Genomic DNA, 130,544 nt, shown 5'->3' with positions numbered 1-130,544 from the left:
AAGTCTTGGAGAACTTTCTACTTTCTGTCTTTCACAGTTTTAAGAGACTTGCTGGATTATGCAGTATATAGAAACAAGCATCTGAGTTGGGAAAAGACAATTACTGTAATGTAGCCATCCACCCATAACTGCAGATTCTGCATCTGCAGATCCAACCAAACACGGGCAGAAAAGGGACTTGAGAATCCAAACATTAGTACACTTAAAATGTGTGGAGTTTCCTTTTGTTGTTATTTTTTCAACCAATATTTACTGACCATGCATAATTATCCTTGAAAATTCAGTGATGGACAAGATGAGGTCCTTTTTCTTTAATTCATACAACACAGAACAGAAAGGTCTTTGAATAGACATTTTGCTACCTAAGATTTTGGCATCCTATATGTTCTTCTTTTTGCATTTCTGTTACTCTATTTTATGATTGTTTACTTGTTGTTTGTATGTTTGTTTGTTTTCTTGTTTGTTATAGAGTCTTGGTCTATATCTCAGGCTGACCTAGAATTCATTATGTAGTCCAGGCTGGCCTCCACTCTCAGTTATCCCCCATCTCAGCCCTGGGAATGCTTGAATTATAGCTATGAGTCATCCTGACCAGCTTACTCCTCCATTTTCTAGCTGAGGCCCATTGATTCCTTGTCTTCAAGGTCACTTTGCAGTCCTTAAGTTAGAAGCTACAGATGTATAATTCCTACTGAATTTCCTCCAATTCCTTTTCCTGTGGGGCAGTTTTTCACCAATTACTAACCCTTATATTGCATGATTTTCTGCTAGAATTCAGCTGGCCCGCCAAATTTAGTATTGCCTGACAATTTGACAGGCACATACTCAGTTCCTTTGTCCAGATCACAAAGCCCATGACTAGAATAGATCCACCCTCAACCCAGAGCAGGTGGCTTACTCCTAGTATGGCCCAGGCTCTTCTCCAAGGATTCTTGCCAAGGACAGGATGGGTGTGAAAAGACTTCAGGCTTTTCCGAATGAAGGAAAGATAGTTAACTAGATTTTTTATTACAGTGAGAAAAGGCAGCCTTGGAAATAAATAATTGGGTTGATCTCAGTGAGATAATTGTATATGTCTCTAGTTCAAATTAAAAATGGAAGGGGAAATATAAAAAAAAAGTCCATATAGTTGCTTTTTTAAATCTCCAGAGTGTAACTTGAATTTTTTCAAATTTAATTTTAGTGATGGTTCTTAAACACTCTAACCTCCCTTGTAGCCCACCACCCACCAGAGGTAGAAGAAAAGACAGGATATGGGGGAAGTGGACCTGTTTAAAAAGGTTCTTTGGAGCACCTCCCATCTGTGTTATCTGAAAATTGGCAGTTTAGTTCACAGATTAGCAGGCAGTCACAGCTCAGTCTACTCACAAACCCTTCACAGATACACCAGCAGTCTAGTTCAGTAGAGTCAGGTTTGCAACAGCGGTGACACGACCTAGTAGAAACTGCCAGGCCTTGGCCTGTGCACGAGTCAGCAAGGAGAAATGAAGAAGAACTCCAGGAGAAGTTCTCAGCTGTGCCTCTCTCAGGGAAGTGAAGATGTGAGACCCAAAAGTGTTGAACAGCTAACTGTACTAGTAAGCCAAGCTCTGTCTCTGTCACTCCATGGAGTCCTATTTATACCCTCCGAACATCACACGTCCTCAGTAAGGGTCTTGTCTCAGCACACGCATCCAATCAGCCCAAGTCCTCAGAGTCCCAACAAATGCAGCTCAACTACACAATGTAAGGCAGACCAATACACGTGTGTTGTTAGCAAAGAATCTTTCATCATGTGTCCTTTCACGTGTTTGCCTTTGCAGAACATTCTCCTGTGCCTGCTTCAGTGAAACGTTCCTTCACAGGTCTGCCTTAGTCTTTCACCTGTGTCTATTTCAGGAAAAACACTCCTTCACGTGTTTGCCCCCAGCAAAATACCATCCAATTGACTCTCCAAAGAACCCTTAAGTTTCCACTTTACCAGAGGATCTGCATTCTGATGACTAAGAGGCAGGAGGGTTATCCATCCAACTGTTCCATTGACCAGAGCTTCGCACCCAGAATCTGAAAGGTTTCCTCACACAGATTCCACCATCTATACTTAATAGTCCTTCCTAAAGACGAGGTGGGCTGCTACACCATGCCTCTTCCATGCTGTTTCATTAATTCAAGATCCATTAGAAACCCTGCGATCAACTGAGCAGCCACTAAGAGTCAGAACCCCCTAGACGCTGGAGAGTTCTCTCCAAGCTCTAGAGCACAGCCCTTATCTAATCTTCTACTATCTTTGCTATTAATAAGTATAAAATTATCTTATATGATATTCTTTGTGATGGGTAATTTTATGTATCAACTTGGCTAGGTCAAGGTAACAAAATACATGAGGAAAACACCAGACTCAACATCCCTGCTTTTTTATGTTTTTTGAATGAGATTAAGTGGAGTGCTCTTGATAATGTGGGTGGGACTTTTCCAATCAGTTAAGGCTCAAAATTGAGGAAAGAGTGAGGTTCCCAGAAATAAGAGGGAGTTCTGTCTCAGACCCATGACTAAGGCTACCCTATGGATGCCTTGCCTGTTTCCACCATTGGATGAATAGAGAGTCTTTCAAATTTTCTCATTCATATTCTCTCTCTCTGTCTCTCTCTCTCTCCTCTCTCTCTCCTCTCTCTCTCTCCTCTCTCTCTGTCTCCTATCTCTCTCTCTCTCTCTCTCTCTCTCTCTCTCTCTCTCTCACACACACACACACACACACACACATGGATATAAATATAGATATAGATAAATATGGATGTAGATATAGATAAATGTAGGTGTAGATATGGATAGATCAATAGAGATAGATACAGATATACTCTATTGATTTTGTCTCTCTAGAGAGTACTACTGACTAATATACTCTTTCCCTTGAGGAACAATGCTTCAAGTATATTGTGTCAGTTTTTCCTTTGACCTTACGTACAATTTGACCAAGAAAAACTTAGGCTCCAGAGATAGATTCCTTACACTTTCCACTCCTACAATCAAGCAATCAGCTGGGTTTTCATGTGCTTTGCTGCCTACTTGCCAAGCAAAGCAAAGTTGACCCCTCATGCTAGTCTGGGTCAGTCTCTTTACTTAGCCCTTCATCTGAAGCCCTCTCTCCTTCCTCCAAACCTTCACTGTGCTCCTTCTCTTTCTGGTCCTCACAGCTATGCCCTCCTTCTTCCTAATCTAAAAGCACATTCAGATGTGCCTCATGTTTTACAAAAGGAAGCAGACACCCTCCTGCATTCTGTTATCTCTGTTCTTTCCTTCCCAGCCAGGCTCCTCAATGCTTTTATTCTAGTATCACCTCCATTTATTATCCACCCTTCTATAGTCTACCCGTATCCTCTCACCATACCATTAAATCTATGTCACCAAAGGTACAAATCCAGGGAGTATTTTTTGGTTCTGACTTGGCCTGGCAACTCTTTAGCCTCTGATACTGACCATTCTTTCTGAAGACATCTTTATTTTAGATACTAAAATAAAGTCTCCATCTTATTTCATGTTCCCTTGTGAGGGACTCACAGTCCTGATGGCAGAGGGGATCATTTTAGATGGTGTAAGATTTCAATCAATACCCTCTGGCCCCAGTGCATAATCAGTGCCTGTACTGAGTACTGTATAAAGTATGGCTGTATGGTAAGGAAGCCCCATTCCCTTCCAATGGTCTTCTCATTCTCACGGAAACAGAGAAACTCAGGTTTGCATTAGAGTAACTTTAGTCTAATGTGCTTGCTAATCCACCTTTGCTAAGTCAGAGAACGGGAAGAAAGGTGTCTTTTCTGTAGCAGACAGAATGCTGAAGCAGTAGTTATCTGTTTTCATTGGTGGTTGGTTTCTGGATTGCTTGGTATTTGTGGCAAATGACTCCACTCTCTCATCTATTATCATAATAGCAAATTTCTTTTCAAGTAAACTACAAAAAGACAAGTAAAGTGAAGTAGACTGAGAAGAATTACAGGGATATGCCTATAGTTTGGGAACCATAACTGTCTAGGTTGATGCTCTCAGAATGGTGTCCATGGCCCCGAGTCCTCTCACACTACACATAATTTATGCATTTTCTCATCTGGTACTATAGATTCAATCACCTCTAATTTTAGGTCTCTAGCTTACTCCTTAACTATGATACAAACTTAGCTCTTATGGGAAATCTGTAGACTATCCCACAGACATATTAAGTTTAAGAGTCTGTCTACTATTAACTGGGCATAGTGGCACATGCCTTTAATCTCAGCATTCGGGAAGCTAAGGCAGGTGGCTCTCTGAAGTTGAAGCAAACAGGATATAAAGAGTGAGTTAAAGACAGCCAGGACAAAAAAGAAAAACCCTTTCCAAAAAAACAACAAAAAAAAAAAAAAAAAAAACAGAAAAAGAAAACGAAAACGAAAGAAAGAAAGAAAGCCTGTCCACTTATCTCAGTGTAGCAGCCTATAATCTAAATGTGGAAACTAGGAACAAACCTTGCCACTAACTGTCACCAGCAACCAACTTTATAAAGCTGAATGAAGTCTTTCTTTTTCTCCTATCAGTTACTGTCTTTAGTGGGGCTTGTTGTTTCTGGAAGGACCTATCTTGCCTCCTCGATGCCAATAATACACTCATTAAATGCACTCTGCTAAAGGCTTTCAATTCAGTTAGATGGGACCATTTCTCGCCACTGCCTCAGGCCACTGAAAGTTAATACAAAACCAAATGAAATGTAAGAGCATTTTAATCTGCAGTCTCACAGATGGACCACAAGGGGGCCTTGAGCCTACTGAAATTAACTGCCAGCCGGACATGCTTGTTTCTAGGGTAAAAGTCACAACTATCATCTAATCCTCAGATTGAGGTGAAGTGGGGACTCCCTTCTCTGCAAACACCAAGAAGACTAACAAGAAGATTGAGGTATGGTTGGCTGGGGAATTTTTCCCACTAGCCTCAGTTAGGCTTTTCCTCCCTCACATTGATAACCATTACCCTATCTTCTGAAGCCTTCTGGTTCTTTAGAGGTAGGCTGATTGACTAATAACCTTTACTGTTTGTCATAACTGTTGTATACGTGCAAAACAAATATGGCAAAATGCACTTCCATGAAGGTCCAGAAAATATAGTTAGAATGTCTCAGGTGATCATTTAAAAAAAATTTCAAGATCCACTTAAAATACCTCCAACTTTGGAGAAAAGGGTACATATATATCTCCTTCAGTGTCCTAGAGAAGAAAATTGGGTGTTTATACACATGTAGATGTGTAACAAAATTAACTACCTTTATTGTTACCAGTGACCATGAAAAAATTGTCATCCAAGTATGAGGTTATTGATCTCATTGACTAAAACACAGGTACTGTTCGGGTTGACCTTCACTGCCAACTGACATGGTGATTTGGGAATTACCTAGGAGAAATATCTGGGTGTGTTTTTGTCAACTTTCCAGACAGCCTGACTGAGGAAGAAAGACTCAACCTGAATGTTTGTGATCTCTTGGGTTAGCATCTCAAACTGAATAAAATGGAGGGAGAAGGCCAGATTAGTACCAGCATTGAAATTTCTTTGCATCCTAATCCACTCAAATCTGCAGCATCTCGGACACATGTTTCTGTCACCATGAACCATGATTTCCCTACCATCATGGACACTATCCTTTCAGTCCATGAGCCAAAATAAACCCTGGTGTGTTGTTTTTGTCAGATATTCATTGATGTCAATAGCAAAAGCAACCAGTGCAAATACCAAAGCTTAGTGTGCATGTAACTTATCCATAGTCACCACACTAGTAAGGCTTGGAGCTGGGCTTCAAGTACACATAGATCTCTTTGACCTTACTGTGGTAACAGAAGTATGACCCAGTTTTTCCTATTTTTTTTTATTTCTGCTACATAAACTGAAAACCAACAATTATCATTCAACTTGTTCTTTAATCTATATATTGAAAATATTTTATCAATATAGGAAATAAAAATCTACACTTCCATATTCAAAATCTCTGTACCCGTTCTCCTCTCAGCCATTTTAATCAGACTATATGTTTATGGGTTTGGTGACTAGAAAAGTAGAGCCGTCACTTGTAGGCATCGATTAGATGATTGCTCAGAGACAAACTTTTATAGTCATAGACTTTCCTACAGAAGTTTCTGTGAAGGACCCTTTAGCCTCCATGAAGTTATATGCAGAACATGCTGGGTGTGGTAGTTTGAATGTGCTTGACCCATGGGAACTGGCACTATTAGGAGGTGTGGCCTTGTTAGAGGAAGTTATATCACTCTGTAGCCAGACTTTGAAGTCCTATAGTGCTCAAGCTCTGCCCAGTGTGGAAGAAAGATCCTTTCTGGCTGCCTAAGGAAGAGAGTTTCCTTCTGCTGTTGCTGATCAAGATGTGGAACTGTCAGCTCCTTCTGCAGCACCATATCTGCCTGGATACTGCCATACTTCCTGCTGTGATAATAATGAACTGAACCTCTGAAACTGTAAGCCAGCCCCAATTAAATGTTTGTCTTTATGAGAATTGCCTTAGCCATGGTATCTCATTATAGCAGTGAAAGGCTAACTTAAAAATAGAGGTAGAAGTTCTCTGTGCAGAGGCTACTGGAACTCCAGGAGCAGCCCAGATACATTTAGCCTCTTCTTGTCTTGTTCTATCTCACATCCAGGTAGAGTTATGATCATCCCTAAAGTTCAGAGTTTGGTACCACAGAAAAGAGCTATATCTTTGCGCCTTGAGATCCCTAATAGTGACAGAGTGAACTCCTAACATTAGAAATCCAAAGACAGATGGTATGAGGGGTCCTAGATGAAGACATCTGAGACATACCCATATCTGTGAAGATACAAAGCAATAGCCAGCACCAGTGCTACACAGGCCATGTCACTGTCATTTCTGATCACTGATTACAAGCCAGATACTGCATCAAAGAATCAGTGTCTTATGTTGTCTCATCCTGCAGGACAATCAACGAGGGTGCAGAGGGTACCTGGAAGAGAATAGGGGACAAGAGACGCAAAGGATGCCAAGACAAGAGTCTGATCAAGGTGACAATTTTATTTTTTCCCAAGGCTGAATTTATACCATAGCAGGAGTAACAGAGGGAGGGGGTAAGTGGGAAACATTTACACAGGCCAAGGACACAGCTCTCCTGTGGTCAGGCAATCAGCTGACATTAACAGGATGTTAGAAAGGTCACAAGTTTGTCATATCTATTAGTCAACAGATTGTTGGGTTTTCAGAAAGTTTACAGGTCATCACATTGGGCATCTTGGCATCAGATGTATTTCTCAGCAAGGTCAGAACTTTATCATATCATTATTCATCCTGACCACCAGGTTTGTATTAGTCTTCTGCAGCTGGCTGGGGATTTTCCATGAACCCAGTCATACTTAACTCTAACTATATTATTAACATCAATAATGGAAAGTTTTAAGGGCATCGCTCCCAACATTATGTCACAACATCTATGGAAGCCAGCAAATCGATTTCTTCCTGGACTCCATTTTTCAACCCCACTTTCACTGGGAAAAATCATGAGACTGAGTTCTGGATATTTTTTTAAATTATTCATTTAATATTTATTTATTTGTTATGAATATATATGTGTGTGCATGTGTGAAATAGATGTGAATATATATATATGTGTGTATATATATATACCATATTTTTATACTCCTAATTCTTTCACTAGAAACTTTTCTTTTTTTTTTTTTTTTTTTTTTTTTTTTTTTTTTTTAAAGCCTTCTGAACTTTTTTTTTTTTTTTTAAGATTTATTTATTTAATATATATGAGTACACTGTAGCTGTCTTAGACACACCAGAAGAGGGTATCAGATCCCATTACAGATGGTTGTGAGCCACCATGTGGGTGCTGGGATTTGAACTCAGGACCTCTGGAAGAGCAGTCAGTGCTCTTAACCACTGAGCCATTTCACCAGCCCCTAGAAGACTTTTCTTATCAACTAGCATAATCATAAAATGGAATGAAACAAGACTCTAAAATTTCACATGGCAGGTAGCTCATCCAACACCCACATGACCTGTTGTGTGTATGAGAGAAATGTACAGTGTATTGAACCACTAAAAAATGAGACTTATCTCTTATAGTAGCTATACTTCCCTACATTTTTTTGCCCAAGCCCTCAAGTGATACTGTTACCATCATTTTCAAATGGGAATTGTCTATGGGTATATATATATATATATGTAGATAGATATATATGTAGGTGGAGATATATATATATATATATATATATATATATATATATATATATCTTCCCCAAGGCCATGCCTATTAAATCTTAGAGTGTAGATTCAAATCTAAGCCAACTGGCTTCAATGCTCATGCCAGTAGCCACAAGTTCTCTCCTAGAAGGAGCTGTACATGTTAATGAGGTAGTGCATACTCAATGACGGCTCAGTGATTGGTGTGTGGTCACTGTTAAGTAAGGGCAACTTAACATCATTGTTCATGATTTCTGTGTCTTGTGGCCCATCACAGGCTCTTCTTCCAGTCTCATCTTGCTGCCTTCCTGTTGTTTCTCCATCTACAATGCTGACCCTAACCCATATCTACTCCATGTCTCCATCTACAGGGGATGTACCTGTAGCCCTTTCAGTCCTTCATTCTGTGCCATTACAGCATATTCTGGTGCTCCACATACAAGTGGGGACAGTGTCTGTGTCATTTGTAGAACGGGTTTTATTTTCCATCATACCGTTATGGACCTGTCTCGGTCCTGGTTTTTATCGTCAGCTTGATTCTCCCCATGTGTCTGTGACTAAAATTGCAGATGAATCAAAGTTGGGAGGCGGGTTATGGCTAATAAGATAGAAGAGAATAATCAAAGCTCCAAATGTTCACAACAGGCTGAATGATGGGCTAAAGCCAAGAAGAAATGTAACCGAAAAACAAATGACAGAATCTTGAAAGCACAGGACCTTAAAGGTCTTTGCCTGGAGCTTGTGATTAAACTGAAGGGGGTCCTCCCTTCTGATTTTAACTATTCTAGTCGCATCTGTTTCTGATTATCTCTGAGTGCATGAAGAAATTACCTTATGTGCTTAAAAATCTTCCTAAATTCCAATTAAATGGTCTGGGGTGGCTTAGATTTTTAAACCCCAAGCTTTTACAGTTGCTGCGTGGGAAGCTGACTCGTATCTAATCCCCTGTGTGATCTTTGCTTTGGAAAGCATTTAGTGACTAAACCTCAATGTTGTATTGATTGATGTTATGCTTCTGGTGGGGAAGCAGCGTGAATCTTCAGGTTAGCTGGTCCCTTTGCTCTGGTCACCTGAGGAAAAGGAGACATCAAGTAGACAAGTATGTGTTCTTCTAATAAGCTAGAGGCAGATAATTAAGAGCAATACACTTGCTTCCTGAATGAAAGAAATGCTAGAAGGTTAACAGCTGGTAAAGTTCCTTTCCAGTATGGGGAAATGGAGTTAGAGTGAACAGTGATTAAGCTGGTAGGGCCAGGAATCTGCATTTGAACAATGGTATAAGACAGAGCTTACATGTGAGGAGGAGGTAAGGGGGTCGGAGGACAGACAGCTTGCCAGAATCAGTTCTCTCCTTCCACCATGTGGAAGAAGGACTGAGCTCAGTCTTAACAGTGCTTTACCCACTGAGCCATCTCACCAACTTTCTAGGTCAGGTCTTAAGCTCAAATGAACATTTAGAGTGGAAAGAAGAACCTGAGTAGAGTAATTGTTTATAGAAATAGAGGACTCACAATTTAAAATAACAACGTACATTTGGCTAATTCGTACCTATATTTATGTACCAGTTCACATTTGTATTTGTGTGCTTGTTCATGCCTGCATTTGTCAGGGTTCTCTAGAGGAATAGGACTGATAGCATTATCTATCAAAAGGGTCTCATTGGATTCATGAATGTTCTGATCTTTGTGGTCCAACAATGGGTGTTTCACACTGGAGAAGCTGAGAACCTCATAGCTGTCCAGCTGGTGAGGCTGGATGCTCTCTACTAAGTACCCTCCATTACACACATGCACGCACACGCACGCACGCGCACACACATGCACACTCACACACACTAACTGTCTTAAGGAGTGTTAGGAAACTCACTGGTCTTCAATCTACATCAGAAGGCCAAAGTAGCTGAGCTCTGATTTTAGCAAGGATGGCAAGAGCCACAGCAGCAGAGGCAGTGGTGGTGGCGCCTGCAGGGTAGGTGAACTCATCAGCAGAGGTGATGAGCAAGCAGGCAAATAGCAAAACCGTTTTTCTCTGGAACTTTCTTCCATCTGGGCTGCAGCCACGAGGTGCTGCCCTCCTTTAGGGCTGTTCTTCCCCTTTCAATTAACCTCTTCCAGAAAAATCCCTCCCAAGTGTGTTCAGAGACTTGTGGGTAACTGAGTCTTGTCATGCTGACGATATTGACCATTTACAGTGCCTATTTGGCTTTATTGGAAATCTCTCTTTTGTATAAAAAATATAACTGAGAGAAAAGCATGCTATTTTGTGCTCTATAGAAAGTATAGTGGCTTGGATTAAAGCCCATGGCCAAATCACACCCTTCCTCATAAAAAGCAGTGTTTCTAATGACAAGCAAAAGTCTGACTAGAGAAAAGTACCATCCATTTCTGGATACGTAAGCCCACGCTGATAATAAGAATCCACAGAGCAATCACCTGAGTTAAAACATGAGGGCTACATCCTTTCCAATTATTTTAACTGGAGGTCAGTTAATGTTTCACCGTGTCCCTATCTGCTCAACTGCCCATCACTGTCTATATTCCTATTGTGTGTTCATTATCGTGCAGGAGAGCAACTCAGTTCCTCTGTGTCCTTTTGAATTTGCTCTGGTGGCTAGTTTTTGCCCTAGGGTTAGCAAATCCCTGGCATGCCTTATGGTACTTCCAGTTCTTTTAATCACATGGACAGATGTCTTTTCATAGTTTGTGTGTCTTTCCCTACGTAATAATCTATGCTGCCCAAAGCTTTGTGTCCTGATCCCCAGCTCTGTGCTGCCTTCAAGAGGGGATTACTGTTAGACTTTCTCCCACCAGCCAGTCTGTCGCTGCTAGCTGTGACTTCTACCTCTGATGAGGGTCAGAGAAGGGATTGGGAAAAAGGTATAGCTTCTACTAACAATGGTGTTGGTCATGCTTACCTTTGACAGGATTTCTGAGTAGACTTCTTCCAAGGACTTACTTCAATGAGAATCTCCATTCTAATATTCTAAATTATTGTAAATACTCTCCTTCTGATATTCTAAAGAGTCAAATGATGACTTCTCCCAGTGGCTGCATCTAACACTCATGCTCTTGAATTCAGGACCTAACCCTCTGATGGGTTTAGTCACCCCATCCTCAAGCAGTGCTGTGAGTCAGGTCCTATAAGGTGACTCTAGACTCCCTCTTTCATATCTTTGGTTCCTCAGGAAACACATTGCTCTTCAGTTCCTCATGAAGTCTCATCTCTGCTACTTTAAGTTTTTGGCTTCTATATCTTTCAGACATATTAGACATAAATTTCCAGCATCCCTCAAGAGGCTTTCCGAGGGGACTCCATCATCCCTGACAATTGAAAGTGAGTAAAGCACCAAGATTCTTGGGTAAATAGCTCCCCTTCAGCTCACTAAAGCCTCCTGTTTCACAGGACGGAGGTGAAATAACAAGCCATTGCCCATAAACTCCATGTGGTCCAACAGCTGTCAGGAGATCCAGACATGGTGTCTTACATGACTCTCACCTTTGAGTATTCTGTGGTAACAAATGGAAACACAAGAAAATTGGTACTAATCATATCATCATGAGCATACACAGAAAGCTCTTCTGTGTGTCACTTAGCCCATGGCAGGGGAAGAATTTATCTGGATCTTATTTCTTTGGGGGAATAGCACAAATGAGAACAAATATGCAGGCATGTGGTAAATATGTAATAATCAAAATGTTTGTGCATGCTGTTCTGTAGTATTTGTGTGAGACTCAGATTGTTGGACTAAAGGTACTGTTAGGGAATTAAGTGATGAAAATCTTCACACAAGGATGAAGAATGGGAAGGAATTAACATTGTAGAGAATCCCAATAACTCAGGGAAGGCTGTCCAGCAGAAGTGTGCTAGCTTGCACCTGCTAATCCTAGTAGTATAGGCTGCAAGCCATGTTCTTACTCCTGCCTGGAATGCTGCAGATACTTGAGAATACTGTTGGTCCCTTCTGTTGACTTGTTTCAGCTTTCTTAATTCTCTCCATCTCCTTCGGGAACCACTGGATTATACAATCTCTGTGATCAATTCCAGTTCCAAGAGTCTAAAGGGAACTTTATTATTTAAAGACAGAGGACATAAATGCCATTTCCACAGATTCTCTTCAGAATAGAGTGACCTAAGTGGGATATAAGATTAAAGATGGGAAGTGAGAGTCTCATCTCTGTGTGTGCACATGCACATGCACATGCATGTGTGAGTGTGCAGGCAAGACTAGAGGTTGATGTTGAGTGTCTTCCTCTCCCTGATTTTTTCAATCACAGTCTGTCACTGAATATGGACTTTATTGATTTGGCCAGTATGCCTGGCCAGCAAGTTCCAGGGATCCCCCTGTCTCTGCCTCCCCAGAACTGAGGACAGGCATAGACATCCACACACAAATCTTCGATGTGAGTTTCTGGGGATCAAACTCAGATCCTTAGGCTTGTACAGGAAGCACTTTACCAACTGAAGCATCTCCCCAGCCCCTTGCCTCCTTATAAATGGTTATTAATAATAACCCCCACCCCCTGTGTGTGCCAACAGAAATACTATTCTTCTGGAGCCTGCTTATTACTATTAGTCAGGATATAATTGAACCCCATATGGTCCATGTTAGCACAACATTGCCAAGGCCACTATGAAAACTAGGAACACTTTCCAGACTAGTTCTTCCAGACAGCAGGTTTGAGCATAACTAAAATAACCTGGGTGGATGAAGAGACTAGGAAATCCCACAAGACCAGAGGAAACAGAGCAAGAGCTATGAGAAAGAACTGACAAGCAAGAAAAGTCTGGGAAGTTCTTGGTGGACCTGGGCTCTCAGTCCTGGGAAGCCATGGTTTCTGAAGCTTTGAAAGTTAGCTAGGAATGGAATGATTCATTTCCCCTCACATTTAGATTCAAAAGGACCAAGGTATGACAGTGGGTGTGCCCAGGAAGAGTTTCTTAGGTTCTACTGCTAAGAAGAGACACCATGAACACAGCTACTCTTATAATGTCAGGAAGCATGGCAGCACGCAGACAGACATGGTGCTGGGGAAGGTGCTGAGAATTCTCCATCTTGATCAGCAAGGCTGCAGAAGTTAAGACTACATGCTGTGCAGAGCTTGAGCATGTGAGCCCTCAAAGCCCACCCCACTCACCCAGTGACATACTTCTTCCACCAAGGCCACACCTATTCCAAGGCCACACCCCTGAATAGTGCCACTCCCTATGGTACAGTCATTCAAACACCTGAGTATGGGGATCAGGCCAGACCTATTCAAACCACCACAAAGAGCATCCAGCCCATGTGAATATATTTAAGAGATTCAGGATTCGGCCATTAAAGCCACTGTTCAAGGAAGTGATGAAGTAGTTTCCCTGTACAGCTTGCAGTATTTGCCTCAGTATTTTAAAACTGAGCTATGCCCATCAATTGCTCTGCACTGGTGCATTCAACAACTCTGAATTATATGAGTGTTAAGAAACAGCTTTATATGGAGTTGAGGAGTCTTAGTGATAACTGGTTTTCCAAGGTAGCCCAAGAAAGAAACTTTGATTCCCCGTAGCCATGAGGTATACCCTTTGTACTAAGCGTCCTGTACATTTGGCAATGTCTATAGTCCCCAGACAAAAACAAAATAGGGTGGATGAGAGAAAGAGAGTGAAGGAAAGGAAAGCAATAGAGGTTTAACTGTATAGGATGGATAGTGAACTGTTCTGTGAGTTTTGAACCTATAGGTGGTCCCCTTTGGAGTAGTGGCCCTGAGAAGAGTTTGCCAGTACCTGGGAACAGTTTCTAAGTCACCATATATGTTCACTCAATGCCTCAACTTCTGTATATGCTCCATCTGCTAGTAGTCTCATGCTGAGGAATATTGCCAAGAAATGACAGAGGAGAAAACAAATAGGGGCCAGTTGGACTCTTATGGGCATTGTGTGGCTACTGATGCTCCAAGGACAGCAGCTTGTTCCTGTGTGCCTCACACCAGCACACCTTCCACCTGGCCTTGTGTTCCGGGATGTCCTCATTGTCCCAGCCAGTGGATGCTCTCAAGAGCACTAGGGAAACCAGGAGATGGCTGGAGATCAGGATGGGCAGCAGCCAGGCATGGTCATGAGCTAGCTAGAAGGGGTGTATGGGAAAGTCAAAGGTGGGAGGTGCCAGCCTGGCTCTTGGTAGGCAAATGTGTTCATTTCAAAGCCAGGCAGAGGCAGGAAACCCATAAGGCTCCTTCTTACTCTTCTGCAACTTTCCCTTTCCTCTGTGTTCCTTCCTTTCGATGGCTGACCACACCCCATCCTCTCAGCTTCCCATTTCTAGGTAGGAGATGGCATAAGCAACTTTATGTCTCCCAGTAGAAGTGATCAGGTTCTGCAATGCTATCCAAAGTAGTGGTGTGGTATCCACCAGCAGCCTGGTGTGTCTCTTAAACGAACCTCTCTTTATCCTCCAATAATTGACCCACTCCTAATCTCATCCATCCCTCTCAAATTCTTGTCAGCCTTTGTTCTTTTGCTGGTTTGACTTTGACCTTAAACCCTCTTCCTTTCACTCATTCATGTTTTGTAAAGATAGGGTCTCATTTAACACAGGCTGGCCTCGAACTCTGTATAGCCCAAAAATGATTTTGTAATGCTCATTCTTCTACCTCCATCTCCCCATTGCTGAGATTACAAGTGGCCAGTTTATGCAGTGCTATGGCTCGAACCCAGGGCTTCATATCCAGTAATCATTCTACCAGGTAAGCTACACCCCAGCTCCCTCATTTACCTGATTTTAGTGACCGCTATTCAGCCCAATCCATCTCTTATCCTATGTTTCCTCTTTTTCATTTCATCATTCCTTTTAGATCCTTCTCCACTCTCTCCCAGCTATGGATAGCAGGTAACAGCAGTAGAACCTAGCTTATTGTCCTGCTATGGGACAGTATAGAGATCCTAGAGATAAATGACCATAATGACATACTAGTCAGAGGACAGGTAATGTGGTGAATCATTTGATAGCTCATGAGATACAATGGGTGTAACTTCATTTTGGGATTAGTGTTGTTTGCTCTTTAATTTGGAAGATTCAGACACTTTATCTTTTGAGGTCACTGGGAGCAATCACAGATTGTCAATAAAGTCCCAGTATAATATACAATAGAGAAGAAAGACAGAGCCAGATGGCAGAAGGAATACAGTGGAGCAGAGGTGAGCTGGGAAGCTTTCTAATAAGGTGTTAATCTTTTGAGTTAAGAATCAGGAAGAGAGGTGACCAGGTAGACAAGTATCTGTGAGCTCTGGGTTCTATTGAGTGACCCTGTCTAAATGCATAAAATAATTATTTATGAAGACTCATAGTTATGAATTGCAAGCATCTGTACTCATTTACAAATGAGCAGGTGCAGTCAAACCTACATGTGCCCTTGTACATGTGAACATCCATAGACACATGTAAAATTTAAAAAGAATGGAATGAGTCTCATGAAGGAGGCTAGGCCAATAACAGCATTTGCCACCAAGCATAACCACCTGAATTCCAGCGAGCATTTTATGGATAAAAGAGCCAACTCCCACGAGTTTTCTTCTGATTGCAGGTCAGATGCTATTGCATGAGTGCATTCTTAGCCACATGTAAATAAATAAAAATATGTTTGCAAAAAAAATCAGGAAGAGAAAGAGTGTGAGAACTCAAAAAACTTGGAGCTACTCAGAAGTCAAAGATGAGCATAAGAGGACCCAGGCTTTGTGGTACCTCAAAAGGCTGTAGGCCTGACAGTGGGAGAAAAAAAATGAGACAAAGCCACAAGTGAGGAAGGCCTCATCAATGTTTCCAGATCGACAGTGAATAGATGCTGTAGGGTTTTGACTAATTAAACTTAGCAGTTTCTTTGAACAATGCAAAGTTCACGAATTGAGGAGCATTCAGAACAAAGGAGGTGGAGAGACTACCACCCTACCTGATAGGAAGCAAGTATAACATATAGGGCAAATGAGAGTGAAATAGAGAAATGGTGGCATTCCTTACAGCTGGGTCAGCTTCACTTGTATGTGCTCTGGTTAGTTGGCCATCTGTGATTGCAAAATGTTTAGCTGTTATGACTGACTAGGGCTTGACTGTCTATTGCAACACACATGCACACGCACACATACACATGCATGCACATGCACATGCACACACACAGTAGGTATCTGGTTTGCTTGTGCATTACCTTTCTGTGACAAAGGCAACCTAAGAAAATATTGGCTCAAAGTTTGAGGGCAATCATGAAATGAATGACAGGGAGAGAGTCTCTGTGACAGCAAGACCATGAGGCAGCTGGTTACACTGCAATCCCAGTCAGGAAGACAAGAAAGACGAGGTCCTGTGCTCAAGTCAACATTGTCCTTCTTAGTCCATCCTGGACCCTAGCCCATGGAGCAATGCCTTCCACCTACAAAGCTGGTTCCCATCTTAGTTAAATCTCTATGGAAACACTCCCATAAATATTCATAGATTTGTCTCCTATAGGATTCTGAGTCAAGTTGACATCAAGATTAGCCTCAATGGTACGTATGTTCGGCTCGGTTGCAGTTTGTTACATGGTATGGAGACAATCTTGGACTAGTGGCCTCCTGCTCCACCCCCACAAGTACATGTTCTCTCAATTTATCCTGGCCAGAAACCATAGAGTCTGTCCTTTCTTTTTCTCATGCCCCACATGCCAACCTCTAGAGGGTACTGGATGCTCTTCTTCCACACACATCTACAAAACTGCTGCCTCTTACTAAGAGGCTACATTTTCTTCCCTACATTATTCCATAGACTTCTACCTGGTCTTGCTGCTTCTGTCTTTGCTCACCTACAGCCTTCTCTGTCTGCAGTTATAACATTTTTTTACTTAAAAAATGGAAATCAGATCACATTTCCTAAGCTTGCCATCTTTCTGAAAATAGAATTCAAAGTTGTTCATGTGGTCTCCATGCTCTGGTCTTTACCTCCTGATGGAGATCACCTCCAACCACTCTTTCCTCCAACGGACTCTACCAATGCCCCAATCACATCCCCTGGTGTGTTTAAAAGGTTACCTGCAGTCCATGCCCTATGCTTTTAGGACCTGTCTTGCATCTTACTGAAAATATTTTATGCCTTTATTGTCTCTGATGTTATTTATATCAATGAGACAGAACATAGATGAATCCAACTGACCCTGGGATGTTAGTGAACGGGTTGTGTTTTAGTTAGGGTATTTATTGCTGACTCTAATAGGGAAGTCTGCATCATATTCCATACATTGCCCAGATGTCACTAGCAAGACTGACCTTGGCTTCCCACAGTAGCAACCTATACTGGTTTGAAGAGGCATGGCCCCATAGAATCATATTTTTGAATGTTTAGGGCATGGCATTAGGAGGTTTATTTAGCCTTGTTGGTATAGGTGTGACCTCGTCAGAGGAAGTATGTCACTGGGGGTAGACTTTGAGGTTTCAGGTGCTCAAGCAAGGCCCATTGTCAATTTCTCTTCCTGTTTTCTGAGGATCGTATGTAGAACACCATGTAAGCTATTTATAGGATGTAAGCTACTTCCCCAGCACCATGTGTGCCTGCATGCTGTCATTCTTCCTGCCATGATGATAATGGGCTAAACCTCTGAACTGTAAGTCAGCCTCAATTAAATGTGTTCCTTTATGAGAGTTGCCGTGACTATGGTGTTTCTTCATAGCAATAAACACCCTAACTAAAACACAACCCATTCCTTCACAGCCTATCTATTAATTTCCTTCCTTCACACTCTAACTTTCCTTCTCTATCATAACACTCCCTACGATCATCTCCAGAATAAATCACTTACACCAAAAGTTTCATTTCATGGGATGTATGAACTAAGCTATCCTACTGACTTCAGCCACACAACTTCCAGTTCCTAGAAGATACATCAGCTCTACCTTAAAGGCTTGGTATCTTCCATTTCCTGTGTCTGTAACTTGACTCCACTGCAGGCCTTTCAGTCTCCATCTAAACACTGCCTTCTCTGATGTGTGTATGAAGTGCCAACCTCTTCCCTGATGGGGCCTTTGCATGTTGATCTATTTATTTTTTGACTCTCCGTCTCTCTCCCCAGGAACAGTAAGCTTTATGGAAAAGGCTCGGTGTGTTCTGTTCTATCTTACACACTGTTGCTTTCTCACAGGAATGGTTCCTGGCACACATTAGGTGTTAGTCAATATTTCCTGAGTGAGTGGCCAGGGAGACAGAGACTGGGGAAGAATAAAAGGAATACATATTTGTTACCAAAGTCCAAAAACATATAGTATGACTTTAATGACCTTTGGTAGTGATTGCCCAAACTCTACAAAAAGGAAATATCACCACTATACAAAGAAGGTCCCAGAACACACTCATTCTCTTACTTTTTGTAACATAATTGGGCCTTTTCCAAATGAAAACGAGGAAGACAATTTCAATTGTATCTGTGTACCTCAGCTTTTGTGTTATAAGAAGTATTTTGAAATTTTCAAGTGACAATTTACTTATGTATATATAAACACATGTATGTGTATGTATGCATATAGGCATGGGTATCCCATTGCATATATGTGTTTATATGACACAGAACAACTTGCAGAAGTTGGTTTTCTCTTTCAAATACATGAGTCCTGGGGGCACATCATACAGCTCGGTGGCAAGCACTTTTAACTGCTGAACTCTCTTGCCAGTCCATAAGAGGTATTTCAAATCTTAATCATAATACATTGTCCACAAATTCTTTTACCTTGCATGATTCTATCTGTAAAGATACTCATGTTATCAAGTAACTTAATTCTTTACATGTATGGATATGTGCACATGTGTACATTCATGGCCTGAGAATGAGGTGCATTCAGATAGTATTTGCTAAGAGTAAGCTTGCAGGTTTGTGTCCATGAACACAACAACAGCAACAACAACAACAACAACAACAACAACAACAACAACGTGAACAGCAGTGTGCGCCCTGTCCTATGAAGTTTAAGGGGCCGACCTGAATACTTTTCTTTATGTCTCTTGTTTTTCTTGGCACTTCGTCTCTGTGGATGATGATCTCACCTCCATTTCTGTCATCCTTCGAGATCTACCTTAATGTCTCTCTGCCTGATCACCGTCTAAGGTGGGTAGTCCCTCACCTAGTCCCTTTCACCTTATTACACTTGACCCCTGTCTGCAGTCACCTGTTTGCTTTCCCCTACCATTTATTCACTTCATGGAGTGAAACCCCTTGAGTGTAGGCTGCATCTGTTGGTCACGACTGTTGCCTAGTACTGTTGTACCAATTGCATAATATACATTCCATACTACACGATGGATGCAAGATTAAAAGCAAACACACAGGCAGGGAGGATGCCTAGAGCTGGGGTGGCCACATGTTCAAGGATGACCATCAGCCACACTCCAGATGCAGCCTCCCAGTGCCTATGCTGAGTCCCCTCTGCAGCTCTGCTCTTCTTCACCATCCTCATCATGCTCACTGCCTTTCTGACAGGCAGGGTCATCCAAGACAATGAGAAGAGGAAAAGAAAAATGAAGCATGGGAGGGCAGAATGGAGTAGCTAGGCTCTTTTAGCAACCACTATTCCTTATTTCCTGCCAGAGTATTGGCACCTTTAAAAGCCTTGGCTGTCTTCTCCAACTTCCCCACTCAATCACAAACCACAGTGCCCAGAAAAAAATAAAAGGGAAAAAAATCAATGTGCTAAATCTCTGCCGGGTCGGGTGGCAACTCCCCATAGCTTCCCTCTGCTGACTACAGAACGGCTCTCCAGCTCAGCCTCCAAGATGAACTCCACATGTTAGAGCACATACCCTTCCCTCTACCTGATCCATCCATAGTGTAGAGAAGACCGGCTGAAGGACCCTGAAGTTTTTGGCCACCGCTCTTCTTTCCTCCCCTAAAGTCTGCTGTCTACACCCTTCCCACTCTGCCTTCTCTGTCTCCCTCACCCAGCCAGTGACCTAGAAAGCCTCCCCTTTGCAATTCCCCTCTACCCACCCTCTCTTTTAGGTGTGCAGGAGCACAAGAGAAGAGGAGTGATTCTGTGTGTTGGAGTGGGACGAGGACTTCATTAAAATGACTTGGTTTTCATTTCTCCATTCAGTCCTGTTCAATTTAGCTCTCTGAGATTGACCCATGGAGGTTACTGTTTCGGTGAAGAAGGCAGGAATCATGTTAGGTCAAAGAGGCAACTGGTAACCTTTGGGGTCACCTCTCATCTGCCTGGTGGCTTAATCATATGTTTTGTCTTGAGAGCTAAGCTCTGTAGCAGGAAATCTTCACGTGCTTGCATTTCTGTTGGTGGGATCTTTGGTCCTCTGAGGATGACTATGTCCTATTCTTTGGCACCCGTGAATGTGTTGCATCTTATGGTACAGGTGAATCCCGATGGCAATAAATTTCGTGACTGAAGTAGGGAAACTGTTTTGAATTTCCTAGGCAGGCTCAGGATAGTTAGAAGGAGTCTTAATCAGTAAAGAGCAGGAGACAAGAGAGGGTCGGATTGATAAAATCTCCTTCACCTCCTTTCCTGTCAGCCAAGGATTATTAACAGCCTCTACAAGGGAAATAGTTAAAGAAAAGGGTCCTTTCTTACTTTCCAGAAAGAACACAGACTTGCTGACACCTTTGAGTTTACTCACAGGGAACTAACTAGTTGCCATTTCTGAACTGCAGAACTCTGAGGAAATTCATTTTTATGGTAGAATGTCACTCTGTGGGAATTCTCTGGTGGCAATAATAGAAAGTTAATTCAGCTAAATTCTTATAAGTTGAATCACTATGTAGATACCTGGTCATCTTGTCTAGATTGTGTTAACTTTCTACCACTGTGACAAAATGCCTGAGATAGTCAGCTGAACAGAAAGACAGGTCGATTTGGGCTTCTAGTTTCAAAGTTTGTTTGGCCCTGTTGTTTGGGCCTCTGATGGCACACACATCCTGGCAGATGCAAATAGCAAGGAAGGACTATGCGCCACATCGAAAGTAGAAAGCAAACACGAGAAAGAGGAAGATAAGCAGCCATGGTTTTACGTACCTACACTTCTAGCACTTGCAGAATTTGGGAAGGAAGTTGCAAGTTCAAACCCAACTTAAACTATACGTTCTACCATTTATAAGGGCAAGCTCCCAGTGATATGCTTTTTTCCAGTAGTCCCCACCTATAAAATGTTTCATTACTTGTCAGTAGTGCCATGAATTGGCCATGAATTCCTTTAACACATGGGCCAACAATTCCTTTAACACTTACCCAAGCTACAGCAACAATCCCGTGAAGTATATTCCTATTGTATACCAGCTCTACTCACTAGGAATGTCTGAATAGTCTCCTGACTCCATAGCCTCTTTCAGTGGTCTTTTTAATTATAGCCACAATTCATGACACTCATTCCTTTGCAGTATGGATTCTCTGGTTACCAGGGAAGTTGAGTGCTTTCTCCTATGATTTTTGGCCCTCTAGAGCTATTCTTTTGTAAAGTGCCTCTTCAAATATTTTGTGAAATCAAGTTTGAGAAAAGAGGATTCACTGATGTATATACTCATAGGTGTGTGTGTGTGTGTGTGTGTGTGTGTGTTGTCCATCTCTCCTTTCTACCATAGAGCTTCTAGAACCCTTTTAATTACTTATATAGTGACATAATAGGATCTAATATTCAGTCACTGGCTATAGAGCCTCTACTTTCTGGGATTTTGGAGTTACTGAGGCAAATTTTGTTCAAATGAGGAGACTCCTGTTGAGCTCTTGAGTGGATATCAGTCACCACTGAGGTGACTACAATGAAACCACAGTTAGCAATTTGAACTTGCAGCCCTAACCCCTATCTTTCAGAAGGGAGAGAACTAGGTGTTGGGTTAACGACTAATCCTCTCCATATTATGATAGCTCACAAAAGACCCTGGAAAACAGAATCCTGGCAACATCTGGTTAGTGAGCACATCTGCATGTCAGGCTTGGGAGTGGGCAATGCACTCGACTCCACAGAGACACAAGCTCCCAGGCTTGAAGCCACTCCTGGCCTTACACCCCTGTGCCTCTTCTTCTGGCTGTCCATCTATAACAGTGGTTCTCAACTTTCATGGAGCTGCAACCCTTTAATACAGTTCCTCATGTTGTGGTGACTTCAAACCATAAAATTATTTTGTTGCTACCTCAAAACTCTAATTTTGCTCCTGTTACGAATCATAATATAAATATCTGTGTTTTCCAACTTTGGTCTTAGGCAACCTGTCTGAAAGAGCCATTCAGCCCCCAAAGAGGTCACAACCCACAGGTTGAGAAGCACTGCTCTACACCCTTCACAACCTTTGTTATGATAAACCAGTTAGACCACACATGTTCCCCCTGAGTTCTGTGAGCCATTGCAACAAATTATTAAGCTTGAGGAAGGAGGACATGAGTACCTCTGAACTGTAGATAACTCAGAAACAGGTAACCTGGGCCCCACTGCCGTGACTCAGATCTGAGTTAGACAGATCACTTAACCTGTTGAATCTGTCCAGGGGCACAGTGTCAGTATTGCTTCATGGAGAAAACCCACACATTTGGCAGCAGAGATGTTGTAGTAGCCAAGCCAACATTTTCCTAATACTGTTTGATTTCTTTGTGCTACTGTGGTAAAGGAGGTATAGGATTTAGAATTGTAACTCTCTCATTAATTATTTATAAAACCCTCGGCCTTTCTCAAGTCACAAAATTAGGATTTTCTTTAATATTGTATGAAGACTTTTCTTTTCTTATTCCCTTTTAAAATTATATAGCAAACAGAAGCAGATTCTCGCTTGGATATCATAGTATAGTTACCTTAACAGTCTTCCTACACACACACACACACACACACACACACACACACACACACACACACACACACACACACACCATATACAGGACATAAAATACAACCACTTGGAAATAAATCTTAGCACAGTTGTCATCAACACCAACAGACCATTAGGACATTATTTATAGATTAATAACCTCTGCAGGAGACTATTTCATTCAGAGGCTCTGTGATGAGCCCTGCGTATTCGATGTTAAGATGGAAACACAATGTTCTTCAGCTGATATAAGTCCTGAAATAAATCATGCATATGGTCGGTGACTCGTACAATCCATCCCAGCACACTCCGTTACATATTAGAAGAGGCTTTCATTTAATTTAAGCATTTTCATTATTGGGTACTTTCACTGTGCACTATTCAGTTCTGAGTCTTGGGCAATTGTTGTAATAAGGTTACTAGTCAGAGGCTGCAGAGAAAAAACAGCAATTCAATAATTAAAAGGCAACCAAGAATGCAATCTGTCAAGTAGTAAAAAAATCAGATCTGAAACTGCATGAAGATAGGCTTAGAGCCAAAACTATGAAAGTATGGCTATCTCCAGTGGTGAGTCCGTGCAGGACTCGTGTGTGACATGGGGCTCATGAGGTCATCAGACTAACTTCATTAGGAGGTTAGCCTGGTTCTCATCTGCCCACAGTTCCTAAATAATTTCTCCTGGAAGTCCAATTTTAAGGCAAGAAGCATTTATAAGAGCCCCAGTCTCAGAAGAATCTCTGTGCATGGTGGAAAAGTTGCCATACTGTGCTGGATCAACTCCTCCTGTAGAGGTGGCGGCGTGCAGCAGTGACTTGTATACTTGCTCCAGATCAGACAGCAGAGACATTGCCAAAACTCAAGGTAGGCTCAACCATCAAACCCAGCTCCCATGGACCCATTTCTTCCAGCCAGGTTGTACATCTCCCACCTCTGAACAAAAGGTGGTGCACCTTCCTCAAAGGGGGCCAACATCTGGGCTCATTTCACACTTAAACCGTACCGTTCTCTTCCCATGTATATTTACTATGACATGAACACTCCCCCGTACCTTATCTCTCTGGAAGTAAAAGTAGAACATCAAATCAAGCAAAAGGACCTCAGCATTTGACACCAAAGCCAAGGGAGTGTCTGCTTAAATCAGTTAGGGATGGCCAGTGTGGAGGCTTCCCACCATTGGCCTAATCTGGTCACCAGGAGAACAGGTCCTGCCCTGTCCACTTGCCATCTCCTCTCTTCATGTCTATTCTCCCCCCTTTCTTCTAAATGGCCTCCCATGTTCAGGAAAAGTGCATCTGGGGACAAGGCCCCTTCTTTTCCAAATATCTTTAGGCACCACCCATTTGTCTCTGCTCCCATCGATCTACTAATTTCTCAGGAAAGAGTCTAACATGCATGGAAGGAACAAAAGCCAAGAGGACTGGATTGCAATAAACCAGAGGGAGGGAAACACACCACCCAGTAGGAGAGCAGGCCAGGAGATGGAACTGGAGCTTGCAAGCCCAGTAAGTGTTCCAGAGATAATTCTAAGGCCTCTGAGGAGATACTTTTAATATAGCATGCAGCATATCAAGAACACACCTGCTGTTATGTAATGAGTAGATACTATGGAGGCAAATCTGAGTAGAGATCACTATGGGGCTATTTCCGGAGAACTCCCCTGAGGGGAATCACAATGTCTGTGCTGTTATTGTAGCACTAAACATAGGGAGAAACTTAATAGAGAGGAAATACCTCTTTTTCCAAGTTTTTATTCTATGTGCATGGGTGTTTTGCCTGCACATGTGTATTTGGGTCATGTGTGTGCCAGGTGCCCACAGAAACCAGGGAGGGAGTCAGACACCGGAACTGGAGTTACAGATGGCTGTGATCTGGCACGTGGGTGCTGGGACTTGAACCCTGGTCTTCTGAAAGAACTGCCACTGCTCTTACCCACTGAGCTATCCCTCTAGTCCCTAGAGATAGGCGACATGTGAGGAAAAGGCGCTGTATATAAGACATTCACATCCAAGCCCAAGTAAAAATACACACAACATAGCTAACAGGGGCCTGGATATATTTGAGAGACTCATCTGATCTCAGGGTTAATCTATAAGTCAGCACATAAGGCCAAAGCATAAACATTTAGAAAAGGTCTGTGGAAACCCTTGGAAATCTGCACTGCAGTGTCCAGAGGCTCAAACATGAGAAGTTAACTTGCTTTTCTCCTTGTCGTGTGGCCACTGGAACCACACATTCCCTTCTCCAACACTGTCATCTCCAGGATAAGAGAAAACAGATTCTGACTTATGGACATGGAAATGTGAATGTGAAAAAAAGTAAGATCTGTTTTCTTTGCAAAGTGGGTTGCATTGAACCATGGTTTGCCTAACATGGCTTTACTGTACAGACCATTGGTAAACGGTTCTTAAATATGGGCATTGGTATGGTCTGTCAAGTGGGAGTGTGGTAAGATGAAGACTGTATTTGTCCACTCTGTTGCCCTAAGAAGCCACGGATGTGTGGCTAAGACAATAGGAGCTTCTGTTGGAGTTCTCTGGGTTAGAAGGCAAAGCCAAGGTTTCCAGCAGAGCCACGCCCCTTCGAGCTTTCTTGGCCTTTCTTTGTCTGTAGAAGCATCACTTCAATGTCTGCTTCCTCATGACAAGGCATCCTCTCCTCACACGTGTGTGTGTCTGGATGTGCTGTTCTCACTTGGTGTGTTGTGGTAGTTTATGAGAAATGGGAAATGTCCCCACATGGGCTCAACCTAGACCCCTGTTGGTAGTGTTGTTTGGATAGGTAATCTATTTTTTATCAATTTTATATTTGTAATAATATAAGGCGAAAAATACTGAGGATACCCATCTACCAGCTCACCAGTTCCCCCACTGGTAACTTCTTCATCAGTTCGTTGTAATTGTCTGCCAGGGTTGCGCACTTTTGCTACCCAAAGCCCATAGTTTACAATGGGGCTCATTCTTTGTGTTGTATATGCCGTGGGTTTTGATAAATCTGTAACATAGGGAATAGTTTCACTGCCCTAGAGACCCTCTGTCTTTCACGTATCTCCTCTTCCTTCACTTGAGGCTCAGTAACCACTGGTCATCTTGCCATCTCCCTAGCCTTCTTTTTTTCAGAATGCCAAATAGAGTCATGCAAAATGTAGCCTTTTCGGATTGACTCCTTCACTTAGACATACCCATTTAATATTCCCCTTGCCTCTTTATTGCTAGCTTAATCGCCCCTCTCAACGTGAGCATACATGCATACATGCCTTGTGCATGTGTGCGTGGGTGTGTTTGCATGTGTGTGTGCATTTGTGTGTACACACATGTGTGGATGTGCATGTCTATGAGTACATGTGTGCTCTTTCACAGCCACAGCAACCCTAACCGAAACACATGACAAGCACTTTACTGACTGAGCCATCTCCTCAACTCATTCATTTCATTTTGTTACTAGATAATATTCCAATTCAGAAATGCATTCACAAAAGGGCTTGCTTGGAAAGGTAACTAAAGACGCTCTTGCCTCAGAATTAAATAGGAAATGGCCAGGCACTGTGTCAAAGGTAAAGGGGAAACTTGGTGTGAAGGAATAGATGGAGAGAGCACAAGACTTCTTGAAGGTAGTGTGATTGGTAGAAGATGGGTCACGGATGCAGGTAGAGAGCGTTGGTGGAAGGTGGATAGTAGATGCGGATAGTGTGTATTGGTAAAGGGTTGATTATGGATACACATAAAGTATCTTGACAGATGATGGATCGTGAATGCAGATGGAGAGTATTGGTAGAAGATTGATTGTGGATACAGATAGAATGTATTGGTCGAGAGTTGACTGCGGTTACAAATTGTGTGTACTTGTAGAAGATGGATTATGGACATGGATAGTGTGCATTTGTAGAGGATGGATTGTGGACTGGCCATGAATACAAGAATCATAATATTCTCCTAACGCCCTCTTACTGAAGCACAGTTCAGCTGCCAGAAGCCTGTTTACCAAGCATAGGGCCTGAGCACACCCTCTACTGCATGGTATCTAAGCCTTCTTCTAACAAGAGGTTAATAAAATAATAATAAAGTCCTGAATCTCTCCTACCAAACTCTTGGCTGTATGGATGCCACATAATTCCATCCTACAGATACCCACACAAGTGAGTGAAGAAGAAAAACCAGGTCCCAGACTTGGGGACTGAGGAAAAGGGGTGAGTGGGCAGAAGAATGGGTCACAGATCTTGTAAAGAAGAAAGATCTTGGAAATGCTGCTGCAAAGCCCAAGATCTTTTTTACTAGGTGTTGAGCACAGTAGAAGGACTGTCTGCATCAGACTCCATCAGACTCAATCCGAACCTTTCCCCCAAATGCCCTGCAACAAAAACTAGACTAGTGCTGGTTAATACAGAAAAATACTTGGGCAGTCTGTCATCTAGTCACTACTACTGCTGGATCTTTAGCGCCACCTCGTGGTATGCTTCTCAATCTGATCGCTTCACAAAGGGAACCCAAATGTCTTGGTTTAAAGCTACAAGGATTAAAGCTTTCCTCTTAAGGTCCAAGATAAGAGACTCTGTGGTAATGAACAAATCGAGAGCTTTAGGATTAATGTCAGAGAATTTTAAGTCACACAACTTAATCTCAGCAATTACACGCACAATTAGCAGCAGGATTTTATATGTGTACAAACCGTTGCAGGATTTTGGACATGAGCAATTTTGGACAGTGAGGCCGAGATCAAACGTTCAATCTATGCAAAGGCAATGAAGAACGGAGACGTAGGGAAGAGCATCTGACCCAGAAAGGCTTCATGAAATGGCCAAGGCCAAATGTCAAGTAAATCAGACAAGAACCCCGACTGCGTGAAGTGCGTGTCTTTGGCTTTTTTCAGTACTACTTCAGAGAAGCCCTTTCCTTTCCAAAAATTGTTGTGCTTTACCAAAATTGCTTTGATAGTCTAAGGATGGGTCAGTCAGCTTTATTCTAGTCTGAACCCCTAAACTGTCCTTCCAAAGGCTTGGTTCACTGTCTCTCGGGCGGGAACTAGAGTTCTTATAATGTGAAGGGAAGTTTATTACATTGCTAAACATACATAAAACATCTATAATAACTCTTGTCGTCTTTATTTCTTGTAGTAGTTTATTTCCCCTTCTATATTTATTATTGAAATATTTTTTTAAATTTTTACCTGATGCGAATGTTTGTGTGCTGAAGGCATGTATGCATTCACTCAGGATCCCTCAGAGGTCAGAGTGGCCAATGGTTGTGAGCCCTCATATGAGAGCCGGGATCTAGAACTGTGATCTCTGCAAGATCAGTGATTGTTCTTAACTGCTGAGCCATCTCTCCAGTCCCCTTTAGATTTTTAATTTAGGTGAATGATTGCTCATGAATTATAATTATATTAATTTTACTATTAATAAAACATACTTAAAATCTACTTTAACAAACATCTGGTTTGGAATTAAAAGGGAAACTTGTATTTATTTGGCTACAGATGTCAGAGCAGGTGATTTGACATCTAGTGATTTGTTTAATTGGAATATTATCTTTTATGCTGATGAGGAAATGAAGACTCTGGAATTTTTAAATGGCTGCCCTCAGGGTTGTACATTAAAGGAAAAAGCTGAAGATCAAATCTACGTTTCCTGTCTTGAAGTCTAGTAGCATTTTTATCATCCTGCATCAGTCCATTGGACTGAACGGCAATGAGTCTGTATTACTCTCAATTTTAACAGAACATAGAGCACTTTATACTGTACCAGACATCCTTGTGCAAATTCGCCATGCTCATCTGAATACCAGACTTCCGCTGAGTCCCAATAGAAGGCGCGTATTTAGTCTCATGGCCCTTAAGCACATGAAATTAGTGCTGTTGTTGTTGCTGCTGCTGCTGGGTATGCTGCTACTATTACTGGTGTGAGGTGGTGTGTGTGTGTGTGTGTGTGTGTGTGTGTGTGTGTGTGTGTAACTTTCCTCTGCCACAGTTCTCTATAAAAAAAAAAAAAAAAAAAAAAAAGAATACTGCAAAGAGTGCTGGCCTGCAAGGAAGGGTGCTAGAGCCTTACTGGAGAGGTCCAGACTCTGAGAGGTGAAGTGTTAATCGCACAAGCACACAGTCGTCTCAAGTAGGACTTGCATACCCTGGCCAAAAGAGTTCAAAGCATGATTTCATGTTAAACATATAATTGGAGCCGTCCTCCCTAAGGAAAGAATTAGTATATGAGAGCAGGAGTTTAGTGGCTTAGTGCTTAACTCCAGCATCCTAGATGCTGATGTCAAATGCATCTCTAGTACCCTCAAACCTCTTTTGTCCTTCTGCCCGACCACACTCGCAGCCACTGTTACCTGTCCATCTCACGCCTGTTCTCATTTGTCAGTTCGGTGATAGCGAAACAACCTGATCATTCCATTATCAGTCCTCTGTGTGCCCTGGGGCTTTGTTGCTGGACGAAGCGGCCTCTCACTGGACAACTCAAGATGGTTGTAATGAGATTTGGAAGAAGTACCTAAGAGTACATGAGAGTGCAGCAGACTTATCAGTTGTTCCCCTGTGTCACTCAGCCTATGCCAGTGGAGTCAGTGCTCTGTGCTGAGTGCTTTCATTGGAATATGGCTTGAACCTTGATACCACAGCTTAGTGGTGGTGTGGTGGGGAGACCTTTAAGAGACAGGGCTGCAATCAGGGTAATTAAGTATATGTTTCTACCCTCAGAAATGCATCAATGCGTGTCTCTCAGGAGTGAGTTAAGTTTCTACAAGATGTGAATTAATTCCCATGGATTCAGGTTGTTTAAAGGGGATTCTTGTGCCTCCTCACTGTCTTGCTTCCTTGCTCCCACAAACTTGCTTTTTGCCAGCAGTCCTGTTCTTTTCCACTTCTCTGCCATGCCATGTTGTGATGCAGCCACAGGGGCCCATCACAAGACACTGTGGCTATTAGTAAGAAGTTGTTTGCTTGGATCTTCATGCCACCAGAATCATCATGAGCTCAGTAAATAGTGTGTGTGTGTGTGTGTGTGTGTGTGTGTGGGTGTGTATCTGTATGTCTGTGTGTATCTGTGTATGTCTGTGTGTCTCTGTGTAGTTAGCTGTGTGTCTGTGTGTGTGTAGGTGTGTATCTGTATGTCTATGTCTGTGTGTCTCTGTGTGTCTGTGTGTCTCTGTGAGTGTATGTGTGTAGTTATGCGTGTGTCTCTCTCTGTGTGTAGGGGTGTGTGTGTATGTGTGTGTGTGTATGTAGGTGTGTTTATAGGTATGTGTGTGTAGGTGTGTATCTGTATGTCTGTGTCTGTATATGTGTGTGTAGGTGTGTATCTGTATGTCTATGTGTCTGTGTAGTTGTTTGTTTGTGTGTGTGTGTATGTGTGTGTGTAGGCATGTATCTGTATATCTATGTCTGTGTGTCTCTGTATAGTTAACTGTGTGTGTAAGTGTGTATGTGTGTGTGAGTGTAGGTGTGTGTATAGGTATGTGTGTGTGTATATATGTGTGTACATATGCATGTGTCTCTCTCTGTGTGTAGGGGTGTGTGTATAAGTGTATGTGTGCATATAGGGGTGTTTGTAGGTGTCTATGTGTATATGTAGGTCTGTGTATAAGTGTGTGTGTAGATGTATATCTGTATGTCTATGTGTCTCTGTGTAGTCGTGTGTGTGTGTGTGTGTGTGTGTGTGTGTGTGTGTGTGAGCACATGTACTGGCTAGTGGTCATGCTGGGTACTGAACTCAAGGTGTTGTGTCATGTGCTTTTCATCAGGAATGTATGACAGTCTATCACACTTTGACTAACGTTCTAGTCCTTACCCTGGCATAGGGAACTCAGGCAGATGAAAGCATGAACAACAATTCATAACCACTTCAAAATTAGAAAATACAGATGACTTACTGAACATGAAGAGCATCTCTGAAAGGGGTATTGTTAGGCTCACTCAGTGGTAAAGTTCTGGGTGCTTTTATTCTTCTATTAAGAACTAGACAACAATAGCTGCTCTTACAGATTCTACTTAATAGTGCCATGGCGAGCTAGAGAAGTGAAAATAGATACATGTATTAAGATTACAAGTAGTAGACCTGCCTCAGTAGGGAGGGGACCTGTAAGGGCGAGGACACAGTAAGGAGAGGGATCCTGTAAAGTGAGGCACAGCGTGAGGGTGAGGGGAGGGGTTGGGGGTGGGGGGGGGAGTCATTATCCCAGTTGACTCCATTTTTGTCTGTCTTGCATGATCTCTGTCTGAGTCACTTCTCCTCAGCTTATCTCAGGTTCCTGGAACTGTGAAGCTTGGAGACAGATCCTCTTATAATGAGAATGGAATTGGTCCCTCTGGCAGCTGCAGACAAAAGACACCAAAAGGGCTTCATAGGACCAGACGAAACAATGATCAGTGAGTCTTGACTAAGCATCATTTTGTTTCCCTTGTTGTTTTTTCTCTATGGAATTCTCTAAGTCTTCTCAGTGACTCCAGGGCAGGGTGTAGGAAACCAGTCCCTACAGGATGGGGCTTAGGAAGCGGGTTCCTCCTTTGCTCCCACAACGGCCACACTGAGGAATTTTCTTTCTCACTGCAGTACCACTGGGCTCTAAGACTGCATGTGGCTGGATCCCGTCTGGGACTCTAACGTCAGCCTTCTTTCCTGTCCACAGTAAGACTTTCATGCAGATGGCTTGATTGTATACACAGAGAAGCTACCCAAGAATAAAAGTGCTATAAATTCTAGTTCAGCTTACTAACATTATAGGGCCCAAAGTGAATATAAAAATGTATTTTTATATTCTAGCAACAAGAAACTAGAAATTGAAAGCAAAATAACACCATTTATAATATTTCTAAAAGTAAAAAAACAGATATATTTAATATAAGACCTAAATACTTTAACATTGCTGATACTAATTAAATGACATATAAATAAAGAGAATTTATATCATCATGTTTGGTGATATAAATTCAATATTTTTGAATGTTTAGATGTCTTTCCCCCCATGACATAGCAGTTCCGGGTCTTTCTATGTAGACCAGACTGGCCTCAAACTCAAAGAGGTTTGTTTGTCTCTGCTCCTGAGGGCTGGGATTAAAAGGTTAAATATCCTTAAAATAACTTATAGATTCAACATGATTCGAGCCCAAATCAAGGGAGTGTGGGAGAGGGGTAGAAATATAAAAACTGATTCTAAATTTCACATTGAAATTTGGAGAACCTAGGACAGGTGGTAACATTTTGAAAAGGAATAAAATTTGACTACTTATACTACTATACTTACTAGTTTTAAGACTTTCCAAAAAATATTATTAATCAATGTAGGAATACATTAGTCACTTTTCTCATTGCTACGATGAAATACTGGAGCAACATAAGAAAAGGGTTTTATTTCTAAATTCGAAGGTACTTCCTCATGGAAGGTATGGCAGTGAGTGCCAAGAACTGTGCTGGCAAAAGAAAGGTCAACTAGTCACACTGTCAAGAAAGGAGGCAGAGAAGGGGGTGCAGCTTGCTTTCTCCTCATGTTTAGAGTGGGTCTTGCCTCCTCAGTTAAACCTCCAAGGAGATATCCTCATAGCCGTACATACCCATGTGTGTATCTCGCAGGTATCTCTAAATGTTTAAAGCTGACATCTAAGATCAACCATGACAAATGTGGTATCAGTCAGGATAGTCACAGAGACCAGTGAAACCGTTCATCAGTTCTCTCTCCCCTGTTCTCCCTACACCTGATACCCCTTCCCCTACCTGTCCCTTTTCCCAGCCAGTTCCCTCCCTCTCTCCACCTCTGAGAGCAGGGGAGAGAAAACAGAAATCAGAGGTTGTGGGGAATCTCTAGGACATGCCAGAGATGGGGGAGGAGGGCACATTGTCTATGGGGTGACTGAGACTCCTAGCAATAGGGGATGTGGATCCCACTTACTGCAGTCCAAATGTGTCCTGCCTATAAGATGTGCAGAGACAAAGATAGAACAGAGAGAGGGGGAATGGCCAACTAATGGCTGGCACAACTTGAGACCCATCCTATAGGCAAGAACCAATCCCTGACACTTAATGACTCTGTTATACTTGCAGACAGGAACCTAGCATACTTGTCTTATGAGAAGCTCTGCACAGCAGCCAATGGAAACAGATGCAGATGCCCCACCCCCACCCCCACCCCCTGACCCAGCCAAACATTAGATGGAGCTCAGGAAGTCTTGGGAAAGAGTTGGTGGAAGGATTGAGGAACCTGAAGAGGACAGGGCTTTACATGAAGACCAACAGAGCCAACTAACCTGGATCCTTGGGAGCTCCCAGAGACTGAACCATAAACCAAAGAGCATACATGGGCTTAACCTAGACACACACCCCCATTATATAGCAGATATGCTGCGTGGTCTTGATGCAGCGGCTGTCTGTGAATCTGTTGCCTGCCTGTGGATCCTGGTCCCCTAACTGGGCTACCTTGCCTAGCCTCAGTGGGAGAGGATGCGCCTAGTTCTGCAGTGACCTGATGTGAAGAGGGGGTATACCCAGAGGGGCTCCCCCTTCTCAGAGGAGAAAGGAAAGGGGAATGGGGGAGGATTTGTGTGAGGGGGTACTGGGAGGAGAGGGGGACTAATATTTGGATGTAAAGTGAATAAATAAATAAATCATATTTTAGAAAGAAGTAGATCAGTATATATGCTCTCTGACAATGTTGCAAGGTAAGTCAGAGACAAAAAGGATGGCATTTTGTCAGATAGCATAGGAGTTGGATAGCTGTAGGTTGGTGTCATTATGCAGGTGAAGGCAGACAAGTTAGGTCAAGGCCATGATTGGACAGTAAAATAATAAGGTGGGGACAAAGCTTTTGTAAGGCAGGAGAGGAGAGGAAAAGGAGAATCAATATGGAGATGGGGAAGGATGACCCAGATCTGGGTGGTCTTGAATTGCCAAGGTAGCTGGGATGGATTTCTGTAGGCAAATTTATCTTATCTAGGTGGGTGGTTTATATCCTTATCAATTGGTTGTAAGTTTATTGTGTGGATGTATCGTGGATTGAGAATTTAACATATAAATCTGATTGTTGGGTTGCAGTTTGTTGATTCTTGATTTTACCAGGTAGTTGGGAGTTTATACTTTAACTACCAGGGGCAGTTGTTGGGAGTGTGGACAGAGTCCATGACAGAGAGCGATAGGCCAGCCGCTGCTGGACCTCTAGAATCTTGATTTTATCAGGTAGCTGGAACCAGGCCAGGAGACATACTAACCTGAGATAAATTTGTGCTAGTTCCAATGGCCTGCTGGAGTTGGAACTAGGAAGGGAGCAAGACCGCCAGGGTATACGCAGGAACTGTTCTGACTAATTTTTATTTTTACTGCAACAGATAGCCATATGGGAAAAACAGACCTAATAGAAATTACTTCAACACAATGTGAGGCCTAAACATAAAAATGAAAATTATAAAACTTTTAAAGGAAATGTGAAAAAAGCTTAATATCTTAAGCAGAATATTCTTAAGTAGGCCCTATAGACATGTACACTATGAATGAAAAAAAATCACTAAGTTATCTTCATTAAAGGTTAAAGAGTTTGTTCTTCTAAAGGTACTATCACAAAAACAAAAAGGCAAAACTTAGACTGGTAGCACATGTTTGCAAAACATGTGAAGGAGATCTTGGAACAAAAATATGAAAAGACTTCTTACAATTCAACGAGGAAAAAGATTACCTTTTTAAAATGTGCAAAACACTTGAATAGCTGTTTTATCAAGGAAGACCTACTACTGTAGACAATGATACAGCTCACGATGTCCTCAGATTAAAACTGACAGAAGTGCTGTAATGAAGTGTGTTTGCTGGGCATCTTAGTCTTAGTTAGGGTTTTACTGCTGTGAACACACGCCATGATCAAGGCAACTCTTATAAAGGATGACATTTAATTGTGGTTGGTTTACAGGTTCAGAGGTTCAGTCCATTATCATCAAGGTGGGAGCATGGCAGCATCCAGGCAGTCATGGTGCAGGAGAAGCTGAGAGTTCTACATCTTCATCTGAAGGCTGCTATCAATACTGGCTTCCAGGCAGTTAGGATGAGGATCTTAAAGCCCACACCCACAGTGCACACCTACTCCAGAAAGGCCACACTGACTTGAACAGGACCACAACTTCTAATAGTGCCACTCCCTGGGCTGAGCACATACAAACCGGGACTAACATATAAACATAACACCAGGACTGTGATACACAGTTTCTGGGAATATAAAACTTCAATCAATTTGGAAAATAGCTTGGCCACACCTTTAAAAACTAAGCATGCCCTTAACTGTGTAACCTAGAAATCACTTTTTTAAAATTTACTCCAAATGAAAACACAAACATATGTCCACACAGTTGTGTATAAAAATGTTGAATCTGCCTTTATTCATGGCAGAAAAGAAATAAATGGAAATAGCCAGCAACAAGGAAATCAATCTGGAGGTTCCTCAGAAAACCGGAAATAGACCTACCTAAAGACCCAGCATACCACTCTTGGGCATATACTCCAAAGGTGCCCCACCATGCCACAGGAGGACTTGTTCCACTATGTTCATAGCAGCCTTATTTGTGATAGCCAGAAGCTGGAAACAACCCAGATGTCCCTCAACAGAAGAATGGACACAGAAAATGTGTTTCATTTACACAATGGAATACTACCCAGCTATTAAGAAGGAGGACATCCTGAGTTTTGCAGGCAAATGGATGGAACTAGAAAATGTCATCCTGAGTGAGGTAACTCAAACCCAAAAGAACATGCGTGGTATGTTCTCAATAATAAGTGGATATTAGCAAAAAAAAAAAAAAGTAGAGAATACCCAAGATATAGTTCACAGAACTCAAAAAAGGTCAACAAGCCTAAGGGCCCAAGTGAGGACACCTCAGTTCCACTTAGGAGGGAGAAGAAAGCAACCACAAGGGGGGAGGGAAGGAGGGACAGGAAAGGGAAAGGAGATGGGGTGGGGGCAGAGGGGAATATGATCTGGTATTGGGTGGGGGGGAAAAGAACTGAAGACCTGAGGGCCAGCAGAAAGAATGGAAAATAATTAAATCTAGTTTACTTTTTTTAAAAAGTTAATAGATGAGCAGATATAACTCCACTGGACAGGAGGCAACTCAACAAGAGACAGATGCAGCAGGTGGTGACAGGAAGTAGATTAGAGGTTGTGTGGTGCAGGGTGGACTGCCATAACATGCCAGGGTTAACTGGGAAGGGTTAGCACCCGGATGATGATACAAGAGTTCTATAACTTCACTATAACTTTCACTTGACCAAAAATCATCCATCTGCAGAAAGAAAGACACTAAAGGTTAGGCACTGGTCTGTCTGTTAGATCTTAGGTAGGTTATCTGTTAGGAAGGAAAGATAGTGTAAGGGAAAAGGAGATGAGCCATGAGCCAGATTTCCTGAAATGCAAAGGAAGCAGGTGCAGGTGTGTAGAAGAATCACGGAAGGGAAGAGGCCGATGCTCTCCTGAGCTTGCAGTGGAGGAGAGCGGTGTCAGGCCCTAAGTTTCAGTAAACATGCGTGGTCTTTTTCATGTGAGATGGTGGGGGTTGGGGCCAAGAAATTAAGGATGCTCCTGGCTAATTTGCTCATTTAACTGTGGGTACATAATGTATATACATAAGTGTATGTAATATGTTTAACCTTGTAAGTATTTATTATATACATAAGGAGCTAGGTGTTTTGCAGGAAACATTATCTCTTGTATAATTAGGAATGTCATCAAGGAGGGGGATGCTAGGTATAAAACAAATAATCAAACAATTAAATATATAATTGCAGGTACCTATGAGACCAAAGATGAGCAAGCTAAGGAAGATTTAGGAATAACTCTGTTATTTATTTTATTTTTAATTAATTTTAAGGTTTGGGGATTGAAGAAAGGCCTCGTCTATTGTGTGGGGACATTTTCATTCCCAAAGTCCTTTTGTGTTTGCTTTAGCACTGAGCTATTCTCCAGCCATGAGGAACCACACGAATACTTCAGAGAGTTTTCTTGGGTATAAATGCTGAGCGGAGCCCAGGAAGGTGAATGGAAGTTAGTCACTAACTAAATGAAATGGTTAAACAGGAAAGTGAAAGTGAAGCCCTCGAGGCTAGAAAAGGTTGGAAATGTGCTAGTATTTTAAAAAGTAATACAGGGCTGGGGAGATGGCTTAGTTAGTAAAGTGCTTGCCATTGAAGCATGAGGACCCAAGTTCAGATCCCAATACCCACGTGAAAAATTGGTGGTCTATGCCTGATACCAGGCCTGGGCAGGAGAACATGGGAGGGGCCCTAGAGCTTGCTGGCCAGTCCATCTAGCCAAATTTCTGAGTTCCAGACTCAGTGAGAGACCCTGCAACAAAAATAAGGTGGAGAGCAATTGAGGAAGGAACCCTTCATATGCACATATGTAGACATAAACTACATACACAGATACACATGTACACATATTATTATGGGTGAATTTTAAAGGATTAATATAAAAGTGAAACCATAGGAAACTTACAGACAACATTGGCAAATATCTGATCATTTAGATAACTCTATCAGAGTGTATCTAAGATTGAGTTTTATGAAGTTCAAGGTTTTCTTTTAATGTTAAAAATTTCAGTGGCCAAGTACAAAGCAAATGAAACCAGAAAATATTTCTAATAAGTCAAAGGGTTGTTACCTTACTTCAGAGATAGTGTGCATCAAACTATTAGGAAAAACATTAAGGTATTGATCAACTTCAGTCACCATTAAATGATTGTTCTGAAGCAATTTGATCTTTTGGTCAGGTAGTTACATCCGTAAAATTTAATAGCAGGTATACACATAAAGGAAAAATATGTAAAATAAGTAGAAGATGTTGGAAAATAATTTAAGGGTGAGAAAATATTCAGAATCCTTTGTTTTCTGGTATATGGGGACATCTCCCTCTCCCCCTTGGGTCTTTTGACTTTCTTATGCTAGACACAAGAAGTATTTCAAGCCTGGAACTAGACTTTTATAATAGTTATTCCTCTTTCGACTTTTTTTATAAGTTTATTTTTATTTACGTGTACATACCTGTGTGAGTCTATGCCACATGTGGGTGGGCACTCTCAGAAGCTAGAAGAAGGCACGCCAACTTCTGGGACTGGGATTGTAGCTTCCACGGGTGCTGGGAAGCAAACTCGGGTCATTTGCAAAAGTAGCAAGCATTTTTAACCACTATTCGCCTGAGACTGTCCCGTTTTGCTGGTTTAAGAGGATGCAGGCTTTCTGATGGGTCTCTGTTCTCACTCCTATCTTCACAGGACTCCTGCACTTGTCTCTTAGGCCTCACAGATGCTGAGATACACATCTGAGCAGGAATCCTCGGCCCAGGTACTGTGTCGTCACACACATGTGCATTCTGGGATCACGTCCCGTTGGGATCAGCCCTGTTGGATTTCTTTCCTTTTTGGACAGCTTAGTTATGCACTTTGGATAATTTTGTTTTATTTTACCTATAATTTCTAGGTATTGGAGTATGGAAACTTTCAGGTGTATTTCATCAATGTTCAAACCAAAATTCTAAATGAATCTTACAAAGAGCATAGATTGCCGTTGCCCTCTGGGGCTCTCCACTGTTCTTATTTTACACAGGTGAAAAGACGCGGCTATTTTAATCTCACTGCTTATTAGAATGATGTTGCAGGATTTATCTTTTGACTGAAATTTCAGTTTTCCTAAACAATACCAATGCTAAACCAAGCCACTAAAAATACCTAATGGGTGTTACACTTCTAAAAGGGAAAACCAACCACCAAGTTAAAAACAAAAAATACATTCATCACAGGTAAAAATTTCCCCTTCTTGTTTAAGAATACTCAGGAATTGGATTGTCTGGGAGATGACTTTGCAGAACAATACTGTAGACCTTGCTGTTTCCTAGGTCCTTTGTCCTTATAAACTGTCATAGAGAATAGGCAGCTGCCATTGCAAGCTGGGCCCCGAGTGAGGTGAAGAGGAAATGGCACCGGGATGACAGGGAGACACATCAAGACGAGGAGCAATCAGAAGAAAAAGAAAGAGTCCTGATAGACACAGGTGACAAGAAGCTTCACAGAGAGAGGGTTCTCTGCAAACCCCATGCAATGATTTGGAAAATATTCTGTCTCCTAGGAAGCCATTGGTTTCTTGAAAGGCCTCATTTACATATTTCCAATCTGGTAGTTATAGATTCAGTGGATATTAAAGGTCATAATAAGGAAGGGATTTTAAGCATAAATACCACAAGAACACCTCTTCATATATATTTTTTTTTCTTTGCAGGAAACACAGAGTCTCAAGAAGTATCTGTGTGCATAAACTGAATAAATACAACGAAGTGAATGTTAGAAGATTTGCTCCCATTTTCCACGCCAGAAGCGCTGACACTGGGGTCCATCTGCTCCTGCCTCAGAATTCATCTGAGGAGATACAGAGAAGGCTACTGATAGGCAGAGATGCATCCCAACATCTGAAACTCTTCCCCTTGTTACTATTAATGCTTCTAAATGAGCGTAGCCCAGGTCCAAGAACCATCTAAATGACTAGAGAGTGAATTAGGAAGACTAAAATGTTAGGCGTAGCTGTAATGCCTGCCAGCTATTTCTATCATTGATTTTCACTTATTTCCTATCTGAAAGCCTCCACGCTGTCATATTAAAAACAATGTCCTCTCTCTGGCAACCAACAAGCCCGTGGTTTGGACTGCCACCTTGGTTTGCATAGCTCCTGCCTTTGATCTAAACAGAATTCCTTATCTCACGTAATAGGGTGTGTAGAAGTTTGGCAAGGTCCAGATAGAGACTGACCACTTGGTTCCATGACATCATTAAGGATCCTGGTTCTTTCTGCCTATTCCTCCTGCCTTCGTCCTCTGTGCGGTGGCTCAGCCTCAGGTTGGCTCCCTTCATGGTGAGTAATGATGGCAGCAGTTATGAGGGAGGTATTTATGATTATATTATATAGATATTATGGAGCAAAAGATGGGACCATCTCTTTGTAAATGTATTCTTTAATTTTATGTATTTAAGTGCTTGCCTGATTGTACATATGTCCGCCATACATGTGCCTAGTGACCATGGAGGCCAGAAGAGAGCGTCAGATCCCCTGGAACAGGAGTTACAGATGTTTGTCAGCCACTGAGCCTTCTTCTGAGCCTCTTCTTCTAAGCAGGTATTTATTTATTTAATGTATGAGTGTTTTGCCTGTAACCATAGCAATTTATCTTTATGGCCATCGATTAGATGAGGAATTGGTCATGTACCCCAACTGAGTCCCAAGAGTCTTGATGGGAAGTCTGCTGAGATGGTGAAAATGTTTGCCTCCCAAGTGTGAGGACTAGAATTTGAAGACACAGAACCCTACACCATATGCTAGTTTGGTATGACAGTCCATTATAATTCAGATTGGGATTTAAATTCTCTTTATTAAATGATTGTGCCATGCTTTTTTCATTTACTTAATTCTTATTTATTTATTCACTTTGCATCCTGATTGCAGCTCCTCTTTTCCCAGTCTCACCCTCACCTACCTCTTCCCTAATACCAATTCCCTTTCTCCTCAGAGAAGAATAGCACCCCACTCCCATCCCAGGGTACCAACCTATCCTGGCATATCAAGTCCAGCAGGATTAAGTGTATCCTCTCCCACTGAGGCCAGAGAAAGCAGCCCAGCTAGGGGAAAGGGTTCCAAAGGCAGACAGTAGAGTCAGAGACAGACCCCTACTCCAATTGTGAACCCAGATGAAGACCAAGTTTCACATCTGCTATCTGTGTGTAGGGAACCTAGGTCTATCCCGTGCATGCTCTTTGGTTGGTGGTCTAGCCTGTGTGAGCCTCCATGGGCCCAGGTTAGTTTACTTTGCAGGTCACCTTATGGTATCCTTGACCCCTCTGGCTTGCTTAATTCTATCCCCTCCTCTTCCACAAGACTCCTGAACTCTGCCTGATGTTTGGCTGTGGGTCTCTTCATCTGATTCCATCAGTTGCTGGTTGAAGTCTCTCAGAAGACAGTTATGTTAGACTCCTGTCTACAAGCACAATAAAGTTTCATTAATATTGTTAGGGATTGGTTCTTGCCCATAGGCTGGTTCTCAAGTTGGGCCAGGCATTGGTCAGCCATTCTCTCAATCTCTCCTCCATCTTTATCCCTGCACATTTTGTAGGCAGGACAAATTTTGGATAGAAGGTTTTGTGGGTGTGTTGGTGTCTCCCACTCCCTCCACTGAAAGTTCCACCTGGCTATGGGAGGCCACTTTAAACTCCATATCCCTTGCCGCTAGGAGTCTCAGCTAGGATTACCCAGGAGGGTCAGATTCCCAGGAGCCTCTGCCTTGCCAGGTCTATGTCCTGTCCTGTCCAAGAGACCTGCCCCCCAACACACACACACACACACACACACACACACACACACACACACACACACACACAGATTACCATTCTATTTTCCAGACCTTCCCTGATTCCCCCTCAGTTCCGTTCTCCACCCCTCTCCTTCCTAGTTCCCTCTCTCCATCCACTTCTGATATTTATTTTATTTCCCCTTCGGAGTGAGATTCAAGCATTTTCCATTGAGTCCTCTTCGTCCCTTAGTATCTTTGGGTCTGTGGATTGCAACATGATTATCCTGTACTTTATGGCTAATATCCACTTGTAAGTGAGTACATAGCGTGTGTGTCTCTCTGTGTCTGGTTTACTTCACTCAAGATGGTATCTTCTAGTTCATTCATTTGCCTTCAAATTTCATGATGTTTTTGTTCTTTTTTTCTTTTCTTTTCTTTTTTTTTGGAGCTGGGGACCGAACCCAGGGCCTTGCGCTTGCTAGGTAAGCGCTCTACCACTGAGCTAAATCCCCAACCACCCAACCTCATATTTTAAATATTGAAATTTGTGTGTGTGTGTGTGTGTGTGTGTGTGTGTGTGTGTGTGTGTGTGTGTGTGTGTGTGTGTGTGTGTGTGTGTGTGTGTGTGTGTGTGTGTGTGTGTGTCTGTGTGTGATGTGTGTGTGTGTGTGTGTGTGTGTGTGTGTGTGTGTGTGTGTGTGTGTGTGTGTGTGTCTGGGTGTGTGTGTGTGATGTGTGTGTGTGTCTGGGTGTGTGGGTGTGGTGTGTGCGTGTGTGTGTGTGTGTGTGTGTGTATGTGTGATGTTTTTGTTCTTAATAGCTGAGTAATATTCCATAATGTAAATATACCACATCTTCTTTATTCATTCTTTGTTTGAGGGACATCTGGGTCATTTCCAATTTCTGGATAATACAAATAACGCTGCTATGAACATAGTTGAACAAGCGTCCTTGTGGTATGGTAAAGAACGTTTTAGATATATGCCAAGGAGTGTTGTAGCTAGGTCTTGAGGTAGAACTATTCCCAGTTTTCTAAGAAACTGTCAGATTGGTTTCCAAAGTCATACAAGTTTTCATTCCCACTAGAAGTGTAACCCTTGCTCCTCATTCTGGCCAGCATACGATGTCTTTAGAGGTTTTGATCTTAGCTATTCTAACAGATGTAAGGTGGAATCAGAGTTGTTTTAATTTGCATTTCATTGATGAATAAGGACTTTGAACATTTCTTAAATGCTTCTTGGCTATTAGAGTTTCCTCTGCTACGAATTCTCTGTTTAGATCAATACTCTGTTTTTAATTGGGTGGTTTAGTTTATTGGTGTCTAACTTGAGTTCTTTATATATTTTGGATATTAGACCTATGCTGAATGTAAAATTTATGTAGACTTTTTTCCATTTTCTAGGTTGCCATTTTATCCCTTTCATGGTGTCCCTTTGCCTTACAGAAGATTTTCAGTTTCATGAGGTCCTATTTATTGATTGTTGATCTTAGTGCTTGAACATTTAGTGTTCTGTTGAGGAAATTGTCTCACGTACTGATGTGCTCAAAACTGTTCTCCATTTTCTCTTTTTTTTAGATTTAGTATATTTGGTTTTATGTTGAGATCTTTGATCCACTTACACTTGAGTTTTATGCAGGGTGGTAAATTTGAATCTATTTGCATTCTTCTACATGCAGACATCTGGTTAGACCAGCACCATTTGTTGAAGATGCTTTCTTTTTTCCATTGTATGGGTTTGGATTCTCCATCAAAACTTAAGTGTACATATGTGTTTAGATTTATTTCTAGGTCTTAAACTTCATTTCATTGATCAACCTGTTTTTATGCCAATACCATTCTATTTTTATTACTATTGCTCTGTTGTACAGCTTGAAATCAGGGATGGTGATATCTCCAGAAAGTCTTTCATTGTACAGGATTGTTTTAGCTATTCTGGCTTTTTTGTTTTTCCATATGAAGTGGACACTTACTCTTTCAAGTTCTGAAAATAATTGCTTTGGAATTTTGTTGGGAATTGCATTGAATCTGTAGATTGCTTTTGGTAAGATAGCCATTTTCACTATGTTAATCCTACCTATTCAGGAGCATAGGACATCTATTTATCTTTGGATACCTTTTTCATTTTTTTCTTCAGAAACTTGAAGTTCTCATCATATAAGTATTCCAGTTGCTAGGTTAGAGTTACACCAAGATGTCTCATATTATTTGTGGCTATTGTGAAGGATGTTCCTTAATTTCTTTCTCAGTCTGTTTATCATTTGTATAAAGAAGGACTACTGATTTTTTTTCAGTTAATTTTTTTATCCAGCCACTTTGCCGAAGGTGTTTATTAGATATAAGAGTTCTCTGGTAGAATTTTGGGGGTCACTTATATTTATTATCATAAATCTTTGAATATTGATACTTTGACTTCTTCCTTTACAATTTGTATTCCCTTGATCTCCTGTAGTTGTCTTATTGCTCTAGGTAGAAATTCAAGTACTATATTGAGTAGATATGGAGAGAGTGAACCGCCTTGTCTTGTCCCCAATTTTAGTAGAATTGCTTTAAGTTTTTCTTCCTTAATTTGATGTTGGCTATTGGCTTGCTGTATTTTGACTTTATCGTGTTTAGGTATGGGCCTTGTATCCCTGTTCTTTCCAAGAATTTTCTAATGAATGGGTGTTGAATTTGTCTAAGGCTTTTGATAGTTTTTAGATTCCTTTTATAAGTATTTTGTTGAGTATTTTGGCTTTAATGTTCAGAAGAGAAATTGGTCTGAAATTCTCTTTCTTTGTTAAGTCTTTGTGTGGATAAGGTATCAGGAAGATACCTGTGGCTTCATAGAATGAGTTTAACAATGTTCCTTCTGTTTCTATTTTGTGGAATGGTTTGAGGAATAGTGGTATTAGCTCTTTTAAGGATGTCTGGTAGAATTTTGTGCTAAAACTATCTGGTCCTGGACTTTTGTTGCTTTGGAGACATTTGATAACTGACTCTACATCCTTAGGGGCTATAGGACTATGTAATTTGTCTACCTGACCTTGACTTATCTTTGGTAAGTAGAATCTATCAAGAATTCTATCATCCATTTTGTTTAGATTTTCAAGTTTTGTGGAGTACAGGCCTTTAAATTAAGACTATTCTTTGGATTTCCTCGGTGTCTGTCTTCCTTTTCATTTCTGATTTTGTTAATTTGAATACTGTCTCTTTGCCTTTTAGATTGTTTGGGTAAGGATTTGTCTATTTTGTTGATTTTTTTCAAAGAACCAGCTCTTGGTTTCCTTGATTCTTTGTATTGTTCTCTTTGTTTCCAATTGATTTATTTGAGTCCTGAATTTGGTTATTTCCTGCTGCCTACTCCTCTAGAGTGTGTTTGCTTTTTGTTTGCTCTAGAACTTTTAGGTGTGCTTTTATAAGGCTCCAAGTGAGTATTAACTACCAGGAGACCCCTCAAGTGACATGCATTTGAACTCTATCTGGGACCAGAGGGTCAGGTGACTATCAGTCAACACATTCTGTGGTTTTTTAAGAATGTTCCTATTGCTCCTCCTAAGAGCTGTGGGTGGAGAATGGAACTGGGCCTAGCCTTGATCCAAGGTAGGAAGCTGGTAGTTGGCCTAGTCTTAATCTGAGGCAATAGGTATAAGGCTGGTGAAAGCCCCTAGGGTCCTTCACTTTTAAATTGTTGGTATGAGATCTCTCCAATTTCTTTATAAAGACACTTAGTGCTATGAACTTTCCCCTTAGCACACCTTTCATTGTGTCCCAAATGTTTGGGTATTGTCTTAGTTAGGGTTTCATTGCTGTGAAGAGACACCACGATCAAGGCAACTATTATAAAGGCAAGTATTTAATTGGGGCTGGCTAACAGTTTCAGAGGTTCAGTCCATCATCATCATGGTTAGAAGCATGGTGGTGTACAGGCATGCATGATGCTGGAGGAGCCAAGAGTTCTACATCTTGGTCTGAAGGCAACAGAAGGAGACTTCTTCCACAAACAGCTAGGAGGGGGATCTCTTTCTCACTGGGTCAAGCTTGAGTACTAGGAGATATCAAACCTGTCTACACAGTGACACACTTCCTCTAACAAGGCCACACTTCCTAATAGTGCCACTTCCCAAGGGCCAAGTGTATTTAAACCACCACAAATATGTTGTGCCTTCATTTTCATCGAATTCTAGAAACTCTTTAATTTCTTCATTTCTTTCCTGACCCAGTGATCACTGAGTAGAGTTGTTCAGTTTCCATGAGTTTGTAGGCTTTCTGTTGTTTCTGTTGTTATTGAAGTTGAGCTTTAATCCATGCTGGTCTAGTAAAATACAAAGGGTTATTTCAGATTCTTGAATATGTTGAGACTTGTTTTGTGACTAACTATAGGTTAATTTTGGAGAAGGTTCTATGAGGTGCTGAAAAGAAGGTATATTCTTTTGTGTTTGTGTGAAATGTTCTGTAAATATCTGTTAGGTTCCTTTGAGTCATAATCTCTGCTAGCTCATTATTTCTCTGTTTAGTTTCTGTCTTGATGGCCTGTTCATTGGTGAGAGTGAGGTGTTGAAGTTACCTACTATTAATGTACAGTGTTCAATGTGGTATTTAAGCTTTAGTAATGTATCTTTTATGAATGTGGATGCTCTTGCATTTGGAGTATAGATGTTCAAAACTGGGACATCATATTGATGGATTTTTCCTTTCATGAGTATGAAGTTCCCTTACCCATCTCTTTTGATTAATTCTTGTTGAAAGTCTATTTCATTAGTTATTGAATGGCTGCTTCATCTTGCTTCTTGAGTCTGTTTGCCTTGAAATCCTTTTTCCAGCCCTTTACTCTGAGGCAATGTCTATCATTTTCACTGAGGTGGGTTTCTTGTATGCAGCAGAATGATGGATCCTGTTTTTGCATCTATTATGTTAGCCTGTGTCTTTTTATTGGGGGATTGAGCCCATTGATGTTGAGAGATATTAATGACCAATGATTGTTAATTCCTGTTGTTTTTTGTTGGTAATGGTAAAGTATAGGTGTGTGTGTGTGTGTGTGTGTGTGTGTGTGTGTGTGTATCTCTTCTTTTGGTTTTATTGGTGTGGGCTTATTTATTTTCTGTGTTTTCTTATGTGTAGTTAGCCTCCTTGGGTTGGAATTTTTCTTCTATTATCCTCTATAGGGCTGGATATGTGGATATTGTTTAAATTTGATTTTGTTGTAAAATGTCTTGTTTTCTCCATCTATGGTGATTAAAAGTTTTGCAGGGGATAGTAGTCTGGGCTGACATCTGTGGCATCTGAAGGTCTATAGGATATCTGCCCAGGCTCTTCTTGCTTTTAGAGTCTCTGTTGAGAATCAGATGTAATCTGACAGCTCTCCCTTTATATGTTATTTGGTCTTTTCCCCTCTCAGCTTTTAATGTTTACAAGCATCTCTTTCTTTAGTTTGGGAAAGTTTTCTTCTATGATTTTGTTGAAAATATTTTCTGGGTCTTGGATCTGGGAGTCTTCTCCTTCTTCTATCCCTATTATCCTTAGTTTTCTTTTCGTATTGTCCCAGATTTCCTGGATGATTTTTGATCAGGAGCTTTTAAAAGTTAACATTTTTTGACTGGTATATCAATATTTCTATCATGTCTTCTATTATTGAGGTTCTCTCTTCCATCTCTTATATTCTGTTGATGATGCTTGCATCTCTAGTTCCTGTTCTCTTCCCTAGGTCTTCCATCTCCAGGATTCACTCAGTTTGAATTTTCTTTATTGCTTCTATTTCTATTTTCAGGTCTTGAACAGTTTTTTTCTTCTTTCATTTTTTTCTTCATCTGTTCGATTGTATTTACACGTATTTCTTTAAGGGATTTATTCGTTTTCTCTTTAAGTGCCTCTATCATCTTTATAAAATTGTATTTAAAGTCATCTTCTTGTGCTTTGGCTGTGTTAGGATGTTCAGTGCTTGCTGGTCATGGGATAGCTAGGCTCTAGTGGTGTCATATTACCCTGCCTCTTGTTGATTGTGTTCTTGCACTGACCTTTAAGATTTGTTTATCCCTGGGGTTGGCTGGGTGTCCCTGATGCTGACAGGACTCATCAAAAAGCAGGTAGAGCCTTGGGTCTGACAATGGAGCTCAGGAGATAGCATGTTGCTCACCTCTGCTGGATGTGCCCTATGTAGACTTGGCAGGCAGGATAACTGTGCCACTCTTGTTTCTTCCCATCCTACTTAGAGAGAGGTCATTTCCATCCAATATCTTCTGAACCTAGAGAATGTTATCTCAGGATTGGTCCAAACTAACTGGAAGCTACTGGATTTCACGATGGTCTGTGATAGTGGTCCTGCTATCCCTTGTTGACTTCCCTTGTTGACTATAGATTGGCCACATCTCATCTTCTAGAGATAACTCCTCACCATCAAAAAAACATGGTCTTGCCTAAGGTCAGATTAAACTTATCTTTCTTTCCACCTTCCATCTCTCTACAGCTACTTTTAAATAATATAACAGTGTGGGATCGTTGGGGGGAAATTCCACAAATACTGATAAATGGCAGACTCTTCTGATTCCGGGATCTACTGGATGTCTCGAATATCCAATGTCATAGCATGTCAATATCTTCACGAGAACACTGATTGATAGATAACAAAGCCCATACTTTCAACATGTAGCTTATTTCCATTCTATACAAAGTACGCTCTATATAAAAAGTACTAGATATGTACTGGATATGAAAAGAGGTTCTAGTTCCTATCTTTGACAGTACAAAGTGTTTCTCTCCAAAGATTCTAGGCCAGTGCTAAAGGTAGGGGCAAATTCTAGTAGCCTCCAGGGATCACTTTCCTGCTCTTCAAGAACTTTCTTCCATGGTTAGTCATACTGACCAAAGAACATGGGGAAAGAAGAGTACCAGCCAAGCCCTTCTTTCTGGCTGTGCATATCTCCATGGCAAATGCAAGTCTCTATTGTCATGGGTGCTCATTTTGTCCTAGAGGAAGCTCTATCCAGTGTGTCTCATTTTGGAAACTGTGACATGACACTGTCATTTACAAAGTTTATAGACAGGGACCACATAGTTAAGTTACAAAAATGTCAGAAAAAAAATCACATGTTGGTTAAGTTTGTGAATTAATGTGAATTCACATTCATGGCTATCCTGGACACATGTAATCCATAGGCACAGGTTGGACATGCCGACAAGAATTTCCAAAACTGTCCTTGGGTAATAGAAGGTCTTGTGCTAAGTCAGTTTCTGGTGGGCTGCAGGAGACTATGAAAGGCTAGCTAGTTGTTAAGACTGATGATTCTATAAACTGAATCTTAGTGAAACTGGACTTAGAATGGAGTAGAATTGACATACGTCTCCAAAAGCTAACCTTCCTATCTACATTCAGGTAAATATTCATACAAGATCAGGCATGTTCATGGTTTTATAGTCATAGACTTCAGGTATATATTTAGAAGCTTTACTATTATCTCTCATTATCTCATGTCCACTCTTACAAAACATCACAATTGGTATCTAAAGTGAGAGATTCAGACTGGAAACACTGCCATTGTTTGAGAAGGGTCAAGTCAAACACTATGTAGCTATGTAGAAAGGCTGGACAGAGGCTATGGGCTTGGTGATATCTGTGGTGGCTATTCCCAGTTGTCAACTTGACGGTATCTGGAGTGAATACAATCCAGAAATGGAGGGCAGACCTGTGATCCAGATCTTGAGTTATAGTGACCTTAAAAAGCTTACACCCTGGCAAGGTGGTACACACCTTTAATCCCAGGAGGCAGAGGCTAGCAGATCTCTGAGTTCAAGGCCAGCTTAGGACAGAGGAAGTCAAAAGTAAACAATAGCTTAGGTTCAGGTGTGGAGGTATACACTTTAATCTGGGCCATACCTTCTGCTGCAGGCCCACATAAGGATAATGAAAGAAGGAAGGATTGCTGCTTCTCTGCCTGCTTGCACTTACTTGTCAGCACATCTGCTGGAACCTACATTTTTAGGATTCCTGGTTATACATACAGAAGACCAGTGGGAACATCTGGCCTTCTTGGGCTTCCCATTCACAGCTGCCCATGGTTGGGTTAGTCATTCTAATAATTTCCTTTAATACATAGAGACAGTCCATAAGTTCTATGACTCTAGAGAACCCTTGCAATAGCTTAAGTTTATTTTCTGTGGCTTGACAGAATGCTACATCTATAAATAATAAACAAAAACTTTTATTCAGGCAGTGGTTCTGGAAGCTGGGAAGTCCAGCTGGTGAAAGTCTTTGTGTAGTAGGATAAGCAAACGCTCAGGGGAAATAAAATCAGGCATAAATCGCACCTGACCAGCAAGAACCTGCCCCATGATAATGCCACCCATCAGTTGGTGAGGACAGAGTTCTCATCCGAAGCACCTCATTAAAGGTGTCGTCTCTTTTCACCATTCCAACCTGGCAGTGACGTGGCAATTGAACTGCAGAGGACAGTCAATTTGTAGGAGGTAGAGAAGAGGCATGGAGACACTTCAGTTTCGCAGTGGGGACGAATGGGTGCAGAAGCCCACAAATGGCCTTATATGAACAAAATATGAACATGAAAATTTAACTTTAAAACGAATCTGCAGACAGCGCAGTATCAGCCCAGCTCAGCTAAGTTTCTCTTGGAAGCATAATCCAAGACAACGCATACTAACTGCGGCCGCTCAACAAATTGCCATGTCGTTTAAAACACGCAGTGTATTACCTTACAGTTTCAGAAGCCAGAAACCTAAAGTGGGTCTGCAGGATTAAAGCCTTCGGATTCTTGGAGAAAACACAGGCAAACTTCAGAGCATTAAAGAATTTTATGTGGTCAAGTTCACACTCCCATATGATGCCCATATGGAAGCAATATTTGATTCTAGTCTTGAGAGGTCCTAAGCCCAGAAATAAGTGTAGTCTTCTCTTCACATATAGGATCGAAAACAAGATATAAGCTCTAAGAGAGAGACCCACACACATACACACACCATATACATATGTAATTATTTTTAAGGCTTTTAAAAAATATCGTTTTCTGATCAGAGTTCACTGTTCCCATTTTCAGGATCTCCCCCTCCCCCAATCCTAAGGCATATGCTTTGCCTTCTCCTTGGATCATCCCAGAGAACTCAGGTTTTTCGAGTCTCCAGTCAAGCAGTTGCACAAAACCATTTCCATGAATAAACAGTTTAGATAGTCAGAAAAGAAATTCTGAGAGTAATTCACTAACTCCCTCAGTAGTAAACTATTTTAGAACTCTAAGGGATCATTTTTAAGCATGATGTTCTTCCATCTTCTAATATACAAATGGGAGAGAGTGGTGGGAAGTTCACATCATCCCAGTGAGTGGTTGGACGTTCACACCATCCTAGTGAGAGTAGTGGGAAGTTCACACTGTCCCAGTGAGAGTAGTGGGAAGTTCACATTGTCCCAGTGAGAGTAGTGGGAAGTTCACACCATCCCAGTGAGAGTTGTGGGAAGTTCACACTGTCCCAGTGAGAGTAGTGGGAAGTTCACACCATCCCAGTGAGAGTTGTGGGAAGTTCACATCATCCCAGTGAGAGTAGCTGGAAGTTCACACCATCCCAGTGAGAGTAGTGGGAAGTTCACACTGTCCCAGGGGGAGTGGTGGGAAGTTCACACCATCCCAGTGAGAGTAGTGGGAAGTTTACACTGTCCCAGGGGGAGTGGTGAGAAGTTCACACCATCCCAGTGAGAGTGGTTGGAAGTTCACATTGTCCCAGTGAAAAGTCGGACACAGAGTATGGTTTACTGTACTTAAACTCATTGAATATTTTCATTGCCCTTCAAGCAGTCATCTGGAGTCTAAGTTATAAACAAATGAAATAGGACCTGGGAGAGCGGATTGCAGACCCTGTTGGGGTAGGCGCCATGGAGGGCACTAAACATGAAGCCAGCCTCAGACCTTTCCATGTGGCCCATCACATGGCCTCTCAGTAGATGCTGAGTGACAGAATGATGGAAGGAAGAAGAAAAGAAAGTTGTGTTGCTTAGCTTGATCCCCGTCCATCATGAGGGCTGCTGAATTTAAACTGTCTGGAGGTCAGCATCAGCACTGTATCCTGTAGCTCTCTTGTTACTTCGAGTCCACTGACTGCACTAGAGATACCTGTGAAGTGTAAACCAGACCCAACAGTTCTGCTGACTGAATCCTATTCTACCGAGTGGTATGTCCAACGATGTTTTTCCCTGCAGAGAAGGAACTTAACTTCTCTGTCCTTGAGAAAGACTTGAGGAAGACAGCACGCCCCCCCCACATTCCCAAAAAGAGAAGGAAAGAGATCAACATGAGAAAAAAAAAGTATAATTACTAACATGTGAACATCAGGAGAAAGCTCAAAATAGTGACTTAGATCTCCAGCTTAGATAGCACTTGCAACAGAGAACAATAACATTTATAGGAGGTGCCAAAACCGAGGGGTAAAGGATTTTGACGTGATATTGACAGCAATGTAGGGGGACTTAAATGCATGGCAGATAAAGATCGCTTTGATAAATCAATCGCCCTGATGCTGATATGGGCCTAAAGCTGTCCTCAGGGGTTAGCCTTTGTTGTCTGCAGTCTAGAGTTTTGTAAAAAAAGATACGTTGCTGTTCAAGAGTCCGCAGACCAGTAGACTGATTAGAACTTCATGACAGTGGAGAGACGGAATGTCACAGGTGGATGGTCGAATTTCTCCTTTCTTACCTGTAATAGCCATTCATACCAAGCTCTCTACCTAACCCGTCTTCGTGACTACTAGGTCAAACTTTAGGAATGACTGTAAACTTCTACCAGCCCAAATCTAAGAAGGTTATCTACCACATGGTGTCTGAAACCTACCGAGGAGATTGCTCTGCCTTGCTGTAACCTGCCTTCTCGACATCTTAAATTGATTCACGGCTGTATTCTATTCTCTGACTCATAAATGTTCAACTCACCTCTTCCATGGTGGAACATGTCATTCTAGATAACTTGAATCCGTGTTCCAAAACCATGGCCCTTCATACTTGGCTCAGAATAAATTTATTTCCTGTTCACTTTCCCTAGGGAGACAGCAGCAAATAAATGTCTGTTCTCTCCAGATAGTGTGACAGGGACAGCCCCCAAAGAAATGATTCCACTAAAGTCTAGATTTGGGAATCAATGAATTTGATGGGGGTTACATATGGCAGGATGAGTGAGGGATTACCTACAGGAACGTGAACAACTCATAGGTGGCAATACCAGTGAAGAAGTTCTTGTCCCCTTCAACACTCCTAGCCCTCCTGGAGCCCTTCCAGTAACCTTTAATTGCTTGTATATCTTGTGGAAGAGATGGGCCCCTAGGGATCAAAAGTTAATGGGTCCGATCTCGTGACATCTCAGGCGAGCTCCCATTTGAAGATGTTTCCACTGAGCAACTGTTTCCATTTCAAGACAGACTTCTACCAGTCCTCTTTGCAGCAAAACCTGTTTTGTTTTGTTGACATCTCCCTGGCAGTGAGAGGTGGCAAGATAAAAAGTCTTTGTCGGTGAGGGGGGTGGGGGGAGCAGGAAGCTTCCCTGCACCCGCTCTTCATCTTCAGCTCAGCAATCTTTATATTTTAGTAAGACACCTTTCCCCCACCTAGTGTTCAACACCTTGTGGCCTCTCCTGTTTCATGGCTCTCTTTTTCCATAGCTCTCTCTACCTCCGGCAACAGGCCTAAGGATTCTGTGATTTTGTGCCTGATTTCCCCACCCCCACCCTTCTTTTCAGTGCATTCTGACTTGATCTTCTTCCTGCTCTGGGGAGCTCAAACTTCCGCTGGTTAATTTCATACAGTGCCCCTCACCACATGCCCTATAGCTCGGTTTTGTTTTGTTTCATTTACCAATATCTAAAATTGCCTTAGCCGTTTAATTACTTTCTGATTTAGTTCCAAATCGCAAAACTGTTCTTATTATATATTGTGAACTTTCCAGAAACAATTGGCTGGCGAGAGATGGATGGATGAAAGATTGAACAGTAAAGTGACAAGAAAAGGAAGGGAGGGCGGTGGCTGCTGCGAGCCCACCCCTAGGTCACGGGAGAGCTCGCCCTGCCAGGCTCGGGCTGCTCCGCCTCGGAACCCGAGGACAGCGGGAGCGGTTTCCTTTAAAAGAGAGGGAGATTTTTGTGAGAGCACACAGGAAAGGCCGGACGCTGAGCGGCGGGCAGCGGTGAGTTCAGGGGAGAGAGCGAGGGCCGCTGGCTGTGTGTGGTCAGGGTATGGGGTGCAGCCGTGGGTTGCTACGCTGAGCAGGGCCGGAACCCGCCAGCGGTCCCGGGATCGGCCACGCGGTTGTTGACCGCAGCGGGGCGGGAGGAGGAAAGATTGGGCCGGGCCGGCGTGGCGCGCACGCCCGTGGTCTCTGCGAGTCAGGTGTGCTGGTTCGAGTCTCAGAGCAGTGCCTAACTGTGAACCCCTCAGTTCCTCCCTTCCCACCTTAGGCTGTGGGTACACCGGAATAAAAATGGGGCCAGCAATATTTGAACCACAGAAAGCGGGTCGGTTCATTCATTCTATTTATTCGGTTCTGCAGATGTGGATGGCTAGAACCTGTCCCAAGGAGATCTCATTGAGTGAAAAAGCCCCTACCTTCCTTGTCAGGAGAGGGTCAGAAGTTAGAATTTGGGAGTTTATGGGTTTTGGGAGAGCCCGCTTGGAAGGCAAAGATATGTTAATGTAGACATAAAATTGAGATTTTTAACTGACATTAATGAGAAAATCCTGGCTACTGAGAAGGGAATATACACTGAATGTAGTACATATTGTGAAATACAGAAAAACGTACAGATTTTATTGACAATCTCTTCACTGCATAAATTGATGGTGTTTCCTTATTTCTCTAGTGAAAAGGTTAGTTGGCTTATCCAGGGTCTCACCATCTGTAAATGACAAAGCTAGGATTTTGTTAGGCACCTGGACTAGTCCTCTTTGCACTCTAGGCTGCCTGCATATTTCCCTCATCTTTTAGTAATATAGGAATCATTTAAGATGAAAAGGGAGTTGCACGGGGTGGGCGTGGCTTTTTAAAAAAAAATAGTCGACTCGGAGTGTGCTTAGCAGTATTCTTTCCCTGCTGCTTTCCGTTTACGTGATGCTAGCAACTCTCATACATTACCTCACAGGCACGAATCCCAATTCTATCCCTTGTGTTCAACTTCTCCTATTTCCAAAACGCTAAGTCCAGACATCTGTTTGGGCTTCATTTGAGTGTGCCCGGCAGGTATAACAGTCTCGAGTCTCCTTGACTGCATACTGTGTTTTCCCACAAACCAACAGTGTAAATCCAAAACCTGGAGATCACCTAACAATCCGTTGCCCAAGCACAAAACTTGGCTTGTTTCCTCATCCTTCACCTCTCGTAATCAGTTGGTCACCAAGCGCTGCCCATTTCTGTTTTATAAAGACCTCCACATCTTTTGTTGACTCTTGTCTAGAATTTATGGCAGCCACCCCTCTAATGGCTCTTTTTAACTTTATGTTCTGGTTCTGGCAGGATGTTTTATATGTTATTCATCTGCTAAAAAATAAATCTCATTTTTTGTTTTTTTTTTGTTTTTTATTGTCTTCAACATACTATCCAAAGCCCTTAGTGTGGATTAAAAGCCTTTTCAAATCTCTACTTTCCTCTGACCCCATTGTTCATCTTTAAACTACTGTTTTTTTTTAATGTCTGGTATGTTTGCAACCTCCGTTGCAATCATGGTAGTAACTGCTAGCTAAAAATAAAATGACTACTCAGTTCAAGAACAATGTAGGCTTTGGGGGAAGGGAGATAATGCCCAAGAATATACATTTACAACAATTATTTTTTGCACTTTAAATAAGGTTTAATAAGGACACCAGGGCTGAGAACCACTGTTCTAGATGCTATCTTGTATGTATAGTCTATTGATGGGCATAGTTATCCCCAAGTAGTACATTGGCAGTTGAGGAAACAGTAGGAGCAGGAAGTTGTTGCTGTTCTAACCAGAAGCAGACTTCCTGTATAAAGCTCTCACATTAGAGGGGCCTGTATATGCATGCAGGAAATAGTACTTTTATTTCTTAAGGTGAAGGGACACAGAAGAACCCGAGCAAACAAACCTTGCTGGTCTTTAAGTCATAGCACCATGTTCAGTTATGTTTAGTTCAGTTCTGTTCTTTAGCACATTGACCACACACACAGATTTAGTTCTGAAAGTTCTGTGTCATGAAAACTCACACCAAATAGATGTATGTGCTTTTTCCTTGTTAATATGTCTTTTTTAAAATAAGATTCTTAGTAATGGGTGAGAAGAGAAGTTACTTCTTCTGTCTATTGCCTACCTGTTTCTTTCAGAAACACACACACACACACACACACACACACACACACACACACACACACACACACTTTGTGTAGTTCTTAGTTCAGGTTGCTGTAACTGGAGTGTCTTAAATAACAAAAAATTATTTCTCACAGCCTGCAAACTGGAAGTATGAACCCAAGATGGTTGGCACAGAGAGTTTTGTGCATTCTTTCTAGTTTGCAAATGGCTGTCTCATTGCTGTGCCTTCTGATAGAGGTGGTTGCTGGTGTCTCTTCTCAGAGGGGTGCTAATCCCATTCATGAGGACAATATCCTTCCGACCCCATTACTTTTACATCCTAATACCATTTCAGTGGGAATTAGGGCAGTCACTTTCAAGTTTTGGAAACAGTTGTTGAGGCCATAGCATATACCTAACTCCTTTACTCTGTGACTTCTCCTAATCTGCAGGATTCTGAGAATTCCCTGACTCTGTCTGGCTCCTTCAGGTCCATCCCAGTTAGGCCCATTTTTCTGGAGTCAAGGTAGATCCTGTCCTCATTTCCCAGCATGTATCTTACAGTGTTGCAGCTTTGCTTGTATGGCCGTATTGCAGTCAGGGATGCTAAGATTCATGAGCATTTGAGAGTGGTACTTACTCTTCCGTGCCCTAGCCCTTAACAGAGTAGATGTTGTCTATTAAAGACCTCTTGAATAAGTGATTAGGGTCAGATGGAGAGAGGTCAATAACTACATGGTCTTTGGGATTTTATTTATTTATTTATTTATTTATTTATTTATTTATTTATTTTTTGTACCAGCCTGGATGGTTTCATTGATGTCAGCAGTGTGACCATTTCTTCCTAGGAGATTTAACCAAGGGAAGTTAAAGGGAGAAGTAATTTTTATCTGTTTAGATAGTAATTTATATTTATTTTAGAAAATTTTAAGATGCCATTTAGCACCCTACAACTTAGAGGATAATATGTAAAAGTTCTGCTTTTATTTATTGGTATTTTGATTGGTAGTCCTCTTTGAACACAATTGTGGTAACACTAGTTATAGATGCCTTTTACCCTGCTAATTTTATTTAGCATTATATTTTGGGTGTTTTTTCTATATCTGTGAAAATTCTCAATTAAAAAAAAGTTAAATTGCTACATGTTTCACTCACTCAATAGATGTTTTTGGGTTAGCTATTATGTTAGGATTATCAGATCTTACTTGATGTATAGGTTCTAGCAGTGACCACAGCCCTGCATTCGTGGAATTTACTCTAGTTAGATAAGCTAAGTAACATTAATAAATATAAATATCATCGAATGCTGCCATACAAACCCAGAATAAATATGCCATTTAATTTTTTATGAAGAACTAATTTACCTTCCTTACAGGAGTAGGTATGAGTATCTGTCTTGCATTTTGTCATGAGTGAATATGATAATTTAAAACTTAATTTTATACATGAATAATAATAGCTCTTTGTAATTTGCATGCCTTTGATTAGTAAGTTGAGCATTTTTTACTGAGCCACGTGCATTGTGTTTTTTAAAGCATGTTCTCCACTGGTTTTCTTATTGAAGACCTGGTATTTTCTTCTGTCTTGAATAAGCTGTTGCTGGTAATTTGGTCCCTCATAGGTAATAGACAGATACTCACCAATGGTATAGTGGGACAGTAAGAAGGCAGACATAGGGGAAGCCTGGAGATTTATTCCCCGTTCTGCCCTCCTCTGTCCTTCTAGTATGGACAGGGAAAGGTGGGTGGTTACAGAAGAAGGAGAGTCAAGGTAGAAATACATGAAAAAGAAGGAAGCAGAGATCAGTGAGTGCATCAGAAGATGCTGATGGTGACTAGACAGGCAAGGATGAGAAGAACAAGAGCAGGAGTGGCAAAGGAAACAAGAAAGAAAAAAGGAGGGGAGGGGAAACCTTAGAGGAATGGATGAAGGATGCTCCGTGATTATCTTGGATAACTTTTTTTCCTTTTCTGCCTATTAAATCTATAGGAGAAGATGACCACATTCTTTAAAACACTTCGAAATCATTGGAAGAAAACTACAGCTGGCCTCTGCTTGCTGACATGGGGAGGTCACTGGCTCTATGGAAAGCACTGGTAAATATTGACAGCCCGACACTCTGCATCCCATTGGAGAAGGATCCATAGGGCCAGGGTTGGAATTTTGTTAAGCTGCACTTCTCTATAAAATATGGTGGTTAAGCACAGTTACTCACATATAAAACAAAGGCAAAAGCTTCTTGTAACCTGCCCTGTGAAATTGACTGTACACTCACACACCAATGCATAGAGTTGGTGAGGTTAGAAGGAAAGCAAGTGCTACTCACTCTATTTGTAGTTGAAGAACTTGAGACCCGTTCTAGACAGAGTCAAGTCCCCTCCCAGGTAGGCAGTAAGCTGAAGTTGTGACTTACATATCTCCTTGGGAGGACTTCCCAGTTTCTCTTACTGTGGTCTCTGTCTGCCAACCCCTGGTTGCTGAATACGTCTGTCTCTGCTTCCTCCATCTCCTGTGACAATCCTCATCTATATCATTAGACCCGGTTAATTTAAATGAGATCACAGATTAACACCCTTAGTGTTTGAGTAAGGAATTCAGTGTTATATCAGCCTTCACACATGGCTGGAGAAGAAAGTGCCAGGTCTTCTATTCTGCCTTTAAATGGTAAGATGTAAGTGAGCAGAAAGTTGTATACAAATTTAAGACAACCAAAATAATTTATAATCTTTAACCAACCAAGTGTCCCAACACAGAAATGCAGTTGTATTCAGTATTACTTGGCTAACCAGGAAAGAGTTAGGAATTGTATTAGAAGAGTGGTCCATACTTGATATTTTTATGAGCATTCTCAGTTTACTGCTCACAGAGCATATAACACTGTAGCGTGTGGTCTGATAGTTTGTTGCTGTGTGGTTCTGTCGTTGCTAAGTATCCTCAGAGCTAAGTACCACGTTCTTATAACCTGTGTACACACAGCTTAGCACATGTAAGTAAGAAAGAATGTTCACAGACCTTCCCTTCCTTCTAACCTGGGCCCTCAGAGGAGCCTGGGATGTGTTTGCAGGGCCTTTGAGGCACGCTGGTGTCCATGCAGGCTCACTGGGGGCTCACCAGCCCCTGCCGCGTGAAGATCCAAAGAGCTTACATGCTCTTCTTTTCAATATGTCTCCAGAGCTCTTCTGATAACTTCCTAAAGTCTTAGGACTTTTTAAAAGGCCATTCAGTCCTCCAGCAGCTTCACTCTGAATGGGGTTTGAAGCAGCCTTTATGTTTAATTTGTGTGTGGCATAACACAGAGGTACAAGCTCACTGTTTTGCATGTGTGTGTCTGGGCTGGCACTGTTTATAGAAATGGTCTCTTTCCCTGCTGCACGTCCCGGGGCTTTGTTGAAGATATTTGACCACATACGATGGCGCTTTACTTCTAGGCCATCTGTTCTGTCTCAGTGGCCTGTGTGTCTGTCTGGACGCCAGAACCACATTATTTTGATAACTCTAGCTTTATAAGAAGTGTAAAATTAGGAAGTGAGACGATTCTAACTTTGTTCTTTTTCTAGATTATTTTGGCCATTCAGGCTATTTGAGATTTCTTACCAATTCTGAGGTGGCTTTTTCCTATTTCTACAAAAAAAGTGACACTGGGATTTTGACAGAAATTACGTGGAATTGTTAGATTGCTTTGTTTTGTAGCCATTTTAAACACTATTGTCTTCTAGTCCATGAACACAAGATGTCTTCTTGTTTGGTGGCTTTTAATGAACACATCTCTTATCTTACCTACATTTATTTCTAAATATTTTTTTGATCTTCTTGTATGATTGATTTTTTAATTTCTTTTATGTGTTGTTCAATCAATGCATAGAAACACAGCTTACTTTGTTAATTCTTTGTGTGTGTGTGTGGGGGGGGGCAGGTATGGCTCTGGCTTTGATGTTGTTTTATGGTCCTAACATTTTTTTTCTGTGTGTTTGGGTGGAACTGTTCTGATGTTCTGTATAAAAGCTCATGCCATCTGTAAAGACAGATAACTTCTTCTTTTCCATTCATTTTAGATGTACTTTCTTTTCCCTCCTCCTTTCCGCTGCCTTTCTTTCTCCCTCAACCCTTAACTTGACGGTGTCTTGCTATGTAGCTCAGGCTGGCTGTGAATTTAGGATCTTCCTCCCTCAGCCTTCCCTGTGCTGGGATTATAGGTATGTGCCACCACTTGGCACTTGTAACTTACTTTTCTTCCATACTTGCTCTGAGTCAGTTCCTCCTTTACTTGTACTACTGCCTGGCCTTGTAGGCTTATCTGTCCTCCCCTTAGCACAGCTGGAAACATTTCCTCCCCATCCCTGCCTTCCAAACTTCTGCTTCTCCTGCCCTCTGTCTCTTTGCCTGTCTCCTTCTTGTCCTCTGTGACCCCTTCCTTCCCTTTCTTCAAGCGTAAGGAAAGAGTTCTCTGCCTGGGGCCTTCTTCTCATGTTGTCATGCCTTCCCCTGAATGATCTCAGTTGTAGAAACTGTCTTCTGTCTTGTCCCAGGTTTTTGTTCATCTCTATAAAGACCTCTTCTGAGCTCCAGACCTAAGTATATGTTCAAGTGCTTTGTTGGCTTGAATGAGAGAGTCTCGAGTGCTGTAATCTTGTGGCCTTTGAACACTTGATCCTCGGTTGGCTGTGCTGTTTGGGAGGTGTGTTGTGGTTTGCCCTGGAGTTATCTGTATTCGATGCTACTTCCCACTGCCCCAAGGATGCCTGCCTAGTCAGGACTCAGGACTCAGGTGACTTCACCAGAACCTTCTTCCCATTTAATTTGTAAAATACAGGTGAGGGCAGGTACAGAATAGAAGGAGGCCTCTCATTGGACGAGAAGGAAGGATGGGTGGGAGAAAGTTTGAGGGAAGAGGAGGAAAGAGGGAGGAGACTGAGAGTAGCAACAGGACAACGTGGAAACTGACGTTAAGATTCAATGCTGTACCCAGCTTCCTTCTTCTGCTACTGTGCCTTCGCTCTGCCATCTTGGACTCTCAATCTCTGGAAGCATTAGCCCAAACTAACTCTTCCTTGGTCATGACGTTTTAGCACAGCAATAGAAAAGTAAAATACAAGTACTTATCTTAGGATGCTAACAGGTATCTGTGACTCAGCATCCTAAAAGCAAAAGTCCTCCTGCTGGACCTGCTCCTCAGTCATTGGATATACTCACTATGCGTTTTATTTCCCTAGATATTTGAATATCCTCTGTTCCTCCTTACCCACATTTCTCATATCCCATGCACAGACCTAAATGATTTCAGAGTCTCTGCATGTGCTCTGTTTCTTTTGTCTGTCCCCACTGTCCCTGTCATTTTCTCCGTAATGCTACAAACTCTTCCTCTATAGGACACCCGTTGTTGTTGTTGTGGGGCCAGTGAGGCGGTTCAGTGACTAAAGCTTGTTATGCAAAGATTAGGAACTGATTTGGGATCCCCAGCATTCACATAAAAGTTAGATATGGCAGTGTGCACCTGTAACCCCATCTTTGGAGTTGCGGAGACAGGACAATTCCTGGGGCTTACTGATATCCAGTCTACTCAGAACTGTGAGTTCCAGGTTCTCTGAGAGACCCTGTCTCCAAAAGAGAAGGTATAGTGTGATAGAGACACCCAACATCAGCCTCTGCTCTCTGTGAGTACCTACATACACACGCTCACGCATACATGTGTGCGCACACGTAAAACCACTCATTGCCGTTGTGACGACTTGCTTTGCTTGTGTCTTCTCTTATCATAATACTATATAGGCTTTATCTTGCATGGCATTATCTGAAGCCCCTGCACAGAAGGACTCAGTGCACACTGTGTTTGTTGGGAGGATGAAACTGACACTGAGAAGCAGAGTAGCCACTCTATCGGCCCCTTCTAAAGTCACTCCCAGGCTGTGAATTCCAAACAAGTAATGCACTCCATCTATAGTCGGCTTCCTCTTCCATTGCTCACAGATACATCTTGAAATATTGATGAATTTCTGTTAAATCCTCTGCCTTCTCTATACTCAGACAGCCTTAGCTCTCATTTTAAGGAGAAAATTAAAAAACCACAGGCTAGTCATTCACACACAGACACTTTTGTGTTTCTTCCTTCATTGCATGAGGCAGCCTTCCTGCTGTCCAGGGACTTTTCCTTTGTACCCAACCCTCACCATCCGCACCTACATTTGTGTCCTTAATCTTCAGCTTTTTCCTTGTTGATCAAAACCATTCCAAACTTAAACATGTCTTCTCTGAAGTGACAATTTCATTTGTTTACTGCCTGTCTTAGTTAGGGTCTTATTGCTGTGAACAGACACCATGACCAATTTAAGTTTTATAAAGGACAACACTTAATTGGGGCTGGCTTACAGGTTTAGAGGTTCAGTCCATTATCATCAAGGTGGGAGCATGGCAGCATCCAGGCAGGCGTGGTGCAGGAGGAGCTGAGTTCTACATCTTCACCTGAAGGAAGCCAGGAACTGACTGAGCATCCCTAGGCAGCTAGGAGGAGGGTCTCCAAGCCCACCCCACAGTGACACACTTCCTCCAACAAGGCCACACCCTCTAATAGTGCCACACTCCCTAGACCAAGCATGTGCAAACCATCAAACTGCCCTACCTATCGTTTCATTTATACCAGCTCTTAATGTTTCCCTCTCAACTATTCTGCCATTTTAGACTCATTAGTGAGGTTTGATGTGTAGTCCATCATTTGATGAGCAAGCTGTTGACAGAGCCATACCTGGCCTCATTCTGAACTGAGTGAGTGCTCTTCAGCCTTTACTTGCTTCATTCCCCAGGCTGTCTTTGATCTTTAGTTGCTTAAGGCTGTCCTTTTGTTCTCTTTGACTGCACACTTACTGGCATATTTTGTAAGTGACCCCCAAGCACATGGCTGTTCAGTGGGAAGAGAGAGATTCTGGGACCGTTGCATTGCTTTAGACATTTGTCTTCTCCTGACACTCCATGTAAATAGAAGAGGTGAGAGGGTCCTCACAGCAGGTCTGCTTTAATTTTAATTTCTCTGTTCCATTTGTATTGCCTCCTCTCATTGACCTTTTGACGTAACATATTTATTTGTAGGCTTTTTTATTGTTTATAATATTTATGGATTTCTTTTCTCTTGAGAGTTCCATCTATTTTCTCCCTTCTCCCAAGTTTCAAAGAAGAAATTCATTTTGATTTTTTTAAAGATTTCTCCTCTATAATTTTCCTGCTGAAGGCTGCTGTGGTTGGCAGGAGCAGCAGGGATAGCTCTCAGCACAGCTCTGTGAGAGCAATTGAAGAGGAGGAAATGACCCCGTGTGCTGAGAGTAAAGAGAGTTTAAGTCTTGCTCATTCCTCTCCAGCCGCTCTGACCGAGCCTTCTGGGATCCCCAGGGAAGATTATGTTCCAGGCTGCCAGTTCATCATGTCAGCGGTTTACCTGCAATAGCCTTTTCTACTTTTCTAGCCTTTTGTAGCAAAGAGCCTGCTGATTAAAAAGTAGCAGAAGAAAGGAAGCGGTGTAGTATGAAAGTTGTCACTGGAGTCAAATAGCCGTGAGACATCCTAGTGGTGTGACCTTGGGCTCTTGAAGCTTTACCTTCTTCAACTGTGGAATGGGCAGAGTAGTATCTCATTGTCATTGATAAGCTAACTGCCAAAGTCCAGTGTGGTGTATTCTAGACACGCATTCAGTAAACGCTCTGGGTAATTTGACGTAAAAACTGCTTAGTACTTGGAGAGTTCAAACGGTGCTGCTGGTACCCGGGCAATGAATGACATGAGAGCTAGCCATTAGGGCAGGCAAATGGAATGAAGAGACATTTGAAAAGTCTACTTTTAAGTCTAAGGTAGGGACTAAAGAGATGGCTCTGTGGTTCCAAGTACTGGCTGCTCTTGCACAGGACTTGACCTTGTTTTCTAGCACCCTCATAGTCTCTCACAATCCCTTGTAACTCCATTTCCAGAAGGATCTGATACCTTCTTTTGGCCTCTGGGTACCACAAATACACATGGTACTGGTACATATACACATAAAATAAATATAAGATAAACCCTAAGTTACATACAGTGCTAACTTCAGAACAGCAGGGCCCAAACCATTAAGAACATCAAGACATACCTGAACCCTTGATGATCTGACTCAAACTCACTGTCTGTAATCACTGGAGACCTTGTCCTAGCTTATTCTGCCTTTGGTCTGTCTCACTGTTTTGGTCATTGAGCCTTGGCACCACCTTTTCAACTAACCCTTTTGGCTCAGTAATTGATGGCAGCTCTAATCCTGCTTCTTTTTGGCCCCCACTCCTCAGTTTATGCCTTGGGGGCCAGGCTCCTGGCAGTAGTTCTACTATTGACCCTTGCCTATGACCTGCCTTTCTTCTCAAGAGACTACCTACCCTCTCAAGTTGGCTAGAATTCCTGTTATCTTTTCCTGAAGATTTTTAGAATCTCGGTCACATTAAGTCCCTTGTTAAGCTTGTAGAGCAAATGATACTATATCCCTGGTCCTGGACTCTGTGCTCATTGGTTTAAATTAATCTTGGGGATTTTTTTCTTCCATGTCTTGTAACACCAAACATGATTAGATGTACACTTGCCCTTCCTAAACAAGGGTTATGAAGTTGTCTACAGGGTTTGTTCAGTGCTATTCAATTGTATTGAGACCTTGGTGATAATAGTTAACAATCAGTGTTGCTGGGTCTGATTCTCAGCTCTTGGTATTTATGACATTGTTTATTTTCCTAATAATTTGACGATATGCTTATTAGTCATAGTAGCATGATAGCATGAGATTAATATCTACATGCAGATGAAGAAATCGGGACAATGAGAACGTATCACACTGTTGTTGTGTGTGAATGACCAAAGAATTTGGGTACAGTTGCCAAGCTATTGAGAAAGAAGGATCACTTCTCAGAGGCCCCTACAGTAGCATAGTTAAGATAAGCCTCCAGAGCCCGGCAATGTGGAATTGAACTTGATATTTATCAGGAATATCTCAGTTACTGGACTGTGCTGGGAAGAGACACCATGGCCAAGGCAGCTTAGGCACACACAGCACTGGAGAAGTAGCTGAGAGCCTATATCTGGTTTGAAAGGGTTGGGGTGAAGTAAGTGGGGAGAGGCTGGCCACGACTTTTTGAAACTTCAAAGCCCACCTGCAGTGACACACCTCCTCCAATAAGGCCACACCTCTTAATCCAGTCCTAAGCCTGGGAACCAACCATTTAAATATATGTGCCTGTAGGGGCTATTCTCATTTAAACCACCACAAGTAGTGAAGCCTTGGGTAACTTCTCCTGTCCATGTTAGATTCTCTGCCTATAAACTGGAGGTAGTAGGCAGTAATAGTACTCTTCCCTGTGGGTTGTCATCAGATTTTTCTTAGAAGAGAAGCTGGTTCAAAGAACATTTGTTTTTTACCTCATGAAGCCATTCTTAAAAAGATGTCCTTTGAGTTGTGCCTTGAAGACTTAGTGGAGACTGGTAAAGAATGTGACTTAGATTTGCATATTTTCAGTGGACTGGAAAAGCCAGGTTGTAGGAGGGTTAAGAAGAATATTGTGACCAAGGTAACATTTTAGAGGTTTAGCTTAGCCTCCTGTGCAGGGTCCATTTTAGAAGTTGACTTCAAAGCTATTAAAGGCCTGCAGTAGAGGCAGCCTAAGGAAAGAGAGCAAATGGCAGGTATGAAGCTGCAGCCTGGGAGTGGTACAGCGCTGCAGGCGTGGGGGGAAGCTTCTCTGGCTTCAGTTTTGCTACCTGTCAGCTCTGTGGCCTTGTCAAGTCACTTAAACCACTTAACTCTGAGCCTCTTTTCTCGTCCCACACGAGGGATAATTATATGTGTTTGGCAGGTGAGTTTCAAGGACTGAATGAGGAGGTGTGGGTCAGCTGTCTTATACTGTGCTTAAATTTAGCTCTCTGCAGATGCGAGCTGTTGTTAGTGCAAGGTGATTGACTGGGTATTTGGCTGAGGGAGAGGAGAAATCATTTTATGGCTTCAAGACTGGTATAATTGGTGATGCAGAAAGAAGAAAGTCACCAAGGAAAATTGGTTTGAGGAAGAGGTATTATATTCTATTTTAGGCACACCGAGTTTGAGACCCTGACAGGATAGGCAAAGGGAATGTGTTAGCTGCCAGGTATAAATTATGCATGAGCCACACTTGACTAGACTGGTACGTTTGCCTTTGCTGGAGATTATGGTTTGAGGAGTGTTGGGCTTTGGGTCCGAGTATCTCTGGATGTCTGCAGGCACATGCTTGCCCCGATATCAGTTCAGACGCCTCTGACTGCAGGCAGTCGTCCAGGCCTTCCTCCCCTGCAGCAGTTGCTCTGCCAGTGCTGAAGGTCAGAAGTTTATTCCCCTTCATAGCTTCTCTTTGTTTCAAATTTTGTTGAGATTTTGGTAAAGCAGTTTGTTTTGCTTTTTAGTCATTTCAAAGTTCATTTTGCATCACCCCATCTCCCACCCCACAGGCTGATGCTGAAATTGGGGTTTTAATGGGTTCTATTTAAAGAAGCTCATTTGTGGGCAATTAAATAACATGCTTGTCAGCCCAGATGTGATAGGGAATAAGGGAACCTTTTTTTTTTTTTAACTTTTAAATACAATGAAGTTTAATTATATTCTATTTCTTTTCAACTCCTTTTGTTAGATTATGTGGAAAACAGATTTCTTCCTTAAAAAAAAAAAAAATCAGTATCTGTACTTTCCTGTATCTAAGAGTGGGGAGCGAAGATGGAAGACAGGACGTATATTTAAGTTATATTTTGTCGTTTTGGCTTCACATAATTGAGGAAAATTTTATGTTAGTGGTTTTACTTGTTCCAAGGCCTGTACAGAAAATAATTGTAGCTGATGCTGACAGCAGTAGTACCCGACATTTCCGATGTATCATGTTCAGAACAGCAGAACACGGGTATTAGTAGCTGTGAGCTTAGGATGTTCAGGTCACACGTTGTCCAGATATGTCAAGGAGCCTTGAGCGCACAGTGAGCACTCTCATGTGGGATGTTTTCAGACAGAATTGTTAGGCTTTGAGAGAAGGGACGTTTCCTCTCAGCCTGTATATACCTGAGTACCCGAATAATCCACAGTCTCTGAGTAGTGCTTTGTCATTCCTTCTCTGCCTTGCTTATAACTGAGACTCAGTCTAATTTTCTTTTAAGACATTTGCCATTATATAAGGTTGGTTCACTGGGACCCAGAGAGCTAGTGTTTTGGTTGCCTAGTAGAGTGGCAGAATGAATGATACATTTGTATGTAAAAAGAAATCTGGAATAAGTTGTTTAAATGGGTAAAAATGAATGAATAGAAAAATGTAGACGTGAGAGAACTGACTCCCAGAAGTTGTCCTATGACCTTCACATATATGCTGTGGCAAATGCACCACACAAACATATGTACACAAATAAATGTATTAATTAAAAATAAATTAGATAGGAGTAGAAATATCACGCACTCACATAAATACATATACATACATATGTAAACACACATATACACACACACACACACACACACACGCACACACATACAAACTAGAGGGCAATGGATGCATTCTCATGGTAGGTGAAACATCCCCTAATGGTGCTATACCATAGACCTAAGCAGAAATGTAGCCACCAGTCAGAGATGGAGCCCTATGCAGAGTGCAGAGAGTTCGGTCTGATTATTTGTGCTTCATGATTGTCAGAATGGTGGGATAGGAAAAACGTTGGTATCTTTAGGGACTAAAGGGGGGGAAAAAAGAGGGAAAAGTAGAATAATTTCATATTCTTTTTTTTTTTTTTTTTTTTTTTTTTTGGGGCTGGGGAACCCAGGAAAGCTCTACCACTGAGCCAAATCCCAACCCCAAGAGAAAAATTTCATATTCTAAGGAAAGAAAAGGTTTGTAGGATAGACTTTTCCATTTTTGTCAGTCAATGGATGTGTGTGTGTGTGTGTGTGTGTGTGTGTGTGTGTGTGGCGGGGGACATAGACTGCAGAAGCATCTTCTGGCTAATGAAAAGTCTTATAGAGCAGGCTCACAGGACAGGTTAGTCATGAGAGGATGCCTTAAGGATGCCATCTTTTGTTAAATAATTTCCATTCTGAGCTGGAGACCTGAGAAACTAAGAGCTACTTGAAGCATTCCCAAGTAATAGCTTGTTCTGTACAAGTGTAGAAAAGTGACTGATCTGGGAAGACTGGGGAAGGTGGTTTGGGGATTTCTTATTTCAGAGTGTGAAAGAATGGGCACCAAATCGAGCTGCTTGAGGCAACCTTTGGAATGGTAGAGTTGAGGCCTCCGTCTTGGGTAGAGGTTAATCTTTGCCTGATAAATAATAGTGACTTATTCAGAGGTTGGGAAAGATTTGTGGGCTTTTCTCTAAGCCCACGTGCAAGAAGACTAGAATAGCACTCCAGGTCCAGTGCAGGGAGAAAGTGTGAAGTGGGTGACTGATGAGCAGTGAACAAGGCTTTGTTACTGCTGAAAATACCTAGAAAGTGGCAGGGGTATTGGCAGAAGCTACAGCAGGCTGAGGAGCAGGGTGTGTCCCTCTAGTGCTAAGCCTCCAGTCACTTTCTAACAGTGTGCATGCCCACAGGCCAGAGGGTTCCTCAAATGAGGTCAATGAATCACTTTCTAGGAGCTCGAAGGGGTTGAGAAAACTGCCTAAGTGAACATTCTGGAGTCTTTTGGGGATAGAGACTGAAGTTGGGCTTCTCTGTGTTCTCTTTGTATGTCAATACAAGATGAGAACCACCTCTGCAGTGACCTTTGTTACTAGTAGGGTGGTGGTGCACCATTTGATTGAGGGGTTGGGATGTATGGAAAAGATTGTAAAGTGATGGACTACATCGCTTCTAAGAACCTTTTCAACCTTATCATTTCAGATGTCTAGGAAATAGGGCTTGGGTTTGGACACTGTTGACAAAAGTATTTTTTTGCTCCAGATGCTGTTTGCCTTTCCTGCTTCCACAAAGAAATAAAGATAGTAAAATCAGGGGTTGCAGACCTAAACATTACTGTCAATATTCAGGAATCCATGATTTAACAGTGAGCAAATCCAAAAATTCTTTGAATCACAAATCTCATTCAGAAATTGAGTTCACACATTTTGGCAAAAACTTGTTGGAAGTGTTTTTAGTTCATTGTTGAATACCTGTTGCGGTAATTTTAAAAGGGAACATTTTCTATCAGTTTTCACAAGCTGGATCTGCATACTCTGGCCTCTGGCTACTATTCTAGTCCGCAAGCCGCCCTCTCTGAGTGCTCCCCTAGGCGGTAGTTAACATGCCCCAGCCAGGCCAACGTGTGTTCTCTCTCTCTCTCTCTCTCTCTCTCTCTCTCTCTCTCTCTCTCTCTCTCTCTCTCTCTCTCTCTCTCTCTCTCTAACTGCCTCTTAGCCATTTCTTTCACACACTGTCTTCTTTAGCCTGGTAAATCAAAGTTCCAGAAACTTGTAATTTAGCAATTAGATTTACATATTAAATTCTCAATCCACAATACTCCACACAACAAATTCACTGCCAATTAATAAAGATTTAAACCGCCCACCTAGACAAGGCAAAATCGACCCAGTCCACCTGGATCTGGATCATCCTGCTCTGTTGTTTCCATCTTGAATTCTCTCGCTCCTCCTCCTACCTCCTTCCTAGACTCCCCCCCCCCACCTCCTTCTCATCCAGTGATAGGCTACGCCCCATCCTGTACCCACCTTTCTGCATAATGACATCACCTTACAAATACCCTCCTGCAGGCTTCTTTCTCATTCCTCGTGTAGCTGTTGTATGACTTCCATGATCTCTCTTCCTCCTCTCCCTCCTCCTCCCCCTCCTCCCCCTCCTCCTCCTCCTCCCTCCTCATCCTCCTCCCTCCTCATCCCTTAGTCCACATTTGCAGGTCGTGTGTTGACTTTCCTGTTCTTTACCCACTTTCACTCGGCAACACGACTGTAGTGGGCTGTGATGCCAGCCATGACCTATGTGGCTCCATGTTGTCTTTTATACAGCTTTTTGGCATTGAAGTGAAGACGTTTGGCACTTAGTATGTGTTAGCAATATTTTCTTCCTTTGTACAACTTCAGGAGTTAGAGATTTCTGCATCATCCTGTGCTTGAGAGAGTTGAGAAGATATAAAGTTTCTCGGTGTCCATCATAGGGAGGCCGGGAATATGGAAAGATGCTATCCATAAAAGCAGAGATACTGGAGCGGAGGGCCCCATAGCCCTTCAAGTTGGGTTGACCCTCTGGGGTTCTAACCTGTCACACTGACTTTTTCCCCCTAAAGAACTGAACATTTTTTAGGAAGGAAAGCTTGAACATTCTTTGAAGTAAGCTGCACTTGCCTCTGCTGGGTCAGAGCTCTGTCCTGTAGACACAAGTGATGTGACCGTGGTTACTGTTTCTCTCAGTAACAGGGCCCATGCGCCAGTCTTCACCTCCTTAGGAGGGGGTTTAGGTCATGAGGAAGGGGTTGACCATGGAATTGGGAAACACTTTCCCTCTAGTCACTGGCTGAGATACACTGTTTGTATTGCCGTTTTTTCCTCTATCCCTCCTTCTCCATCAACAAGAAGGGAGTGCGGCCCCTGACAATGTGATGACTAATTATTTTAGGAAGCCTGAATAAGTCACCGTGGTTGCTGTAAACATCTAAACTTGAAATCTGTTTTGTGCAAAGCAAAGACAGTGTTTGCATGCACCAAGGGAAAACTGGTGGTAGAAATTGCTGAACAATTTGCTTCTAGCTGTAGTGGGAAATATCCTTTTTGGGAAATAGAATGGATCAATGTAATTTTTCTCTTCATGTAAAGCTGTTATTGAAGTAACAACTTATCTTATTTTGCAGTCCTAAAGTAGTAAATAAAACATTTATGGCTCAGAATAAATTGAGAGCATCCTATTACCTGTAGTAGCAGGCAAGTTCATATTTTTTTAAAGCCTCGGGCAGTAACATCAGCAGATTTTTTTTCTTCCTTCTTTTTTAATCTAGAAGCTTCTAATTTCTCTGTGTCAAAGACCTTTGGTTCTGAGTAGGTATTGAGGGACCGTGTCTGATATGACTACATTTTGGAGACCCTCTTGTAAATTGTATTTATCATTAGTGCCCAGTAGGCACCTTGCTGTATAGAAAGAACATGGACTGCCAGTTGATGTACAGTCCGTTTTCTGTTTGGTAACTAGGTCTCTGGCTCACACGAGACTCTTGATCCATTATGTATCTAGAATTCTCTGACACTGGAGCAGTTGTCTGGTATACAAATTACACACACACACACACACACACACACACACACACACACACACACACTTTGGTTTGTAAGAGTCCAGTTGCATCCTGTTCTTCATATGTATGCTCACACACAGCCTGAGGTCCTTCTGACCTGGCAGCATTCTCATGACACTGTGGGGTTTTTCTTCCTTGTCCTTGACTACACTGGAGAGCTATCTCATACGATCTGCTGGTTCAGGATTGCCAGGTGCTCAGACAAGAATAACCTTCAGTTTCCCTCCAAGGATGAAGTGTGCCTTCTGAACACAGTGAGCCAATTTTTCTGTTCAAACATTTGCCACTTATTTATTAACAAGTATTCATTGAGTTCCCACTATCTAAGGAGTCTGGACTGTGGGTTGTATAGGAGAAAATACTGGCAAATTATCCTTTATTTAAATTAATTATTTAAAGGAAGACAAGATGAGTAGTTTCATGTGTGGTTGGTGGAAGGCAGGGGTGGTTTTGTATTTGGGGTTTTTTTTAATCTCCAAATTTTTATTAGTTGATTTTCCTAACTACGATTTAAATAATGGACAGAAACAACTTACAATGGACAGAAATCTTATTTTAACTCACTGTTTCATATGGATTACAGCCTATCATGCTGGGGAAGGCATGGTAATAGGAATATGTGGATGGATTAGAAGGCAAGAAAGTGCAGTCTGAAACCAAGGATAGGATCACCTTTAAAGGCTGACCCCATTGTGACCCTGCAGTCACCTAGGCACTACCTTCTAAGGCGCCATAGCTTTTGAAACAGCACCACAAGCTGGGGACTGAAACACAGACCTGGTAGAGATATTTCAGATTAAACCATAACATCTGGGGAGAGATAAAGTGACCAAATACTTGGGGGTCTGAACTCTAGTACCTTTTAGGAGAAGCAAAACATGATGTTAAAAGGGGGGAAAAAGGGAATGATGGGAAATAAGGAAAGTTTAACCCTTTCCTTGATTATCCACCAGAACCTTCATTTTGTCTTCCTTTCTTCCTTCCCTCCTTCTCTCCTGCCTTCATTTTTTCTTTTATTGGAAATAGTTTCCTTTCTCATACAATATATTCTGATTATAGTTTTCCTTCCCTCTACCCTAGTTCCTCCCCACTTCTTCTCCCGTTTGGATCTACTCTGTTTCTGTCTATCATTAGAAAAGAACAGGATTCTAAAATAACAACTAAACATAACAAAACAAAATATAATAAGAAGAGGCAAAAACTATCATATTGAAGTTGGGAATGGCAACCCAGCAGGAGGAAGAAAGTCCTGAGAGTAGGCGAAAGAATTAGAGACCAACTTGGTTCTCATAGTCAGGAGTCCCACAAAATACTAAATTAATAGATAAAATATATATGTATGTAGTGAACCTTGTGTAGAGGCATGTGGGCCCTGTGCTTGCTGCCTCAGTCTCTGTGAGCTCATAAGCACTTTGCTTAGTTGACTCAAAGGGCCATGTTTTCCTAGAGTCCGCCATCCATTCTTTTTCCCTCCTCTTTAGAATTCCCTGAGCTCTGAGGGGAGGGATTGGAGGGAGAGCTCCAAATTCAACTCTCTGCATAATGTCTGGTTCTAGGTCTCTCTATCTGTTCCCACCTGCTGCTAGAGGAAGCCTCTCTGATGATGACTGGATAAGGTCCTGGTGTATGAGTATAACAGAATTAGGAATTATTTTATTGATTTTTCTTTTTTAAAGATCAGTCAAGTCTGGGTTTACCTTAGGTTTCTGGGCTGTCTAGTTTCTGGTTTTTGGTTATCCAAGCAGTGTTGGGGTGTGGGTTCCTTCTTATGGAGTGGGTCTTAGGTCAAATCATACATTGGTTGGCCACTCCTACAAGGTCTGTATCACCATTGCCTCAGCATATTATTCAAAGGTAGGCCAAAGGTTTTCTGGCTGGGTGTCCATGTTTCTTTTTCTGTAGCCTACAGAGTACCTTCTGGTACTAAAGACACTAGACTGTAGTGGTGAGGGCTCCATGTAGGCACCAGTTCGACTTCTCTATGGTCAGTGAGGTGTGTAGGTGACAGTGGCAATACCCCATCCCATGATAGTTTGCAGAGAGCAGCAGCCTTTTGTTTTAACAACAGCTTGGGTTGTTTGGGGATTTCTGTGGGAGCCTCTTGGCCAACAACTCGATGGAATGTTCCCTAATCCCACTACTGGCAGTCTCACCTGGCTTCAAGAGCTAGCCAGTTGAGATTCCATATTCCTGTTACTAGGAACCATCATTAGAATCCCCTTCACAGAGTCTAGAAAGTTTCTACTGTACTAGGTTTCCATACCACCCTTCAAGTGCCCCTCAAGCCTAGTCATCTTCCCAAACTCTCCCTCCACCCCCTTTCTCCCCTCACCTGCTTCTTTGTTGAATCCCTACGAACTCCCAGTCCACCCACAAAGTCTGTTCTAATTACTCCTCTTAGGGAGCTTCCTGTATTCCCCTAGATCCCTTGTCTTTACCTAACCTTTCTGGCTCTATGAATTGTAGCTCTGGTATCATTTACTCAATGATAAATGAACATTTACCTTATTTATCTTTTGGGGTCTGGGTTACCTCACTAAAGATGAGTTTTTCTAGTTCCATCCATTTGCCTGTAGATTTCATGTTGTCATTTTTTTAACAGCTGAGTCATGCTTCATTATGTAAATGTACCACAATTTCCTTATCTGTTCTTCTGTTGAGGGACTTCTAGGTTCTTTCCAGCTTCTGACTACAATGAATAAAGCCCCAGGGGACATGGTTGAGCATGTGCTTGTGTTAGGATGGAGTGTCCTTGGGTATGTCAAGAGTGGTGTAGCTGGGTCTCGGTGTAGATTGACTCCCAATGTCCCGAGGAACAGCTTTGTTGACTTCAGGAGTAGCTGTGTGGGTTTGCACTCATACAGTCAGCAACAGAGGAGTGTTCCTGTTGGTTCACATTCTTGCCACCTTGAGCTGCCACTTGTGTTATTGTCTTAGCCAGTTTGTCAGTTTAAGATGGAATTTCAGAGTAGTTTTGACTTCCATTTCTTTGAAGGAAAGGGATGTTTAACATTCCTTTAAGTGTTTCTCAGCCATTTCCAGTTCTTCTATTGAGAATTCTGTTTAGATGTGCAGCACATATTTAAATTGGATTATTTGGGGTTTTTTTGCTACCTAATTTGAGTTCTTTATGTATTTTGGATATTAGCATTTTATTGGATATATAGTTTGTGAAAAATCTTTTCTCCATTCTATAGGCTGCCTCTTTGTCTGATTGACAGTGTCCTTTGCCTTACAGACACTTTTCAGCTTCATGAGGTCCCCTTTATTAATTGTTGATCTTAGTGCCTGAGCAGATGGTGCTCTGTTCAGGAAGTTGTCTCCTGTGCCAATGAGTTCAAGGCTGGTCCTCACTTTCTCTTCTGTCAGGTTCAGTGTGTCTGATTTTATGTTTGGGTTTTTGACCCACTTAGATTTAAGTTTTGTGCAGGGTGATAGATATGGTCTATTTTCTAGTTGCATTTTTCTACATGTGGTTTATCAGGGAGTGCCTGCAGGAGTTGAGGGATGGGATTCAGCTACAAGTCAGGGGAGCAAGGTTAAAAGGTTGGCCTGTGGAATCCATAGACACCCTCTACAACTGTAGCTTTCACTGTTCATGCTACAATATCTGCCTCATCAGAGTCACTTTGGTTCCCCACCCCCCACATGGTTATCTTCTCTGAAGCTCTAGCAAAACCATATTTCTGAAAGATTTTTAGAATTTCTTAAAGTAGTTATTAGAGCTTGCTATAAAGATATAAAATATAGTTGACTGTAACTATCTGTAGACTTAGCATCTGTGGACTGAACCTGTTGCAGATTAAAAAGTATTCCTCCCAAAATTAAATCTATACTGAAGATGTATGTGTTTTTGTCTTGTCCGTGTCTGAACAATACAGAGCAACTGTTTATATTAGTAGCCTTTATCTTGTATTAAATGTTCAAGTAGTGACTTGGGTATCTGTGGCAGAGGAGCAGTGTCCTAGATCCATTCTCTGGAGGACACTGGAGGACTGTCCATCTTAGTTCAAGGACTCTTTTTCTTTGAGAATGCATTTGCCTTTTATAAACATCCTGATTCAGAGAATAAGATCAAGACAGTTTATGTGATTTAGATGTTAGAGTTAACTGTGATCATGTTGGGATTTTCTTTGTATGGGCTAAGGCAGTGCATATTCTGGCTTTCCTATAGGCAGCATATTCCATTTTCCACATTAGATTAATATTCTTTTGATTTTGAAGTATTAATCAGGCAGTATTAATAATGGTGACGAGTGGGGGGAGGGGAGAAGGTTGCACAACTCCCCTGCCACCCAGGCAGCTATGCAGCAGGTAGGGCCTGAACCTGGTTGCCAGGGCTACTTGCGGACCAGGCCTCAGAACAGATGAGTACCCCTCAACTCTGTTAATGTGTGCTTTTGAGCCTTTATACTCTTCATGGAACACTGTTTCTAGTTGTCAGGTCATTCACTATTTTGGACTATTCTGTTGCTTGGCTGTAGAAAACCGGTTAACAGACAACAACTGTGACAAAAATCTATTATTTTTATTCTAATTCATCCTTAATTATCAGTGTCAGTCTTGAAATTACTCTCAAAATGCCAAATTTCAGGTCTCCAATGTTATAAAGGTGGTCAAGGAATATATGTAAAGTAACCCTTTTTTCCTTTAAAATCTTTTCTTCAGTTGTTTTCTAGCAACGCAAGTGTGTAAATGCAGACTTGGGTGTTGGCCTCTGCACGCTATCAGAGCCCATTTAGTGTGCTCTCATGACACACTTTAGAGACCTTTTATGTTTAACACATGCTTGCATTCTGAAAGAATGTTTCCATACTTGGAAGCCACTTTTACCTCCTATTTCCCTTTGTGATGTAGGAGAGTGTCTGAGTGCTATCAAAAAGAAGGCGCTCAGATACAACAGTAGCAGAAGCAGCTAAACACCAAATTCAGCCTTGGCAAATGACCCAAGAAGTATCCATTGGATAGAAAAATCCAATACACGAAATTAGTTTCCTATTTTTGACTAATAACTTAGTTTAACACACCGTCGGTATTTATCATACTATTTTATGGGCCAAAGTCCAAGGGTTGAGAAGACCTCCCATTCCTTCTGAAGACTCCAAAGGGAAGAGCTACTTCCTGACTTTTCCTGGTTGGCAAGGGTTTCAACATTTGTGGGCTCACAGTGTCTTCCATCTTTAAAGCCAGGAGGTGACCACCCACCCTCCCGGAGTCCCATTGTTCTGATCACAGCTGCAAAAGCTGCTCTGCTTGAAAGACCTATCAGGTAATTCCAGATGCTCTCCCTGTGCCCAAGCTCTAAGTAAACTTGCAGTTTCCTGTTGCCATATGGAGCTACAGATCTTCAGACTTTAGGCTCTAGATGTTTCTGGGATCTGGGGCATCCTTGAAGATTTTTCACACCAGAATGTGGAAAGTCAGATCGTGTTAAAAGCTAATCTCCTGACAAGCTGGTTTTCACTGCCATCAGAGAATGTATTTCTGTTGTGATGATAGTTGAGTTGTAAGTGCTTTCAGATGTAAGACCCTGGCTTTGCTCTCTTCCCTGTTTGATTTGAGATCAGGTCTTTAAGCCATTTAAATCTTTACTTAAAAAAAAGTACTTTTTAGAAGTGGGTGTCAAAAAAACAAAACAAACAAAAAAACCCCAAACCCATCAATTGTATTTGGGTCTTAATCTCTGGGAATGCTAATGCTGGGTCTCCTTTGTTTGCTTTGATAGTGATAACCTGCTAAGAAGAGCAGCCTGTCAAGAAGCTCAGGTAATGCCGCTTCCTGTGATAAAATTAAATCGCCCTTATCTCCATGGTGCAGGAGACACAGCCACTCCAGGGACTTACTTACATGGGGTCTTACATCAGTGCAGTTTGACTATTTTCCCTCCACCTCCAGATGGATCAGGCTGTCAGCCAACTCTGAGTAGAATGGGTGGAAGTTAGCCATCTGGTGAAGAACAAGTTCTGACGCCCACCCTGTTAGGCTTGTTTACTTCTGGATCACTCCCAAGAACACATAACTAGACTGACTGAAGAGCTAGGAATTGGTGTGTTTGCAGTTATCCTTGAAGATCTGGCTAAACCCTGAATCATTCCTGATGGAATAGCCCCCAGGGATATTGGTTGAGAGCAGATGTTACCTCTGAAAGTCAGATCGTGTTAAAATTGTTGACTCCTACTTTTAAAGCCCATCTCCCTGACACAGCTGGTTCATAGACTGCACTGACATCCAGGTCCATGAGATGCTGCTTAAGTTTATCTGCTGTTGTGATGATAGTTGAGTTGTAAATTATTCAAACACATCTCCAGCTTTCTGTTCAGATGTAAGACCCTGGCTGGAACTTCCTTTTTGCCTTGAATTCTCTGCCTCCCTGCTGGGTTTGTAATTTATTTTGAAAGCTTAGCCTGGGTGGGGTCTTGCTCTGGGGTCACCACTCCCTGCAGATGGCTTTTCTGTGCTCCTTTTCTCCTCAACTCAGTATTTTTCCTTTCTGTTTTATGCCATTTAACTGGCAGAAGATAGTATGGAAAAGAGATAGCAGATTTTTTTTTGAGTGGTCATAGTTCAAACAAACCCACATCAGCAAATAGTCCCAGGAAGAGAGAGTTTCTAGCTATGACACTGGGCCTGACTTGTCATAACGGCAGGAGGCATCTGAAACCTCAAAGTCCCCACATCCCTCAGTGACACACTTGAGCTTTCAACAAGGCCACACCTACTCCAACAAAGCCTACTTCCAATAATGACTCTTCCTATGAGTCTTTGGGGGCCATTTCCATTCAGACCTCCACCGCTGAGTTAGTTACTTCATTCCTGGTGAAATGCTAGAAGGGAATGGATCAGAACAGAACAAGTTATGATATTTGGAGATTTAGCAGGGAAATGTCTAGATATAAGAGCAAAGAGAATAGAAGTGATAATGGACGGGTGTGTGTGTGTGTGTGTGTGTGTGTGTGTGTGTGTGTGTGTGTGTGTGTGTGTGCGAGTGCTTGTCTGTGCAGGTGTGTGTGGAGGCCAGAGACTAGCATTGGCATATTATCCTCCCGAGCTTTCCCACATTAGTTTTTGAGACAGTGTCTCTTACTGAACCTGGAGCTTGCCATTTCATTTCACTGTCTGGTCAGGGAGCCCCCGGGATCCACTGCTTTCACCTCCCAGCACTGGGGTGTAGACATCCGCTGACACTCTCAGTTTCTTACTCAGATGTTGGGGATCTGAACTCAATTTCTTATGCTTGCATAACAAATTTTACTTTCCTTTTTATTTACCACTGAGCCATCTCCCCAGCACAGGGGGTTGTTCTTTTAGAAGTGAGATGTAGAAAGGATCTCCAGTGGACAATCAGAGAGGTGGCAGATTTAGACTGAGTTGTTCAGTGCAACATCTTTCTATAGCTGTTTTCCCTCTAATGTTTGCTTTATACTTCTTCTCCAGAATTCTGCTGCCATAGCCCAGACTTGTTTTTCACCATCCAAGACCTGAAGCCTTTGGCCTTTTCACTGTTTTGCTGTCCTGGTTCTCTTCATTGTCTCTCTTCCCCAGTTTATGTGTCTCAGTAGTAGCTCCCGTTCTCTTGCTGTTTTGAATCCTCACATTGAATCCTTTGCTTCTTGATTCTATTCAGCCTTGGAGCCAATAGAGTAGAAAAGGTTTGAGCAATGGATTTCTTCTGTGTATACAGATGGTGAAAATTAACTGGTAACAAAGATTCCTGAGGAATAGTTTAGTAATGGACTGAGGGAGAAAGGATTGTAGCATGAAAACTGAAGGCACATGTATGAAGTCCCTTCTCACAGGCTGTGGCCTTGCAGGGTATATGCTTATAGTAAGTCAGGAAAGGACACTAACTACCACTGGTAAGTTAAGCAGGGTTTTTATCCTACTGTAAGGCTGGACCTATTGTCATTGAAGAACAGCATACTTCTGTTATGTTATGGAGATCATGAATGAGCTTTTGCTCTTTGGCTGGAAGTAAATTCTTTGGAGATAAAAAAACATATGTGATCAATAGCTGAATAAAATATTTAATTGGAAACTTCTCTTCTTTCTTTTCAGGTGTTTGGCAACCAGCTCATTCCTCCCAATGCACAAGTGAAGAAAGCCACTGTCTTTCTCAATCCTGCAGCTTGCAAAGGGTATTTCAGTTTGTGACTTAACTGTATTCAGTTTTCCTAAAGGCAAAGGACAACATTACCACTAAGGCATGTAGACTGTGTAGGACTAGAATGACTGGGACCCATTACTCTGCAGCCACAGGATTTATTCTCAAAATGGAAGTAATGGTTATGCGACAAGTAGATGTTCAGCAAACACGAGGATTTCTATGCGCTTGAGAGGGCACCTACTGGGAATGATTGTTTTCCTGCTTTACATAGCTACGTTAGGCTGTCACCACAGACAAAGTTGTATGAGAGGCCTCCAGAGCACTGTGGGCTCCAGATGACAGTGCATTCTTTCCCAAGTAGGAAACCTTCAGCTGGTCTTGGAGGACAAAGTTTACTCTTCTCAAACAAGGGTGTGGCCCATAGGACAGAAACTTAGGATAGGAATGATTGTTCCTCAGTAAGCTCTGCATGGGGGAATAAGATGGGAAGGAAGGGCAGCGGGATTTTGCAAGAAGTGGTATGTTTGTTGCTTAGCTGGTTGTACCCATTGTATCACCCTGAAATGGAGGGTACTGTGAAGACAAGGAATGGGTGTAGAGGAACTGAAAATTGCCCTACCTGGGGGAAAAAGCCACAAGCAGAAAAAAAGTTTAAGTGTTAGTTCAAAATTTACCTTTAAAACATAGAATGAAGAAATTGAAGAGGGGGAAAAGTACCTATTAGTGTTTCCAGTATCCAGATCAATTGTGCTTTGAGTAATTTGTGAATTTATACTAGGCTGGACACTAAGATTGAGGTCACATGACATCAATAATGAGTAGTTGAAGCTGGATTTTTAAGTCTTCAGGCTCTGCTGTCTGGAGCAAAAAGAAGCAGGGCCTCCCAAAGTCAGTTCTGTAGGATCTTTTGGGGAAGCTTGAGCTTCATGTAAGAGGTGTATTGACCTCCTCTGTAAGTTGTATCTACAGATTATGCAGATTAACCTTGCTTAATAGAATATTGCTAGACTTGGTTAAGGCCATGTCTCCATAAATACACCAATTTTTATCTCAGTAATAAATGATACAAGTTCTTAAACAGCACCAGAACACCCAGTAAATCAGTCACTGTGGCCTGGTGAGGGCAGCAGAGAGCTCAGAGTGTCTGTCTCTGTCTCTCTCCTCTCTCCTCTCTCCTCTCCGTCTCTGTCTCTCTGTCTCTGTCTCTGTCTCTGTCTCTCTCTCTCTCTCTCTCTCTCTCTCTGTGTGTGTGTGTGTGTGTGTGTGTATTTGCTTCTAGAATATTCTGAGTTACTTAGCCTCCTAAATCTTCAGTTTACTTAGCTATAAAACTAAACAACATAATAGACACAAAACCAAAACACATACCTTAAGAACTACCATGTAGAATATGATGTATTTGTGTTAGTGCTGTAGTGCTTATGAGTGTTCATTGTTAGTAGAGGCCGCCTGCTGCTGCTGATGATGATGATGATGATTGTGTCTATCGGGTTCATACTATTCTCCACTTTGTACTCTCATTTCCTCCAAGAATTCTTGCAAGCCCCCTTTCACCCTTCTTTAAAGATAGCTGTTTGATGTGCTTGTCCTTTAGAAATCTTTAATTTCTGGTGAAACCGTTTTGGCAGTTTCCTTAAGATAGAATCAACTATTATAAGTTCTGACTTCCAATAAGTGGGTTTTGAGTTTTGTTCTTGTTTGTTTTTTGCTGCTGTTTTGCTTTTTTCCAAGCCCATATTGTTTTAACATTCACGACTTAATTTTTTAGAGATTTAGGTCCTTCTTATATTTTATACATAACTGCATGTACTGGAGGGTTTTTATTCCTTTTTCTACCAGTGTGTGTATGGGGAAATATGTATATTGGTGCATATAGAGGCCTGAGGCTGGTCTTCAATTCCTTTTCCACTTTACTCACTGAGGCAAAGTCTCACAGTCCAACTCAGAGCTCGCCATATCCTGGCTGCTGTCCCTAATCCGCTGGCTGTGGAGTTCCCTGTCCTTGTCTTTGGAGGCCCAGATGACCATCACATCCACAGGGTGCTTCTGTGGGTTTGGGGATCTGAACTCTAGGTCTTCACACCTGAGCTTGTTCAGCCAGCCTTAACTGTCACCGAGACAGCCCCGCTTATGTGTTAAATGAAGGTAGGCTCTTGTTTGCAAGTGCAGTGCCTTCTGTAAAGGCAGGCAGCATGCAGCCACAGACAGCCTCTTACAGCAAGGTAGAGCCCTGCATGCATCTGGGACACAGAGCTCTAAAACTCCCCACACCTTTTGCTTTAAAGCCTTTACTATTTCATGGCCCCATTTTTGTCATTGTGACAAACAATGCACTAACATATAATGTATAATTTATTGGACAGCTATCTCATTATGTAGGACTGGTTTAAAACTTCAAGAACTTTAAGAAACAAGGTAACTATGTGTTTACTGTTAATAAATAATACATTAAAGAAGTAATTATCTTGTGTGGTGCCTGAGTCTGGAAATTGCCGTAAGTACATAAAGTTTTTATTCAGGCCTGGTGCTATTGCACCCTTAATTATGTAATAAATAATGTATTTCTCACTGGCAACACTTGTTTTTCAGTCTGAAGAAAAGTCCTTCTGCTTTTGTTTTAGAGATTTCCTGAAGCAGTGACATCATACAAAGATGTGAATGAACGACTAGTGCTAATTGTTTTCCTTAAGTTACAGGAGGTGCAGCTCTCTTATGATGGATAGGACAGAGTCAGGCTTCATCAGAGGCTTGCTTTTAGGAACTAGTTCTGCTCCCAGCTGCTCTGTTCTTATCCTTCCAGCAGTAAAAGCATCCCTTCAGTGCCCCGGCCTTCCCTATTGCTCTGGGTTGGTGCAGACATGGTGAGGGGAAGAGGGACTTCATTTCCATGTCACTTTCATGTTCATTCTGATAGGAGCTAGCATCTCCACAGTGACTATCCCCGATGGGTCTGGGAACTGGCATCTCCACAGTGTCTACTCTAGTTCACAATAAGGAGTGCTGCATTGCCATTTTGTGTTTTTCAGTAAAGATGGTGGATTCCTTCTATGCTCACCTCTTAAGTATTCCTCATAAGCTGCTTTTGAGTTTCTCATATAAATATCCGTAAAAGGGGGGCTGGAGAGGTGGCTCAGCAGTTAAGAGCACTGGCTGCTCTTCCAGAGGTCCTGAGTTCAATTCCTAGCAACCACATGGTGGCTCACAACCATCTGTAATGGGATCTGATGCCCTCTTCTGGCACGAAGGTGTACATACAGATGGAGCACTCATACATTAAATCTTTAAAAATATATATACTTAAGAAAGGTAAAGCGTGCTGTGTTGTTTTTTTAAGGAAATTGAATTTTAGTAAGACAGCTAAGTGAAGATGTGTGGGGTGATGTCATACAGGTGAGGCAGGTACAAGACAGAATGAGGCCTGTCATTGGATGAGAAGGAAGGGGGGAGGAGTGTGAGGGAAGAGGAGGAGACTGGAACAGAAAGGAGGGGAAACTGGAGGAGACTGGAGTAGAAGCCACAGAGAGAACATAGAGGCTAATGTTAAGTTGTGTATTTACAGGTTGTTATGAGTATTCTTAAGGGATGGATGTGTACCGGGCTTTGTATGTCTAGGTGGGCAGTTATATCTTATCAGTTGGATCAGAGGTTATTGGGTTGTGTGTTCTTCCTTGTGGCGATTTGACTTTGGGAGAGTGTGTGGCGGCAGAGACACTGGGCCGCCACAGAGTTGGGATGTGTGTTTCCGGCAAGATAACTACTAGATATCTTGGGGCACTGCGGTGCTGGATAAAGTGGGGGTAAAAGACAGCTCTTTTTATAATTTTACCACAACAAAAAGGTACATGGGAGTTAGATGTTTTGATACTACTTTTGTTGTGTGTGTGTGAGATTTATTTGATTTCAACTCTGCCACTTTTTGCCACTTCTGCCTTTGGTTCCTGGACTGTTTGTGAGTCTTGACTTGACTCGGACTGGAGTGCAGTAATGGAGTAATGTTCAGGAGAAGTGCACACACCCGTCCCCAGGGGTCATAGCCATCTTATTTGCCTTTCCTCAGAATTTACCTCTACGATTAGAGATTTATTCCCTCATTCATTTGTATACTAATCCATCATTTACTTAGTAAGTACCTTTAAAATATCCCATCTGTAATCCTAGAAGTTGGTGGATTCAAGAATTAATAAGGGCTGATATCTAGTTTTGTAAGTTTCTCCAGTAGTCCTAAAGACAGTTTTGAAAGCTGTCTTCATCATGTGATGAAAACATTGCTGATGACAGATGAGTATCAAGTGCTAGCGGAACAAAGATGGGCTTCTGTGCTTGGGAGATGTAGACTGGCTTCTCATCAACTATCCTAATAGACACCTTTTGCTTTTCTTTTCCTAGTAAAAATTCAGCTCTCATAGAAATACTTTTGATCTGTCTCTACAAGTTTAAAGATTTGGAATGACCCCTAGTGTTTAAACTTTAAAAGAGAGGTGGGGCGAGGGGAGAGGTGTCTTTTTCCAGAAGAGCATGCTTATTAGTAAAGGATTAAATAAATCTGTTTTGTTCGCCATGGGCCATATGAATAATGTTACAGTAAATACCTCTACTCCTTTTAGGAGAAAATAAGTAACTTCCAGTAACAGACAAGTGTGGTGAGATGTGAGTTGGTCAGACAAGTCCTGTGTGATGTCCTGGTTTATCTGCTCTGTCGCTGTATCTGGCATTGGGAATTCTGTGTGGATCAAGCTTTGTTGTTTTGAATGGGGCTATATCTATTGCTCATTGTTGCTCTAGAGAGTGTAGCTTCCCAAATGTATACAAGCTGATTGTGTGAGGCAAGGGACACTATGGTTACTATGGTTACTCACTGTTGAACTTCCTATTGAACAAATAAAGAAAGTGTGTGTTCTCTAGGGCACATGGCTACACTTTTTATTCTCAGCTTGAAAATGTGTCTTAAAATATACTGTGCTTTTTTTCCCTTTTGTCTACAGCAAAGCTAGAACTCTATTTGAAAAAAATGCTGCCCCAATTTTACACCTGTCTGGCATGGATGTGACTGTCGTCAAGGTGAGACTTCCTCTAAAGTCTTTATATACACAGATCACCATTTCTAATGTATTCATGTATTCTCTGCTCTGGCCTTCTAAGCAGAACCCAGCTTTCACTGAAGATAAGAAGAAAATCAATGTTGTGTCTTGTTCTATTAATTACTCGAAACAGTTTTGTGTTCCCCTGCCGTGGTCAGCTTTTCATTTCAGCACAGGCTCGGGTGGGTGTGTGGAGGTCCTGATACTTTGTAGCAGGCAGAACTGTATCTCTCAGTTGTCAGAGTCCATTCCCCAAATACACGGCCTTCTACTTTGAGTGGTTTAATTTCTTGGTAGTTCTACTAGCAGGTAATTATTTTCTTTCTGGTAAAAAATTATTCGTGATAAAGAATTTTTTAAAGTAAAAGCATTAGAATGTTTGAGATTTTAGGTAAGAAGGAAAGGGACACAATAAGTTAGAAGGAATTGTAAATTTTAGACATCTCAGCTCTCCATTTTGAAGAACTTTAAGCAGCATGTGTGTGAGTGTATGTGGTGTGCATTTAGTCAAAACCAGCCTTCTGCTATATTTACTTTTAATTAATTAAGGAAAACTGTATGAGTGTGTCTCTCTCTCTCTCTCTCTCTCTCTCTCTCTCTCTCTCTCTCTCTCTTGTGTGTGTGTTTGTGTGTGTGTGTGTGTGTGTGTGTGTGCACTGCATGTATGCCTAGTGTTCACAGAAGCCAGAAGAGAATTATCAGGCCCCCTGGAGGTAGAGCCACAGTTAATTGTGAGCCACCATGTGTGTGCTAGGACTCAGAACAAGATCCACCGGAAGAGCAGCAAGTACACTTAACTGTCGGGCCATCTCCCCAGCCCGGCCCCTCCAGTGTTTTAAAACTGTGTTTGTTTGTTTAATTGTTTCTTTGTTTTTTGAAATTATGGTGTGATTGCACTATTCCCTTTCCATTTCCTCCCTGCAGTCACAGCCACATACCCTTCCTTGCTAAAATGGTGTTTCTAATAATATTTTATGGATTCTTTGAGACTTTCATACAATATATTTTGGTAATTTTCATTCCCTATTCCTCCCACTAACTCATCCCAGATCTACCTCCCCATCTGCACCCCCTAATTCCCTAACCCCTCCTAACTTCATGTCCTTTAAAAAAAATTCATTGACTCAATTTTGTGCTCCCATCTACTAGAGTGTAGCAGACCTGCCAGGGACCAGCTCTTAAAGAAAACGATCTTCTCCTTCTCTAGAAACCATGAATTGTCACTAGTCCTTAATTAGTGTTGGCAGCTCCTACGCCCATTCTACCACTCTAGAATGTTGGCTGGACTGATGTTAATCTATTTCTAAATTACACTTTGAGTATGCTGTAGAGATTAGGAGGTCATGCAGTAAAGTTTCCATGCAACTTTGGACTCCCTTTTTTAACATGTCAGACTTGCTCTTGTGGTTATTTGCCTCTAGGGTTAGGAGAAAGGGGAAGGAAACATTTACATGAGCATCTACAGTGTGCCACAGTCTAGGCATGAGAGACCGTCCGGTGGTCCCTTAGAGCTGCAATCATTAGTTCCTTATTATTTGATGAAACTCTTGGATAAAACTCTGGGCCTGGAGACTGGCTGAAGAGAGACAGTGCATAGTAGACTTCAATATACCAGGAGTATTTAGTTCTGTTTCTCTTTGGCAAGATAAATTCTTCAAGGAATTGTTTCTCTTCTTTGGTTTTCACATCAGCTGGCATTGAGTTGTTTATAATGTCCTCGTGTTCACTCTTAACTGTGTGTAGCTTTTGTAATGTCTCATCACCTCAGCTGGGCCTGCTCTTGTGCATCCTTATCCTCACACCTCCCCCCACCCCCCAACCCCCACAGTAGTCATCAACTTAGTTCCTGCTGAGGATCCAGTTTGCCTATTGATCTTTTCATGGCAAGGTTGTCTCATTTCTTGTTTTCTTTAAAAAAACTTAATTATTTCCTTTATTTTATTTTATTTTATTTTATTTTATTTGGTGTTCTGCTGGTCTGAGATTTTCATTGGTTTACAACCCTCCCCCACACACACTATATGTATTTACAGCCCTAAGCTCTGTTACTTCATCTGTGGCCCATCACTGCAGACACAGTTCGTTCACTACCATTTCTCATGATTTTCTCATTTCTACCATGACATTTGCTTGACCTGTGAGTTAGTTAATATGTTTTAATTTTCAGATCTAAAAGTTTTATGGGAATCATTTTGTTAATGATTTCTGAATTAACTACATCATGATCAAAGAAATATTCTATATATAGTTTCAGGATCAGAGTTTATTGGGGTTTGTGTTTGGATTTAGATTGAATATAGTTTGTTTTTTATGTCCTATGTATGCTGAAAATATTTGATATCAATTACTGAATATTATATTCTGTTTATGACCTGATTTGTACTGCAAATCTCCTATTTCTGTCCTGTTTTTTTTAATTTTGCTTTTTATAATAATAATTATTTTAAATTATCCTGTCAGGGGAATTACAAATCTCCCAGTATGATTGTGAATTTGCCCATTTCTATAGATAATTTTGTCTTTTTTTAAAATTATATCTTAAGATGATTAACTCTCAAGAACTGGACTGAACACAAGAAATTTGTTTTAAAGATAATTAGATCCACTAAATGTTTGCTGTAGATGTGCACTTAGGACGTGCACTTTTGTCTTTAGTGGTTGAGGCTCTCCAGCTCAACCGTTGATATATTTAAACCCATTTCTCTGATAGTTGTGTATTTCTGTGCAAGACCTTGGTTCAGCTATTGCTTTTCTGAATAGGATCTTATTGGTCAGCAGCCTGTGTTTAGAACTGTCTTTGTGTTTGTCCAGGCAGGAATCCTTAATGTCAGGGGTGAAGAATATGGCCTTTGTGTTAGGCTGATATGACTGTTGTGTGGCCGTGTGGTCTCCACTAAGTACCCTCACATGGTAACTGAGCTTTTGGAATAAATAAAACATTATCCCATTTTATTTCTAAATACCTGAATATATGTGTTTTAATAAGGAAGTATATTTTTCTATGTAAATATATTGACATCTCCATACCTAACAAATGTGACAATTCTTTAATACCAAAGCCCTATGGTCTTTGGTTTTGTATTTTGTAATTTTCCCAATTTAAGAAACTCAGAATTGTGTATATATATTCAGATAATAGGTATTATATTAAAGGAAGATTTAATTATTAGTAGAAATATTAATGTTTCTTCTTACATTCAATTGAGACTATTGGTCTCTGAAAGGTTGATTTCCTGTCTTTTCTGTTAAATTTTATCTGGAAGTAATTTTAAATTTTCAAAAAAGTTAATATATATATAAATATATTTATTTACTTCACCCTTGTTAACATTTTTACTGTTTTTACACATAATTTCTCTTTGCATAAGTGTGCATGAATGTGTATAATATATACAGGAATTCCTGTATATATTATAGATGAAATCGTTGAGCCCTGATGTATGAACTCACCCTTAGGCTCCTCTCCTTTCCCTGGAAGTTAGGGTATGGAACTCAAGAGTCTATTCTGTAAGGGATCTGTTGGCCTCTCTGGCGACCAGTTCTTATCCAGGGTCCTTCCAGAGTTACCAGCACATACTCTGTTATGTGTGAGGGTTTTCTGTGAGTAACAAAATAACTTCTGTGGATTTTTAGAGTTCTATGCTGGGAACAGGGCACAAAGAGCAGGTATTTCAAATTGTACTAAAGGTGTTTTAGCCCATCTGATATATAAGTATTTAGTTTTTGCTAATAATGTGTCTGTATTTCAAAGTGGAGGTAGTGTTCTGTTGCACTGGCTTTATGCCCTTTAAGGTTTGCTTTTGTCTTCAGTCAATGGTGGCTGAAATGTACATCAAACGTTCAATAAAATAGGAAGCTTGGAGTGCTCTTCAAACACACCTGCGTTTTTTTTTTTTCTGTGCAAAACAATAATAATCATCAGTTGCAAACACTTTTCTAGCTGTTTTAAATTCTGCTGTGTAACAATAGTACAGGAAAGCTGATTGTCCCTCTCTTGATACATGAAAATTCATTGATAAGGAAATTAAAATCCAGTGAGTTTAAGCTACTCCGTTAAAAAGTAGCAGAGCTGAGGTTTACTGTAGGTCTCTGGGGCTCTGAAATCTGTTCTCCTTCTCATTATATCCACTTCCCTATTTGCATATGCACTTGACTTCCTGCCTTCAGATGAAAAACAGAGTGTAAACAGTGTAATGGAGGCCACACTGGACTGGAAACGAATCCTCTGACTGGCTAACTGTACAACTGAGGCAAATTATTGGGCTTGATTTATTTTTAGAATAAGCAGCCTTTTTAGAATGATATTTTCTGAAGCCATTTCTGTCTTAGGAAGTATAAAAAATCCATACCTAATTGCTTTCATAGCATTTTCATGTCTTTCAACCATGCAAAACTAAGGGAGCAATATAAGACTTTAAAGAACATTTTTCATTCTGTAACATGTGTCACATGTGATCTTACAATGACAAATTTACCAAAGCCGTCTTTGATATTCCAGACAGATTATGAGGGACAAGCCAAGAAGCTCCTGGAGTTGATGGAAACGACCGATGTGATCATTGTTGCTGGAGGAGACGGCACCCTGCAGGAGGTAGGGTCCTCCTTCCCCATGGAGGACCATCATTAGGGGGAAATTAGGTTCTTGGACAATGGCAACAATAATTAAGGAAATTGCCATAATTCATTATTTTAGGGCTATTGCTCTCAAACTTATATAGCCCTAAGCTTTCTCCTGTACTTTCCTTCCATGTTTTTGGTAAATCTTCCTTCCAGCTCAAGGAAGGGTTTATATGTAAGCAAGTCTGTCTGAGAAATTAAATAAAACAAACAAGACTCTATAATCAATTACTTAAGATGAAGTGGGAAGATCTTGAGTTCCAGTTAGTCTTGGGTTACATAGCAAGATTAGATCTCAGATATTGAATAAAACAGGAGGCAAATGTGTATGGATGGGCCAAGCTTGTTACACTGTGCATGCTGTTACACAGCAGGTCTGCGATGACACCACAGCTTCACCATTTGATGACAAGTCCTCATCAAATGAAGTTTTCTCTCAAGAAAACACATTTATGGCCACTCACACCATTTCTGTTGTATAGAAAGTGAACTCTTAAGATTGCATTTGTAAAAAGAGACGATGCTTGTTCAGATGTATGTTTGCCTTCTTCTCTGTTGCTCTTTCTAAGGTCGGTTGTTTGGCAATTAGTTCTACAGAACAAGCCTCCGTATGCTGGGCAAGAACTCTACCACTGGTTACACCCCTAGCCCTGTCTTTGTCCTAATAGTAATACCACTTACCGCAGTACTGCATTACTGTTGGCTTTGACCTCTCGTTGGTGGCTTCATCAGTGTGAGGGACCAGAAATGAACAGCAGAAAAGCTGTCCTAAGTTTGACTTGGCATTTATATGAGCCGTAGTAAGTTTCTTTTTTACAAAGGCTCTGCTAATGGTCTCATAATTGTCTTTATAGCTTGTTAATGAAATGTGAAGAGTTCTGATTGTCTACCGACAAAGAATGAAGTAGATCATTGACAGCCCTTTTAATACTCAAACCCAATGAGGCAGGACAAGGTAAAGGGAGGAGATATGTCAACCTTTATTGTTACAAAATGTTTTCAAGGAAAGACAGTGAATTGTATATTTGGGGTATATGCAGTCATTAAAAGACATTTTGCTAGAGAAATGATTGTTTTATTATGACAGTTCATACCTGCAATCCTAAGGAAGCTGAAGCAGGAGGAATACTGTGAGTTCCAGGCCAACCTAGTCTACCTAATGATAGTGAATAGAATAAAAGAAACGGTTAATGCTAGTTGTCTAGCCCCTTTGTTTCTGTAGCCCTCAGGAAGAAGCACTTGAGTACTTCTGAGCATGCTAAGCCATCCTGTCCTCTCTGTACTGCAGAAGGCTAACAGAGGCTTTTCTGTATAACTGAAAAGAGTTCATATTTCTCTAGAACCTACAACACATAAACATTAGTAAACTTATGTCTTGTAGACCTTGAAATATAATTTTACTAATGTATGTGGAATTTTTATAATTTATCTTAGTCTGTATTTTTCCAGGTTAAGAATAAAATCTAATTTAGCACTGATCATTTTGACAATATGATGTGTTTTTAAGATCTAATGCATTATTTAATATAGTTTCTAGAAGAAAATAAATAAGTTTATGGTCCATGAAATTTTATCCTAATTTTGTTTTGATAAGGAAAATACATGTTTTTATATTTTTTACATTCATAGGTTGTTACTGGAGTACTTAGAAGAACAGATGAGGTGAGCTTGTAAAAATATGTTAAGCTTCTACTTGCTCTCATTCTTTTGTCTTTCCCCCATATGATGCATACATTCATATTATATTTATAGTTATGTATGTATACATATATACATTCATACATACATGCATGCATGCATGCATACATACAAACATATGCTGTACTAAGGGTTGAACCCATGACCTTGGATGTCTAAGTGAGCGTGCACCACTGACTTACACCTCCAGCCCTTTGTTCATTTAATTTTTATTTTGAGACAGGGTCCTGATAAGTTGCCCAGACTAGTCTTTAATTAGTGATTCTCCTGCCTCAGTCTCTAAAATCTGTGGGATTCCAGGCATAGACCATCATACTCAAATCCTGTGTTATATTTTCAATCCAGTGGAATTGTGAGAGGATTGGGTTTTGATCAGATGGTGCAATACTTCTTCCTCTGTCATAAATTGCTCTCAGGAACCCATGATAGACTTCCTGTGTTGGTAATTCAGGTTACCCTGTACCTTCTAACACAGCTAGTGTGCTATATAAAAATTTTCTATAGAATCTTTTGTTCATGGAATTCTTTTATAAATTAATAGTGATATGTTCATATAATAGGAGCCAGGTAGCAATTAAGTGGATGGACTAGGCTTATTTAGTTAAGAGCAAACATGAGAACCTGAGTTTGATCCCAGGATCCATGGAAAATCAACTGAGTATAGTTAGTGGTGCTACTAGTAATTCTGGTGCTGGCTGGCCAGTTTCAAGACATGTGGGAGACCTTATCTAAAAATAATTATGGACGGTGTGTATAGACAGGAAGCTGCCCTCTGGCCTCTTTGTGTACCCTCAACACACACACACACACACACACACACACACACACACACACACTCATTCTTCTCCCTCACATACAAATGTGTAATGTATATCATACACAAGAATGAAGTAGATCTATAAATATCTACATCTTTAGATCTTAGAAATGTTAAATACAAGTAAGTTTAGAATTTAGAAAACAGTATTGTTACTATATGTTATTTGATAAGTAAGTCTGTAGTAATAAAAAATAATGCAAAAGAGTCGTGCCAACCTAGCATAATGGTTTCCTCTAGGAGGGTTCAGGAGAACAGAACTTTATCTGTCTCTGCCTAATTATTTTAATTTTGAGACCTAGTTTATTTCTGAAGACATCAGAAGCAAAATGGCAAATGTTCTTAAATCTGGGTTGTGGACTTAAGTAAGATCTCATTCATTTTCCTGCCACAGTTTAAAATATTTTAGTAAAACAATAAGAGATTATCTTCAAAATAGTCTTTTAAGAATCTTCAAGTAATGGCTATATATGTGACATTTAGTTAAATCACTTGCTGTGTCATTAACTGGCCATCATTTGACTTCCTCTATTTGAAGTAGAAAGCTTGTCAAACTCTGTCACCTGCCATTGGTCACTGTAGGATTAGTAGGTATTTTTAGTTGAATTTTGTTTCTGTATTTCCCAGCAGGTGGGATAGCTTAGTACAGTCTCTCACACTGTTTCATTGATCCAGTTGTTGTAAGATTATCATTATTTTAACCCAGTTTCATACAAATAATTGTAGTTACTGAGTACTCAAATATATCTTCTAAGTTCTGAGTCACTGTGTTGTCATTGACTGCTTTGTCTCAGAAACTGCTCATGTTGGGGTATTTGCTTACTGCCTAGAGATGGGAACTGGAGATGAGATGGGAGACATAGCCAGTTACTTTGCTCTAGAGGATACTCATGTGCCTCCCTTTAAACCTAATCTTCAGACTGTAATAACACAACTTTGTCTTCTTTTATTCTACCAGGCTACCTTCAGTAAGATTCCAATTGGATTTATCCCGCTGGGACAGACCAGTAGTTTGAGTCACACCCTCTTTGCTGAAAGTGGAAACAAAGTCCAGTAGGTTGTCAATGTGGCATGCTAACATCTGTGTGTGATAGAGCCTGGGCCTGAGAATTAACATACACGATAACATCGACTTTTCAAATATTGATAGGTTGAAATGTCAAGGTATTGATGGGAGCACCTAGCCTTTCAGAGAATTGGCATGCTCCCAGTTGAGGTGTGGTACCTTCCTAATCTAGTAATGACTACGTCCTGATGTCAGGGATGGAGATGGGCTCTTTCTGTCATTGCAGTTTTTCTGCCTTTGCACGGTAAGACCCTTTCATGACGGTGAGGGCAGATTTGCTCTGATCATTTCCTTTAAGTACCCATGGTGACAAATAGCACGTCTCTCGGGATACTAAATTGCAGGTAGCAGTGGCCTCAATATCTTGGTGATAGAAGCAGGTAAAACAACTAAATATAGGCACATCCTTGTGACTGCCTGATGTGGCTGGGAGTATGGATATAGAAGATGGGAAAGGGGGGAAGTCCTGACATCTAAGTTACATTGCTGTGAGTCTAATACTGTCCTCAGGACTCAGGAGGATTGAAAGCTTTATAGAACAAAGACCAAATCTTTGGAAAAGGTAGTGATCTTGAATTTAAGGCCTGGTTTTCCTAGCAATTAATTAACATAATCTTGAGCAAATGGTTGTCAAAAGACCTGAAGTAAATGGAATGATGTTGGAGAAATTGTTACACAGCGTGTAATGTAAGGCTTGTGATACAAGAAGCCAGAAGGTAAACATTTATTGAATGAGTGAATTAAAAATTTCTCAGAAGTTTTTCTTGTTATAACCTTCTAAGTCAATAGTAATAACATTCAAGGTACTTTTTAATTTGGGTTAATTTTTTCCCCCTGCATTGGAGTGCTTTCTTAGACTAGGTCTTGTAGACTGACTTTTCCCTGTTGAAATTTTGAGGGCGAGCAATTGTATCTCTAACAACTTAATGCTGTTCATAAAAGTATGGGTGCACATAGGAAAGCCCAGGCATGCATATATATATATACATACATATATATGTTCATCAGACCCTCATCCTAATGTCTCTCATGTATCACACCCTTACAGGATTCTCCAGCCATCCTGAGGCCTAGCAAGCAGGAGAAGCCACTGTAATGGGCCATACTTTTTAGTCACAGGTTAGAATTTTTTAGGGGCAATGGATAATGATGGATGACTGACTCAAGCATTTTTGCTGATCTGATATAAATTCTCTCCAGTTTAGGGCTTGACTATCTTAGGGAGTTTGTCTTTCCCCTTGTATCAGTAGAGATTATTGAACTGCTTTACCAGCATTTCCAAATGTCATGTCAGTGATCAGTAGATTATTTTCTTGTGGAAACCTCTCTTCACATGTGGCCACCCCCAGGATCTGAGACAGTGTTCTGCTTTTTAGGAGCTGTTTTTTTCTGTTTTAAAAACAGAAATTCTGTTATTGCTGCTTCTATTTATAATTTAAAGATTTATAAAAACCTAATCTCTAAGCATGCCCCAGGGCCCTTGGGTAATCAGAAACTCTGCCTTTGGCTCAGAATTTTGCAAACTTTTTAACATCTGCTGCCTGGGGCTATATAAAAAGAACAAAGCTTTGCCTTTGCCCTGCTGTGAAGATTTCTTGTAAAATAATTGTTAAAGAAGAAAAAAGTCTTTTTTTCCTGGAATGTGGAATGTCACAGGTAAATAATCCTAAATGCCAGGCAGCAGTGCTTCCCTATTAGAACTGTGAGTTATTGTTAGGGAATGATAAGTTTGAGGTGCATTTTAGTTGTCTTCTCCCAAGCAATTTAGAGAAGCAATTTAATGCAAAAAGTCTTTTTGAATTGCAATAGGTTGAGTTGTTTTTTTAGGTCCCCAAAGCCAGTTTTCAAGTCTCTTGCCCTGTGCCAGGTGCTATTCAGATTACGTAAGTACAGTGCACACATCAACTGTGGTGCTCATAGCCCGTACACACTCAGGGCAATATAGCCTTGAATTGTGGGCATGCACCTTGCTTCCTCCAAGTAGAATCTTATTTTAAAAGAATTTGCTGTCTACTCCCAGCCAACATCTATATTGAAATGAAAAAAAAAAAAAAAAAGGGAGAGAGGTTCATAGATGAATATGGGTGTTTGGGTGTTTTGCTTGCGTGTGGAATTCCCAGTGTTCAAGGAGGTCAGTAGAGGGCATTGAATCCCTTGGAACTGGAGGTGCAGATTGCAGTCCACCTCATGTGGGTGCTGTCAATCAAACCAGGGTCCAAAGCAAAAGCAGCAAGTACTACTAACCACTGAGCCATCTTTCCAACCCACAACTGCTTACATTAAATAACAGGGAAGGCAGTCCAGACAGCACAAGCACTGTTAAGAATATTCAGCAACTGAAACTCAGGTATTGACAGCATGACGAATGCCAAGCAGTTCAGCCTCTACAGGAACTAATGTGGCTGCTTCTTACCACATTAAACACAAGCTTGTCATACCAGTAGGTATTTATCTAAGAGAAAGGCAGACATACAGATCCATACCACAACCTAAGCCTTATTTGGAGACCCTGCTGCTAGTTGCCAAGAATCAGGAACAGTACCAGTATCAATCAGCTCATGACTGGCTGAACAAATTACAGTACATTTATACACCAGAATGTCCCGCGCTACGTCTCGCCAGCAGGAACGACGCGGCACACACAGGATCCTTCTACAGAAAAAAGCTTTACTGCATCTTGAGAGGGAGAGCATAAGCTTACAATGCGGAGACGCCGAGTGAGGAATAACCGTCCCTTATATAGGAAACTATCCTCGCCTAGGACGTGTCACTCTCTGACTGGTCGCTGCCAATTATGCCAGATGACGTACCATAACGTACGTGTCCCTTCGAGTAGGGAAGTTACCGGGCGCCCATGTATTGCCCTTTTTACTAGGTGCATTCTGCTGGATGCTGGTGCCATCTAGTAATGGAGTATGTAAGGACAGCTCCTCGGACAGCTCCTCACATCTGTGAGGACAGCTCCTCGGACAGCTCCTCACATCTGTGAGGACAGCTCCTCGGACAGCTCCTCACATCTCCCCCTTTTCTGTTTTTTTAAGCAAACAGGACACCCAGATATAGGAGGGCGAAGACAGAGGTCATATCCTCGTACAAAGTTGGCGAACCTGTACAAGAGAGATACCCTTAGGCTGTTGTTGGGACCCAGGGCACTCCCGACCTGGTCAAGACTGCCATTTTTCGAGGGAGGGAAAACTGGGGCAGAAACCCTCATGTAATATGACATGCCTTCCAGGGAGCATATTTGGTAGAACTTCCCAGCGATGCTAAGTCACCCCTCATGGGCTGCTCAAGCCGGACACTCTAATCCTGTGCAATGAACCGAGGTTCTAGGAGTGCAAGAGCTGTCCAGCCGGCGACCTGTTGCTTGAGCATGGTCAACCAGATATCAGCTGACGCTCCTTGTTCAAGGGCTACAAGCGCCTGGGCAATCACTACTTTGTCCTTTCTTGTTTGAGATCTCAATTTGCAAAGCAACCAGAGGAGTAACACTAATCCACAGCAGAGGATCATTCTAAAAAGTCCCACTCCCACCCATTCCTTGAAATAAGAGACTGCTGAGGTGATCCAGGACGACAATCCCTCCGTCAAAGACAGGTCCAGTCGGGTAGAATTTATTTGAATGATGGTCGCCTCAGCTCCCGGCAAGTGTCTGTTCAAACTCCGAGGTCCAATTCTGTAACAGATGCTGTGAAAGACTCTTAGACAGATTAGCAGCTCGGGTAAATTTGTCATATTATATGGAGGTGATACAAAGGCCTGGGAGTTTTTGCTCATAGCCAAGCTGGGCCAGTTGCCATAGAATGTCTAATTGCCATCTATACGTTAGTTGACAAGCATAAGGCCTCCCTATATCTGAGTATTGGCCGAGGCCTGTCTGTCCCGAGCCACAGAGACGGTGGCCGATAAATCATTGATAGTTTGGGTTGTCTGTACTGAATTTGACAAGACCAATGCCGAGGCAGTAATCGAGGCAGCGACTGCTGTCATAGCAATAATGCCAGCAATAATTGCAGAAGTACCAAAATCTCTTTTTCCTCTAAATAAGGTCATGGTCACCGGGGCATCAACAGGGATCGGGCTAAAGCGAGCCATGCGGGTAACTACTGCGATATTTTATATGAGTAGCTGTCCAGACAGAGGCAGCAGGTTTGATGTTCCCGTCCAGGAAAATGACAACCGCCCTTTTCTCCCTTTCCTCCAAGTAGCATCAACATGGGCGTAAGTGCAGCTACCACTAACGCAATGTAAGGCCACCACCATAGAGAACTGTGGCATTAGCCACAATGTCCTCCTCACCAGTTCCCCATGTGGCCTCCCTTAACCAAGCAGAAGATTGATTATATAACATGATGCAAGGGAGATCAAAAGATGTTTTGTTGAATATGCCAAAACAAAGGCTGCCCTTAAGGGGAATAGTCCTATTTTCTTTTAGTCGTTCAACCTGTGGATCCTTAGGTAAATAGGCCAACCCTAAATCCCTGTTAGTGGTACATCACCGGCATCGGGAGTGGAAAGGTTGACATTATTCCCCATCGTAGCTCGCCCTGCACCGTTGCTGGCATCCATGGAAGAAGAGTGAGGAGGTGCAGGGTCCCAGTCCTTCTTGATCACTTGCTGTGATGCTCCGAGTAAGTCGTCCTGGGATCCATATGGGATTTTCATTGTCCTGTGGAAAAACACAGACCGCTCCCCTGGATCTTATTAAAACAGGATCCGGGCCTTTCCATTCATTTGTTAATACATCCTTCCATTTGACTAATTCTTTTGTCCTCTTGGGCTCTGAGCAATGTCGCTCAGCCGCTGTTTGTCCAGCTTCATCAAGATTTAAAAAATTTAAGGTAAAAAGGGCCAGAGCAGTGGCCACTCGGGGTGTTGGGGGGAGTTCTATCATAATTCCCCTTCTTTGTTTTATTAAATATGATTTGAGCGTCCGATGAGCACGCTCTATGATTCCCTGTCCTTGAGGGTTGTAGGGCAGGCCCATCAGGTGGGTAACCTGCATCTGAGCACAAAACTGACGGAATTTTTGAGATGTGTAGGCGGGGCCATTGTCAGTTTTTACACATTTTGGCTTTCCCCAAGCACTCCATGCTTCAAGGCAGTGCTGAATGACATGTGTTGTTTTTTCTCCTGTAAGTGGGGTGGCATGTAGAATGCCAGAACATGTGTCTATAGTTTCCCACATTGAAAGCATGATCTTTTATCCGTCCCTTTAACGGGGCGTCACTGGAACTGGAGAATGGCAGCCGCCAGGCCTGAGTTAGTAAGGGGCCCTCCAAGTTCCCTGCAAACTCTAAGCCAATCCTGTAGCCCTTTATTTCTTCGGGGGGCTATGGCTATTCGGCACTCCTGGGTGGCTTGCTCAAAAACGAGCTGTTCTATTAGTGGTGCTGCTTGTTCAGGATCGCCAAAGATTCGTCCTGCAGCCTCTGTCATTCTAGCTACAAAATCTGAGAAATTTTCCTGGGGTCCCTGAACGATTTTTGTAAGTTGATTATCAATCCCTCCTCTCCTGGACAGTGCCTTCCAGGCTCTAATAGCCGTGCTGGAGACCTGAGCATAGGCACCCCAGTGGTAAGCAGACTGATCAGCTGCAAAGCGGCCCTGTCCTGTTAAGAGTTCAAAAGTCCATTCTTGTTGCTCAGGTATTAAGGCTGTAGCATTCGCTCTGGCCTGTGTTTGGGCTGCCTCATACCAGAGCGCTTTCCATTCCATGTATTGGCCCATGCTGGCAAGGGCTGCCTTAGCAATCATCTGCCAATCAGCTGGTGTCAATGCTGTCATGGCCAACCTGTCGAGTTGTGTTAGAGTAAAGTTGGCCGTGACTCCATACTTTCTAACTGATTCTGCTAATTCCTTAATCTGATTATATTCAACAGGGGCATGGACCCGTCCTCCCTCCGGAGTCTCAAAGATAGGAAATGTCATACTCAGCTTTCTTCTCACCTTCTCGGGGACTAGTGAGAAGGCGTGTGAGCGTGTCTCATCTGGAGGGGGCGCCGTTGGTGGCGGCCGTGCTAGAAGGCTTCTATTACTTCCCCTACATTCATCGGGGTAATATCTTTCCTCCTCATCTAGCTCAGCCTCCTCCTCTGAGTCTAAGGTTTTATTTTCAGAGCTTTCAGAACTGTCGAGGTTCAGCGCTTCTAGCTCTTTCACAGGGTATAGGCTGGCTCCCCCTCCTGGTTTATGTGTAGAGGAGGAAGTGCTGGAATCTGAAAATGTCAACGCTCCCTTGTCTGCGGACTTACCGGGAGGGCACTTTTTCTTTCTTAGGACGTCTTTTTTCTTGCGCGCGCCCAACCTCTCACTACGTTCGGTTTCTGACAGACTTTCTCGGACTACCTCGAGAGTGGCCTGTCCTTCTATTACTGCTGCCTTACATGTTTCATCCTTTAAACAATTCTTAACCAGCATCCATATAGCTTTAGTCCCTAGGTGCAGATCCTCTTCCGCCAATTTTCTGTCAAGGTCTTTTCCAAGTTTGTTCCATGAGGCAATTGTAAACGAGCCTGAACAGGCAAACCAAGGCGCCACCCTCTCCACCTCCTTCACAAAGTTTTTAAGTGTTCCTCCTCCAATTTTGATGTCCCTCTGCTTTAACACTGTTTCCAAGGCCGTGACCACAGACTGTGAGGATCCCATGATGGGCCAGGAACGCCGGCGGCTTATCTACGTCAGTCTGACAAGGCGTGAGGTGAAAGGGTAGAGACGGACACGCTGCTCTCTTATGTACGGGAGTCTTACACGCGCCTCCCCGGACGGTGCCGCTTATCTACGTCGGCCTTATCGCGTCCTTGCTCCTCAACAGTCAAAATCGAAGGTAAAAGGGAGCTGCGCGAAGCTCACTTATATACGAGAGACTGAGACGCGCCTTCAGCTGCTGTGATCGTCCTTTTAACAGCGAAAACGGTGAAAACAGAACATAAAGAGTAGGGTGGCTCCCAGGACAAATACTATAGCCTCAACAAATCCTTCCCAAGGCGGTGACAACCCCAGACCAAAGTCCAAGAGAGGGCTGCCTCTCCAAACGTATCTACCTGTAGTTCTGAATCCTCCTTGTCGCCAAGGGATCTCCGAAGGTGCTGACGATGGCGAGGTCTTTCCCGGTTTTGGCACCAGATGTCCCCGCCACGTCCTCGCCAGCAGGAACGATCGCACACACAGGATCCTTCTACAGAAAAAGCTTTACTGCATCTTGAGAGGGAGAGCATAAGCTTACAATGCGGAGACGCCGGTGAGGAATAACCGTCCCTTATATAGGAAACTATCCTCGCCTAGGACGTGTCACTCTCTGACTGGTCGCTGCCAATTATGCCAGATGACGTACCATAACGTACGTGTCCCTTCGAGTAGGGAAGTTACCAGGCGCCTGCGTATTGCCCTTTTTACTAGGTGCGTTCTGCCAGATGCTGGTGCCATCTTGTAATGGAGTATGTAAGGACAGCTCCTCGGACAGCTCCTCACATCTGTGAGGACAGCTCCTCGGACAGCTCCTCACACCAGAATGCTACTTAACCATTACCCATGTTGTCGAATAGTAGTGTGATTAGTCTCAAGCTCATTCTTTTTCATTGTATTATATGATAACTCTACAAAAGATTAAACGGGACATGGTAATTACTGGAACCTGTGATTGTGGTAGGAATGGGTTGGCATCAAAGATTGATGAGGGACTTAAGGGGATGTTAGAAATGTTACATATTTTGATGATGGTGTTGGTTTCATAAATACATTTGTCAAAATGTATGGAAAGGCATGCCTAAAAGGACAGCTTGTATTGCATATGGATTCCAACTCAGTCTGATTTTAAAAAGGAAGTTGATCCTTTAGTCCCCAGGTTTTCATTGGAGGATCTGCTGGAGGATCCAGTAGAAAGCTGACAGGAGTGTTTGCCCAGGATGCCCAAGGCCCTGGGCCCAACCCCCAGCGCCACAGTTGAAAAACAAACTACAAACTCTCCTTGGATCTCAACAGGAGGGGAGGCTACCAGGCAAACAGCTGCCCCATGATTGGAGAGATGGGTGGGAGCAGAGTCAGGCCTCACTGAGGCAGAGACTCATGAACGGAAGCGGCTGTGGGAACCAGTGCTGGTGGAGGAAAACCTGAGGTTCTATGTGGTCAGCTCTGCGAGTTCCAACCCAGCCTTTGGAGATTTACGGATTTCCTTTAATATTGTTAGCTTTATCTCATAGAGTGTGCTTAAGATCCCATATTAAGGGCTAGGAAGTGAGGAAAGGAAGAATTTGAAAGTACTTTCCTTGTAAGGTCTGCATCAGGAGAAACTAGTTATGCACAGCCCAATCTTCTAGAGTACTATTGGAGCTCAATAGGGATCGCCGGACTCTAGCTGGCTCTGGTCTGTCACATGGGAGAAGGGAAATACCCAACCTCCACATACTCTTTTAGTCCTGTGCTAACTCATGGGGTAGAAAGGAGTGGAATGTTATAATGGAAAGATAGTTGAACAGTTTTCGAATCCGTGCAGACTACACAACATGATTCCAAATAAATGATACAGTAAGTCTCAAGAAGTTTAAAATAGTTTAAACTAAACAAAAGTTCTCAGAAATCTGTGGTAGGCAGTGATAGTGGTGGTCAGAGAAGATTTGGAGCATTTAGTATACATAGAGCAGAAGGCAGTGTGGAGGACTGCACAGGCATAACATGGGAAGGTGCGGCAGGAGGACTGTGAGTTTGAAACCAGCCTGGTTACATAGCCAGACACTGCCTCTGAAATCAGGAGGAGGAAAAGCAAGTTAGAGTTAGAGGGGAAAAAAGCTTAAATATAGAGTTTTAAAAAAAAGAAATTAATAAGAATTAGAGAAAAACTCAATGAAGTTGAAAATAGAAGTCAATAGAGAGCTGGTTCTTAGAAATAATAAATAGGTCAGCAAGTCTCTAGCCAGGCTAAGTAAAAATTAGAAAGGACACAAATGACTGATTTTAGTGGCAAAAGAGAGGACGTTACTGCAGAGCCTGTGACCATGAAAGGTTATGAAGGGAAAGTATTACAACTCTAGGCCCATAAGTTTGATAATCTCAGAACAGACCAACTCTTTCAAAGACAGTTGGGCACAGCTCATGCAAGAAGAAATAATTGGCAAGTGGATTAATAAACTAGTACATTCAAACAGCAGAATCTCATTCAGTGATGGAAAGAAATGAGCTATGAAACCACAGAACGACAGAAACTTGAATGCATATTACCAAGTAAAGGAGAACAGTCCGAAAAAGGCTACAGTATACGGCTTCAACTGTTAAGAGTCCGGAAGAGGTGAAGTTGTGACAGTAAAGGAGGGCGTGGGTGTTAGAGTTTGGAGAAGGTACAAAGAGATTTGTGTAGTGGTAAAATTATTTAGTATATACTACTGAGTGGTAGACGTCATTAATGTTTGTCTAAACCCATTTAGACTGCAGCTATGATCAAAACTGGATTATGAATGGCAGTAATAAGTCAGTGTAAGTTCTTCAATTGTGACAAACGAGCCATCCATGGAGAGATATGGTAATGGAACAGCTGTGTTGTAGGAGGAAAGGGGGTTATATAGGGACATATCTGTACTGGCCTTTAAATGTTTCTATGAGCCTGACCTAAGATGGCTCTAAAAAAGGAGTTTTATGTAAAATCATTGATCCATAGCAACACACACACACACACACACACACACACACACACAGACAGAGACACACACAGAGAGAGAGAGAGAGAGAGAGAGAGAGAGAGATTAAAATTTAACATAATCCTTTCAAACTTCAATAAATTTACTTGATTAAACAAGCATTAGAGATGTGCTCTAGTTCCTCCTGAGTTTTGTTAACATCAGCATATACGTCTGTGGCTACTGTCTCTCACCATTAATTCTGATTGTATGGCGATCCTATACCCATTCATTCAATTCATATGACAATGTGTCAGTAAGGTGACTATTCTACAGTGTACTGAAACAGCAGATTGGTTTCATAGTGATTATCAGAACAGGGGAAAGTGAGACCCTGTGTAAGTAAGTAGGAGTGAGGGGGGAGGGATGTCATTCAGTAGGTAAAAGGCAGGCAGGCATGAAGCCCTAGCTTCCATCTGCAGCGTAAAATAAGCCACGATGGTGCACATCTGTAACCCCAACACTGGGGAGACAGGGAGGGGAGATCACAGGCTGAAAGTCGCCTACAAAGTGAGTTCAGTGCCAGCCTAGGAACATGAGACCATGTCTCAACGTTTTTAGAGTTAATCATTTCTCTTGGCTTTCTTATGTTGCCTGCATTTCAGTGCAGTTCAGGGGGGTTCTTTTGTACAACAGAGGATAAATTAGAGAGGAGGATAGACCGAGCCGGAGAGACCACTCAGTGGTTCTGACTGCAGAGGACCCAGGTTGGTTCCCAGCACCAGGGTGGTTCACAACCATCCTCAACTCTAGTTCCAGGGAATCTGATGTCCTCTTCTGACCTCCACAGGCACGGCAGGCAAAACACTCATGTGTATAAAGTAAACTAAATGTTTTAATGATAGATTTTAAAAAGTATTAGTTTGGAACCCAGTAAATGTAAATGATGATTTTCATTGGTAGCCATCATTACCAAAGACAGCAGGTGTTCTTTGTCTTCTGATAGAGATGTGTACTACCACAGGGATTACTTAATGCCGCCGGAATCTCAAGGACGCATCAATACAAACTTTCCATTCTAGCTACATAGAAATATGAAATAGATACATATGCTAGGGTCATACACACACAATCACTAAGGTACAAGTCCACAGAAATTCAGAAGACAAATGGCCTATTTCTTAAACAGGGAATGAAAAGGAACAGATAATAGGATAAAGGAGATTTAAAACACATAAACCAATCACAATTGATGTGTCTTGACTTGAACAAAGGAAGTAAGATATATTTATATATTGTTAAAATTTGAACACTGCTAAAAACGTTGGTTCACATGGGTCAAAAGTGTAAGTGATAATGATATTTCATAAAAGTCTCTTTTGCAGATACATAATGAACTCCTAAGACATCAGGTTTGCTTTCATATTTAGTGGCTTACGTGGTGATGTGAAGAAGCAAGCTTGATCATGAGGGGATAATGGTTGAGTCCGAGGGAGGAATATACAGGGTTCTGTGCTTGAAATTCTAGAAAATAAAATAATGCGCAGAAAATACTGATTGCCTGTTATTTGGCATGCATTGTGCTAATGTCGATTTTTCATTCGTCAGTCCATGAATATAAAATGTCGCCAGCCTTGTAGAGCTTCTGTTCTCCAGGAGGAGGCAGGCAGTAACACTAGTCAGTACTTGGTCAGGCCGTAGCCAGTGGAAGGTGCATCAGTGCAGTGAAGAGAGCCACAGTGAAGGACCTTCCTCTAGGCTGGACAGAGTGGGCCCCTCTGAAGTGGAGCTGTCTGCCAGATCTGAAGGATGAGAATGAAGTGCTTACCATGGCTGTACCTAGGGCATGGGAGGGTTGGCCAGCATCTGTAAAGGCCTTGATGTGGGACTGCTCATTCTTCCTGCTAGAGCACATATCTTCTGTCTATTCACTTGGTTTACTGTTTCTCTTGTTGACCATCTTCGTGCATTTGTGTATGTCTGACTTTGAGTCTGTCATAATTTTATATGCCCTGAATAATCCAGAGTGTTTAATTTCTGCTGAATTTTTTTTTTTACATAGAAGTTTTTGCAGAGATTGTCAGAATGTAGATAAGAATGGTCTTGTATCTTTGAGGGAAGGAATCAGCAGTGAGAACAGAGCATGAGGTACATCCTTGTGATCCTGGAAAATGAGGAAATGTGTCTTGGGTCATGGACTATCATTTGCTAAGATAGCTACAAGTCCTAGCCTTTGGTTACCTTCTGGCTGTTTGAGAAGAACAGTTTTGTTTTTGTTTTTGTTTTGTTGTTGTTGTTTTGAAATGGCTGAATTTCTTATATGGATTAAAAGATGCTATGTTACTGCCATGTTTTAAGTAGAAAGTTTTCTAGTACTTGGCCCGGTGGAGTGATGGAATAAATGTCAGTAATTGCTCACATGCTTTCCTAAGGTTATTTTGAAAGACTAACTTTTACTGACCCCCACAAGGATTCTGAGTGTGTAGGTGTGGGTGTGGGCGTGTATGCACATCCCTATGCATGCTGTGTACTGGGGGAGATGGCATTTCCCTTTTACAGCATGTTCCTTTCTATTTTTTTCCCATTTAGACATATCACAGATGCCACACTCGCCATTGTGAAAGGAGAGACTGTTCCACTTGATGTCTTGCAGATCAAGGTAAACTCTTTCCTTCAGGTTTTGAAAAAAATATTAAAAGTAATGTTTGAAAGGTATCAAAGCAATAAGCACATATTAAAGAAAACAGAGTATAACAGTTTACATGGCGTTTTGATGAACATAACACTTCCTTCCTCTTCCCACCCTAGCATTAATCCCTATAAAGAAGCGTTGTGGGGTTGGGGATTTAGCTCAGTGGTAGAGCACTTGCCTAGCAAGTGCAAGGCCCTGATTCGGTCCCCAGCTCCGGAAAAAAAAAAAAAAAAAAAAAAAAAGTGTTGTTCATGATTCTGTCATCACTAATCAATGTGTTTATGATCCCACGTGTGATAAAAATGATATGACATAAAACTTACATCTATAGTCCCTTTATATCTGCACTTCAGTAGTGTTGAATTGTGATGTCACCTTTTGATGCATTAGCTTTGAACTTAACTCGTGGCCTCTGTTACATACAAGGATCCCTCTGTATCACTTCCTCATGGAATTATATCTAGTTTTAATGTCTCTACTTACTACCTTTATGCCATAAGAAATCCAGCTATGCATGATTGTTTTTGTATTAAAAGAACCCCTGAGGCCAGACAAAATAGTGCAGTATGCCTGTAATCCCAACCCTCTACAAGTGTCAGAAGGATGAAGGGTTCAAGGTCATCCTCAGCCACACAGCAAGTTGAGGCTAACAGGTACCACATAAAACCTGGCCTTAAAGAAAAAAAGACCCATAACATACTTGGGCAGTAGCTGCTTTCTGTAGCTGTTTGGATCCTGGCTGCATTTCTCTTCCATGCTCTATAACATATGAGCTTCTCACATCCTGCTGGAGCAGCTGCCATGATCACTTGGTTGTCTTGTAATCTTAGCTCTCAGTTGGGTTCATGAATAGTTAGGATTTTGTAGATTATTTGTCCATTTGTCTTTCTCACACTGGGAGCAATGCTTTCTGTAGCTTCCTGCATTTTGTAACACTCTGTTTTTCTATTGAGCTGTGTAACATTTTCTTCTTTGTAGACGATAATTTGTTTTAGAAATATGCTTGCTGGCTGTGCCAATTAAAGGGCATAGAAGCAATTACACCTCACAGTGAGCATACTTGGCATGCAGATTTTGGTCTTTAATTACTGACATCTTTAAAAGAAAAACCACACACACACACAACCACCACCACAAACCTAAAATAAAGGGAGAGTAAGTGTGAGGTAAGAGAGCACTCAAAAATTAATGGGGACATTACAGAAAGACATTAAGACAAGCTGTCAGTGTTTGAATATAAAAATTATTAACTGTGGAATATCTCTGTCCATATATATATATATATATATATATATATATGAAGAGGGGGAGGCAGAGAGAGAGGGAGGGAGGAAGGGGGGAGTGTCAGTCTGAAGTCTGGGTAATATAGAAGAATTGTCATGTTGTGAGTATAGAAGGAATAGGAATATTAACATTTTTCAGTCACCATTTTGATAATTGAGTTTAGGTGGAGATCATCAATAGAAACTGAATACAAGGCACAGATATCTCTTGAAAAACAAATCTATAAGCATTCCCTAAATTATTTACTCAACTGTTAAAGGGGCAGACATGTATATGAAGTAGAGAAATCTAGCATATGCTACTTTATCTGGTCATGAAAAAAAAAATGACAGTATCTGCCTTCTGAGAATGATGCCATGTCGCCAGATAGTCTCCTGCCCCAAATGTCAGCTAATTTCAACCTAATTACAAGATAGTAATCAGAAAAAGCCAAACGGTGGGTCATTCTAAACATTTTAGACTGTCTTCCTTTAAAATGTCAGTGTTCAAAATCCAAAAAAGTAAGTGGTCTGTTCAAGATGAAAATATAAGAATTTGGTAAAGGATACTGAATTTGAAGAAAGAAACCAATTGTCATCATGGATGTTGCCGAACAAATAAAGATACTTGTACCTGGTCTGAATTTTATACACTGCCTTTCAACCTTTGATTCCTTGAAAGTGACTCTTATCTAAGTCCTTGCTCTGGCGAGATAATTATTGTGAAAAGTTCTACTGTGTACGGCTTCAAATCTAAGCACACTACAGAGGCTGCGGAAGAGCACTAGCTGCTCTTTCAGAGGAACTAGGTTTGGTTCTCAGTACCTACATGCGACAGCTCATGCTGAGAACTACAGTTCCAGGGAATCTGATGCCCTCTTCTGGCCAGTGCGCGCACTGCATGTATGTGGCGCATAGAGAAGCACCCAAACACACATAGGTAAAGATACCAGCATGAGACAAGACTACAAGGAGAAGACTTTGGCAATGGCGACTTTAGGAGAGAGGTATAAATAGTATTCATTGTACTATTTAGAGTTTTGCCTTTATGTTGTTTTTCAAAATAAAAAAAAAACAGGACGAAAGAGAAATGGTTCATTAGCGCTTTATAATTTTTTTTTGTCAACATTTGTTTAAAATACTAGAAAAAAGATATACTTTATGACAGGAGTTAAACAAATATTCTTTTTTCATCTAATTAAAAACAAAAAGCAAATGGTTCAAAAGGCAGAGTTGTAGAGTTGAGTCACCCTGCAATGGTGAACCCTGTGTTTGCTCACATCAGACCTTAAGATGTGCTTGTCCACTCTGGATGAACATTTAGTGTCACTCTCTTTTTGATTTTGTAAAAGTTTTAAGGATCTATACTGTGCCATGATCCTAATTTAACCCTGACAGTTGCTGTTACGCTGGTTGAGTATCCCTAATCTGAATATCCAAATGCCAATGTTCCCTGATTGGAAACTTTAGAGAACTTCAGATTCCACGAGGCTGATGTGGGGTAGGAATGCTCAGTCAGTAGTTTTTGCAAATATTCCAGAATTGCAAACCTGAAAACCTGAAAATTGGCCACACTTTTGGCCATACACCTTTCAGGCAAGGGACACTTAACCTATATGCAGTCTACTGGTACATCTGTATAACTGGGGAGCTTACAAGTGTACAGCCAAGTTTCTTTTTATCTTTCTTCATGCAGTGACTTCTAGACTTTCCATCACGATCCCATTAATCATAATTTAAATTGCAATTGATCTTTTAGCATGTAATACAGCTAAGTTGTTTTTACAAAACGTCAGGACTGTGATTAAGTAGAGATTTTTCTCTATAAAGACGTTGTTGTAAAATATGATTGTTAACAAAGGAGGTGAATGAGGAGATGTATTAAGTAACCCAGTGATTTAGTATTTATTATATATATGTTAGAGATAATGTATTGCAGAATAAATTGAATGTAACTGGAAATTTTTACCATGCTTATTAAATATCTCTTGTCTCAACCCCCTTCTCTCATACACTAATTTTGTAAATTGATGTCAGATTTTTCACAATCTCTGTATATTAATGACATAGCCCAGGAAGCACAAAAAATTTAATCAATTCTTAGAATATGTGGAACAGTGGCTTCTACCCTAGTTTCTGAGGAACAAGTTTAGTTTAATTGATTTTTTTTTCCCTTCTCCTTATTTCTGAAAATTGCTTTAAGAATACGGAGAAAATCTCTGTCAACAAAGCTTGACACCATAAACATCGAAGACAGTGTTTAGTGCCAATCTTTCCTTCCATGAGCACCATGTTACATAAACTGGAGATTGTTCCAAAGTACAATAAATCATGAACTAGAATAGTATTGTATTTAGCTCACTGACTGTTCAGTGTGTGCTTAGCTCTCATTTTGTATGTTCAATTTGATAAGGAAGTCAAGATGTGTTTCTTTATATGACCTATGTTTAAAAAAGAACACAGATAGGCAAGAAACCATGTTGGCTCCACCTTCAAAACATATTCAGAGGCCAGCATCTTTCCTTCACTCTCTTGTGCCCACCCTGGTCACCTTCACCTTACTTCAGAGCCCTCTATGACCGTGCCTTTCACCCCCGCCTCCCTGTGCTTTGTCTTTAACAGCCAGTGTGTATCAGAAGTTAGGGCGCATCCCTTCTCTGTGGTTTGTCTTTAACAGCCAGTGTGTGTCAGAAGTTAGGGCGCATCCCTTCTCTGCCCTCGGAGGGAGCTCATCTTGTCCTGTGTGGATGCCTCGCCTGTCAGTTAAAAAGCCTGTGGCTTAACTGGTGCTTTTATATCCCCCTGTTAGTTACTGATGCCTCATTGTTAGGTTTCTTATGGTTTCATATGTGAATTTCTTTTTGTAGACGTTTTTGTATGTGCTTTTTGAAGTTGGAAATCTATTTTAGCTTCATTTCTTTGAATTCCTCCTTTAGTTCTCAGGCTAAGTACTCTCCACAGTCTCTTCAGACTTGAGTGCCCTAGCCCACAGATGAAGTATTTTCTCCTTGGCACCTAGAGACAAACATGTCCTTGTGATACCAATCAGCTGGTTCCCTCTGCACCACCTCTTGGCTTGCTCTCTCTCTCTCTCCCCTCCCCCTCTCTCTCTCCCCTCTCTCTCCCTTCTCCCTTCTCTCTCCCCTCTCCCTCCCTCCTTCCCTCTAGTTCATTCTCCCCATTGCCCATCGCTTATGTAAATCTGGGGAGAAGAAAAGCCAGTCTACTGCATGAACAGGTACACAGCAAAAGAATGAGGGGTCGGTGTCTCCTTTCTGTGTAAGTCTAAGAATGTGTGTGTTTCTCACAGATTCCTTGCTTGGTTTTGGCACTGTGAAATGGGAGTGCTGCTGATGCTGGGATTGCAGGAACCCTTGACCCCATGAGCGCAGATGCTGTCTCTAGGACCTCTCTCCCTATCCCCAAGTCTTAATTTTGGTGGAGAGTCCAAGTTAGTCCTCCTGTTCTTGTGTGTAGTACTATACTTCTTCTTAGAATGTGTGGGTGCCTTGTATCTATCAGTTTTTAGCTGTTGGAGGTTTGCTGCTCAAAATTACAGCTAATATGTTCCCTTGATTCATGAGAACTGATACATAAGATTCCATCAGTTTTAAAGTGTTGATCATTCAAGCACTTCCACCATGTAACATAGGGCTAATTGCTTTAACATTTGAATTTATGTATAAAATGTTTGGTTTGATAAGATTAGATCATCAACATTTTCCAGGTATGAATTTACTGTTTTCACAAAGCTAAACCCATTGTATTTAACTTCCAGGGTGAAAAAGAACAGCCTGTCTATGCCATGACCGGCCTCCGGTGGGGATCCTTCAGAGATGCTGGCGTCAAAGTTAGCAAGTAAAGGATGACTGTGTTGCTATGTGATGAGTCTTTAAAAGTTTTCTTCCATCCTTTCTGCTGAGGTTTTAAAATACAGTGGTCTGGGAGTAAATCTTCCAGGGCTGGAAGTTAAATTAGGTTAGGTATTGATAATGAAATAGGAACAGCCAGGTAAAAGTTTGAATTCTATAGTCAGAAAGAATAGGGAAAGTTCCATTAAAAGAAGTAAGTCTCTATTTTCAGACACATTTAACTTAGGCTCAAACTACAGAAGGGAACTGGCATTGCTTATCACACTGCAGCATGCTTAGCTGGATCCCAAGGTGCTGCCTGGGCCTCAGCCCTTGTCCAGAAGGCTGTGTGCGAGGTATTTGAGGACACTCATATAGGTGGAGAGGCTTAGGGCTGCTCCCTTTTATAGGAGAAAGATGGTTATCTGGCTTTGCCAACTGGAAGAAGAGGCTCGGGAGGAGTGGTCTGATGCTGGCTTTCATAGGCGTAGGCTTAGTTTTAGAGACTTTTGTAGGATGAAACTTCTGGCTCTGAAAGAGGTGTGGAGAGGTAGTGTGGTCTGGCTTCCGAGGCAGGACTGAAGAAGACAGCAGGCAAAGTTCATCTCCTTTCTGGTGAAGGTGTCCTCTTTTGCCTACAGCCCAGGGCTTACAGTTTAGTAGAGCTTGTCTGTGGAATGATTGCTCTCACATACCGCTCTCTCATCAAGAGCCTCTCTTGCAGTTGACAGGCCAAACTGTTAAACTTTCTTCCCGGGAATCTCTCCCACATTTTACTCTGTTATTCCTGGTAATGAAATTCCTGACAGTGGAATGCTGTCCGAGGACTACTGCTGTATCTCATTACAGGCCATAGTCATTTGCAAGTGTGCCTTGGTTATGTTGATTCCACAAATTACCTCGTGTTTGATCTGTCATCTCAAATTCCCACAGCTCACAGAGAGCAATTGCTTAGCTTTCTCTGAGAAAGTCTGCTCACAACAAATTGCTTTCCCAACAGTTCAGCACTAGTGCTGGTCAGCTATCTTAGGAATAGCTCCTCTATCTGGTTCCATAGTTTGGCTGGCTTCTGATCAATGAGTTTCAAAGTCTGTGGGTGGTCATACACTATCTTAGCTAGGACTGACCATGGAGTCACTTTTGGAGTGAAATAAGAAACATTCCCTTGCTGGCCATAGAAAGACTACAAGTATTGTGTCAACATTTACTATTAGAAAAAGTGCAAAGAACTGCTTAAACTTTAGAAATAGACCACCCAAGTCAGGGTGTTTCTACTTAGCTAAGAAAAGGAGAAACCTATAAAGAGTTTTAAAAACACCATAAAATATCAATTATCCAAAGCCCTCATCAATACTACCACAATATCAATGTGAGTGATAATTTAGAGAGGCTCCACATTGGCTATAAGTTTCCTTATTCTGGGTATTTAGGCCATCATCCCTAATGAACAGGTCTGTGTTTTTACTTTTAAACTTTGTCCTTTCTCTGGCTGCTCTACCTCTTCTAGCCTAACGTTACTGTCTTCGCTCTTTGACGTGTGTAGATTCAGTCCACTTCCCGGCACGCCTGCACCGTCTGTGCTTCAGCCTGTGTCCATTGCACACCATGGCCACTATAATGCTGTCGTTGTTTTCCTTCCTGACTTCTTATCTGATCAGTTTATATCACAACATAGGCAGTCACTTATAATTTACTATTATTTGGGGTCTGTTATCTTCTCAACTCACAGGCCCACAGGTAGGATCTTATACTGTGTTCTTCCCTATGTTTATACGTTTTACATCTTTCTCCATATGTGTAAATAAGAGCTAACTAAAGGCATTCTACCTGAATCAGTCAGGATCAGGACAGTAGCCTGGGTGTTGTCAGAGATGAGTCGAAAGAGTGCATCCACATCATTTGCTAGTTGCATCTTTCTCACTAGTAGTTTTCAGGTGCCTAGCAATAAGCAGTAAGTTTCCACTCTGAGACTTAACACTTGCCATATTAAAGCTATGTAAGATTAATAATATGAATATATACTGATAGATAAATGTGTGTACATTTGTGTGAGAGGAGCCATGAGGTACAGGATCTAGTTCTGCATCCTATGACACATTAGATTCATGCAGCATTGATAATACACTCTCTGTGTGGCTTTATTACTCTCCTTGTGACTCTTTGACTGTATATTTACCCTACTCTGGGTGAAAGTCTGTATTATAATGACTTGTAAACTTAGGGATCAAAGAGACTTAAGCTATATCTCTTATTATAAGTACAGGAATCGTTCTACCATCTAATTGCATATTCTTAGATGTGCCATTAACATTCAGGTTAAAAGTGGATTACTTTTGTTTTAGACCATGATTCTCAAGGCCCCAGAGCAGCCAATTACAGGAGAGGTTCAGTCGTCATGACTTGATTGTCTTGGATGCCATCTAACACATTGGTAGCTCTTCTCACCTTTTTTTCTTGTTTTTTCTTAGGTACTGGTATCTTGGTCCTCTAAAAACCAAAGCAGCCCACTTTTTCAGCACTCTTCAGGTAAATGCACTTTATAATATAGAACATGACCTATGTTAATTTGATGTTTCTCTGTGATCTCTATATTTGAGATATTAATTCTTTGCTACAGAGCCATATCACATGTTCCAATACTAAAATGGGACATTTGATTTATATAATTACAGAAAACATTCTTATTTTGATAAACAAGTACCCCGATATCTGTTTCTTTCTACTTATCCATCATCCATCCATCCATCCATCCACCCATCCATCCATCCACCCATCCATCCATCCACCCATCCATCCATCCACCCATCCATCCATCCATCCATCCATCCATCCTTTGCCATTTTCTCCATGGCCAAAGCCATGTTTGGTTTATCTTGAATACTTGCCTTTGCTATTCATTCATCTACCCTTACCAGATAAACCTTGAACAGAGTGAGCAAATGCCTACATCATTAATATGTGTAACTATAGTACTACCTGGCAATGAACTGAAGATTTGTAATGGGTTATAGGTAAATTAATTGTAGAGGCTTGTATATGATATCAGTAGGTGTCAAACTGTTCTGGTTAAAAACTGTAGTACTTGCTATATATTGGACAGTACTGTGTAGAATACTTCCCTCATCACAGCATTCTGCTTGTCAGTGCTCTCTATACATTGAAAGGTAATTAGTAAGGCCTGAGGTTGTAGTGCAGCGCAGTGACAAAGCACCTTGCCTAGCATGTTTAAATCCTAGGTTTGATTACTAATGAGAGAGTAAGGGGGCCTAGAAAAAAAGTTCAACAATTTCATATTAATGAAAAATCAAATAGGAAAATCACTCAATGGATGAGCTATATACTGTGTTTATCTTTCATGCAGATCAAAGCAGTATAGTCTCAATTTATGTTAGTTAATCTGAAAATTGATTGTGAAAAACTAGACTCCAATGTTAACATTTAGAGTTATCTGATTTCTCCTAATTATAAAATAATGTATATCCCTCGAAAAATGTAGCTCTCTCTAAGAAATTCCAGTTGGGTTGAAAAATTAAATGAAAAAACTAAAAATCAGTAAAATACTTGGAGTAAATAAACATAATTTAAAAAATAAAATAGAAAAGGCAAGACTTTTCTACTCCTAAGTTCAAATTGGTTAGTAAAATGTTATTGTTAAAGAGAACAGTTTCACTGGTTAAGTAGCAGCACCCTGGGAGGCAGCAGTAGCTGTGTTTAAATGGCAGCCTCTAGGTCCTGTGGACACTTTCTGTTCAGTGTTTATCAGGTGCTTGTTGCTCTGTGCTTGCCATCTAGAGCACAAGCTGCACAGGCCCTCTGGCCTCAGGACATAATCATATGCCAGAGAAAAGTGCAGTGGATCCGTGGCCTGACAGACGGCAGGGGAGAAATGTGGACAGGCCACACAGGAACAGAGGAGGGCCTCCTAAACTTGACGGAGGATCAGAGAGCTTTCATGAGGGAGGTGGCATTTATGCTAAATTTAGAACTGGATAAAGGGCACTTGGGATAGAGTCATGGACTGTATGAAGCCACTGTGATAAACCATGGTCATAAATTCAGGCTAGTGCAGTAGAATGTGTGCAAATGGATCCAGAAGGCAAGTATGGATGTACTCAGATCTGCATTGTGGGAAAATTGGCCTCAACGTGCACAAGGAGGTGGGCATGCCTAGTTGTAGGCAAAGCCCGCAGATATCAGATTGACAGAGTCATCCAGTGATCAGGAAAGAGCAAGTGCTGAGGTCTAGAGTAGGGTTGTTAATGGCGGAGTGCTGCTGGAGTAAAATTCTCAGAAGCTTGAAGAATATTAGATTGGCAGATTTGTAGTCTGAGGGACTAGAGTTGGGTAACTTCGTTTTGTATTAATGTTGATGATGGTAAGACCAAGTTTGTGGAGGAAGATGAAGTTTTAGTTTGTGTGTGGTGAGTGTAGCATACCTTCGGTTCAAATATGTGTAGATACAGTTGTGATTCTGTCTGGAACTCAGAAAGAGACCCTGGGATGAAGAAATGTGTTTCCATGTTTTGAGGATATGACTGCTATTGAAAGTGCGGGTTTGTAAGTAAGAATTGATGGCCAGGAGAAGCACAAAGGACTGTAAACATTTAGAAAACTAGAAGAAGAAAAAAACTGTGATGGTACTAAGAGAAAAGTCAAAAGAGAGCCCCAACATATCAGCCAATCAAAGAGGAATTTCAGGAGAAAGAGAGAAAGTACAAGTTTTAGGAAGTAATGGGAAGAGTCTAAATGAAAACTGGAGGTTGTCTTCTGAACAGGGAGCTGCCGAAGGTTTCCAATACGAAAAGGGAACTGTCTTTGAAATTGGGAGTTGCCAGAAGTTTGTCGGGTTCCAAAGTAAGAGGGTTGGATTATAGCAAAGAAAGCTAAGAAATACATGGTAGGTGAAGAAATGGAGACAGTTAAAGGACGTGATGGGGCACACCTTTAATCCCAGCATTCAAGAGGCAGGAGCAGGGGAATTTCTGAGTTTGAGGACAACCTGGTGTACAGTGTGAATTCCGGGACTCCAGGGTTGTACAGAGAAACCCTGTCCTGAAAAACAAAAAAACAAAACAAAAAGAAAAACAAGAAAAAGGAAAAGAAAGGAAGAAAAACACAGACACTCAGGGTAGACTGTTTTCTCTTCAGGAATCTTGACTTGAAAGAGGAGAAGACAGAAAAGGTAACCCTGAGAGAAACAGAAGGCAATAGAGCAGTGGTTTTTAAGAGAGCAAATAGCTGTGTTTTTACATGCACCAAAGCAGGAGGAGTAGGAAGTGAAGAGAAAGGAGACAGACAAGATGACTGAGGTGTTAAACCCTCACAGAGACAGAAGGCTGGAATCCAGGGTGCTTGCACAGAGGAAGGGCTTCCTTTGTCACTGAGACAGGAGAGAAGTAGCGGTTAGGTCCAGACCAAGGTTGACATTGGAGAGATTTAGGACTTTCTCCCTGGTGGACCTGACGTTCTTTGAAGACAGTTTGAAGTGTGCTTCTGAAATGAAGCAGGAGGACAGGTGGTAAAGGTGGCACAGAGCATTTAACTGTAAGAGTCAAGAGAATCCGTGCCAGAGCCTGAGAGTCTGTGGTATTACTGATAGGCTCCCCAACTGGTTTCTGTCTATACTCAGCAGTGTGACTCCCCCACCAATAAGTGTCAGGCTCTGATTCAGGGATCCTCCCTCCTTCTCTTTTCTCTCTTACACACACACACACACACACACACACACACACACACACACACACACACACACACACATAGTAGTAGTAGTAATAGTAGTAGTAGTAGTAGTAGTAGTAGTAGTAGTAGTAGTAGTAGTAATAGTAATAATAGATAAAAATGTCTCGTACAGATATCTAGTGTGAGAATGCTGGGCTTTGAAGCAGTGAAGAGGCCTTAGGCTGCATTTGCATTCTGTCCTAAATGGAGTCTGATGCCAGCAGTGAAGTAGGTGTTTGATGCAACTGATTTCATTACATGTTTGTGTGCCATCTGTAAATTGATGTTTATCATGGGGCCACTCTGCTCACTCATGTTGATTCCTATTGTGGATAAGTAAGTGTGAAGAGGAGTTGTCAATTCAATTTGTTTTTCTCTCTGTCGTATGTTAGGGGACATAACAGAGACCATAGTCACTATGTTCATGGTTTTTAAGGCAAAATTGAAGCCTTCATTTTTCCACATGGGGAGAACTCTGCTTATTGAAGAGACAAATTATTAGAATTCTGACCTTTGTAGAGCAAAGCCCCCGTGTTAGGAATTATGTGTGCGTGATGAAAGCTATTTTCTTCTTCATTAACAGGAGTGGCCTCAGACCCATCAGGCCTCCATCTCTTACACGGGCCCTACAGAGAGACCTCCCATTGGGCCTGAAGATGCTCCACCCCGGCCTTCTCTGTACAGGAGAATATTACGTAGGCTTGCCTCGTTCTGGGCACAGCCACAGGATGGTGAGCAACGTGGTGACTAGATTACAAGCCCTGTTCAGCTTAGAAGTGGCCTGGAGTGGACACCCAGAATCAGTACTAGATAATTATTTGGTGCTGGAGGAGCCAGTCCAACCTTGTTGAAGTCAGACTCCTGGGTGCTGTCAGGGCAGGCTTCAATGTCTTATCACTAGGTTTTGCAGTTCCTGTACTCTTTGTCACTGACATCTGTGCTATTGTGCTGCTGTCGGTGAGGATGCTTTAGGCAGAGAACCTGGTATTTATCCCTGTGTATCAGAAAGGTGAAGTAAAGTTTAGAGTTGGACAAAGGGCTGAGGGAGCTGACTACCAGCAGCTCAATACTTTCTCTCTCTCTCTCTCTCTCTCTCTCTCTCTCTCTCTCTCTCTCTCTCTCTCTCTCTCGCTGTGTGTGTGAGCGCGTGCACACGTGCGTGCGTGTATGTGTCTGTGTGTTGGGGTTGGTGGTGTTGTAGTTGGGAGTGAGACACAGAGAGAAATGTTAGTAGAAACACTGGCCTATGTCTGATGGATTTCCACAGCCTTCTCCCCGGAGGTGAGCCCTGAGGTCTGGAAAGATGTACAACTGTCCACCATTGAACTGTCCATCACAACCCGAAACACCCAACTTGACCTGACGGTAAGTGGACTCATTTTTATGAATTTGGTGTCTGGAGAAACAGTGGCAGGTGCTTTTCTTGCACTAATTAGTTATTTTTCTACTTTACTCTGTGGGCATAGAGATGAAAGGATCAAGGAAAGGGAGGGGCAGTGTGCCTTTGAGTAACAAAGCACTGGGAAGTGGTAGCTGAGTGCCTCGGGACACAGGAGCTCAAGGCTCGCAGAACACACATTTTCTTCATGATTGGGTGGCCCGGAGGATGCAGACGGAAGCTTTAGAAGTGAAATGTTAGAGAGAAGCTGAACATTCACTTGAGTAAATATGCATTATGTTTTGACTATATTAAATACATAGACTCAGACTCCCCAGGACACACAGATCTATAGCTATACATGTGGGGATCCTGTTGAGATAGGATCTTGCTACATGCTACAGGATAGCCTCAAACTGTGGTCTTCCTGCTTCAGCCTCCCACATAGTTGACTTACAGGCTTGTGTGCCACTTGTGGCCAATGTGATTTAATTTGGATATGATCTGTAGACATGCACTGTCCAAAGCTGTTAGTCATATGTGGCTATTCATATTACGTGGGTTGAAAGTGAACTTTCTCTGTCATGGCAGCCATATGTCAGGGCTCTACAGCCATATGTCTTGCTGTCATATTAAATGTGCAGATGAGAGTTTCCAGCAGTTTAGACAATTCCATTGGCCAGTGCTGCTGTAGATAGTTCACTAAAACTACCAGAAAACACAAGAAGGCAAATAAAACAAACCCTACTATATGCTGGCTTTATATTGCCTATAAGCAAAGAATTGATTTTCTAATTTTAAATGATGGAAAGTTAAAAGAATGATAGCTTATGGAACATGAAACATGTGGAAGTCACATTCCAGAATTTGTATATAAAGCAATATTGTAAGAGGGATGCATTCCTTTATCTGCGTTTCTCCTGTGGCCCTTGCACTGTGGTAGAGGGGACAGAGTAAAAGAGACCATGTGGCCCCAGCCCTAGATGTTTGCTATTTGGCCATTTTTAGAAAAAGTATACTGAGCCTGGAAAGGAGAAAACTTTAATTACTTCCGTTAACAGAGTACCAGTGTAGGTCTTTCTCACTGTGGCTAATTACTGTAACATATTCTGCTTTTACGAAAACCTGTAGTCTGTTCACTGTTACGCTGGCCAGTCCGAGAACTGGGAGGTGGAGCTGCAGTGTAGTGGGAAGGCTGATGTCTGGAGTAGTATTGACTTGTTTTCTGTTTATGCAAGTAATTTGCATCTCCTGTAAAATATTTGCAGATATTTTACCTTCTGAAATAATTCCAGTTGAATTAATGAACTAAACTCAAAATAATGAAAATACTTAAGTATTAAGTAAAATTTAAATGATTTTATTTACTTAAGTAAAATTTAAATGATTATCAGTATAAAGTAGGAAAGTACAAAGGAGCTTTTCTAAGCATGACACCTAAGGCAAATTTTATATTGAAGCATTTAAAAAGATAAACTTCAGAATGACAATTGGGGAGAATATTAGGATGTGGCAGACAAGCAATTATTAGCTTTCCTTATCACAGACTCCTCAAATAAATCAATAAAGAGCGAACAGAGACAATATTAAACGATGGGCCAAAGGCTAAAAATAGAAAACCACAAAGGTGTGGGTTGGGGATTTAGCTTAGTGGTAGAGCGCTTGCCTAGCAAGCGCAAAGGCCCTGGGTTGGTCCCCAGCTCCGAAAAAAAAAAAAAAAAAAAAAAAAAAAAAAGAAACCACAAAGGAAAACATTTAGGAAAAATAGCTCATGTTTATTACATATGTTTATTAATTTGTCTAACAATCTGATGGGAATTAGGTATTTTATTCCCAGATTCACACCATGTGCCTGTGCAAGACCGTTTAACTGCATTTTATACTAAGGGTAAAGAAAAAGTGTTAAAGACACCAGGTGAGATAGTAACTACTGGATCCCAGGGTTACACAGCACTCAGTGGTGATGTGCACGGGGAACTGGACCATCTCATATCCTTCATGACATTGTAAACTAGAACACTCACTCTATTTTCCGTAGTGCATGCCCCTTGCCGAGGCAGGGGTGTAGTTGTTTAGTTTGTGGGCACCAGCACATAAGTACTTACTGTCCACATTCTTCCCTTACTTAACAGAATTATGAAATTGCTATGAATAGATGAGGTTAAAAAGTCTTCTGTTCAGAGAGATTTTTGAAAAGAAGATAACATTTCTATTACTCATTCTCTTTAGTCTTAGTCTGTGGTAACAATGTATTTCCAGTATTTTGCTCTTGTTCTTCTGCCATTGTTCTTTTCTCTGGTGACCGAATCTCTCTGAATGCGTGGAGCGCAATGAGTGTGTGTGATTGCAGCTCTAGATGAGCCACATTCAGGCTGCTGAATGCTCTTTGTGCTAATTACAAAAGTGGGTGACACTGCTTCTTATCTCTAGTGGAGCACAGTCATTTTTCTTTTTCCCTCACCACTCTGCACAAGCAAATACAATCAAATATTCAGACACCGTAGCTGTCATGTAATAGCTTGAAATGTTTACTTATCATTAAAATAATATATCCATAGTTTGAAAACAGCTTTAGGATTGTGGAATGTCAGAAATTTAATGTCTCTTAAATTAGCATGTTTATTCTTTAAAAGCACAGCATATTAAATAGATAGGTAAATAAATATTGATGCTTTTATTTAAATAATACATAATCTTTATATTTACTAATGTGGAAGATGCTCATCGTATGTTGCTGAGTGATTTAAAATGATTTAAAAGATTTTCATGAGATAGTTGCTTCCGTTGTTATTAAAAAAACCAAAACTGCCAACTATCACTGAGTTTTGCAAATGGCGCAGGTGAAGGCTCCAATTTTATTTACTCATTCCAGTAGCCAGTTGTTCAGATGGGTTTATTGACTCTTTCCCCTCCAGATGGACAGATGATGTGAGCCACACGATGTGGGTGCTAGGAACTCAGCTCAGCATCTCTGGAACAGCAGCAAATACTCTTCCCTCCTGAGCATCTCATCAGCCCATGCTCTCTGTAAATACTCTAGGATGTTTATTAGGTTCCTCATAAAAGTTTTATAAGGTTGCAGTGTTCAATACAATTTGAGGAGAAATGGCATTTCTATAGTATTGACCCTATGGCATGTCAATGTGATGTATCCCTTCATTTAGTGAGGGCTTCAATATCTCGAGGAGTTTTATGGTTTTCTTTAGTGTTTGTCTATTGCTGGGTATACTCATGGTTATCTTACTTTTGATGTTATTATCAGAATAATCTTACTTTTGATGTTATTATCAGAATAATCTCTTAAAACTTCATTTCTCTGACTGAATATAATTGGGGCATGCGTGCGTGCGTGCATGCGTGTGTGTGTGTGTGTGTGTGTGTGTTGATGCTGAATCAGCATCCTAATTAAATTCTTATTATGTTTGCTTATGGGTTCTTAGTTCTTATAGGTTTGCTATAGATTTTGCTATTATCAACAGCAAATAGTGACAGCCAGAAGTAATGCTAATGGGGGCCATTGCTTTGTTCTTGAACTTGATAGTTTTGTGGGATACCTTGTATTAGATAAGGAAGTTTCTCATAAGGAAAACTTTGCTAGGTTTGCCAAGAGTTTTATTAACTCTAAATGTCTTAGACATTAAATTCTATTGAGTGTCTTTTCATTATCCATTAAGGCACTAAGGTTCCCATTGAATCTGTCGGTATGAGCTGGTCTTTGAATGAATGTGAGACTGTTGGTCAAGGTGTAGAACAAGCAGTAGTTTTTCCTTTGTACCTCAAACACTGGACAAAATCTATGGAACAACTGTTGGCAAGAAATAAGTAGCGTGGGGCAGGGATCCCAGAGAGAAGGCACTCAGATGAGGTCTGCCTTATCCCTGTCCTAGCCTCCTGCTTGTGAGGCCACAGCATGGAGATGGGCTTCCCAGGAGTCCATAGGCTCTTCTGGGAAGGCATCTTTGAGAATTCAGGGGTATCTGGGGAGTAAGAATTGCAGAGCGAAGTAGAAGAAAGTTGCCTTGAGGAGTGATCCAGGAATTCACAAGATCCACAAAGATCTCTGAGGCTTTGTCTGTATCTGCACTGATAGATGCATATGAGAAACCACCTGAGTTAAAGAAAGAAAACCTCCCAAGACACAGGCTCAGTCCTGGGAGATTCAGTCACATCTCAGGACCAAGAGGTGTATTCCCACAAGGGAAAGGCAAAAATTGTCAGGCCTTGGGGGTTGGTCCTTAAAAAGGCATTTCCTCTATATGGGACAAGCTTAGTCTGATTCCAGGCTTACATTTCCCCTACCAGAATCCTCAGAGTTCCATTTCCTGGTAACCTAGGTGTGCCTGTAAACAAAGCTGAGGAAAGGTGTCAGCACAGGAAAACCATAGGTCCAGCTCATCAGCTGCTTTCAAGCTAGGGTGTTATTTTAATGACAGAATCACTCCCAATTCAAGTTTCTGTGGACTTTATTGGAACACAAGCACCCTACCATATTATGTGCTGCATGGCTGCTTTTATTTTTACATAGCACCCAGCAGAATCTGGTGGCTATCAGAGAAACTTCAGGTAACTCTCTCTGGTTCTTAACAGGAAACACAGGGTGGTGTCCATTCTCACTGGAGCATGGCTTTGCTGCCCACTGCAAGTTTGAATATGCCTGTTTCCTTTCCCCTTCTCTCCTGTACATTCGTCCTAGTCAGTTTCCGTCCTCCTCCCTGCACCTCCAGTGCCATGCTGCATCACTGCATCATTGACCTGGCATCTACTGGGCCTTCCCTGCTCTCTCTCCTTTCTCTGTAATGTTATCTCCTGGCTTACCACCTGCCTGTGCGGTTAGACCTCTGCCTCGATTCTTAGCACAGCAGGCAGTGACCCTATTACAAACAAGCCAGAACATTTCTTTCCTTGGAGCCTTCCACTGCCTCTCCATTTCACTCAACCTAAAATATACTGTCCTTAGAGTGGTCTCCAGAGACCTACCCATTCAGATGCTCTCTTCTTCTCCATAGTCATCCACTTTCCTTGCCCCAGCCACTCAGTCTGTACATTTTGGGGACAACCTCACCTGAAGGTCTTGGCTGGGGATGGCTTGTCTCTAGAACAGTGTTTTTTAAAGTATGATCTTTAGATCGGCAGCACCAGATTACCAGGAAATCATTTGAAATAAAAACTCTTGAGCTTTACAACAGTCCTACTGAGCTATGAGAATGATAGGAGAGTCTGGATCTGTTTTTTAAATTAACTTTTAACCAACAAATACAAATAATCAACCCTCCAGGTATACCTGCTAAAATGTGAAAACTGTTTTCCCTGATAAGTGTATTCCTTCCTTTCTGATCTCCTGGGCTTTTGATCAGGTCACTTTCTCACCTAGCCTTTTTTAAAAATGTTAGTCACTGGGGCTGGAGGGATCGCTCCACAGCATACGAGCACTCTTCCAGAGAAGCCAGGTCTCCAGAGGATTCAGGTTCAGTTCCCAGTGCCCACACAGAAGCTCACAGCCAGCTAAATATAGTCCCAGGGGAATTAGCATTCTCTTCTGACCTTAATGGATGCATGTACTACATGGACATACATGCAGGCAAAACATACTACACATAAAGTAAAAGTAAATAAATCCTTTTTAAAAATTGTACCGCCACCAGTGCAACCTCAGCCTCCATGTCTGTTTGTGACATTCTGTAATATAGTCTGATATATATCCATTTTCTGCTATATTCAGTAATATGCTGCTTTATTATTCTGTGCACTCCCTGCACTCCCTGTGGCAAAATGTAAATTCCTTGTGGGTAAAATTTCTTCTGTTAACCCAAGTATTCTGAGGGCTGATGAAATGTGGCTGACATTTGGTAGGTAGTTGAATGAAACGTGAAATGTAAATTCTAAGCGGTCATTATGCCAGAACGTTGTGTTTTGTAATTCCTAGTTGAGAGGTACAGCTGTGCCTTGGTCTTTTTGAAACTCGGGCAGCGGCTCACAGAGGCTTGTGTATGTTCTCTTGTGCCTACAAGTTTTAAACTTCCCCAAGAAGGCCATACGGAAGTGTTGGATTGCGTCACAAAGGCTGGGCTTGTGTTGCTCACCAATGACTAGTAGGAAACTGAGGAGGGGGCACAGGAATCGTGACTCTTTTCACAGCACGTCCTTATACATCAGTCTTTCAGAGCTTTGTATGGATAGAACCATTATGTTTTGCAACCATTATTGGGGAATAAATAGGTCACTGTTTTCTGCTCTGGTTGCATTTAGAACATTGTAGAGAATGCAGACACCTGTGGGTGACAGCTTCATTAGCCCAATTTCCAAGTCTTAACATTCACATTCTTAATCTTTCTAGAGCAAAGAGGACTTTATGAACATTTGCATTGAGCCTGACACTGTCAGCAAAGGAGATTTCATAATCATAGGGTAAGTGCCTGTTCTGTAGAAAGTGGGACCTCACCACATAACTGGTGTCCTCAAACCTTTCTGTTCAGAGTGGGCTGTCTGCTTAAGATGGAGACCTGCCAAAGGCCTCATCTGTCTGGGAATTCTGGCCTTTTTTTATAATGGAGGTAGCATGTCCGGTGCCTGTGTACTTTCGCCCTCTCTGCTTATTTTGGGAAGAACAGAATGTAACAGTCTGCCTTTCTATTGAAATTAAAGAATTCAGTGTTTCAGGCAATGCATAGGACTGTAGTTTCAGTCAGGGAGCTTGATTGCCTCCTCACTGGCCCTGGGACTCTAAGGTCATTGACTTGTCTGAGTCCTTTTCCATTTGTAAAATGGAAGGATATCATCATGTCTACTACCTCAGGACTACTTGCCAGTCTCAAGGAGGCCTTTGACATTGAGCAGCACTTCCCAGCGACTTTTACTGTGCATTCTGTTCACCTTGTCTTCCCATTCCCGGAACGTAAAGGACAAACTTGAAAGGACACTGAGAATCTACCTGAATGTTTCCCAGGCTTCCCCTTTTCTAATGCAGTAGACTCTTCCAAGTCCTGCCTGATTTGCTAACTCCTGCCTAGGCTGGAACTTCATTGGCTGAGGATTCTGTAAACTCTCCAGACATCCTCAAAGTAGCTGAGGAGCTGTGTGTTCCCATGCCAACCAGTAATCTGCTCAGCCGTCTTTGCTTTGTCCTGGTGCTCCCTCTCGTGCCCATTTAGGGATTGGACATTGCTGCTGCAACAGCTGTGTCTCCATGGCTGCATCATCATCTATTCCAGCGTAGGCAGCCGCATGCTTTTCATTAGTCTGTGTTGTTCTCGCCTTTCATACCAATTCTGCAAATACTGAATGGCTCCTTCTGCAGCCTTTGATTACTCTCGCTGTACAGTAAAAGGAAGAAGGAAGAAGCCTGTCCCTTCTACGGTGTGCATAAATCACCCAGTATCGTAAGTGAATCTAGCTAGTGGGAGCAGCCATATTCAAATCTCCTTTATGAAACGCGCACCCAAACAAAAGACCCCATTGTACCAGTTAAGTGAAATGACGATATGTTCAGCATCCTTTAAGCAAGTTTCCTTTTGGTCCTTAAGAGAAGTAAATTTGTGTAATTCATGTGTCCACTAAATATCTCAAAGAAAGATGATGAAACTGCTTTTGAAACTCTGATGACAAATTCAAACATGAAAAATTGCTATTTCCAAGTAACAAAAGATAACTTTTTTTGAGACAGGGCTTCTTATAGCCCAAGTTTACCTCTAACTCCCCAAGTAGCTCAGGCTCAGGCTGGTTTGAAACTCCTCCCGCTATCCTTTCCCCTCTTTTTGTATATTTACCATAAGTAGCTAAATGGGCTTCCTGCGTGCTGAGGTCTTGTGTGTCTGTGTCTGATTGCTTTACTTCAAGGCTTTTTAGCAAAGGTAATTGTGCTAAGTAGGCTGTTACCTATGGAGTCTCATCAGAAAATAGCCAAGACTAGAAGAATAAAAGAATTTATCTACCTTGTCCTTAATAAGGGATCACAAGGACCAAGGAACAGAAATTCAATGCTTTTCTCAAAGGACTGAATTACATCCTAATTTTTAAATTTGAGATGAACAGCTTAACAACTAGGTAGATATAGAACCATTTAAAAATAAAGAAAATTGAGAGTCAGCTTTCTGCGGTTCTCTCCGTAAGAATCCCAGGAGAACTATTCACTGGGCCCTGGCCTCCACGATCTCCTTCTGAGGTCTCTTTCTGAGGTCTATTGCAGTTGCCATCAAAGACTCCAACCTTGCCTTTTCTTACACCAATAGCAGTAAGAAGGTGAGAGACCCTGGTCTGCGAGCGGCCGGCACCGAGTGTCTCCACGCCAGCCGCTGCACTCTGGCTCTTCCTGAGGTAAGGCGGGCCACAGCTGCTTGGGATTGATTTGTCTGCTCCTCCATTTTCTTCCTCCTTCCATATTAACTGACTGCCATTTAGGTACCTTCTGTTTGACCGCCTCATTATCAGGTCTGAGTTAAAGGAGACCAGAAAACAAAGGCAGAAGTTTGTACTTTACTGATTTGGAGCAGGCCTCTGAGGCTGCTGCATCTCTAGGCCAAGGTTCTCCCTCAAAGTGATCCTCAGGTCTGCTAACCTTTGCTTCTTCACGAAATAATGCAATAGGTGTTTATAATAGTATTCTCTGGAGAATTTTGTATCTGGTGAGTAGCAGGTTTTATTTTTCCTATAAAGTATGCTATAGAGTACCATACTTAGAATAACAACTTTTGTAAATAGGAATAAAAAGTGGAGATACATGAATTGGAGGTTATTTGATTGCTGCTGCCCCCGGACAGGTTTATCCAGGCCATGCTGCTGCTGTTCTGTACTGCATTTTAACTGTAGGCAAATGGAAGGTGTCAGCACGTGTGCTCACCATAATTTCCTGGAGCAAATGCTGAATTAAGTAAGTTATGGCAGGGCGCCATAGGGTCTGATGATACGAGTATCAACACATCCAAGGCTGAAGACCATCAAGTCTTGGGGAATAATGAAAATGAATCAATGGACACGATGTGCCTCTCAGGAGCATTAGCTGGTTTTGCTAAGGAGAATTATAGTCTCTGGCTCTATAATCAATTTATTTCTTCCATAATGGATATCCTTATTATGTTCTTTGACAATTTCATACAACTATAACATGGAAGGGCTCTTGCCTTTTGATAATTGCTTTAAAATTTTAATCTTATTCAGCTCCAAAGTGTTTCTTGAGATAGAGGTTTTAAAAAGAAAGACTCCCTTTCCGTGGACTAGAGTGGCGATATTTCCAGGGCCAGTCAGCACTAGGAGATTTTTGTTAGGCTGAGCCCTCTGCAGAGAGGCCTCCTTATCCAGTGAGGTCACAGTTGTGCTCAGAACTCTCCTCTCTCTAGGGAACTGAGGGCTCCTTCAGCATTGACAGCGAGGAGTATGAAGCCATGCCTGTGGAGGTCAAACTCCTGCCCAGAAAACTTCAGTTCTTCTGTGATCCAAGGAAGAGAGAGCAAATGCTGCAGAGCACATCCCAGTGAGCCTCAGCCTTGCGGGGACGTTCCCAGGCTGCCCTGCGGCAGCACTGCGGGGCGTTCCCAGGCTGCTCTTCAAGCCACCAGTGGGACCATAAGGGAATGTGTGTGCTTCTGGCCCAGCGTCACAGGATCCCAAGGGAATTTTCATGGCAAGTACCCCCAACCCGTTTGCTTCCTAGAGCACATACCCTGTCACCCAACCTGTGGTCAGTACTCTGTTAACCCCTGCTTTCCTTACGTTGAGGTAGTTGATCCCTCCTACACAGTGGTTGTCTCAGGCTGCTTCAAGGACATTCTTGCCCTCACTGAGTTGGAAAGGGCTGGAGTTTTGTGATTGCCCCACAGTGAAGAGTAGAATCTGTAGAGTAAGCTCCTGTTTCAGTTCTCAGACCGTCCTGGGGCCTCCGGGGAAGCAGCTGCTGTCTCTGGGTGCCTTTCCCTCTTTCTGGGCTCTCTTATGGGTGCTGCTCTTTTGTGAGCTCTCTGCTTTGGTTGGTTGGTCTCATCTGGAAAGCAAATGTGAGGCTGTTCCCTCTTCAGCCTTGGCAAACGTATTGTAAAACGCTATTTAAAAACAAACTAGTACTTCCTCATTGTTAGTGTGCATGTGTACAACTGAGGCTCACGTTGAAAACTAACTGACCTGGGGCCCACCCCCCAAACTTTGTAACTCAACCTGGCAGGAGGCCAGCATTGCTCATTTTAAAAGACTGCTTCCCAGGTGAATCAACCATACCGGGAGAAAGTGTTTTAAATCTACTTCATAAACTTATATGTATTATATATATATTTTTAAAAATCACGTTTGTGTTGACGTATGTTGTTTCCATGAGAGGTTAAACACTTATCAGTGTGCTTACTAGTGTTGTGTAAATATTGTTTAAGAATAAAAGCAGTTTCATCGTTCTTTTAAACAGATCCAGTGTAATTTAAATGCATCCCTTATTTATAAAAATTAAATAGTAAACCAGCATTTTACTATTTGAAATTTTTAAATTATTTTTTTCTCCCTTGGGTATACTTTTGTACTAAGGTGAGCAAAGGAATTGTTTTTCTAATATAACATTTTTATTGATTCTTTGACAATTTTATACATACTTTGATCATATTCACCCCTCCATTCCTCCCTAATCCTCTCATATCCACCTCACCCCTCCTAACATTATGTCGTCTTCTCTTTATGACCCAAAGTGTGCATCTGGTACTTGCTGTCTATATGTTTGTGCATGTCAGACCATCCAGTAGAGGTTGTTCAACCTACCAAGGGACATACCCTTAAGGAAATACTCTCCTTCTTCCAGAAGCCATCTACAGTCCGTAGTTCCTCAGTTAGGGGAGGAGCTGTGAGCCCCTCCCTCCTCCAAGCAGCACTGTTGACTCTTGAGCTTGTGCAGCAGCCACAGCTGCTGCCAGCATGTGCATGGAGCAGTCCTGTCCTGTCCTCTCCAGCCTCTGGTTCTTAGTCTTTCCTGCCCTTCTTCCAACATGGCACTGGAGTCTCAGCATGGAGAGAGTGTGATAAATGTGATGTGGATGTCCCACTCGTGACCAGCAGTTCACAGACACTTACTTATTCTCTTTATTTGGCCAGTTGTAGCATTAGACATTAATTGCCTTCCGCTGCACAGTGAAACTTCTGATGAAGTGTGAGATCTGTAGAAACCTAGCTGGTTTGTTCGTTTTTTTAATTTTTAATTTTATTTTTTTACTTATTAACTTTACAATCTGCTCACTGTCCTCCTCCTAGTTACCTCCTCCCAACAACCCTTCCTCCACCCCTCCCCTTCTCCTCTGACCAGGTAGGGGCCCCCCCATGGGTATCCCCCGACCCTGGCACATCAGAGGCTGGGCACTTCCTTTCCCACTGATGCCAGACCATTCAGCCCAGCTGAAAGAACATATCCCACATACAGACAACAGCTTTTGGGGCAGCCATAGACACTTGTGGAGGTTCACGAGGGCCTTGTCCTAGGGGCAGGAACCATGTCACTGTCCCTACCAGGGCCATGCCACATTTGGCATAGCCCCATTCTAGTTGTTTGGGACCCACATGAAGACAAACTGCACATGTGCTACATATGTGTGGGGAGACCTAGGCCCAGCCCATTTATGTTCTTTGGTTGGTGGATCAGTCTCTGAGAGCCCCAAAGGTCCCGGTTAGTTCTCTCTGTTTGTCTTCCTGTGGAGTTCCTACCCCTTCTGGGCCCACAATCCCTCCTATTCTTCCATAAGAATCCCCAAGCTCCATCCACTGTTTGACTGTAGGTGTCTGCGTCTGTCTGAGTTAGCTCAGACAACATGCTCCTGTTTGCAAGCATAACTGTGTCATTAATACTGTTAGCGATTGGTGTTTGCCCATGGATGGGTCTCACGTTGGGCTGGTCATTGGTTGGCCATTCCCTCACTCTCTGCTCCATCCCTGTCCCTGCATTTCTTGTAGACAGGATGAATTTTGGGTTGAAAGTTTTGTGGGTGTCTTGATGGCTCCACTGGAGTTCTTGCCTGGCTACAGGAAGTGGGCTCTCCAGGTTCCATGTCCCCAGCAAAGGGGTTTTTACCTGTTTATTGTCATGCTTGGCATTCTTTATCATTTGCTTTTCATCAGTAAAATACATAACTCTAGATAACTTAAGTATTAACTTATTACAGAGCAAATGCTTTAACAATTATTAGTATACATTAGGAGTAATAATTTTTTGGTAATTACAATTATGTTATTAGGATGTTCTTGTTCCTAACTTATTTACCTTATAAATATTAGTTCTGGCAAGATAAGGATATCTAGTGTCAGTTATATTCCTTTTTCTTTTTTTATTATTTATGAGCCCAGAATGTAGATTGAGTATGAATTCTAGCAACTTTTTTATAATTGCTTTGATATTAGAGGGGAAGAACATACAGTTTGCATTAAAATTAATACTGGTCTCTCAGCTAACGATTTGATAATATCTCCCTCTAGTCTGCTGTAAGCCGAGCTGAAAACACTTGCCTTCTGAGGAGTTGCTGCTCGGTCATTAGGAATTTACTGTTAACACTAGCGTGGGCATTCCCTTTGCTTGTGCCCAAAGTCCTTGAACTCTAGAAGGCCACACTGTAGTAGGTCGGATGGAGCCTTTGTCACCGTGAAGGTGACACCCTTAGCAGCAGGACTCAGAAAGACCAGATTTAGATATAGACAGTAATATACCTTTGCCCACTGTCCCACCGGAGTAAAGCCACTGTGTGGATGGAGTGGACAGTACCTACAGCAAGCCCAGAATTGAAGGCCATGAAAAACAAGGCTTGCCTATGTAGTTCTGTATGTTCTGCTTTAACAACAAACAGAGGAGTCTGAAGGTCAGCGTAGACCACTTTACCCTGTGCCAACGGGGGAAGGAAAGGGGCTGCCATGGTGTAAGAAAATAAAAGTCTGTGCTTCTATAATAGCATGTAGGACCAGTACAGAATCCAGTGTTCTTAAGACACTGTGTAGCTGAGATTCTAACCATAATGTTTAGGGAAGGATGGTAGACCCACATTATAAATGTCCTCCTGATTTTGTTTTCTTTAGTCAGTTTCATTGCTTACTGCCTTTTCTTAGGATGGTCCATCCCTAAAATGTCCACATTTAATAGCAGGTATACAGATGTTCAGCTCTGCCAAGATGGTGGGGATCACCTCCAGGCCTTTATAAACACAACTGATAGTAAAAGAATATCAGTTCTTATAATGCCACTAAGCCATAGGCACTGTTGGTTATGACTGCCCCACTTAGAAAATGCAAGCCTAGCTTTGCAATCAGTGTTAACAATTCACTCTATACTGGTTTAAAATAACTCTCTCTATGCGTATACAATGTGCATATTAATATAAGGCTCTGATAAGAGATTTATAAATAAAGTAGCTTCTTTCTAGAGTCTATAAGTATCCTGTAGAGACCAAAGGTACAAGGTCCTAGTTCTCTGACTTTAGTTTCCATTACGTGGAGAGTGTTTATCCAACCGCAGCCTCTCAGAGGACTAGCTACAGCTCCCCAGTGTCTGTCCTCATCCCTGTAAGTAAAAGCAGCATTCATCCCTTGGGCTCTCCTCATGGGCTGGGCCATCAGCATTCCTTGCTACCAAAACCTACATGGTAAAGGATCACAGCACACAGGCTCATGTTAAAATGTGAAGTTTAATTGTAAAAATTTTTTGTAAATATAGTTATTATCAACCTCTGCACATAACTTGGTTCAGATATATACAGATATGTTATACACAGGTGTTAACTTGTACCACAGAAAGAATCAATTCAAGAAACATTTACACTTAGCCTTGGGGTTAAGCCCAGCTTCCTTCAGGTCTGTAAATAATACTCCATTGAAGACACAGAGAAAGGATACATCGGTTTGCAGTAGTACCCAGAGCAAAACTTACCAATTATCCTTCTGAC

General features: G+C 41.7%; 1 protein-coding gene across 1 annotated transcript; it reads left to right on the top strand.

The window, feature by feature from the left end:
* The first annotated feature begins 53,283 nt into the window (after window positions 1-53,283).
* On the top strand, window positions 53,284-127,049 carry Agk (acylglycerol kinase). The gene is made up of 16 exons (XM_032906690.1): window positions 53,284-53,402; window positions 57,508-57,614; window positions 76,507-76,546; window positions 78,837-78,916; window positions 83,868-83,943; window positions 88,462-88,554; window positions 90,210-90,242; window positions 92,054-92,148; window positions 104,356-104,425; window positions 109,499-109,578; window positions 112,040-112,097; window positions 115,873-116,020; window positions 116,557-116,654; window positions 123,002-123,072; window positions 124,893-124,977; window positions 125,997-127,049. Exons 2-16 carry the CDS (start codon window positions 57,514-57,516, stop codon window positions 126,132-126,134), a joined length of 1,266 nt encoding a protein of 421 aa, XP_032762581.1. The 5' UTR covers window positions 53,284-53,402; window positions 57,508-57,513; the 3' UTR covers window positions 126,135-127,049.
* The last annotated feature ends 3,495 nt before the right edge of the window (window positions 127,050-130,544 follow it).

Source organism: Rattus rattus, chromosome 6 (genome assembly GCF_011064425.1).
Source record: "Rattus rattus isolate New Zealand chromosome 6, Rrattus_CSIRO_v1, whole genome shotgun sequence".
Taxonomy (NCBI): domain Eukaryota; kingdom Metazoa; phylum Chordata; class Mammalia; order Rodentia; family Muridae; genus Rattus; species Rattus rattus.
The sequence above is the reverse complement of the archived record's forward strand: the minus strand, read 5'-3'. Positions and strand labels throughout refer to the sequence as shown.

Bases quoted from the DNA above. Each gene is read 5' to 3' on its own strand.
- Agk (XM_032906690.1), top strand. From the start codon at position 57,514: ATGACCACATTCTTTAAAACACTTCGAAATCATTGGAAGAAAACTACA. The intron at 109,579-112,039 runs GTAAAGGATGAC...GTTTTTTCTTAG, and splicing joins GCTGGCGTCAAAGTTAGCAA to GTACTGGTATCTTGGTCCTC. The intron at 123,073-124,892 runs GTAAGTGCCTGT...TTACACCAATAG, and splicing joins GGAGATTTCATAATCATAGG to CAGTAAGAAGGTGAGAGACC.